The sequence below is a fragment of the Drosophila hydei genome, unplaced genomic scaffold (genome assembly GCF_003285905.1).
Source record: "Drosophila hydei strain 15085-1641.00,03,60 unplaced genomic scaffold, DhydRS2 tig00008114-arrow-pilon, whole genome shotgun sequence".
NCBI lineage: Eukaryota > Metazoa > Arthropoda > Insecta > Diptera > Drosophilidae > Drosophila > Drosophila hydei.
Genome location: NW_022045827.1, coordinates 10,266,523 through 10,400,071, shown reverse-complemented (window position 1 = coordinate 10,400,071; position 133,549 = coordinate 10,266,523). Strand labels below are relative to the sequence as shown.

At 39.3% G+C, this 133,549-nt stretch overlaps 31 protein-coding genes, 1 long non-coding RNA gene and 1 other non-coding gene across 42 annotated transcripts in view; 12 read left to right on the top strand and 21 right to left on the bottom strand.

Annotated features, from left to right (window-relative positions):
- LOC111603967 (DNA topoisomerase 1-like) overlaps positions 1–303 on the bottom strand; it is a 1,665-nt gene extending 1,362 nt beyond the window's left edge. Inside the window, exon 1 of the mRNA XM_023321809.2 lies at positions 1–303. This exon is cut by the window's left edge and continues 1,362 nt beyond it. Coding sequence (XP_023177577.2) covers positions 1–303 — 303 coding nt within the window.
- A 5,471-nt stretch (positions 304–5,774) lies between these two features.
- LOC111603703 (mitochondrial import inner membrane translocase subunit TIM50-A) lies at positions 5,775–7,073 on the top strand. Its single transcript, XM_023321406.2, has 2 exons — positions 5,775–6,839; positions 6,904–7,073. The coding sequence occupies exons 1-2, from the start codon at positions 5,889–5,891 to the stop codon at positions 7,030–7,032; spliced, it is 1,080 nt and encodes a 359-aa protein (XP_023177174.2). The 5' UTR covers positions 5,775–5,888; the 3' UTR covers positions 7,033–7,073.
- A 14,429-nt stretch (positions 7,074–21,502) lies between these two features.
- Positions 21,503–22,673, bottom strand: LOC111603735. Of its 2 annotated transcripts, XR_002751703.2 has the most exons (6): positions 22,539–22,673; positions 22,234–22,472; positions 22,122–22,174; positions 21,832–22,072; positions 21,661–21,770; positions 21,503–21,606 (listed from the first exon to the last, which is right to left on the bottom strand). XR_002751703.2 is itself a non-coding variant. In XM_030224449.1 (4 exons), exons 1-4 carry the CDS (start codon positions 22,584–22,586, stop codon positions 22,014–22,016), a joined length of 399 nt encoding a protein of 132 aa, XP_030080309.1. In that variant the 5' UTR covers positions 22,587–22,673; the 3' UTR covers positions 21,752–22,013. The 2 variants fall into 2 exon arrangements, 1 of the variants encoding a protein (XP_030080309.1); XM_030224449.1 differs by lacking the exon at positions 21,503–21,606 and having other exon boundaries at positions 21,752–22,072.
- A 2,750-nt stretch (positions 22,674–25,423) lies between these two features.
- Positions 25,424–26,333, bottom strand: LOC111603783. Of its 2 annotated transcripts, none has more exons than XM_023321538.2 (4): positions 26,132–26,333; positions 25,829–26,061; positions 25,714–25,763; positions 25,424–25,633 (listed from the first exon to the last, which is right to left on the bottom strand). In XM_023321538.2, the coding sequence occupies exons 1-4, from the start codon at positions 26,204–26,206 to the stop codon at positions 25,590–25,592; spliced, it is 402 nt and encodes a 133-aa protein (XP_023177306.1). In that variant the 5' UTR covers positions 26,207–26,333; the 3' UTR covers positions 25,424–25,589. The 2 variants fall into 2 exon arrangements, with proteins under 2 accessions (XP_023177306.1, XP_023177296.1); XM_023321528.2 differs by having other exon boundaries at positions 25,714–25,766; positions 26,132–26,331.
- Positions 26,334–28,240: 1,907 nt separating this feature from the next.
- On the bottom strand, positions 28,241–28,939 carry LOC111603795. Its single transcript, XM_023321547.2, has 2 exons — positions 28,505–28,939; positions 28,241–28,443 (listed from the first exon to the last, which is right to left on the bottom strand). Exons 1-2 carry the CDS (start codon positions 28,759–28,761, stop codon positions 28,317–28,319), a joined length of 384 nt encoding a protein of 127 aa, XP_023177315.1. The 5' UTR covers positions 28,762–28,939; the 3' UTR covers positions 28,241–28,316.
- A 1,584-nt stretch (positions 28,940–30,523) lies between these two features.
- On the bottom strand, positions 30,524–31,849 carry LOC111603729 (phospholipase A1 2). Its single transcript, XM_023321443.2, has 2 exons — positions 31,753–31,849; positions 30,524–31,693 (listed from the first exon to the last, which is right to left on the bottom strand). Exons 1-2 carry the CDS (start codon positions 31,802–31,804, stop codon positions 30,579–30,581), a joined length of 1,167 nt encoding a protein of 388 aa, XP_023177211.2. The 5' UTR covers positions 31,805–31,849; the 3' UTR covers positions 30,524–30,578.
- Positions 31,850–32,830: 981 nt separating this feature from the next.
- On the top strand, positions 32,831–35,666 carry LOC111603636 (lysophospholipid acyltransferase 7). The gene is made up of 6 exons (XM_023321309.2): positions 32,831–33,131; positions 33,196–33,322; positions 33,380–33,572; positions 34,316–34,467; positions 34,534–34,910; positions 34,970–35,666. Exons 1-6 carry the CDS (start codon positions 32,920–32,922, stop codon positions 35,376–35,378), a joined length of 1,470 nt encoding a protein of 489 aa, XP_023177077.2. The 5' UTR covers positions 32,831–32,919; the 3' UTR covers positions 35,379–35,666.
- Positions 35,667–36,975: 1,309 nt separating this feature from the next.
- LOC111603825 (RING finger and CHY zinc finger domain-containing protein 1) lies at positions 36,976–43,083 on the bottom strand. Its single transcript, XM_030224478.1, has 5 exons — positions 42,642–43,083; positions 38,815–38,976; positions 38,594–38,752; positions 37,362–37,640; positions 36,976–37,287 (listed from the first exon to the last, which is right to left on the bottom strand). Exons 1-5 carry the CDS (start codon positions 43,059–43,061, stop codon positions 37,168–37,170), a joined length of 1,140 nt encoding a protein of 379 aa, XP_030080338.1. The 5' UTR covers positions 43,062–43,083; the 3' UTR covers positions 36,976–37,167.
- A 2,885-nt stretch (positions 43,084–45,968) lies between these two features.
- LOC111603641 (FK506-binding protein 59) lies at positions 45,969–48,163 on the top strand. The gene is made up of 8 exons (XM_023321323.2): positions 45,969–46,312; positions 46,374–46,510; positions 46,572–46,692; positions 46,756–46,894; positions 47,168–47,528; positions 47,591–47,701; positions 47,761–47,898; positions 47,962–48,163. Exons 1-8 carry the CDS (start codon positions 46,114–46,116, stop codon positions 48,073–48,075), a joined length of 1,320 nt encoding a protein of 439 aa, XP_023177091.1. The 5' UTR covers positions 45,969–46,113; the 3' UTR covers positions 48,076–48,163.
- Positions 48,164–48,209: 46 nt separating this feature from the next.
- Positions 48,210–48,944, bottom strand: LOC111603606 (putative RNA polymerase II subunit B1 CTD phosphatase RPAP2 homolog). The gene is made up of 4 exons (XM_023321274.2): positions 48,863–48,944; positions 48,696–48,807; positions 48,541–48,638; positions 48,210–48,485 (listed from the first exon to the last, which is right to left on the bottom strand). The coding sequence occupies exons 1-4, from the start codon at positions 48,889–48,891 to the stop codon at positions 48,281–48,283; spliced, it is 444 nt and encodes a 147-aa protein (XP_023177042.1). The 5' UTR covers positions 48,892–48,944; the 3' UTR covers positions 48,210–48,280.
- A 133-nt stretch (positions 48,945–49,077) lies between these two features.
- On the top strand, positions 49,078–49,493 carry LOC111603615 (cysteine-rich PDZ-binding protein). Its single transcript, XM_023321286.2, has 2 exons — positions 49,078–49,256; positions 49,317–49,493. Exons 1-2 carry the CDS (start codon positions 49,093–49,095, stop codon positions 49,444–49,446), a joined length of 294 nt encoding a protein of 97 aa, XP_023177054.1. The 5' UTR covers positions 49,078–49,092; the 3' UTR covers positions 49,447–49,493.
- A 2-nt stretch (positions 49,494–49,495) lies between these two features.
- LOC111603598 (twinkle protein, mitochondrial) lies at positions 49,496–51,648 on the bottom strand. The gene is made up of 3 exons (XM_023321261.2): positions 51,253–51,648; positions 50,753–51,190; positions 49,496–50,694 (listed from the first exon to the last, which is right to left on the bottom strand). Exons 1-3 carry the CDS (start codon positions 51,539–51,541, stop codon positions 49,574–49,576), a joined length of 1,848 nt encoding a protein of 615 aa, XP_023177029.1. The 5' UTR covers positions 51,542–51,648; the 3' UTR covers positions 49,496–49,573.
- A 189-nt stretch (positions 51,649–51,837) lies between these two features.
- On the bottom strand, positions 51,838–53,004 carry LOC111603867. The gene is made up of 5 exons (XR_002751708.1): positions 52,961–53,004; positions 52,656–52,706; positions 52,388–52,487; positions 52,161–52,215; positions 51,838–51,928 (listed from the first exon to the last, which is right to left on the bottom strand). It is a non-coding gene; the product is annotated as an uncharacterized LOC111603867 (long non-coding RNA).
- On the bottom strand, positions 52,796–52,912 carry LOC111603973. The gene has a single exon (XR_002751714.1). It is a non-coding gene; the product is annotated as a small nucleolar RNA Z5 (small nucleolar RNA).
- Positions 53,005–53,103: 99 nt separating the features above from the next.
- Positions 53,104–53,947, top strand: LOC111603590 (rRNA-processing protein FCF1 homolog). The gene is made up of 2 exons (XM_023321249.2): positions 53,104–53,200; positions 53,266–53,947. Exons 1-2 carry the CDS (start codon positions 53,198–53,200, stop codon positions 53,863–53,865), a joined length of 603 nt encoding a protein of 200 aa, XP_023177017.1. The 5' UTR covers positions 53,104–53,197; the 3' UTR covers positions 53,866–53,947.
- Positions 53,948–54,087: 140 nt separating this feature from the next.
- On the bottom strand, positions 54,088–55,437 carry LOC111603580 (40S ribosomal protein S2). The gene is made up of 2 exons (XM_023321237.2): positions 55,339–55,437; positions 54,088–54,945 (listed from the first exon to the last, which is right to left on the bottom strand). The coding sequence occupies exon 2, from the start codon at positions 54,942–54,944 to the stop codon at positions 54,138–54,140; it is 807 nt and encodes a 268-aa protein (XP_023177005.1). The 5' UTR covers position 54,945; positions 55,339–55,437; the 3' UTR covers positions 54,088–54,137.
- A 1,831-nt stretch (positions 55,438–57,268) lies between these two features.
- Positions 57,269–64,495, bottom strand: LOC111603746. Of its 5 annotated transcripts, none has more exons than XM_023321471.2 (10): positions 64,346–64,495; positions 63,413–63,675; positions 62,702–63,002; positions 60,467–60,949; positions 60,300–60,396; positions 59,424–59,604; positions 59,087–59,336; positions 58,497–58,958; positions 58,220–58,432; positions 57,269–57,908 (listed from the first exon to the last, which is right to left on the bottom strand). In XM_023321471.2, exons 4-10 carry the CDS (start codon positions 60,629–60,631, stop codon positions 57,684–57,686), a joined length of 1,593 nt encoding a protein of 530 aa, XP_023177239.2. In that variant the 5' UTR covers positions 60,632–60,949; positions 62,702–63,002; positions 63,413–63,675; positions 64,346–64,495; the 3' UTR covers positions 57,269–57,683. The 5 variants fall into 5 exon arrangements, with proteins under 5 accessions (XP_023177239.2, XP_023177246.2, XP_023177264.2 ...); XM_023321478.2 differs by having other exon boundaries at positions 64,377–64,495; XM_023321496.2 differs by having other exon boundaries at positions 64,422–64,437.
- Positions 64,496–65,220: 725 nt separating this feature from the next.
- LOC111603685 (SWI/SNF-related matrix-associated actin-dependent regulator of chromatin subfamily A containing DEAD/H box 1 homolog) lies at positions 65,221–68,841 on the bottom strand. Its single transcript, XM_023321372.2, has 8 exons — positions 68,720–68,841; positions 68,485–68,645; positions 67,569–68,152; positions 66,900–67,232; positions 66,574–66,841; positions 66,369–66,515; positions 65,998–66,300; positions 65,221–65,934 (listed from the first exon to the last, which is right to left on the bottom strand). The coding sequence occupies exons 1-8, from the start codon at positions 68,826–68,828 to the stop codon at positions 65,308–65,310; spliced, it is 2,532 nt and encodes an 843-aa protein (XP_023177140.2). The 5' UTR covers positions 68,829–68,841; the 3' UTR covers positions 65,221–65,307.
- A 137-nt stretch (positions 68,842–68,978) lies between these two features.
- On the top strand, positions 68,979–70,950 carry LOC111603692 (probable splicing factor, arginine/serine-rich 7). The gene is made up of 2 exons (XM_023321395.2): positions 68,979–69,115; positions 69,175–70,950. The coding sequence occupies exons 1-2, from the start codon at positions 68,990–68,992 to the stop codon at positions 70,747–70,749; spliced, it is 1,701 nt and encodes a 566-aa protein (XP_023177163.2). The 5' UTR covers positions 68,979–68,989; the 3' UTR covers positions 70,750–70,950.
- A 480-nt stretch (positions 70,951–71,430) lies between these two features.
- On the top strand, positions 71,431–73,710 carry LOC111603572 (3-ketoacyl-CoA thiolase, mitochondrial). Its single transcript, XM_023321226.2, has 5 exons — positions 71,431–71,586; positions 71,844–72,010; positions 72,502–73,275; positions 73,335–73,489; positions 73,554–73,710. Exons 1-5 carry the CDS (start codon positions 71,568–71,570, stop codon positions 73,633–73,635), a joined length of 1,197 nt encoding a protein of 398 aa, XP_023176994.1. The 5' UTR covers positions 71,431–71,567; the 3' UTR covers positions 73,636–73,710.
- LOC111599973 (translocon-associated protein subunit gamma) lies at positions 73,711–74,910 on the bottom strand. Its single transcript, XM_023315867.2, has 2 exons — positions 74,441–74,910; positions 73,711–74,368 (listed from the first exon to the last, which is right to left on the bottom strand). The coding sequence occupies exons 1-2, from the start codon at positions 74,586–74,588 to the stop codon at positions 73,944–73,946; spliced, it is 573 nt and encodes a 190-aa protein (XP_023171635.2). The 5' UTR covers positions 74,589–74,910; the 3' UTR covers positions 73,711–73,943.
- A 62-nt stretch (positions 74,911–74,972) lies between these two features.
- On the top strand, positions 74,973–76,236 carry LOC111599972 (enoyl-CoA delta isomerase 1, mitochondrial-like). The gene is made up of 4 exons (XM_023315866.2): positions 74,973–75,073; positions 75,261–75,493; positions 75,554–75,700; positions 75,753–76,236. The coding sequence occupies exons 2-4, from the start codon at positions 75,263–75,265 to the stop codon at positions 76,218–76,220; spliced, it is 846 nt and encodes a 281-aa protein (XP_023171634.1). The 5' UTR covers positions 74,973–75,073; positions 75,261–75,262; the 3' UTR covers positions 76,221–76,236.
- Positions 76,237–76,383: 147 nt separating this feature from the next.
- On the top strand, positions 76,384–77,736 carry LOC111599971 (enoyl-CoA delta isomerase 1, mitochondrial-like). Of its 2 annotated transcripts, none has more exons than XM_023315864.2 (4): positions 76,384–76,454; positions 76,603–76,856; positions 76,917–77,063; positions 77,118–77,736. In XM_023315864.2, the coding sequence occupies exons 2-4, from the start codon at positions 76,611–76,613 to the stop codon at positions 77,577–77,579; spliced, it is 855 nt and encodes a 284-aa protein (XP_023171632.2). In that variant the 5' UTR covers positions 76,384–76,454; positions 76,603–76,610; the 3' UTR covers positions 77,580–77,736. The 2 variants fall into 2 exon arrangements, with proteins under 2 accessions (XP_023171632.2, XP_023171631.2); XM_023315863.2 differs by having other exon boundaries at positions 76,439–76,518; positions 77,118–77,666.
- Positions 77,737–77,865: 129 nt separating this feature from the next.
- Positions 77,866–79,077, top strand: LOC111599970 (enoyl-CoA delta isomerase 1, mitochondrial-like). Its single transcript, XM_030224462.1, has 4 exons — positions 77,866–77,985; positions 78,052–78,292; positions 78,355–78,502; positions 78,550–79,077. The coding sequence occupies exons 2-4, from the start codon at positions 78,062–78,064 to the stop codon at positions 79,023–79,025; spliced, it is 855 nt and encodes a 284-aa protein (XP_030080322.1). The 5' UTR covers positions 77,866–77,985; positions 78,052–78,061; the 3' UTR covers positions 79,026–79,077.
- Positions 79,078–79,116: 39 nt separating this feature from the next.
- LOC111599968 (dynein regulatory complex subunit 3) lies at positions 79,117–81,305 on the bottom strand. Its single transcript, XM_030224561.1, has 6 exons — positions 81,101–81,305; positions 80,551–80,834; positions 80,312–80,490; positions 79,691–80,252; positions 79,295–79,629; positions 79,117–79,240 (listed from the first exon to the last, which is right to left on the bottom strand). The coding sequence occupies exons 1-6, from the start codon at positions 81,303–81,305 to the stop codon at positions 79,117–79,119; spliced, it is 1,689 nt and encodes a 562-aa protein (XP_030080421.1).
- Positions 81,306–81,806: 501 nt separating this feature from the next.
- Positions 81,807–87,874, top strand: LOC111598476 (serine/threonine-protein kinase dyf-5). Its single transcript, XM_023313735.2, has 8 exons — positions 81,807–81,878; positions 83,575–83,775; positions 83,848–84,015; positions 84,071–84,409; positions 84,468–85,555; positions 85,897–86,181; positions 87,477–87,577; positions 87,688–87,874. Exons 2-8 carry the CDS (start codon positions 83,620–83,622, stop codon positions 87,711–87,713), a joined length of 2,163 nt encoding a protein of 720 aa, XP_023169503.2. The 5' UTR covers positions 81,807–81,878; positions 83,575–83,619; the 3' UTR covers positions 87,714–87,874.
- An 890-nt stretch (positions 87,875–88,764) lies between these two features.
- LOC111598478 (cuticle protein 8) lies at positions 88,765–89,250 on the top strand. The gene is made up of 2 exons (XM_023313737.2): positions 88,765–88,832; positions 88,894–89,250. Exons 1-2 carry the CDS (start codon positions 88,821–88,823, stop codon positions 89,188–89,190), a joined length of 309 nt encoding a protein of 102 aa, XP_023169505.1. The 5' UTR covers positions 88,765–88,820; the 3' UTR covers positions 89,191–89,250.
- A 668-nt stretch (positions 89,251–89,918) lies between these two features.
- Positions 89,919–90,703, bottom strand: LOC111598477 (cuticle protein). The gene is made up of 2 exons (XM_023313736.2): positions 90,628–90,703; positions 89,919–90,558 (listed from the first exon to the last, which is right to left on the bottom strand). The coding sequence occupies exons 1-2, from the start codon at positions 90,634–90,636 to the stop codon at positions 90,127–90,129; spliced, it is 441 nt and encodes a 146-aa protein (XP_023169504.1). The 5' UTR covers positions 90,637–90,703; the 3' UTR covers positions 89,919–90,126.
- A 3,757-nt stretch (positions 90,704–94,460) lies between these two features.
- On the bottom strand, positions 94,461–96,215 carry LOC111598475 (zinc finger protein jing homolog). Its single transcript, XM_023313734.2, has 2 exons — positions 96,138–96,215; positions 94,461–96,020 (listed from the first exon to the last, which is right to left on the bottom strand). Exon 2 carries the CDS (start codon positions 96,018–96,020, stop codon positions 94,860–94,862), a length of 1,161 nt encoding a protein of 386 aa, XP_023169502.2. The 5' UTR covers positions 96,138–96,215; the 3' UTR covers positions 94,461–94,859.
- Positions 96,216–97,989: 1,774 nt separating this feature from the next.
- LOC111598481 lies at positions 97,990–98,626 on the bottom strand. Its single transcript, XM_023313739.2, has one exon. The coding sequence runs from the start codon at positions 98,624–98,626 to the stop codon at positions 98,054–98,056; it is 573 nt and encodes a 190-aa protein (XP_023169507.2). The 3' UTR covers positions 97,990–98,053.
- Positions 98,627–99,903: 1,277 nt separating this feature from the next.
- LOC111598480 (cuticle protein 7) lies at positions 99,904–100,426 on the bottom strand. Its single transcript, XM_023313738.2, has 2 exons — positions 100,415–100,426; positions 99,904–100,356 (listed from the first exon to the last, which is right to left on the bottom strand). Exons 1-2 carry the CDS (start codon positions 100,424–100,426, stop codon positions 99,904–99,906), a joined length of 465 nt encoding a protein of 154 aa, XP_023169506.2.
- A 1,733-nt stretch (positions 100,427–102,159) lies between these two features.
- Positions 102,160–103,685, bottom strand: LOC111598474 (mitogen-activated protein kinase kinase kinase kinase 4). Its single transcript, XM_023313733.2, has 5 exons — positions 103,595–103,685; positions 103,240–103,545; positions 103,014–103,165; positions 102,696–102,950; positions 102,160–102,637 (listed from the first exon to the last, which is right to left on the bottom strand). The coding sequence occupies exons 1-5, from the start codon at positions 103,647–103,649 to the stop codon at positions 102,524–102,526; spliced, it is 882 nt and encodes a 293-aa protein (XP_023169501.2). The 5' UTR covers positions 103,650–103,685; the 3' UTR covers positions 102,160–102,523.
- A 1,440-nt stretch (positions 103,686–105,125) lies between these two features.
- Positions 105,126–129,346, bottom strand: LOC111596979 (solute carrier organic anion transporter family member 5A1). 3 transcript variants are annotated; one of them, XM_023311461.2, is made up of 8 exons: positions 129,197–129,346; positions 111,078–111,475; positions 108,821–109,848; positions 107,921–108,757; positions 107,440–107,854; positions 107,230–107,381; positions 107,027–107,156; positions 105,126–106,971 (listed from the first exon to the last, which is right to left on the bottom strand). In XM_023311461.2, the coding sequence occupies exons 2-8, from the start codon at positions 111,380–111,382 to the stop codon at positions 106,065–106,067; spliced, it is 3,774 nt and encodes a 1,257-aa protein (XP_023167229.2). In that variant the 5' UTR covers positions 111,383–111,475; positions 129,197–129,346; the 3' UTR covers positions 105,126–106,064. The 3 variants fall into 3 exon arrangements, with proteins under 3 accessions (XP_023167229.2, XP_030080232.1, XP_023167230.2); XM_030224372.1 differs by lacking the exons at positions 111,078–111,475; positions 129,197–129,346 and adding an exon at positions 110,077–110,680 and having other exon boundaries at positions 108,821–109,967; XM_023311462.2 differs by lacking the exons at positions 111,078–111,475; positions 129,197–129,346 and adding an exon at positions 110,077–110,680.
- Positions 129,347–133,549: the final 4,203 nt, after the last annotated feature.

Sequence of the window (133,549 nt, the reverse complement as noted above, 5' to 3'; positions counted from 1 at the left end):
GGCCTGTTCGGTCAGCTCGATGGGGCAGTTGTCGTAGTAGAACTGCACGTCGGCCGGCAACCGCTCATAGTCGGCGGGAAACAATGGTCCATTGTGCTGCAGTGTTTGCCATTTCGGTTTCACACAATTGGGTTTCTCGCAGATCGCAGGCTTTGGGCGCAGACGGTACTGCCAGTGCCCTCTCAGGTTGCGGTACTTCAGCGGCACAAACTGGCAGCGAACCTTCGGAATACCATAATAGGGCTTCTTATCTTGGTCCAATATTGTTCGATGTGGATAAACATCAACAAAATAGTCTGTCATGTCTGACAAAAAGGACACTAAGTTCTCCCTCAACTACCCTGAACTAATCAGAACTTTGTGATTGAAGCTTTTTGTGAAACGAATCGATTGAAGTTTCGTTTCCTAAGTAAAGTGATTTCTTGATGCCATAAATGTTATAAAAAAGTTTGAGTTACTGAAATTTACTAAGTAAATGAAGGCATTTCCAAAAGGTCGGTTTAGCCAGCTTCATATAGTTAAGACAATCTGAAAAAAATTTATTTCTGTGAATCATTAGTTTAGGGAATTGACTAGTTACAGCAGCCCTAGCCAAAAGTCCGCGATTCTTTTAAGCGACTCTTAAAATTGATTATAATTATAACTAGAATTTCAATTAATAGTGATAAAAAACATTTTCTTAATCACTTTTTTATTATTGAAACTGAAATAAATAAAAATTGGCATTATGTAAATTATTTTGATGGGCTTAAAAAAATTTGCCAGCTGATGTGCATCATTTAATTTGCTTTTAATAATTTAATTTATTAATTTAATAAATTATTCATTTTTAATATTATCTTGTGCAGTTTTTTGCTTCAGCATAAATTAAGTTAAGTGTAATCGATATGCGTAACAAGTTTGTTGTGTAAATACTTTTAACTAAGACTGAAGTTAATTAATAAGCATCAGATGCATAAACAACTTATGCTAAGGTTACTGTATTGATCTAATTCCAAATCATAGAAACTATAAACTATATATAGGATGATTCTATCAAAGAAATAAAAGCGTGAAAGTTTGACTTTGGCATTCGATTAGCACTGCATAAATATATCATTCAACTAGCATAAGAAATAAAGGCCTCAAGCTAGCTAGGAACTCAGGCTTTAGTATAACAACGACTTACCCCATCAGCAATAGAAAATCCCTCCACGGCGCCTTAACAATGTAAACGTCTCAGTTTCTATAGTTCACTCGATGACTCTCCCAGAGAGTTTTTTTTTTTTTTTTTTTTTTTTTCGTTTTTATTTCTTTATTTTGTTGCAGCTTATTGTCTTAGACTCTATAGCGCATTTAGCTCTAAACCTTAACTAATGGGAGGGCAGATATGCCAATTATTCTGCACTTGTAGCTACTATCTTAATTAGTTCTAATATTGTCTAGAGGATGCAATCTCTTCAGTCTTCGCCTATTGTTGTTTATAGCCAGGTTGCTTGCGAGATGGTTAGGATGCGCTGCAAGTCTGTCCGCGTATCTTGAACTGTGTCGCCCAATGAGTTCAGCAACTGTGGGAATTGCTAAATCCCTATGTAAGACTGAGTTTCTTACAAACCAGCTGGCTCCAGTCCATCTGCGTAGTGCTTTATTCTGCAGGGTCTGAATTTTGTTCCTTGTAGTCTTCGCCGAGGAGCCCCATAGAGAGATACCATATACGAAGGTTGGGACAACTATTGCCTTGTAGATGGCGGCCTTGCTGCTGTAAGACAACTTGCTTGAAGCTCTCAGCATCCAGTCGAGGGTTTTTAGCTTGCTTTTGCATTTTGAGGTTACTTGACTTATGTGCGCTTTAAAAGTCAGCCTTCTGTCAAGAGTGATACCAAGGTACTTTACTTTTGAGGCTTTGGGAATAGTGGGCCCCAATGCAACGCTTGGGCAATCTCCTCTTCTAGTGGCGAAGGTAGTATGTACAGACTTTTGTGCATTAATGGTGATACACCACCGTTTTGCCCAGCGTCCGAAAGAGTCCAGATATTTTTGTAGTGAGTCTGAAGCTTCTTGCGCAGATACGTGACGTGATAAGATGGCGGTGTCATCTGCATAGGTCGCTATGAGTACTGCATCTGTACTTCCTATATTTGGCTCGGGAGTTGGCATATCTCCTGTGAATAAAGTATAAAGTGTTGGGCCTAGAACACTACCCTGTGGTACTCCAGCCATAATTGGTCTAGTCAAGGATACTGTTTGCCCCCTTGACACTTGGAAGGTTCTTCCAATAAGGTATGAGGATAGCAACGCGAAAAATGGGGCTGGAAGGGTGGTCCTCACTTTCTGCAGCAGTCCCAGGTGCCAAACTCGATCAAACGCCTGTTTGATGTCTAAAAAGACGGCAGAGCAGTACATCTTTTCTTCAAAGGCTCCAAGGATATGGTGCACAACTCTGTGAACCTGTTCCGGTGTTCCATGCTGTCTCCTGAAGCCAAACTGATGGTTTGGAATGGCCTCCTGGCGTCCCAGATGTGTCAGTACTCGTTCCAGAAATATTCTTTCGAATATTTTGGAGAGTACTGGCAACAGGCTAATTGGTCTGTACGACTCAATTTCTCCCACGGGTTTGCCAGGCTTAGGAATCATCACAATCACGGCGCGCTTCCAGCAGGCTGGAAAGTGCCGGATGCGGAGCATGGCGTTGTACACCATAGTTATGTAGTCTATGGTGGAGTCAGGCAGTGCTCTAAGGACTCTGCCGTTTATTAGATCATATCCAGGGGATTTTTTTGCCTTCACTCTTCTGATGTGTTCAAGAACCTCTTCTTTTGTACATCCAGTTATCTGGTCTTCAGCTGGGAGGGGCGAGAGAACGATGTCTTCTGTTGCTTCGATTTCTGAGGCCTCTGCGGTAATCACCGGCGTGAATTGGTCTTGAAGGTGGTTTGCAAAAGCCTCAGCTTGAGCTTCGTCTCCAATGTGCCAGGAACCAGAAATGCTCCGAATGGGATGACGTCGTATTGGCTGCCGTTTGAGCTTTCTTGTAAATTTCCATAATTGAAACTCTGCGTCAGTGGGCGATTCAGCTCGTACCAGCGCATCGCTGATACACCTCTTTTGAAGCAGGGCGAGAGCAGCTTTAAGATGCCTCGTGGCTTCGTTGTACATGGATTTGGCATCAGGCGTGCGTAATCTTAACCAGCGTCTCCTGGCCCATCTTTTGTGTATTAGTAGGTGTTGGGCCTCCAAGGTGAGGGGGATGTTGTACGGAGACTGTTGTCTTGTTTGGCAAGATGGTGGGGCGGCTTGGTGCGCAGCTTTGACTATTTCTTCCTGCAGTTTGTTTGCTGCGTAGTCCACGTCTTCAGGAGTGTTAAGTTCCATTTCTATGTGCAAAGAGTAATGGAGCTCGCGCCTAAAGACTCCTAAATCTGATCCTGCTGGCAGTAGTTGTTTCCTAATGGGCAAGGGCTGTGGCTGCGCGTGGATTGTGACTATTAGTGGCAGGTGGTCAGAGGATAGGTCCAAGGATTCTTCAATGGTCAATTGCCGGTCACAGATGCCTTTGTAGACAGCGAAGTCGATTGCCGAGGGCCTGTGTCCATTAATTGGGTAACGGGTGGGGGCTCCAGTCGCCAATATGCTGAATTGTAAGTTTTGAATCGCCTCAAATATGACTTCTCCGCGACGATTCGCACTATTGCTTCCCCAAAATGGGTGCCATCCATTCCAGTCGCCGCCGATGAGGGTCTTATTCAACCTTTGGCCTAGAACCTGTTCCATGTGATGATCACACAGACCAGTGTTTGGCGGAAGATAAATTGACGCAACTTCGATCGCTCCAATAGACGTAGGCAGGGTGATGGCTGAGACCTGCATTGTTGCGTTGCAAATTGGCAGTAAAGGTGTATGCGGTATTGTTGCTCGTATGAGGATTGAGGATCCACCAAAGCAGTTTGCTCCTTCACCATGAGCCTGATAGTGTTCGTATCCGAAAATTTGTGTAGTGGGGCACTCATGAGTTTCTGTTATTAACATTATATCTATGTTTTCTTGTGAGAGAAACGCAGCCAGTTCCTGAGTCTTGTTTCTCAGGCCATTGGCGTTCCAGATACCCACACGTAAAGCCATTATTTGTAGGCAAGCTTGGTTATGATGGCCATTAAACTGTTTAGCATGGTTGCTTGTTGGGATTGTACTTCTCGCATCGCTTTGAGCTCGGCATTAATTGCGTCAAACTGACGTTGTTGTTGCTGAAGCATTTCAGTGAACAAAGTGTCACTTGTGGTATTCTTATTTGACGGTCCACCTCTAGCGGCCTGTGCGTAAGAAACACCACTAATAGGCGTTGCAAAGCTCGTGGCTTGGGTAATGCTCCGGGGCCTTGTAATTTCGGAAGCAGTACTCGGACCCGTAGACGGTGTTTGTGTGGGACTCCTTTTTTGTGCTGGGGATTGCAATTTGCGCAACCGCTTGTATACTTGGCAGCCCTTATAGTTGGCTGGGTGCTGTAACTCACAGTGCACACAAGTTGGTGCCTGGTCCTTTTCGCGGGTGCAGTCTTTGGATGCGTGTTTCCCGGCGCAACGCACACATCTGGGAGCTTTGTGGCAGTAGCGTTGTGTGTGTCCAAATTCTTGACAGCGATGGCATTGTGTCAGGTCGTTGTATCTTCTTGGCAGTTCCACTGTGCAGCGTTGCCTGCAGACAACTCGAATGTCCAAAATTTCTTTGTTGTTGGGGGCCTGAGCCACGTCAACAAAAAATATATTTAGCGGTGTTTTGTCCATACGGCTCAGTGGGTTGTGCACATTTGTAATTGTGTGGCCTTTGGTTTCCAATTCCTTTTTAATTAGTGTTGTATCAGTGCTGGAGTGAAGCCCTTTGAACACGACTCTATATGGTTTGTCCTCCTTAAGCTGGTAGCAGTGGAACTCCAATTCCAGCTTAGTAAAGTGGTCTATAACTCTGCGATAGTCCTCACTGCATTGGGTTAATACACCTATGTTATTCTTCTTTGGCTTAATTACGTATGATTTAGCATCAATTACTTTATCTATTATCTGTTGAAGTAGGGCCACAGACTTGATGTTTGGACACCATATGGGGGGCGGACGAGGTTTCGGAGTAGTTTGCTGGTCGGTCAATACTGGGGCTTCTGGAGCTACAGGTGATTCGCTGTAGTCTTCATCTTCTTCTACGAGCAGTGAAAATCGATTTTCTGATATTAATGCTGCATTGCTGGTGCTTGGTTCGTCGAAGATGAGCCTTTTCTTGATGGTTTTTGGTGAATTTGGCTGTTTACGTTTCGTGTTTTTGTTGTTAGTGATGCCTTGCACGGAGGCGATATCTATTTTTGAGTTTATTGGCATGATGGAGGCTTGCCTATTTGCCATCACAACGTTAAGCTGGGCTTGCATTTCTGCATTTACCTTTACAGCTGTAGCGAGGTTATTGACATTAGATGTCATCGCGGATTGTGCTTTTGAGTGCAGGCGCACTCGCGCCAAGCGACGAAATTTCGTAAATTGCAATTAAAGCAATTGAGTTACGCGGAAGCAAGCGATAAGAAAACGCTGCGTGTGCGGTTTTTGTTGCTGTTGCGTTGAAGAATGCACCGCAAAGTTCTATTTTTAGAACTCTGCAGCAGTAGAGCTTAAGCGAAGGCTGTTCGAATTCACGTCTTTACAGGTCGAACGACTGATCGCGATTGTGTCCCAGAGAGTTAGCAAAATCTCTAAGAAACACAGTAAGACTTGCCTTGTCACATGTTAGAGCAAACAGCATATATATCGATACACACATAAATGTTTTAATATATATATAAAATCAGAGTCAGAATGTGCTCACATAACAGACTGATAAATATGTTTATACGCAGACAGAAATTCTCTCAAATTTCAGTATTTTTGTGAACAGGTATGCTTAGTTGGGAGACATGGCTGCGAGTGGTCCAGCAGCTTGTGAGCACCAGAGCCGGCTACCCACGGCCATGCAGGAGGCTGCTCAGGTGCAATCCGTCGTACAATGAGTGCAGCAGATTCTCAACATTCGAGTCGAGCTACAGACGTGAGATTTGTTCTGGTGCCAAGCCAAATAACACACAACGATCGATGTGTGACAAAAGTCGTAAGTCTCTGGTAAAGTCAACCGACTCGCCCAAGCTTAGCTTCGGTGGGAAACGCACGCGTCGGTTCCTCGGCTACACCGTCTTTCTGGGCAGCCTCTGCAGCATCGTGCTGTGGGCGATCTATGAGCTGGGCAAGCCCGAGCAGGATCAGTTTGGACGCAGCATCGAGGATGAGCTGAGCTCACTGCCAGTGCTGCAACAATATGTGCAGCGGATGTGGCACTCGTTGCACTACTACCAAAAGATGTTGGAGGAGCCAACGACCACCAAGCTGCTGCCGGACGTACTCTGTGCGCCGTACATACAGCCGCCCTACACTCTGGTTCTGGAGATGCGCGACATCCTGGTACATCCCGATTGGACGTACCAGACGGGCTGGCGCTTCAAGAAACGTCCCGGCGTTGATCACTTTCTGCGGCAGTGCAGCAAGCACTTTGAAATAGTCGTATATACGGCCGAGCAGGGCATGACGGCATTTCCCATACTGGATGCACTCGATCCGAACGGTTACATATGCTATCGACTGGTGCGAGGCGCCACCCAGCTGCTGGATGGGCAGCACATCAAGAACCTAAACCATCTCAATCGCAATCTTCGTCGCGTTATTGTCATCGACTGGAATCGTTGCGCTGTTCCGCTGCATCCGGACAACATCTTTGCCATTACCCGCTGGGTGGGCAACGACGATGATGTGCAGCTCTTCGACCTGGCTGCGTTTTTGGGACTCATTGCCGATCACAAGGTTGTCAGAATTATACTGTATATATTTGTCTCACCAATCAGTAATCGTCTTTTGTCTCCCTTAGATGGACGATGTGCGCGAAGTCTTGCATTATTATCGTCAGTTCGAGGATCCCATCGAGCAGTTCAAGGAGAATCAGCGCAAACTACTCGAAATGAAACAGGAGAAGCCAGACTCGAGGTCTCTGAAATAAAATGTTGCTAGTAGAAAGAAGAATCCAATCCAGTGAATTTTTGTTCTTGACTTTTTTCTTTCCCCGTTCTTTTGCTTGGGATCACATTTTTTAGTTTTTAACCATTTAATGTGACTAGAAAATTAACGTAATAATTAGTTTGAGTAAAAATATAATAATAAATAATATAATTTTTGTAGTCTTATATGCGAAGGAGTATTTGCCGCAGAATAAAATTATTATAATTCGATTTAAGAATGTGCTTTGAGTTTAAAAACTGATTTGCAAATTATCGTTATACGAGCTCAAATGACAGCCCAGTCTATAGCTCTTATGTTGTTTAAGACGATTGCTTAGTAGCTAGCCTTATAATAGATAATTATGTTAGCTGGCAACTCGTTTGTCTTAAATAGTCTAAAAATTGATATCTATTCAATTTATTCGTTTACTATTTCAGCACTTAAAAAACCTTTTGAGTTTTAAAATTATTATATAATTATAATTATTATATATATATATAATATATATACTACAATTATATTTTTTTGTATTTTTATATTTATATTTAAGAGAGAAAAAAAATAAAATATAAATCTCTTCTTAAATCTTAAAGTAGAAAAATAGATCATTTCTAACATGGGACCTTTGGGCAAATTTATTTTAAATTATTTGGCAAATACAAATTATAATAATATATATATCAATTATAATTTAAAATTATTCATTAAAAAAACAAAAACTAATTTCAAGTTGCGAAACATTCTTGTTCGATTGTGATTTCATTCCCATATGCTAAGCCCTAAAATGTCTCCAAAATTTCAAATGTCAAAACACTCAAAAAATACCAAATAAATACTGATATAAAATACCAAAAACTGTGATGCTGTTCATTATGCAAATGTGGCAGGCTTAAAATGCACAAATTGCAGCAATTGAGGCAACATCCAATGGCAGAACGACGCACATTCAGTTGAAGATGGGCAGCTGAACAGGTGGACCGATGGACCGATGGACCGATGGACACTTGGATAGATGGGCCAGAGCTTTCGGTGTTATTATTTAAATGGCGCATTATCAGTGGCCAGCAGAGGGCTGGCCAGTCAGCTCGTCGAATTGTCATAAACAATCAAAATCCATTTAAAATCGTACATGCAATTTGGCTAGAGCTCAACCCACCTGACATGGCCGCAAGGATGCTGAAGGTGGAGCACGTTGCGCAGGCAACGACAGCATCAACGCCTCGTCAAGTGGCGTGGGCGGCGCTGTGGGCGGCCATTGGCAATTGGCAGTGCAGCAGCTGCCTCGCTGTCTGTCGCTCCGTATATGGCTGTGTGTGTCCTGGCCATTTACCGTACATGAGCTGGCCGGACTGCTGTGTATCGTTGATATGATAATTGGCATGAGGCAATAATCCACTTGGATACGTTTACGTTGACAATCGTTTATATCGCAATCAGTGTCATGCCGTTCTGCGTCCTGGATTGTTGTTCCAACTGCCTCTGCTGCTGTTGCTGTTGAGTCTCCATAAAGTATAATTTCCAGCCATGCTCGTTGTCGACCTCAACGACAAGGACAACGACGACATATTAAATAACAATGAACTGCAATTGCCCAGCGAGTCTCGTAATTCGTTTGTAATGCGTGCAGACGCACAGATTTGAGTAGCACTTGCTCTGCCCGTTGTCCTGCGCATTCTGTTATCCTCCGCCCCACCGCCAACCAGCAACCCAATCAAGCCACTTGCTGTGGTCGTGCCACTGCCAGTGCTTTGTTTTATGTGCCCAGCCGGCAATTGTCTCTCGAATTGCGCATAATTTCTGATTTCAAAGTTTAATTCGTCGCCTCTTAAATTTAATCGCAACTTCCAAAAGGTTCTCCAATAGATGCTCAATCGTTGGAAAAAGAAATATTAATGATTGTATTAGTCAAATGTTAATGCTAATTTATATATAAATAATATTAAGTTTTAGACTATAATATTGTAGACCCAAATGAACAACTTTGAGATTGTCCAATTGGAATTGGAATTGGATAAATAGGCTTCTATATAACACACACGAAGAACTTGATAAGTTCTGCACCTGTTTCCCTATACCTATCAGTTGTATGATTTGCCGAGCCTGGGACATGGTCCATTAATTTCTAATCAGTTCAGCTATAAGCAAACTTGAAACTGTCCAAATTTGAAAGTTCTTCCATGCCTTGACAGGTATCGCGGAATATGAAAATAAAGATAATTTTAGAGCCACTTATCTAGAAACATTCTTATTTGTAGAACCTTTTTAGAACGGTCTTAATTAAACATATTTATTTTTAAGCAATTATTTAAACTGACTAATTGATAGCAACAAGATCAAAAAGCGCTAAATAACGCAAAAATAAATATATACAAATTATTTTTATTCAGTCATTATATTTTTTAATAATCTTTAAGAATATTAAAAAAATTATACAAAAACAAACTTATTTACTGTTATTGAAAGGGAAGAGAAAAGACTTATTATAGGTGCCCAACAGGTGCTGCCAATGCTTATATTTTGACTTGTATCTTTATCTTAAGTTCTTAAGACTCTGTTCTGTGTGGCATCTCAGAATTACTATCTAACTATCTTAATTATTTCGAAGCTCATGCTTGAATACTTGCTATATTAGACTATGACTGCATTACTTAACTGAAGAGTGACTCATTAGAGTGTTTTCATTCGCCCGACTCAACTCCCTAACAATTTATGCAGCTTTCCAGAAGCTCTCAGAGAAGTGCTGCATGCAATTAGTTGAGACGTCAACGCAAGTAGCAAAGATTATAGAATATTTTATAAAAATGCTAGACAAATCAGTTAAGCTAAGCAGAGTATTTTCCATATAAAATCATATTAGAATTAAGCAGAAATATAAAGGGACGCCACACATGGGCAAAGCGTGCATAGATGACCCTTTGGAGGACACTTTGCGAATGCAAAAATGCTAAATTTATGCGCAGCGGGAGCTGCGAAGGCAAAGCCAGGCCAGAACAGTGCAGGACAGGTCAGGAGTATATCCGGCTGCAAGTAGCTCCACTTTCACGCTTGACCTCACTCACAGACGCGCAGCGGCCGCCTGCTTAGCCCCTTGACCACAGTCATATATCCAACTGTGTGTGTGTGTGACTCCTATAGCGAGGGCTTGGCCAATGGCTGTGCGCTTTTTATGAGCGACGACACCACTTGCGATGAAAGCATTTCCGCATCCGCCAGTGCTTCCGAGAGAACCCAGACCAAGCCGCACCGCGCCAAGTGAGGCTCGGCTCGCCACTGTTCGGCTCAAGCCACGGCATGGAGTCCACTTTAATTTTTGTTTTGTTTATAATTTACGCGACACAACATCAATTAAGTGCTTGGCCGGAAAAGCGCATACCTGCACCTGAAAAAAGCACCCATAAATTGTCGCCCTAAAGTGGCGAATGGCCCCTCGCACACGCCCACGCCCGATCCGTTCACCTGGCCAACAGTTGGTTCGGTCCACCAGCTGCATTGGCTGGGCTTAAATAGCTGTTGCCATTTTATATGCGTGCTCTCTTATGCTACACACAAATCATTTCACGAAATTCATACAGAGCATTGTCCAGAGGGTCACGTTTTTAAGGCCAAAAAGGAAATATATATAAATATATATAGTCTATATATAGCTAGCTTAACAGTTGATCAATTTAAGTTTTTATTTTGAGCATAAAATTTACTTATAGTAATTACAAGCTTTAAGGCTGACAAGCGGCTGCTTCATAGAAAATCAATTAACAACTCTTGCGTCTCGCTTTAGCCAAAAAACAACAATGGCCAAGGACAGCTGAGCGGCAAACTGCCTAATTGGAATTAACAATAGAATTTATGGGGCAAGTTGGTGTGATTTGTTGAAGTGACATTACGATGCGGTAAACGAGCGACAGCAGCAAGTGCTCCACAGAGTGGGGCAGGGAGAAGTCAAGATGGGGCCTCGGCAAAGTGAGTCACATTTGCAGACGCAATTTGTTACAGGCGAAAAAGGACCAAAGCGACCAAAAGGACATTAAACAGCAGCATAAACAAAACCCCAGACGGACCCTCAGCCAAACGCTCCACTCTATTCACAGCTGCCAGGACATCGGTCCGTAAATTAACCTGACTGAAAGCATTTGCCATCAACCTACTACGATTTCCCTCATAAAACTGACAACGACTGCGCGCTACTCAGACCCGTAATGGGCACGACGATTATACTAGTTGATAAGTTGATAATATCTATATATACGAATTTTTCGATTGACTTATTTAATTTTCGGAATGCGATTGAAAGCGTTTTTATATTAATAAGCTCTTTCTTGTTTTTGTTAATTTTTTAATTTCCTTTTGGCTTAAAATTCTATTATGTTTCTTCTGAAATTAATCATTTGAAAAAAATCATTAAACTCACAAATGGATAAACAGACTAAATTCTGGAATCTCATTTAGCAAATATATATTTTATGATTAAGCTAGTCTGTCCACTATATATTTGTATATATATATGTAAATGAATTTGTAGACAAGTTCCAAAGCTGCGGCTGTAAGCGTGAGAGTCATCAAAATAGTAGCCCCAACTATTTTTATGAACAACTAAATGTTGTTAATTTATCTTTCTCAATAAATAAATAAATAAATAAATTTTCTATTTGTAAAATAAATGTGCTCTGATTACTTTGCAGTAAACCAATCGATGTGATATTTAAAAGTGGCTCCCACTCTTCAACCTTAACTTCTCTAACTGTAAATTGATTGTATTTTCTTTATAATTGATTGTAATTAATAAAACTCCATTTCCCTTGCCCTGTTCAGGACTCCAAAGCGAATTGGCCAATTGATGGCCCAAATCGCTTCTGGCTATAAATTTGAGGTATAAAGTGAAGTACTTGATGCTGAATGAATATGCCGCTCATCGAATGCAAATAAATTTAGAAACGTAATTAACTCATTTGCTGGCCGCCATTTTGTCTCGTCGCGGTAACAGAAATTGGCGACAATTATTCAGTTGGCAAATGGAATGCGAGAGAATTAAATAAATGTTGAGTGTACTCTATTTATCTATCTAGTTTGCGCCATGTTCGAGCATATTATATGGAACTGCAGCGCTGCGACAATCAAATGTTTTAAATGAATGTTCTGCTGCACTCATCCATTTATTCACGCGCCATAAACTGACGACGAATTTATAACCAAAGGACATTCGAAGCTACAATAAAAATAAAATGAAATTAATGGGCCAGAGGGCTGCAGGTATGTGCATACCTTTCCACTGTCCACTATTCATTGGCCGACTCCAACTGTGTTTAGAACGTTGCACCGCTGTGGTTACAGTGGAGCCAGAATTAAATATATATATATATATATATATATTTAATTCTGTATATATATATATATATATATATATATATATATATATATATATCTCCATGTGAATGTTTTTGCGCATTCCAATTGTAAAATTTTGGATGCCGCGGTCAAAATAATTTTAGCCATTTGCATTTGCCAGATTTGAGCTGGGGCTGAGAGTTGCAGTGGGAGGGGGAGATTGCTGCACAGCTGCGGCTGCATTGCCATTGTTATTTACGCGACAATTGCAATAAACATTAGTTCAGGCAATCCCTATAACCACCTTCTGCCCGTCCCTATCTCTTCCTTCCTCCCTCTCTCTCTCTGCATGTCTAGTGCAACGTCCTGTCGCTGGCACATTAAATTAATTACTCATGTTATTATTCTGGCTAAAATGAAGTACGCAACAATTTATAATCGCGGCCAAAACAAGATTAGAAGTACCTGCGGTATGCCTCCCTCCCCCTCTCTGCTACCGCGCCCTCTTCTCAAATGTGGTTACAATTGGCATTGCTGCAGTCATTTTGCTTTATTAGTCAAAATGCGCCAAATCAGAATTCCACATTATTTGGATTCGCATTTGGAGCACTCCTCTGTTCGCAATTAACGTAAATTTATGATCAACCAATTTCAAAATAACTCAACATTTTCATTGTCCATAACACAAAATGGCAATTACTGCCAGCCACGGCCCTCCACAGAGCTGACTACCATTTTTTGCCTAACTGTTTCGGCACTGAAATGATAATGTTTATCCATTGAACATATGAGTAAAGTAAATGGAATGTGATTGGATAATGTGGAAATAGCTAAAGGAGAACTTTAAGTCTTGCTTTTTTAAATTAAATCTGGAAAAGTCAAGAAATTTCTTAGTCAAAATTAATTATTATTTATATTTTTATATCAAATAATATATAGATTTTTTTAAATTTATCTTGATTATATTTTTAGTTTTCAACGTTTCCAGATATTGCTAAATCACCTGGCAATTGCCTTCCATCTCTGGGCTACTTAAGCAGACTCATTTACAGCTGTTTAAAATGCTCTTTGTGAGCCGACAATTAGATGCCTTATAAACAACATTAGAATTTACAAACTAATCTTGGTATAAATTACGCACTCAAATAGTAGCTTTAATTAGGCAGCAACATTTGTGCATTTGTGCAGTTGTGCAGTTGTGGAAGCAACAGGCGGCTGTTGCAACACAATCGCCTCATAATGCATCCGTCCAGCTGCAGTCTCCGCTTACGCTCGCCCCACAGGCGTGCTCATACTGCTCCTGCTCCTGCTCCTTAGTATATGAAAGGATACGAATGCCGGATGCTGCCCTTAACTCTATCTCTCTCTCCCTCTCTCTCTCTCTATCTGCGTGTGTTTGTCCTAATGCATGATTATGTGCATAGGCACAGGCCAAGGCGCCCTAGAGCCAACGAGCTGTGGCAAGTCCTGGGATTGGGCAACGAGGCAACGAGGCGCATCTCCATATATTTGCATTGAAAATTTGCACATGTTCAAATCGAGATTTACGATGGCGAGTGACATCATTAATCAAGCGTCTGATTGGTGATCCTGTTCCTGTTAATTAATACAATAATGGATTGCGTGCAGTCTCAGCAACTCCAAGTGCAGGCCACACCAAAGACGACGACAACCGAAACCTGGCCCAGGCCAGGCAACTGAATTTACGAGCGCCAAGAAGTGCGTTTAGGCGCTGAGCCCTAAAAAACGACAAGAAAAAGTGCGTGTGTGTGTGTGCGTGTCCTGGCGCATCCTGGCGGCTAACATTGATTTAAAATTTACAACATTGAAGGCAAAGGTTGGGCAAACAGCGCCATATGTTGCATTGATTTATCATTGGAGCAGGCTGAGTAGGCAAGGCTTAAATGGAAATGTTGCAGCTGCTGTTGCTGCTGTTGCAACAACAAAGCTGGACACGAACTAAATTTACCGCTTGCTGTGGCTTCGCCAATGGCATCTCTGACTAATACACACGCACACCCTTCCACACACACACAAATTTCAATTAACAATTTTACCCTTAATTTGGCAAAGAAAAAAAAAACAGAAAAGAAAAACAAAGACTACGCCAAGAATGAGGCCAAAGCTGCGCTGAGCTGTGTGCGTCGAGCTAGCAAACTAAATTACAATTTGAAGTCCCCAGTCACAGCCAGCCCACCTGTCGCCGCCCCACCTGACCACGCCAATTTCGGGCAGGGGCTCGAGCATCAATTATGATTATCGTCACGTTTTATGAGACGTTTGCCCAACTTTATGACTGGGCGCGTGCTGCTCCAGCATCAGACGCCCCCAAAGTATGCACTCGTATAATGAATATTGACAAAGGATATGCACAATATATATACAGGTGTATGTGTGTGTGTAGCTAACAGGTAAGCAGTTTTACCCTTCACATTCTAGCATATGATTTTGTTCTTTCTCTGTTACGGCTTTGCTGAGTTTCTTACTCATTTATTCATTAGAGAAATTAGCCACAGCCTAGCCCAGCCTGGTAGCTAGTTCATTAAGCCTGTGCCTATTACTAGGCACAGTTCTCATATTGTGCTAATTGATGTATCTTTTATCGCAACGATTGCATTCATAATATTACAAATATTTCTACTGAATACAACTAGTGACAATTATTATGTTGTCTTTCTTCTCTTAAAGAAATCAGAGATCAAAGACTTAAAATGAAAAATATTAATCAAAGATCAGTGATGAAAGATCAGAGATCAGTTACCTACTTTATTTCCTCTAATACTCTAAAGAATATAAAAGCTCAAGCATTGCACACATTCAATTGAGTCTTATCCCTACAAGTCTAATTCATATTACGTATACGTACAATTTTAATTATTAGAAAATGTAAATTTAATAAATATAAAAATATATTTTTATTATTTGCTGACTTTTTAATAATTAATTCATTTCTGGAACCAACTAATGAATTTATATAAAAAATTTATATAAAATATTGGAAAAGAATTTTAAATTTATTTTGATTAAATTAAAAAATTTTTCTAAATCTAATCTTCAACATAGCATTTTGGAATGCGAGCACAGTTGCTTTTTATTGTACACAGCAAAGGGGAAAAAAAGAATAATAATAAGCAGAAATTAAACCCGGCAATGGGTAAAAGCCAGAGAAGCCAGCGAAGACACCAGAGCCAGAGCAGACAGTGGAAGTCATGCCGCAATTAAAAGTGGCAACAAACGAAATTTCAATTAGCGGTACTTAGCGGCAGCTGCCATTACCTAAAAAAGTAACCCAAGTCGCAGTAAGAAAAAATATCTAATAACAACTAAACGATATTAGAAAGCAAATTAGCCAGGGCGAAGAGCCCAGGGAGAAGAAGGAAGCCCGAATGGCTAGAGGAAACCGCAGCCAAAGAGGAAGCTGTCAAAGGCGACACTTGAATTTCAGATTCAGATTTTTGGCTTTTTCGGCTGTTACATTAGGCAAAAACAATTTCATTTTGCAAATTGTGTTGTGTGTTGCTGCTGCAGCAACAACAGCAGGGGCAGGGGCAGCAGCAGCAGCAGGCAAATCTTTTTGTGCAACTCGAGCTCTGTAATTGGCCTCCAGGACGAGCACTCGGCGCTAAGCACTCATATATGGCTTGGCTTACCATTTGCCAAATTGAAACTGCGAGTACTGCAAATGGTTCGGTTAACCACTCCGAAACAACGCACTGATTGCAATTTACGCGCTTGCAATCAAAACTAGCAAAAAACTAAAAACTAAAAACTGAAAACTATTCCCAGCTTAATTAGCAACAAAATAACAGCAGCTCAATCAGCATTGAATCGCTTGGCCGCTAATTGTGCACATTTTATTATTTAATCTGTAACAATTGCAAATTGAAAACAAACTGGTTTAAGGATAGGTAGAGATTAGCTCTTTCAAATGTGCAGTCTTTTAATAGGAATGCAAAGGGGGTATGAGCGAGAGGTGAGGGTATAGAGGGACAGAAAGAGAAAGAGAAAATAAAGATTCGAGAAGTTGATGTTGAGTTGAGCTGAAGAGCGGTAAAAGATTTAAGTTCAAAGTTGATGCAGAGCGATTCCCCTTGAACCTGGTTCGATCTATCAGCGCATCAGCTTGAGCTGTCGTTGGGTATTCGTTGTTTCTCTAAGAAACAAATGGAAATATAATTTTTATGTATAATATTGTCACGCCTATTAAAAAATTATAACTAATCTAAATATTCTATATTCTTTATATGTATTTTAAACTAATAAACTTTTGGCAAACATCAAAACATTCCATGCCATTACACAAATCCAACGCATCCTTTATGACTGCAGCAGAGCAGGACGATAGAGCCAAAGTGTGTGTAAGGTAGAAAAGGGGAAAGGGGTGGCGACTATTCGGATGATTGTCGAGCATGTGAAACTTCTTGAAGATAATAATAATTTAGTGCTGTTGAAATGACTTTTGACCATCACACACAATTGATACGAGCGACCAGCAGAGTAGCAGGCAGCCAGCTGGGGCTGGGGCTGGGGCTGAGGCTGAGAGCAGCCCACCGAGGCACACGTGTCCTTCTTGGCCATGTCTCCCACTCCATAGGAATGCAACTCTCTGCGAGTGCATGCAAACAAAGTCGACTGGAGTCGACTAGTTTGCACAATCAAATACTATGTGGAAAGTCGGGGGCGGGCGTGGGCGGCAGGCCGTTTGTTCGCTGTTCCGCCGCATCTCAAAGAAATAAACAAAAGGGGCGCAGCGCCAAAATGCCGGAAAATCCACACATCCTTCGATGCAGCCACTTTGCATGCAACGCAAGAAACTTGCTCAACGATTTCGTTGTTGTTTGTGAAAACTGTGAAAATGAATTCGTAAAAATGCGCTCGTAATAATTTCTCGATTTTTGGTGGAAATTATTTGATTACACACACGTGTGGAACGCCTGCCTACCTGCCTGCCTGCCTGCCGGCGAGCCGAGCCAAGCCGGGCCGCTGATGCAGCTGCCAGCCAAAGGACTCGATCTTCTACAGCTCTCCAGCCCCAGCTGCCAGTTGGCCATAAAATAAACTTCATCTTCAGTTCGTGCTGCTTGGCATTCGGCATTCGGCAGTTGGCTGTGTACAGGAACTTGAAATGCGCATTCATTCGCAAAATTCCCAAAACAAATAAAGTAGTTTCCGAGGGGGCAACACTGCGCTACGCAGGGAAAGAATCTCGATTATAGCTATGTGATTTGCGGTGCCACAATAGCTAAGCGACATAATAAAGATCCTACGAGAACTTTCAGCTGGCATTAAATGGAGAAAGCGAAGGCTTAAAGCATCAGGCACGCGAAAAAGAAGCTGCTAATTGAATAATCATATGAAACAACGAATGAAATTAATTTAAATACGCAATTAACTAATTTTCTTGAAGTCACTAATAACAAAAAGTTATTTGTAAAGCATTAAGACTTTGTAATCAGCTAAATCGGATATCAATGTGTGCTTAATTACTTAAGTAATTAACAGATAAGTATTTAATTACTTGAGCGAAAGTTTCAATTACTTAAATAAATACGTGAGGCAATAGCAGAAGAGCTTCATTTTAAGTAATTAAGTCAGAATAATAAATTGTAATTATTACTTAATAAAATCAGTAATTGTAATTCAACGGAAGTAATTACTTCGGTAATACTAAATTAAACTTTTGTAAAAGACATAATTACTTTAAAAATTGTAATTTCACAATTTAATTACTTGAGTAATTGTAACGCCTATTTGCAAGTATTTAAATCAACCAAATGTAAATACTTAAGTAATTGCAGCCAAAGGAATATTATTTATTAACTTAATCAGTTGCGTGTGATATAGACAACTATATATTTGGCTTCACACTATCTGCTTCCTAGTTATATGCGCCAGCTTGGGGCTAATGCCAAAGCAGACGCAGAGAGTTGCGAATAGCCGCCATGGCTAGTGGCTGGCGTGTAATTTGCATGTTGCAAGAAGTCCGAAATGAACTAATAAACACACCGGAAGCCGAGTCCACAAATTGTCGATGTTTTGCAGCGCAAATCGTATTACCCAGGCGCGGCGACCCCAAGCGAAAAAGAATGGGCCCACTGTCAGTGGCCGTGGGCACACGGCTAATAGGAAGCCAGTCGCGAATACTTGGCTCAAATTGAAAGTTATTTAATGCAGGCGGAGAAGGTCGAGCTACGGTTCAGGCCAGGCGCCTGGCGCCGGGTGGCGGCCTATGAGGTTACGGAAATGGTTACGCGCTGCTCGACCAGGCCAAGAACAAGCCAACAACAACAACAACAACAGCAACTGGGACTTGTTTGGTCTTTTTTTTAACAAATAAGATTCAAAAAGTTTATGCTGTTGGCTGTCAAGAGTTGGCAAATGGGCAGCCGCACGAAGCACGGGGTATGTGATACGCATTTGGATTCGACTGGAGTATGCCGTGCGGGGACACTGAATATTTAACGAACGGCTGCGGAAGAGGAAGCCAAATGGCGCAAGTGTTGCTCAGTTTAATCTATTTCCTGCCTCGCAAGCAGAGAGAGAGGCAGAGAGGCAGTCTGACTGCCTAGCCAGCTGGCCGATCCACACAATCTTTAAATACACAAATTTATCGTTTCATAAAAAGGCAAACTTCACTTAATTCCGTGAGACAACAAAAATGTCTCGGCTCGCCGCAAGTAAATTCATTTTCCCGTAAATATTGTCTACGGCGGAACTTCATTTGCCCACAAAGTGTTCATAAAAATCAGAGTCTAAAAAAATACTTTTTAAAAAGTAAAACTTTGGCGAACATAAAGTTTTGTTTAATTTAACAATTTTTGTTCATTTAATAAGTAAATAATATTTTTAAATTTTTTTAGTGTAAAAAATTCTTAATTTATTTTAAAATTTTATTTATTAATTTAATTATTTATTTATTAATTATATTAAATTATTTTGTTTAGCAACATTATATTTTATATTATTTAGAATAAAGCAATCTTTATATATATTATTTGAAAAATATTTTGCAATAAATATTACAAAATTAATTTAATCAAAACTTGTTTGAAATAGAGCAGAGTACAGTACCTTCAGATTGAAGCTCAGCACTTCAGTCATAAAAAAGATCACAGATTTCATTAACTTCTATAGATCTATAATCTTCTGGAATTTATATAAAATCTTAAACAGATAATTTTACATACATATAATTTGTTCAGCTTGTTCTTCTGCGAATGCTTTCAGCTCGCGGTTGTCTATAGGAAAAAGAAATATTCTGTTACAAACTTTTAAGATTTTTCGTTCTTTACAAAACTTTCCCTGGAGAAATGAATGTCTAAATGGGGGCGCAAAAAAGCTGAGCGCACAGGCCACAAAATTGTTTTCAAATTAATATGGCAATTTTTAGCGTCCAGCGACCAAAGCAACGGAAACCACACACACCCCTTAAAATACAAGCTGAAAGACCTGGTCAGGTGTCAGCTACCAGCTGGGAGGGCGCAGGCTATAACAGTGGGTGGGGCATCAAAAACTTATGCTAGAGCTCGACACCAACGAAATTTGATTATGTTTCGCGGTTACACTTCATTCGTCTGCAGCTCCCTCCCTCTCTCTCTCTCTCTCTCTCTCAGCCTAAATTTGCGCCATGGCAAATTGACATAAATTGTTTTTGCTGTTATTGTTGTTGTCGCTGGGAGAGAGTGGGAGTTGCCAAGAGGTTCTCACTCAAGGAATTTATGCGATCAATTAAATTTTTCGAATGACCAAAAAGTTGTTTAGCATTTTAATTTTCATAAATTTTACTTAAATGTTTTCACTTTGGCAATAGTAAATTTCATTTCGGGACGCCGCTTAATGTGTCAGGGAATTTTCTGTTTTTTTTTTGGTTTTTTTCCTTTTAGGGCGAGTTATGAAAATGATAACAAGATTTTATGATGATTAGAAAATTTAGTTAAACTTTGGACGCAGGTGGGTGGAGGGGGGCGTGGCATATGCACATTAGAATTTATTGCAAATGAGCAAAAGTTTTTTTGCCCAGAAATTAGAAATGCACAAAAAAAGTCGAGGAGGCAGTGAAAGTAAATCAAATGTAAATCATCGACAGCAGCCAGCGATCCCTGGACCAACTTCATCTTTCAAAAGTCCAGCCGGCCAGCCAGCAGCATAAATGATATACAACACATTTTGTGGAACCTTTACAACTAAATGCGGATAATCTGTAAGTTTGCTTTTCCAAAATTTATGTGAAACGGGTGGAGTTTTCCTCTGCTGCTGCTGCTGCTGCTGCTGCTGCTGTTGGCTGGCCTTGTTGTTGTGCTTTTTCTTGGTTCCCTGTATAGTTTTTCAGCTGCCCTCCCTCGGTATCTGGTGGCAGCCGCCCAAAAACTAAAACATGCGCATTCAATGGGCGTCCGTCCCATCCGGAGCAACAGACCAGCCCCAGCCCAACCCTGATCCTGTTGCTGCAATTCATTTCCAACAGACGGGCGTCCGTATGTATGTGTGTGTGTTCGTTTGGAGGAGTGCTTCTCGGTGTATATATGTGCGGAGATTTACCGTTTTATACTTGACATTTCCAAAAGTTTAAGTTTTAATTTATGACACCGCCACTTTCTATACGGGGCGACAAGCTAAATATGAGCGAGCGAGCGAGCGAAGGATGCGCATGGGCTTGGGCCAGATCCTTAAACAGGATATCTAACTATTGTCGTTAGTCTTGAGGCGCTCGTCCAGCTCATCTTTACAATACGCGCACAGCCTTTCCATGCTGTCCGTTGCTCATTTAAGCCAAGCAATTCTCTTGTGCGCGCCCCACGCTTTGCTGAAACATATTTTAAATCGAAAATACATTTATCTGAGGTGCCATAAAACTCAGATAAACATTGACAACTAATAATAATAATTATTAAATTAATATATTGATATTGGAAGTACTACAGAGTGATCTAAAAAGAATTCCCAATAAAGCAAAAACCTTTGCAGACATTTCATTGATACTAAATATTTCCTTAAGCTTTATCTACACCATTATCTTTGCCTACGAGACCACTCAAATGGCAATTCAGCCTTCCTGTCAGTGGAAGATTCTATCTAACACAAATCAGCTAAATATGTCCAGAGTTAGCTTGGCAATTCTCTAGAGAATTGCTAAATGAAAACAGCGATTGAAGTCAGAGTCAACTTATCAAATTATTTTAATACAAGTCATTGATTTGCACAGATGGCAATTTTGAAATAATTCAACAGCTGAATTCGTTTGCAGCCTGGACAGCCCCTGAAAAATAAGATGTTTAAGTGCGAATCTTAGTTGAGCACCATTCATATATACATGAGAAACAATTCCAATTGTCACCTCCATCGGATCAGTTGCCCAAGCTTCCCGCCTATGATCCACTGCACATTTAACCGAAACAAGTCAATTTATACTTCATACGGTTTCTGTTTAATATCAGTTTGAAAATATGCAGAGCTTTTTAAATAGTCATATATATATATAGACCTCAGTGCAGTATACATGTCATACACGCTTCAACCATAGATTCATTCGCCAAAAAAAAGATAAGAACATTTAACATCAAGATCCAAAGATTTAGAATAGTAGTGCGAAATCAGATGCAGCCAGCAGTCGCCTCAAAGAGTGATGGTGACCTCCAAATTCCACAAATAAATACGTTGTTTAAACTAGAAAAAACGATCTCGCGACCGCCGATGCCACATTGAGCGATCATTATTACCCAGACCTGCAGAGGAAGGCAATTATACGAGGTCCGCATGCAGATCTGGACTCACCTGGCAACGAGTTGAACGTATCTCCTCCACCTCTGCGTAATTCAGCAGGAGAACTGCAATGGGGAGGGAGGAAATTATTTGCAACTCGACTCACGGGCGCAGCGCGACTCACTATAGTCCATTTCGGGAACTGTATCGACCATTATTCGCATCATTCCTAATGGAGGAGCGATAACCAGAGTCTCTATAGGGTGCACAATCATCTTGATAGTTCCTCGACCTTTGGGGATACCAATCGTGTAGCCTATTATAATGGGGTGGCTCGTGACAGTCAGTGTACGCCTTCAGATGGTCATCGTCCTCAGGTAGCTCGCAACGATAACCAGTCTGCGCGACATACTGATGGTAGCACTGCACAGCAGATGCCAAAAAGCGTTTAAGACAAAAGTGAACTCAGCAAATAATTGTCGAACTCACATCAATCGCAGTATCATTAATAGGTGCCGCCATTCCGTAGGTCTCCATAATTTTGAAAATTTAAAATAAAAATAATTTGAATTTTTTAGAAAAACGTGTTAAGCCCAAACGTAAGAATAAAAGTGAACTCCCAGAGCACCGAACAAGGCTTGCTCGACTTTTTCAAAATCTTAACTGACTAGATTGCCGAAATTGTTCGATTTGATCTTACTTCGTATACAACTGAGTGTTTGCACTGTAGCTAGAGGCCGTGCATTTGCTTTTATTTATTATTATTATTTATTACGTATTTATTATTATTATTTATCAAGACAAGACGAAGCTAATCTACCACATCTGGGGACAACCAGTCGCCCTTCTAGTCCCATGTTTCTGTCACCCTGATTGCTCCCACTGAATAGCGTTTATACAGCCGTTCAAGTATGATCTTTTTTAGACCTGGTAAATTAGAAATCTGTACTATGATATCTTGGAGCAACTACGAAAAGAAAATAGTTACTTTGCAATTTATTGCGTCTGAGCTGACAGATGTAGCATTCTTGGAGCTCAGGTGTGACATCGTGTGGAAATGACTTCTAGGACAAAACTGCAACTGACACCCGTCAAAGCTCAAGAAGTTGAGACAAATCTGTGCAAGATCCTGGCTCGAACGTTGACTCCCATAAGCACCAGCTTAAGCACTCGCAAGGCTACCCAACTATGATATGAGCTATGTTAGCTGCTCGCAGTCTGGGCACTTATAATATACAATTTTTAAAAACAAGTGAAAAAGCAATGAAACAGCTGAAGAAGAAAAGGATCCGCCATACATTGACCCTCGACTGGGCTTAGGCAAATGCTTCGAGCCTCAAAGAGCTTAGGCAGCCAGTTCAGTTCGACACATCTGACTGAGGTACTGACTAGGCTGACGGTACATAAAGCCCACCCCAAGGTTATTATTGATGATCTAATGTTCTTCCTAGTAATTAAGTAATTCTCTGCAAAGCAAAGCTTCTCATGTGCTTATTCTGTGCAACCAAATTTCTAGCTGAAATTAGAAACATTTTAGTCTAAAATTTTCAATTTGCTAATGATGTGAGCATGTGTGTGTGCATGTGTGTGTGTGTGCGTGTGTGTGAAGTTAACTTTCGCTCTAAGTCCTTGGGCTCAACATGAAAGCAGAAATCCCTCTGTCCAGGTCTTGCCATCCAAGGCGAAAGCTCCGGCACTCTGCACACGTTCCGTGAGGCTGATGAATTTGGACATTTTGTGTGCGCAAAGTCACTTGCTTAAAAGTTATTAGGGATTAAAAGAGTTGCGGCTAAGGACGCAAATGCGCTACGGAATTTGCTTCATTAGAGTGTCGAGTGCCATTGCAAGGGACTTGGACATGTCTATAATGTGTGTGCGTGTGTGCGTGTGTGTGAGTAAGCACCTTTGGGTGAAAGTTTTTGAAAATACTAAAAGGAAATCACTTTGGACGCTCTGCAAAACGAGCCAAAGAAAACGCAGCAGCAGCAAAAACTTTCTGTGCCCAACCGACTGCCTGCCTGACCTCTGACCCCGCTGCATGGTGCTGAAGGATGCGTGAACGATTATGACTGCCTCTGATGATGCCAGCAATGGCATTTTAATGTTGCCCGCTGCAACTTTTGAGACATCTTAATTCCCTTCGAGATAAATCAAAGTGGAGCAGCGGATCAGTGGGCGGGGCCGGCTTAGGGTTTTTCCTATAGAAAACTTGTATTTTTATTTACAGCATTTTTAACTTATGCATTTTTATGAGCTTGAGCTACGTGTGTCCGTTGTGTGTGTGTGTGTGTGTTGTTATCCTTTCATAAATGCGTCCAACGACCAACTGATTTATGCCACCACAAGCTGGCGCTGCTGGCAGCCAATTGCACCACTTGCACCACTTGCAACCCTCTGCAGCCGCTTCCTGACGTCGACAACAAAGTAACAAAACAGCAAACAAAAATTCCAGAAACAACATAAAACCGATTGATTTATTTTGACAATGCTCCATGCAGTGCACACGAAGAGAGACAGAGAGAGAAACGAGAGAGAGAGGGAGAGTCGCAAGAGCGAGTCGGAGGCCAAGTCCGGTTGCCTTTGTTTGCGTCCAGGTCCCATTGCTCGTGTCCCATCGACATGTTCCATTCGCATTTCGGACCGTCCCCCATCCCTCAGCCGTGTTCCGAATGGTCACAAAGCCATCCCACATCACGTGGCGTTGCCTACCGGCTGCAAAAGTTGTCCTCGTTGTCCGTTTGTAAAATATTTTATTTGCACATCTTTCTTATTTTAATCCTTCATTGCATTCTGCTGGCTTCGGGGGCGGCAGGGGTTGGTTGGGTTGCGCCTTGAGCTCCATCCACAGCGCCTGCCAACTGCGTGAGTTTCTATGCTGTGGCAAATGGCCATAAAACACACGTTAATTACCCCCCACAGCAGCTCCAACCTCACTTCTCGAACCCGGAACTCCTATCTCCATAGCGACTCGTCTGATTTCGAATAGCAAAAAAGGCAAAACCAGAAAACGGAAATACCCAAATGGCGAAGATCATATACCCTTGCAGACATGTGGCTTAGCTCTACTTGCCAAAAGTATTTCAAAAATTCTATTCAATATAAAATCTTTAAATTATAGAACCCTTTCTTGGGTACTATATGAAAGATCATCCTTGTCAATATATACAGACAACCTTCGCTTAACCGTTTTTAAGGATCATAGACTAAACTAATCTGGTAAGGCTATAGACTCCATCCACATGAAAGATATAGCTCAGATATATGAATATAATGTATATATCTATACATAAATATATACGCTATCATTACATTAATTTAAATAAATTTTTAATTAATTTTAAATTTTTAAAATTTGAAAATTTTTGACAATTTGGGCGGTAATATGAAAAATGCGCTTAGAATTTTCAACTATTTACATGATCCATTCACTTTTCTAATGAGCAAGTAATATGAAGTCCACTTGTTACTACAAAAATATCTTCTAAGCAATACGCAGCTTATATTTATGAATATTTACAATTGTGACATCGAGTACGTCCTTTACTGCCAAAGGGAGTTGACTGTAACCGACTGACCCATGGGATCTGGAGGAAGAAACAAGGAGAGAAGGGAGGGAGGGAGGTGGAAGTTTAGTTGGGCTTTCATCGTATTTTCAAGCACATACCTCCAGTGTACTCTGGATACTCGCTCTGCTTGTCATATCCCTCGATTGGGCTACTGTGAAGAGACCGGACTTAGGTTTACATAGAGTTCTGTAGATGCAAATTGTGAATACTTACTACAAGCCGTTGCGGGCTCGCCTCTCACGAGCTCTTCGGCTCTCACGCTGCACACACCGATAGGAAAAGGGGTTATTTGACACATGACGATGGCCATAGTTGACGTTAGACATGTTCCCTATTTGATGCTCCATATTCGGCTTAACGCCGCTATCATAAAAATCACTTTGGATTCCACAGCTGCCAATATTCGGAATAGCCGTTTGGTCAAAGCTTTTATTAACGGAATTCATCTAACGGAAAATTCGAAAAGAAAACGAAAAAGAAATTAAAATACTGAAAAAAAACGTCTGCCGAGCTTACTTCGGGATAAAAAAGCTGGGGGAACGGCATTTCAATGCGATAGCCACCGATTTGTGCATTCTCAAAGTAATCCATATTATACAATTACTAGACTGATCCTGGATTATACCGTTAATAAATATCGCCTCTGCCAAAAAAAAAATTTTTAGGTCTAATTTTAGATTGTAGTAAAAGAAAATGTTCTGAACGAATGAAAACTGAAAAACTGAAAAGTCGTAAGACAACTTCGAATGCTTAAATGCCAACTAGATTTGAAAGAAAACACTCTAAGGAGTAATAGTAGTAAATAGTATAGTGTATATGAAGCAGTTATCTTTAGATGAGTTAATGCCTTAAGATGAGGTAATGCCTTAAAGGTAATCGGTTGAAGAGTTATATTCATATATTTAGTCTTAAGTCTTACCTTTTTCAAATCTCTGATGAACGCGTCTTTAGCAACTTCCAGCTAAGACTCCTTTCCCTCTGAATTTTGCAAAGTGCAGAAGGTATCTCATTATAGATCATTACAGATAGTTTGAATTCCGGCCTCAAGCTACGTTAAAAAATCATAAAAATGTGATCGATTATTATCGATGCGTTAGCTAAACAATAAACAATTTGAACTCTGGCTTAAAAACCATACTTAAATGTTCGAATGGGTTATCGCAAAAAGTATGATCAACATATACTGCGTATGGTATATAGGAATATAAATTAACAAATTCAGCTTGTAGCATCTGTGAATATAATGACGGACATGGCGAGATCAACTAAGCTAGTTGTTCCTCGGTCAAGAATTTGTATGCTCTAGGTAGTCTGCTAGGTCTCTTTACTACAACAAACTTGCTGAGAGCCAAGAGTAGTCCAGATTTGACTCAAGATATATAGTAGTAGTAAGAGTTAGCTCATATTCAAATATAACTAATCTATTGTTGCTGTTGCGTTGTTAACTGTTCATAAAGCTTAAGGCATTGAGACAACACATACAATTCCATGTTTATTTTAGAGGCCTACAACTTTGAGTGGTTAGCACAGCTTTATTTGACAACGTATTTAAAATTTGATAGCTCCTTTTTGCAGAGTTATGCTTGCCATTTTATCATTGATAAATGTACATTAAAACAACGCTTGCAAGTAGCTAAAATTTAATAACAAAATAAGAGTTCTGTTTGTCAAACTTACCAAGCTCTTTAGACATTTATTGATACACTTAAACCACATGGCTTAAGTCATCTTTAAGCATAAATGTCAATTAGTTTTTGACCAATAAACATATTGATAGCAAATACATATTTCTTTGTATTATTTATATTATATATTATTATTATTTAAAATTATGATACTTTAAAAACATCTCCTGTATAAGAAGTGAGAGCATATTTATGACGAACGTATATAGATACTTTATTGCAGCAATTTTAAAAGTTTTAAATGAATTGAATTGCAGCTGAATGAGCTTAGCTGTTTATCAGAGACTTCATCATTCATATCTTTAAAGCAAAGTTCCATATAAGACACAGGTTTCAGTCTCAGTTCAACAACATCCATAGCACGCGCCACAACCGCAGGCTGGCTTACAGCAAGGTGGACTATAGATATGGATCAGAGAATTGTTATAGAATCTAGTGAATATTTAGATATATATAAATAAACATACTCATTTAAGCCATTGCGCAGGTGCCGCTCCCTCTCTCGCTTCCTTTCCCGCATGACGTAGCGAAAATTCGCGCTGCTTATGAAAAATTGCGGCGGCGCCGGCACCCTTCCGCATCCATTACACATACTTCAAATATTTTAATTTAGAACTGAAAAGGCCGAAAAAATTTAAAATTTAAGCTCCACTTCCGTAGAGCAGAACTCAAACACTGAGGAAACACAAAACATTTCGTTCACTTCAGGCAGAACAAAGAAAGGGAGAAGCAAGGCAAGGGTGATGATATTTGGAAATATATATTAAATTTATGTAAAATGCAGCTATATGGAGTCTAGAATCAAGACATTCCATAGAAAAGCTACCCAATGAATGGAAATTAAAGTATGAACATTCTCTTTTAAATACTCTAAGGAAGCCACCTCCACGGCTAGGCCACCTCCTAAGGAGCACAATTGCAAAGAACGAAACAATAAATATAACTTTAATCCTGACATCCGAGCACTTTATTTTTACTATAAGTCAAAGATAACAAGAGTCAAATCCAAACGAGGACTAGGAGTAATAGGGATTTCCACCTTGACGGGCCTGACCATACATTTGACCCTCGGCACCGCCAACGCCTGGCAGCGAGTTGTAGTAGTCGCCATTGCCACGACCCGAGCGCTGCTCCGTGGGTGAGCTGCATTGCAGGTTAAGAGATGGGGAAACGTTCATAGTTATATCATTATCGGGCTACTCACTAGAGGCCATTGCGTGAATTCATTTCTCTCAAGACTTTCGTATAACGAAGTGGGCTGCGGTAGCCGGGACCGCCAAAGGAAGCCGAGCCACTCTGGCAGTTTCTGGAATCGTCATAGGACTGCATTCCGCTGCCATAACCGCCACGAGACTGCATGTAATCTTGGCCCATCTCTGGTGAATGGCCGTCAGGGGAAGACATGCCATAACCTTCCATTGACTGGTACTGACCACCGCCATTGCCCTGTCCAAAATCCATATCTCAATTTGTTATTCCGTTATTTTTCCTAATTCGAATTATTTTACAAATTTTTACTGTTCTTTTTCAGTTTTATTGTACAGAAAATTTAAATAAAAAAATTTTGATAAAAACCCCTACAGATCTCTAAACATAAATATTTTTTTGGCTCTATTCTGTCCGAAACGTAATGTACAACTGACTCCAACTTGCTGAACGGAAAGGCGACCTAGCTCCGAATTGATGTCATGGCCAGTTTAATTTAGAACCTTTTCTCGAAATGGGAAACAAGGTTTTTCCTTATAAATGCTCATAACTATCTGCCATGTATGAAGCAGTAAGCCCTCTCAAGGATCTTTCATATAGAAATGTGTAACTCTTTGTGAACTGTTCTTAACTCTCCTCCAATTCAGAAACCAAACTCTTCCGAAAGATCTTTCATATAGAAACAGAAAACTCTTTGGAAACAGCTCTTAACTTTATGAACTCTAGCTAAACATTTTCCAATTATGAGTCCATTTCGTTGGCCATCGCTTAACACATTCGAACGTCTTATCGCCTCAGCCGCAGTGCAAGCGAAAAGTTTTTGTCAAAAAAATTGCCCATAATGGAAATCAAAATGTTGCCATCTAGCGCCAGAGCCTGCAGCCGCCCCCACAGTGGAGCCAATGAATATGCAGAAGGTGCAGTTAGTCGAATAATTAAAATCGAGCTAGTTGCTTGCTTGAGGATTACGTTGGCGCTGGCGCTGGCGCTGCCTCGCAGATACGGCAAACACTTTACGGTCGACAATTAAGTGCGCCTCGTAATCTGTCTGTCGTAATTATGGGCTCCACGGCGTATTTATCTGCTGCAATTAGCGCCGAGCACGAGTCGCGTATATATTTCACAGATCCAAAGATTGAATTGCCCAGACCAATTTGCATGCGCTCCAAATCGCAGCCTGCTCCTAGCCCTAAGGACACCCACTCCAGCACCAGCAGCTGCTCAACTATATGTCTTTAATTAAATTTCGCTCAAGACATTAAAAAAATTGCAATATTTCGCATTGCAAGAGGCAATCGTAAGGGCAGGACACTTTATTGATCAGTCAGGTTTCAGATCAACGCAGACTGCGTTCAGCTAGACAGATAAAAGCTGCGCCAAGTTAGATTGAATGATTGAAGCACTAGCGATTGTCTGACTGACGATTGACTGACTGACTTGCTAGCGATTGACTGAATGAATGACAGATATTGAGTGATAGGCTCACGTACTGATGATTAAATGTGTCCTTAACTAATGATTGCTTGACTGATGTACAGATTGATTGACTCACTTGGCTTACTCATTAAGGCATTGCTTGACTATCTGATTGACACATTTATTCATCAATTGATTCACTTAATTGACGATTAGCTGATTGATCGACTGACGACTATCCAACGATTGTCTGCTTGATTGACGATCTGATTAACTAAGTGATTGACTGACCTCCAACTGACTGATTGACTATATAATTAGCTAATTGACTGACTGAAATTGTCGTACTGATTGACTAACTGATACTGTCTGACTTATTGACTTGCTGACTGATGGACTTATTGACTAATTGATTGACTGACTGATAGACTCTTCAGTGTGTTCATTATTTCTATCTATATATATCATATTGGATAAATAGATGATTTGATAGATAAGAATTGAAATTGTATTCAAGCATATTTCGATTATGCTCAACTTCCTTGATCTTGATTGAACAGTTAAACATAATTTTATTATAAAAGTTATCTATTTGGTCTTTATTTAAACTTAATTACCTAGCAATTGGCAGCTTAATTGGAATTCATTCCACAGCTTCATCTGCCCAGAGCGAAGGGATCGCTAGAGGAGGTCTTCACGTAGAAGATGCCCGCCTTGGGCACAGAGGGCTCCCCGCCCATGCGATGCGATTGTCGCTGGCGCTGGTCACACTGCCACTTGCGACCGTCGCGCTTGCAGGGCGTGCCCCAGAAGCCGCTGGCTGAATTGATGGACTCGGCAAACATTTGATAGGCGCGTATGTGGGAGCAGCCCAGATAGAAGCAGTTGCGCTGATAGAGTCCATAGTTCGGATAGAAGGTGGCGCTGCCCGTGGGCTTGAGGAAGCCAAAGTTGCCGCTGGTGTGCATGGACTCCACATACTTGGCATCGCTGGCATCGATGCGGAACTGAGCACTGCGATGGCGGAACTTGGGTCCAGCCGGGTCCAGGGCGAAGATTGTATTGTACTGCTCCGGCTTGAGATATTTGCCCGCTGCGCCGGCAATCTGAGCGCCCAGTGAGTGACCGATCAAGTAGATGTCATCGTAGCGTGCATTGAACTGGCGATGCAGCTCGCGTGTGAACTGCACGAGCTGGGCACCCATCTCCTCGATTAGCTTCACCACCGAGAAGTAGTTGATGTTGGCCGAACTGGCGCTCCAATCGACCACAATCACATTGTAGTCGCCGTGCTTCAAGTAGGCATTCTTCACGTCCCTGTTGAAGGAGCCACGCGACTGGCTCATCCAGCCGTGCACGATGAGCCGCGTGGGCAGGGAGCTATTGAAGCCGGCATGCCGCCATTTCTGCTCATTGTGGTAGTCCAGCTCACGTCCGCACTCGGGAAACTCGCGCTTGAACAAATAGAATTGCATGCGATGCCGAGGCGTGCCAAAGGGATTCAGGTTGACGGCGATTTTCTTGAGGAACGACAAATCCAGAAAGCTGCCAATGCCGCGCGGCTCGCTCAGATCATTGTCGCACTTATTCCACTCACAATGCTCGGCACCCTCGTACTCGTCCGCCTCCAGTGAGGACAGCAAATCATCGGGCTCTGCTTCGTCAAAGTTGCCGCGACTCTCAAAGTCCAACTCCTCGGGATCGGGCACCAGGTCCATAAACTCGTCCATCTCAGCTTCATAGTTTTCAGCGAGATCGTTATTGCTCTGTGCTGTCATGAGAGAGATCAGGATTAGGGATACTGGCAATTTCCTAAGGTAAACTACTTACCATAGACTGCAGTTAGCAGCAGCAGCGAGACGACTAATGATTGCAAGTTCATATTGGCTCAATCAGCTCTAAATCTGACCTGCTGCACTAGTGTAGCGACTATTAGACTCTGTTGCTTACGATCAGTTCACACGCTTCTTATATATGTTCTATATGGGTGACTGACACTAGCAACTTGTTAATCAAACAGAATCTCAACAGCTTTGCCATTTTCCCCACTGCACAACCTGTAGCCAGACGCAATGATTAGCTATCGACGTTCAAGCGGACTGGCATTGCCCACGGCACGCGTTTCCCACTAGCAACTCTCAGCGTGCATTGACTACCGGTTCTAAATATGTTTATATGTATGCATATAGACACCCATAACTGCTTTGAACTTTTAAGAGTCTCGCTTTGATGACGTATGGGAATTTCTGTAATTGATTTCGGGCGTTTTATATTATATTGTTCAGAGATAAGGCTATGCATTATGCATTACTTTTATTAACTAAATGGCACAGTTGTAATTGAGGTTAAGATTTAGTTCAATAACACATTTAGTCTAGCTTAAAATGGTTTGAACGATGCGTGCCTTTGTTAACGTCTTTAAATTAAATTGTTTTTTTTCCAGAATTCACGTAACTTCCATATTTGTCATCATTATATCGTCATAGTTAATATCTTTAATTGTTATTTAATGAGTAACTGTTTTTTAATGACTACTGTTAACAATTAAATGTTCATTTGATTCTTTCATTATATTCCCAAGTTATTTCTATGGCCAATATATATGGTATAGATCTCACTCAGTTTTAGAAACTTATATAAAAACGTATTAAATAATAAATGCCATAGAAAATAAGCTTTTCGTGGAAAACTGCGCTTAATTTGCTAACTAAGTAAAAAAATAAATCCATGCACATAACATAATAAGAAAATATAGTAATAATAATAATAATTTTTAAATGTGCAAAATCATCAAAAAAGTAACGTATTTTGACATTTTATTTCATATCAGTCAGCTTTGCATCAACACCATTTATGTTTTTGTAATAGGTGGCAGCACCAAAACATATCGATACACTATCGATAGATACTGCATTGTATTGCATGCGTTATTAATAACAAAGATCAAATTGCCTGCTGGGAAGAAAGCCGCAGTCGCGGCTAAAACAAATCAATAAAATGAATGTAGACGACGTAATATACGTATTATGCCTTCTGGCCTGCATTGCTGCTGGTAGCTATGTGCGAAAGGTGCGCGATGAGACGCAACGCAAATACGTATGTTCCATGCTGGGCCTCATTGTCGTTGTTGTTGTCTCGGGCTTCCATAGCCTGCACTGCGCCATTTCCGTCGGCTTGGGCACAGCCAGTGTGCTCTTAGTGCATCCTAGGTAAGTTCACTTTACATCAATTGATTTCTAATATTCATACATTAATATATAATCATAATTCCAGCAACTGCCATGTAATTACTTTTGTTGTAATGTTTGGCTATTTGGTGTTCTTCCGGCTCGTTTATCTCTTCGGTCTGCCTGCTGTGCCTGGGCCAACAAATATGATACAAATGTTACTTACACTCAAGGTTAGTTACATAACAATTATTGACTCAGACATGAGAAGCTACTAACTGTTTGCTCAGGTATCCGGCATTGCATTTGAGAAAACTGCAGCCTGGAAGCGTATTCGAGCTCAAGATGAACGGGTCAACAATGACCAGGATAATGCCAATAGCGATCCCAATCTGAATGTTACAAGCTACGATTTAAGCTTGCAGCAGCTTAGTGCTACGGAGATTGTGCTTTATAGCTTTAATTACGTTGGCGTGCTCACAGGTCAGTGAACAGTTCAAATGAATAATATATGCATGTCTTTCTTAGCACAGTACAAGCTCACAGCTGTACATTATTAGTACCTTCACTGTAGTTGCACATAAATTGGCTAATTTCTATGTATGCAAATGTGTCTTCAACTTGCTTGCCCGCACAATTGAACAAGTTGTCGTTGTGTCAAAGTCCAAGTGTTTGCATTTTTACAGATAGTAAAAATGTTACGGATGGTTATCATTATACGCCAATAATCGTTGTACATATGCTTTGAACGTCTTATCTAAATGCAAACTCAGCATGTGTTTTTATTTATAAATAATAAATGAAAACTGCAACTGAGTTAGGAAAATATGAACATCTTTAAAAGTATTTATAGCAAGTTTAATCTATAATAAATTGCCTATATAGATATTGGTTACATTATAAAATTTATGTGAAACTTTTGGTTTCAAAAATTTTAAGCTTATAAAACTCATATTAATCTATTATAAAATTAAAAAAAAAATAGTCATTTATATATTCATATATTATATTAATGTAACTCTTAAATTACTGCATTGAGTTGACTTCATATACATTTTTATGCCTTGCCGGGTGCCAAACCTTATGAGCTTATAAGCTTCATAAGTTAGACTTTAGGGACTTTAAATTGGTATCAATATTTCTCGTAATGCTATAGTTAAATAACAGACATAAATGTTTTTTCTCTAGTTAAAATTAGTATACATATTTGATATTCTGTCTTACAGGTCCCTATTATCGCTATCGAACATATCGAGATTACTTTCAAATGCCTTTCAAGGATCATGCGCCTTGCGTGCAGGCAACCATCGAGCAACTGAAGGCAGCCGTCTTCTACTGCAGTCTTTATTTGTTGGCCAACTACATGTGGCCACTAGACGTGAGTAATAACAGTAAAAGAAACTATAAGTCATTAATAAATTAAATTAAAATCTATCAAATTCAGTATGCATTGAGCGATGAGTTCTACAATGATCGATCCGTTCTCTATCGGGTGTTGTACGTGTGGCCCACGTTCTTTATTTTCCGCGCACGCATCTACACGGGGCTGACGCTAAGCGAATGTGTCTGTACAATGGCCGGATTTGGAGCGTATCCAGATGATGCGGATACCAACAATGGGGAGGGACCACGAAAGCTGTACCAGGATATGGCAAAGGATCCGGAGAAGCATAGCTATAATTTCACAACAATTGTTAACACACGAGTGCTAGATGTAGAGCGCTGCTGGACTTTCCGTGAAGGCATGAAGCATTGGAATGTCTGCGTGCAATATTGGCTAGCGGTGAATGTGTATAAACTGTTTCCCATCAAGAAATACAGGTGAGTGTCACAAACTCCACAAAGATAATTATAATATTGAATATTGTTGCCAATTTCAGAACGGGTGCCATTTTCCTCTGTTCCGCGTATTGGCATGGCTTCCGGCCTGGACACTATTTCTGCATTATGGGCGCACCTTTCTATGTAATAATGGAGGATACATGGCACAAGCTAGTTCGCAAGGATGCTGTTGGCATGCGTCGCACCGTTATTGATGTTATCTTTTGGATATGCAAGTGGTTTGGCTTCAGCTATCTGGGCACAGCATTCTTGCTATCCTCCTTCGATAGCATTTGGCGCTTCTATAGTTCCGTCTATCACATTGGCTACATCACCTGGGCCCTTCTGGTTATCGTGGGTCTGTACCTCACAAAGCTAAAGAAGTCGGCTGAGCGCAAAGCAAAACGTGCTGCGGATTCCACTGCATCCGCTGGGGATCCCAGCGCAGCCAAACAAAAGGCGCAGTAAGAGATTTCCACAGCTCAGCAGCCAAACACATTTATTCTGCAGTGAAAGACTGCAACTATCCGTGTTCCATTTCTATATAAATTTATAGATTCTTAGTCAAATGTTTATGTACACCATAATGATTTTCTTCTACATCGGTGCAACGAAATTTAAGGAACTAAGCGAGCACCAATGTGGATGCCCAACTAAAATATCGAAAGCAAGAAAAAAGTTTACTTAGCAATATTAGAAAGCCCTATCCTATAAAGTAAATATATTCATAATCTGGACAACAAGCTAAGTCTTGGCCACTATTTAAGATAAAGTTCGTATTTTTTAAACATATGCAGTAAGAATTTCTTTTATGATATATCTCTCGAAGTTTATATTCTCGAGGAATATAGATTTTAAAACTATGATTTTGATTTATTTCTAAACAATTGTGAAAAACAAAAACATCTACTTGTGTGGCTAGATAAGAGAAAATACTTAATGAAAAAGTTAAAATATTCGTAGTCTGCAAACACTATACGAAAACTGTATTTAATGCTGTATACAATTTATATATAAAAAATACAAATAATTAAATATTGTGCATAATGTATAGTTTATGGAAGCAGAGAAGTCTTCTGACAGTTGCAAATATCCAATGTTATTTTTAACCTATTTACAGGTTGAGGGTACCAGAAAGCATAAAAGTAAACTGTATTTTATTCATGTTTTAACTGAAACAATTATAATTTAACCTAAAGAGTTCAAAGTTTCGTTTAAAGTCAGTTTTATTACCTACATATTTTGCTATATCTAAAATAAAATAAAAGAAAATGATTGATGATTGTAGATGATATCAAATTATAGAAAAAAGCTTAATTGACGAACAAGTTCCTGAAGGAGCCATATAGCATTGTAGAAAGATTGGCTGATTGTAAATATAATTCTAAATATTCGAACCATAATACATTATAATGAGCTTTACTATGATGCAATAGTAGAGCTTAAAAAAATAGCAGAAATTAAACTAAAATTTCTTTTCAGTATATAAAACCTTTTACATACAATCGAGGGATTCTATAATTTAAAAAGCTATATGAAAAAGTTACCCAATGTTATTAAGATTTTGTTCATGTACAACTGAAGTCCAAATAGAAGAATAATATGATATATATAGCACTATCTTAAATTTTTCACAGATAACTATAAACATATTCACTGAAGTCCATAAAAAACAATTATATTATTTATATAAAAATTTATTTAAAGATTTCGGAACTATTTTTTGGAAAAGATTATATATTTTAAAATTAAAATACAGGCTTAACTGACTAAAGTCCTTCCTTTCTTCTATATATTTATTGTCAAAACTTAAAAATGTTTTTAATCTTTAACAACAGATTGAGATTGAGATTGATATTGATCTATGCAAATTGGAAAAGGAAAATTCGAGATGTACATAGGATTTGGTAAATACAAGCAAAATATATAATAAAATTCGAGTGTAAATAATTTTTGTATTATCATTTCTTCTACTGAATGCAAATTTACTAAATATCAAAAAATACTAAAACCGCATACAAAATATGTTTCTTGGTTGACTTTGTAAATGTTCTTTTTGTTTTGTTTTTTTTTTTTTTTGTGTTTTTTGTTGTTTAATTTATATTCGATACCAGCTCGAATTTGGTCTAAATTCAATGCGTTTCGATTTCAGTTTCATAAATTTAGTTTCTTCAAATGTGGAGCATGGCAAGAGATTTCCTGTTGCGATTACGACTGAATCCACCCAATAGCGCTGGGGCCGTGGCAAAAGCAAGTGTCAGGCCGTGCTTGGCTCATCGGTGACCAGCGAGAGGCGACGCTTCACATCCTGTGTGGTGTTATAGGCACCGCAATGCACGCACTTGAGCCCAATGAAATGGAATTTGGTTTTAGAAGTCTGCAAGCGAACAGTATACACAATATAGATGTGGTTCAACGTGGAGTAAGATCTTTGGATGCGAGCAGTCCTACCTTGTGGCAATCGTTGCAAAAGATGTGCACACGCTGATTCTCGTACTTGAGCGGAACGGGCATGCGCAGCGCCTGCGCATCCAGATACTCCCACAGCGCCGTCATGTCAATCAGCGACGTTTGGCAGGTGGGGCAGGTGTAGTGACCCGACGCCAGCAGCTGATCGAAGCACATCTTGTGCAGCAAGTGCCCGCAGTCCGGAATGTGGCATGGAATGCGCGAGGTGTGTATATCGCCCAGACAGACGGGGCAATGCGATCGCGAAATGTTTTCGACGCACTGCAAAGTAAAAGCAAACCAAAAGGTATTTCCCCATTTCAAATCGTCAACTCATAAAAACTGAATCGTAAAGGTATATTAATGCTATGCAAATACATGTAACAAACAGATGGAAACGTGTTCAAACATTAAGCACGAACGTCTACCTAAACACATCGATCTCGAAGACTCTAAAAGTTAGAGACATAAAGTTGGAAATATATATTCTTTTGTTTATAAGTATTCCAATTCGTATTCCTTTATTCTTTTTATATATAGATCTAAACTTATCTCGAGTTTGTATCTGGAGTGTTCGTTAGTCGAACAAAATATTGGCAGCTGTCCTGCCCGAGCACATGGGCATCTCTCAGTCGGGGACTCCCATCATAAGCGTTTTTTGATGTCTTTCTCCTAACATAAATTATTATCTTTAATTATTACCGGTTTGATTTTTTATAGCGGTACCTGTTTACCGATTATTCAACTTATAAAATTTGACAATTTATGCCATTAACTGGATGTGGAATCAAGCTCAAAAACCTTTAGCGATTAGGAAACCAGTTTTGGACCATGATTCTGCACAAAGCTCAATAGCCAAGGCTAATGTCTCATCTAATGATCTACAAACTATTTATGCACATATATTCAACTTTGCCATCAGCATCAAGGGTAGCAAAAGGCAAAGTCCGACTCGAATAATTTTATTATTCTAACTCAACTATTTTGTTAAGCTAAACTAACATATATTGGTGGCACCGACTGCGTAATACTTGGGGCCTTTCAATCTATTTCAGATATGCTCACAATATTGAAGTTTTTACGAAAATGAAAAAAATTAAGTACGATTTGAAGTTATGTTTTGCCCACTTACGCTGATCCAAAATACATATTCATTAGGGGATCATCGTCTTTCATATTGATTGTATATGAGTTGACTAAGACGTTCTCCAGTTTATAGTCTGTCTACTACTTACCCTATGTCCATCGATCTTCAGCTGCATGGGCAGACACATGTTGCACACTTCGCAGTGAAAGAAATTGTGAGCGCCGCCAATGCGGCAAATGCCACAGCCATGACAATGATATTGCTGCTTATCCGAATCATCAAACAGATTGCAAATGAGGCAAGTGTACTGGAAGGAACAGCATCTATAAGCAAGTATTCACGGAGGCAGAAAGAGAGCTCAGCACTTACCTTGCCAAAGCGCACGCCGCACTTCTCGCACTGCTCCTGCACCTTCTGCCGCGTATTGCACTCAGAGCAAATGAGTTCCGTTAGAGTCTTACGGTCGAAGTGATGCGACTCGTTCTCATCATGGCAAAAGCGACACTTGTAAAACTTATCGCAACAGGGTGTCTGCAAAATATATATACAGGGTATATTTATTTGCATAAATAATATATTATAAATAAATTTATGTATATATTAGTTAAGTAGCATCTATAGGAAGATATCACAACTTCAATTTATGAATATAGAAAAAATATTAAAAGGTATTGATTTATATTTGAATTTATAATCGATAAATGTGATTTTAATATTAAACTAAAAACTAGAAGAATACTCCGCTGAGAGCTCTATCCATACTCGTTCACAAACTGAAATCTATCTCTATCTCTATCTCTATCTCTATCTCTATCTCTATCTCTATCTCTATCTCTATCTATATCCCTATCTCTATCTCTATCTCTATCTCTATCTCTATCTCTATCTCTATCTCTATCTCTATCTCTATCTCTATCTCTATCTCTATCTCTATCTCTATCTCTATCTCTATCTCTATCTCTATCTCTATCTCTATCTCTATCTCTATCTCTATCTCTATCTCTATCTCTATCTCTATCTCTATCTCTATCTCTATCTCTATCTCTATCTCTATCTCTATCTCTATCTCTATCTCTATCTCTATCTCTATCTCTATCTCTATCTCTATCTCTATCTCTATCTCTATCTCTATCTCTATCCCTACCTCTAGCTCTATCTTTATCCCTATCTCTATTTCTATTGATTTCTTCTATTCAAGCTAAGCGCTCTGAACTTAGTATAAGGATGGTTGGCATATTAAGTGATATTCAATTCGAGTTCGCATTCGAAGCAGGCAACCATGGAAAGCGGAAAGAGAGTTTCGTACGTGAGTACGTGACGAAATGTTCCGAAACGATTTGATTTATTTTGATATCGGATTCGTATTCGACTCGGCTTGGACTATGGCAGTTAGCATTGTCATAAACATTGCAGACGCAACTCAATTTGGCGGGTCATAAACCCTAATTAAATCAAACTGAAACTGAAACTGAATCTGGATTTGAAATCAAAGACAGGCGGCGACGGCGGCGGTGTCTCTGGCCAATTTGTGGCAAAGGCGTCGCTTCATTAGATGCCCGCTAATTTTTTAGCTAAACACGCTCATTTCCTACATAAATGTTTGAAAATCGCCAAAAAAAAAATATATATATATATAAAAAATTTGGACAATAAAAATATTCAGTACATTGCCAAGCTCCCATTGGCAATCTGGTTTCTCGACCTCCAAAACAATTTGACACGCCCCTGTAACTAATCCAATCGGGATGATCATAAGGTTTCTTAATAATTCTGAAAAACTTGACAAGATTTTCAACTCAAAGTTTGGAAAATTTTGCAGTCGAAAAGTATTCGATTACTTTTATCTTAAACACGAACTCATTTAATAATATATTGTATTTAAGAAACACTTCTTCAACTCTAGTTAAGTGAAACAGAATTCCAAAAACTCCAAAATAAATTGAAGAAGAGAATTCTGGGTATATAAGAATGTGACAGCAGAAGGCGTAGCAGATCCCCCACATTACACATATTCTTGATCAGTACGAAAAGCTAAGTCGACCTAGCGAAGTGCATGATATAGATATATATATTTAGTTAACTCATGCCAATAACATATTATTAATCAACAATCCATAGAGTACACAGATCTTAAATATTTCGGATTTTAAGTGCCTCTGCCGACTTTCCACATCTGAGTGACTGAAATCGTGACTGATCAAGGCATATTTTAGTCGGACACTCTCCGCTGAGAACTCTTACTTGTTTTTGTGTTTTAATTTCAATTTCAATTTCCATTTATTCCCAGCTGCTGCTTTGTAGAGCATACAACATTCAACGCATCATTAAAATTCAACTATTTCGTATTCTTGCGTAATTTGTGTAAATAAAAATGAATAAATGGGGGAAAAAAAAAACAAGCTTGCTTTAAAAAGTAAAGTACCTCAAAAGCCGGTTTCTTTGATTTTCCCACAATCATAATTTTTAATTGCGAATCAAATTCTATTGCAATTTATTGTAGAAAGCTTTCAGATCTTTTCGCATCCATTGCAATTGGCAAAATCTTTGCAAACAGTTGAGTTAAGTATGAAAAGGTAATATTTTCATATTTGCTAATTTCAATTTAATACAGTGTAGCTAAAATTTTTAAATCAATCTAAGGAGAAGGTCAACGTTTCTGTTCTTCCAACTGAAAGACTGTAAGTCGATACAAGTCTCTCTGTGTGCCATCCCTTTATTGGGGCGTTGCAATAAAATAAACTAAAGTAAGAGTGCTCTAGTTAGGAGTGGCCGACTAGCAGTTACCCGGATCCCTACCCAATAACTTCTGTTCTAGTTCCACTTTCTTATCTATTTGCAAAACCTCAAGTCTCAGCTAGCTGGATGTGAGAAGCGAAAGTACACAACATAAGGATGGGATGAGAAATCGAGAAACAAATTTATACAAATCTTAAAAATAGAAATTTTATTGACAATTGCTTTAGCCCTTTATTTACGCGCTCGCAGTAACAATATGTGTTAATATTTAATTTAGGCAAACAGCTAAAGGCTCGTAATTTAGACAGCATCAATAGAGGTGCTAAGTGGGCGCTCACTTTCTTAGATACAACTGCAATCGAATTTATTTGGTTGAGCAAGCTAGACGGCAGCAATTACCACCCAAATAAAATATACAGCATGCACTGTTGAAGAGTAGTCGACTAGACAATACCCTGCAATAAACACAAACACCTTTTCGATGGGAGATTCAGCCACTATAAGAGCTACAGAATCGATTGTGCCTTCTACAGAAGTCACAAATCAAGCTAACAGTAATCGATAACTGTCTATGTACACATGTGCTTTGGGGGTATCTATGCTTAGATACATTTAGGCAAGAGTGTGTTTATCAGTTTATTGTTTACATTTAAGTGTGTTTAGATACATCCAAGCAGAAGCATCAGGCACGTTAGGATATTTTTAGTCGTGCATGCTCGACTCTAACTTGCTTGATTCTCATTTTTTTTGTTGCTTTGCTTTTGTTATTCTATTTTATATACTATATATTTTCTTTTGTGTTTGTTGATGTTGTTGTTCACAGACAAACACTAATTCTTCCAATTGAACCCAAATTATGTATCCGCATGAAAAGAAATGTTGACTAAGTGTGTGAGCGAGTGTATTTGCTTGTATCTGTGTGTGTAATGCATAGTGTTTTTCATTTGTAGTCGACTTCAGGAAGATCGAAACGACGATGAAAACCAGAAGCCAACAATGCGATGTGTGGCGCCTCCGTAAATTTGGCCACATGTTGAACGTAAGCAATGATATCTTATTTTAGGTGAAAGGCGAAAATACCGAAAGTATGGCTAATTTTTAGATTTTTAATATTTCACTAATTTAATTGCTAAAATATGAAAATGCACTTGCTTTATTTAAGGCAAAAAGTTATAAATATATATATATATGTGTGTGTGTGTATGTATATATAAAGATATATAGGTATTCGTTTCACGCCTTACGAAATGTTGCTTAATTCAATTAAAGAAGTAATAAATATTTTTTATTATATAATAATAATAAAAAGATAATCAAATCGAAAATGAATTTGAATGTTTTTTTAATTAAGAGACAGACAGAGAAATTATCTGATCAATATCAGAGCTCTATTATATAATATATATTAAATATATATTTATAAAACGTATTAAGTTCTTCTATATCGCTTAGCAACTTACCACAAACATGGCGCGTCGCTTGTAGTGCGTGCAGCCGAAACGTAATGATTCCGGTGTCGTTGGTTGTGTTGCATCAATATTGTTGCACTTGTTGCTATCGTGTGCATATTGTTCATGCTGCTGTCGCTTGATGTGTGCGATCGCAGCAACATCTTCAATGACAATGTTGCTAGCCTCTATGGCCGATTCTACAGGATTTTTGCCGCAACATTTGTTGCTGTCAACAATGTTGCTATCGGCAATGTTGCTGCCATCACATGTGAGAGCCGGCGTTGAATGTGATTTACGTAAATGAACAGTTGCTGACGCTGCTGTTGTTGTTGCTGTGGCAGCCGTAGCTGTGACTGTGACTGAGGCGGCGTTATTGGCAGACGTGGAGCACGACGCAGCAGCACACGATGCCAGTGCCGTTGGCGACATAATCAGCTGTTAAAGCTTTTGTTGTGCCTGCTCTTGCTAATTGTTGCTTTTGTCGCACTATCTCACTTACAGTTGTTGTAGCTAAAATAGCTTTGGTGATTATTATGACGATGATGACGAATGAAGCTGATGATTGTGTTATTGCTGCTGATGGCGTTGTTGTTGTTGCTGCCGACACAGCCTCCAGTGAGGTCGCCAGCGACTGCGACTGCGACGACGACAACGACGACGACGACGACGTTGACGATGAATTTAAATTGAGTTGATTGAGTTCTTCTGTATTGGTAACTGTTTGTACATCAATGTTGCTTTTATTGCTATTGCTATTGCTATTGCTATTGTTGTTTTTGTTGTTGTTGTTGTTATTGTGGTTTTCACTTAGCGATATTCTTCACTTCAATTTGTTGCAGCCACTATTCTGCTCGATGTTATGTTGATGCTGGTTGCAGTAGTCGTCGCTGCCGTTAATTGCTACCATCGACACTGGACTGGGCTTTTCAATTGCTTCAATATTTAAAATGATTTGCCGTTGCCGTTGCGACATCAACTGTGTCTTTGTTCGATTTGGAGCCGTGTCTGGTATATGCCTAGTGTCTCTGTCTTTGGCTCATCAAGCAACAGCCACAACAACAACTACCATCATAGCGTGAGCAACTTTAGCCTTTACTTCTTTGTTTTCAGTCGCGTCTCTTGATATTGTAGCTACTGTTGTTGTTGCTATTTTCAATTCCGTTTTATCGCCATCCCCCTTTGAAAACTTTCGTTTGTGTAACTGTTTATATTCATTGCGCGCGATGTCCACGCCAGCAAATATCAAGCTGCTTCCAAAGCTTTAATAGTTAACAGTGGTTCAATGTACATACATACATATATGAATGTAGGACTATAACAGAACTAAATTGATTATGTGATTGAACATTTGTAATACTTCAAATAAATGGTATCAAGTAAAAATGTATTGATATGTAAATCAATAATACGTCATTGCTTTTTAAGATTAAAAAATATTTAATGTACATTATTTGTATATATATATAATAGATATATGTAGTATATATATATATATATTTATATGACGTATTATTGATATATATATATATATATATATATATATATATATATATATATATATATAATATATTCAAAAAATTTAGATAATTAATTGCTTCTTATTTAGATACTTTTAACTTTGGGCACATTTTGAATTGAACGATATTTATGCACACTTTTCATAGGGTTCGTCACACTGTCTGACAACGGCACACTTGTTAATATAATGACGAGCTGCGAATGCCTCGTTGAGACTTTCGCTTGCTTTTCGGCTGTTGAGCCACGGAACGGAGCTAAGCTTTTCGACGGTGAATGAAGAAAAAACACTGTGCAACATTACTCTGGCACACTATGCTATCAACGTTAACGATTATTTGCTAACATCTTGTGTGTGCTTAATTTAAATACATATGTATAAAATGCACGTTTATGTCTCATTATTATCTTTCGATTCAGCAAGAGAAGCGCTGAGTCTTGTTTATTTAGGTTTTTATTTTTGCAATTATAAAGGGAACACGCCGACAATAAATATTGAAACTGTGCACAAATTAAATACGCGAGCGCGAACCGATAAAAGGCCAAGCGGAGAACAAGACTGTCGACGAGCGAACAGTAAAACCCGCTAAGCAAGAGCAGCAGCAGTAACAACAACAACAAAAGCAACCAAAACAAGCCCAATTTGCAAATATCGAATATAAATTTTTAATGTTTATGCACGCACGACCAAACGCACGCACGCAGGTGCACACAGAGTCCCAAATAATAGTTTCTATTCGTTCAATTTCAAATTTTTGTTGGGAATGTTTATAATTTAATTTCAATGATCCAAAGACGTTATCAACATGGTTTACCTATTATATATGTGCTAGTGTATGTGTGCGACATTTATATATTATTTTTGTTATTTTACGCATTTTGTTGTCGAACGTGTTTTTGTTTTGTCATTCACTTTGCTTATACAAGGTTTTTTGTTTTCTGTAATCTTGGCACTATTTTAGCATTTGGCATATTTATTTTGTTAATTATAATTTATTTACAATAAACGCGGTACAGAAGTGAAACACTCCACCAAATAGCACAACAAACACAACAAAAGCAACAGGCGTCAATTAAATTAAATAAAATGAGTGCACCGCTCAGCGGTTGAAAGTCGCGCTCTCCCTACGTGCTTCGCTTCGCGCGGGCTACAATTTTCAACTGACGATGATACCGATCGAGCATTGAACTACACGTGTGGGAGCTGCTAGAGAACTACATACGTCATTCGGTTTGTATCGGAGCTTACGAGGAGCGTTCAGCGGGATAATTACATAGACTATTAATAAACATTTGAGATCCCAAATAAATAGAATACAATTATAATCTTGTATTGCTGATAAGAATCGATATAGAAAAGTTGTTCATGTCTCCAACTAAATTGAATTTTAAGCATATAAAAGATTTCGAGTTAACAGTGCCAAGCTGAGTATATCGAATAGCCGATAACACTTGAGACGAGGGTCTGTAAAGCTTATGTAAATTCAAATATCTGCAGTCCAAAAATTAGGGAAAAAAATAAATATGTTTATTTATACGTTGTAGCAATAATTCTTATCTATTCTAGAATTTAGATGGAAAGCAAATACTTTCTATTGATATATGTATAAATTATCAAACGATTGCAGTTGATCACAATTTTAGAATCCTAACAAATTTCAAAATTTTTACATAGTCGTTTTATTTTAGTCAAACGAATAAATGTAAAACTTTACAAAATCAAATTTGAAACTACTGTTTTTGTATAACCGTTATTGAACCAAATTTCGATTAGCCGATACAAGTGAACTTTTATCAGTGATGTGAGATGTAATCATTGGAACTATCGGCCAATTAATATCGAAATATCCCGATAAGAAAATAATAGCTGTGTCATCGATAGATCAAAAATTCGATATTTTGCGAGAAATTTATAAGCACAGATCAGGTTAGTATTGTTCAGAGAGTCAAAACTATAACTTAAAAGATGTCGGAAGAAACCAAAAAACTCGACCTATCTGGCGATGGAGGTGTACTCAAGGAAATTATTAAGGAGGGCAGCGGAAACGAGACACCAAGCAACGGCTGCACGGTTTCACTTCACTATACCGGCAGACTTGTTGACGGCACCGAGTTCGATTCGAGCGTTGGTCGCAATGAGCCATTCGAATTGGAATTGGGCAAAGGTAAGAACAAGGCTCAATTAAAAACCTCTTTTCTTGCGTTGACATATATGTTGTATCAAAGGCATCAAAGGCTTTGACATGTGTGCAGCCACTATGAAGCTCGGTGAACGCTGTATATTAACATGTGCTCCAAACTACGCTTACGGCGCTGCTGGCAGCCCGCCAAGTATTCCACCAGATGCGACACTTATATTTGAGGTACTTGAGGAGTAACGAAATCAATTTTATCACAACATATATATGATTTGTTTGCTTAAAGTTGGAAATGTTGGGCTGGAAAGGTAAAGATCTCAGTCCAAATCAAGACGGCAGTATCGAGCTAACAATTCTGGAACAAAGCGATAAGAAGCGAACACCAAGCGACGGTGCATTTGTCAAGGGTTGGTCACTGCTATCACAGTATTGTGGTTAGAACATTTGCACATTTGATTTGAACATTTCAGCTCACATTTCTGGAAGCTTCGATGGTCGTGTTTTCGAGGAACGTAATGTAGAATTTGATTATGGCGAGGGCAGCGCCATTGGCATAGTCGAAGGGCTTGAACTTGCTATGGAGAAAATGAATATTGGCGAAACATCAAAGTGTGTATAAATAAACTATGAACCATATTAGTATAGGCTCTCTCACATAGCTTACGAAGCTGTTAGTTGAAACAAATGAAACAACTATCTATCTACTGTCTATAAAATACCTCAGCCCTATCTATACCTATACCCATCAAATGATATAGAATTTAATAGACACAACTAAAAATTTAATTTTTTGCCATGGTAATAATATGCTTAAATGTTTCTAGTATAAACTTAGATGAAACGAATTGCTAATACTCATCTATGTTATCAAATTCTTAACAGAATCAAAATCCAATCAAAATATGCATTTGGCGCCAAGGGCAATGAAGCTTTTAAGATACCACCAAACGCAACTATTGAGTATATCGTGAAATTAATTGATTGCGGCAAAGGTCTGAAGGAATGGAAGTTGAGTGACAGCGAACGCGTGGCTGAGGCTAAGGTCTACAAGGAAAAGGGCACCAACTATTTCAAAAAAGATAACTTTGAGTTGGCCATTAAAATGTACAATAAATGCAAGAATCTTTTGCCTAGCATCAAGGACAATACCAGCGATGAGGTCAAGGCACTCAAAGTGGCCGTACACAGCAACATCGCACTTTGCCATCAGAAGTCCAACGATCACTTCGAGGCCAAGACAGAGGTGCGCACCGAATGACTAAATGTATAGAAGACTAGTCTCTATTAACATTTCAATTTCTGTAGTGTAATGCTGTGCTGGAGTTGGATGTGAACAATGTGAAGGCTCTATATCGGCGTGGACAATGCAATCTGGTTATAAATGAACTGAAAGATGCATTGGAAGATTTTCAGAGAGTAAGCGTAAAATATATATTTGAATAGGAGAAACGACATTAACTACCTACAATTTGCAGGTGATACAATTGGAGCCTGGCAACAAGGCGGCTGCCAATCACATTGTTATCTGCAAGCAAAAGATAAAGCAAAACAAGGACAAAGAGAAGAAGTTGTATGCAAATATGTTTACCAAATTGGCGGCTGGCAACAACGAGGTAAAGTAAACTATGACGATTAAAGAGTATGAACAGACTTAATTATTACTATTAATTCAACAGACGGAACCACCACGCGACACGGATGTGCTGGAGAAGTGTGGGGAATGGTCGGAGGAGGACGCGAAACGTGAAGCTGATTTAACTTTGGAGCGCGAGAATGTTATTATGATTTAAATTTTAAAAAACGAACTTTTCATCCCAATGCACTCATTTGTAATACAATACAATTATTATATTATAATTACAAAAAAATTGTCTGAACGCTTCAAATCCCAAATTATGAAATTGAAATTGTAATGAATATAAATGCGTCTAGTGATCCTTAGATGTTTAATAAATACTATTACACATAGCATTGGAAATATTATCACAGTCTCTATTATTTGCTTATCAAGTTTTCTCGCGGCAAAAGTTTGAAATTTGGTTTTGTTTCCGTGTCGCGCAGCCAAAGCGGCGAAGTTGGCACCTGCGATTTGATGTATTCAGACGCCTTAAAACAGTAGCCGGAGCAAAACTTTTTACGTTCAGTTATATCGTACACCTTATTACGGACAGCGCAGATTTGATATTGTTTAGTAGGAACTCTGAAACATAGATAACAAGTTAGTATATAAATTAATAAATTTTATTTAGGCTTACTTTTCGACAGCACGGTCGCATAGTGGATATCCACAAAGTTTATTGATATGTCGTTCTTCGACAACATCCGCATAGTTATCCGGTCCAATCTGTGATAGCTGAGACAAAGTGAATTGTATATAGATATAGCCAATTTCATTTTCATAAATATTTACCATAGTAAGAAAAGCCTGTTCATCAATTTGTTTCTCAAGAAGGGTTACAACTACTTGATGAGCTCTGGCGAGTGCTGCTCGTTTTTTAACCACTGCTGCTATTAGTTGTTCTCTGTAAGAAAAAAGTATTTTAATGCATTTAAATGCAACAAAAGTATAGAAATTACCGCAATTGTTGGTTATTTGCTGTAGTCATGTTTTGTTTACTTCATTTCACATGTGATATCGATATCGATAACATAAAGTGAGTGGTTCACGTTTTCGTTAGAATAGTTCCAAATAAACGTCATCGATTATATATGGCTGTAAATGTTCATCCCTAAGCCCACAAACAAAACATTGACTCAAAAAAGACACAATTATATAGCGACTTCTCGAAATATTAAACGTCGTTTAAATGGTTTGCGATAAGTGTGAGTCAAAATTGTCAAAGGTCTCGGCGCCAAATCCCTGGCGAACTAGCAATGCAGCTGCCGGTGGACGCAAAATCAATGAAAACAAAGCACTATCCTCTTCCAAGGAGCGCTTTAATCCTCTTGGCAATACTTTAGCTCCTTGTCGGTAAGTTTGAAAAACAGCATTCTTCCTTATAAACTTGTACAAATAATATTCTGCTTGCAGCATATGTAGACAGAAGGTGCATCAAATAGGCGCACACTATTGTCAGGCCTGTTCCTATAAAAAGGCAATTTGTGCAATGTGCGGCAAGAAAATTCTAAATACGAAGAACTACAAGCAGAGTGCGACGTGAAGACAATTTCTTTTTTACAGATACATTTTGTGTAAATAATATGCATTAACAAATATTTCAACATTTTAGCATAGCCTATAGTATTAAATAAAATAGATAAGTAATTTAAGTGCATTTGTAACTGAGGTCAACTTTCAGTTGGTGATGTCTTTTCTCGTTCTCTTCGCCGCTTAGCGCTCTGCGCCGAACTGGAGTAGCTGAGCGCATCCTTGTCGAATTCCATTGGCATTATGCCCAGATCGCCGCTATAGCGGTTTTTGGCAACTTGTAGATACTTTTTGCCGCGCACTGCGGTCAGTCGCTTGTCCTGTATGATTAGAACATTATCAGCCTCCTGTGTGGCCTTTGCTGTGCCGAAGACCGAGCTCGTTGTCAGCTCATCCTCCTGCCGTTCTTTGCGAGGATGCATCACCAGCGTGACATGCACGTTATGCTTGGTGGCAAAGCCACGAAACGCTGCTATAATTGAATCCTGTTCCCAAAACTTGTCGCCGCGATACGATGATACGCCCATCATAAACTGTAAATTATCTATGATTACGTGGGAAATGTCGTGCACGTACTGAGCGTGCTCAATCGCCTCCAGCACAGGCTTGAGTGGCTGCTGGCCGTGAAAGGTCATGAAGAAGAGCGGCAAACGCTCAAACTCTGTAGCCCAGTGCTCAAACTCTTGTAGCTTATCATCCAACGGATAACCCACAAATTGGCGTAACAATGTGGCAGCCAGACGCGTGTTGCGTATCTCGAATGAACCCCAGAGCGTGCTCACGCCCTGCATGGCCAGATCCAGAGAATATTCGCTGGTGAAGGTTGTCTTGCCGCTGCCCGTTGGCCCAGTAAGTATGGTCAGCTCGCCCTTGCGATGTCCCTTGAGTAACTTGTTGAGCACCGGAAAGCGTTTCCATTTGACACCATTTACCTTCTCAATATTCTGCAGCTCACTTAGAATGTCGTTGCGCAAGGCGTGGAATGTGGTAATCGCCTTGTGACGCACTGGTGTCGCCTTGGCCAATATGTGGCGAACATTGAGGCGGCGCTTCAGAGCCACATGTGGCGCTGGTTCCGTTTCAGTGGGACGTATCAACAGACAGCGTTTCTCATCCATTTTGTGGGCAAATGCGCGTGCCGCATCCCAACTATGTGTGGCATCATAGTGCATCCAGAAGACCACCTCCTTGAAACGCTCCAGCCCAGGCAAGCACTCCTGCGGTAGCTGCTGCAGCGCATACGGCAAGCAGATTATACAGTCTGAAAAGTATTAAGCTCTATTAACTATTATGTTGATTATCAAATCAACAGTACGCACGTGTCTCAATGTTTTGCGTGGCCAGCACAATAAAGTCCAAGAGATTGCTCACAAGCACAGCTTTACTCTTGTTTCCAATGCCGTGTATTAGCAGGCCAGAACTTGAGCTGCACTGAAATGTTTGCTCGCTGCGATCCCCAAGATGAAGAACCTTTTCACCAACTACTTTATGCGATGCATTGCGTAGCTTGAAATGCAGTAGGTTTTGCTCGGGCTCATACAGCGCTCCAATGGCATTCAGCTGTGCCTCCTTTAAGCCCTTCAGGCCTAGCGCTTCACAAGCCTCAGCTGTTACACTTATCAGATTCGGATAACGTGTTACATATTCCAGCGACCTTACGGGCAGGCGCTGAAAGCCGGCCGGAGCTACTGTCTGATAAGCCGCCAATGCATGCGCCAACGAAACTTTCACATCACAGTTTGGGCAAATAAAGGCGCCTTAAAAATAGGCATATTAAAACAACATTGCAAATCGCATAATTATTTAACTTCCAGCATACCCGTTCTCTTATTTATGTAAGCCAATGGAGCCTGTGTACGAGACGCTGTTGTTGTTGCTGCAGCCGGCAAACGTTCGCATAGCCGGCATTCCACTTGTAGGCACGTGTGTCCATCTTTGGTGTAAACGTTCTGCTGTCTCAATTGTTTCTTAAAATCTAAATACTCTTTGCTATTAAAAGCATATTCCTCTTGTCCAGCTTCAGTTGCATAATACTGTGCAGAAATCAGGCGTTTGTTTATATTTACGCGCAACAGCCGCAGCGGTTTAACTAAACCAGCGAGTCTCATGGCACAGGGTGACTCGTGTGCGCTATTCCTCTACAGGGTGAACTCTAATATGACGCTCACAATAATCTTTTCAAATGGCTCCCAATTTAAATTATATAAAGGGTTTTCTTCATTTACATAATTTCTACACGTCGAGAGAAATATATATATCGCTAAGCGCCGACTGACCACCCGTATACATGATACTCAATACATACACACTTAAGACTACATATAATACATAAGTATCCCATAGAAATGCCATACATTTCGAAATCTCTACTGCAGAAATTTATTATATATTCAGAAAAATGCAGTTTTATAATTGTTAAATCATTTTATTGAGATTAGTATTTATTTGTATTATCAATACATGATGCAATCCTTTTTCAAGTCTGTGGCGTCTTTCTGCAAATAAAGTATAAAAATTTTAATTAGAAATTTAATTTGTACATTAGTATAATACATTATTAATAAAAAGTGCTTGAATCAGACACCTAAGGCCATCTTTAAGCGAGTGCTTTCTGGTGGAAACCGCAAAAGGTAATTGAAATAATCATCATTTCAGCAATTTTCATGTAGATCCATGTTTTAAATATAAAACACGTGGGTCTAGAGGAACAAAAAATATTTACTTTACCTTAAGCCAAATAATGCCCGTTGTATTCATCATAACCTCACTTTGGCCATCCAATCTGCAAGTAAAAAAGTTCAATTTATATATTAAGTACATTACTATTAAAATATCTTCAAAGTATTTTACATTTATCAGTTTACTAAATACAAATCTACATGACTAACTCAGAACAGGTCTGTGGTCATTATCATCATTTTCATATAAGAATCCACATTTTATCGCATGCTTACCATATGCGCTACGGCATTTTCACTTCCTTTTTTTTTTTAGAAGTTAGCAGCATGTCGCCATCTTCTTTCCGCAGACTTATTTTCTTTCAAGACATCGTGCCTGAAAATTACATTAAAATTAATTATTTAAAAGCCTAAATTTAAGTAAGCATAGGTCAATATGTTTAATATCAGTTTATATCGTGTTCCACATGAGTTTTACTCAGTACAGGTCTATGAATAAGTTCATCATGGTTACATTTTGTAAAAAATATCAAGTAATGCATACCTTTTCAATATGTATATTCAATCCACATTTAGGCAAATTCTGTTTTCAACCCTGCAACAAAGAAATTCAGCTTGCTTTAGTTTATAAATAAAATCCACATTAAATAAAATAAAATCCAACATTTATTAATTGAATTGTGCCATCAGATTGCCGATTCATCTTTAAATGAACAAATATTATACGATATTATATTGAATAATACAATATAAAGTCGAGAAAATGTCCCTTCAGTCTCGTCATCAGTTTCATCATTTGAGGCAGTACATTCGCTATATTTTGCTTTTATTAAATTCCTTAAGACTCACCATCTCTCACAAAGTGTTCAATGCAAATGGCCGCCGGCTGCACGTGGCCTAGCGAAGAAAAATTATTAACAGTATTGCATATAATTGCCTATCGATATTTATTAATGCAATACTGCTTCAGAGTTGCAATTCTTCGATTACAGCTGAGTGTTGGGAAAACAATACATAAGCACGTGCAATCGCACTGCAGTGGAGTTAAGAATTGTTTACGTTTTATTTAGATACGTCAAACTTATAATGGTAAATATAACGGCGGGTTTCATAAATTATAATTTAAAGGACATGTTTTTACTTCAAACACTTAGGGTAAGCAAAAGAAGACAAAAAAGATACAAAAACAGCGAAATGCACAGCTAAAGCGTTTGATGAAACCTACCGATTCCCGCATCAAAGAACAAGTGCGTCAAAAACGCAAGAAAGAAGCCGATCCTTATGAGATTAAAGTACATGAAGCCACCCAACAGAGTTCGGCCCTCTTTTTCCAGTACAACACACAGTTGGGACCACCCTATCATATCGTGCTCGACACAAATTTCATAAATTTTAGCATTAAGAACAAACTGGATATAGTTCAGTGCATGATGGATTGTCTGTACGCCAAGTGTATACCCTACATATCCGACTGCGTACGCGCTGAGTTGGAAAAGCTGGGTAACAAATACAAACTAGCCCTGCGTATTATATCAGATCCCCGCTTTGAGCGTTTACCCTGCCTACACAAAGGCACCTACGCCGACGACTGTCTAGTGGAGCGGGTCCGTCAGCACAAATGCTATATTGTGGCCACAAATGATAAGGACTTAAAAAATCGCATTCGCAAGATACCAGGGGTACCTATCATGTATGTCGCAGCGCACAAGTATGCCATTGAACGTATGCCAGAGGCGTACGGCGTAAAGGCGTAGTGTAAACTAAGATTATATTGTACGATACTACTGTACTGACTTAAAAAATATATGTTAAGCCCTAAACAAAATTTCATATACATTTTTTGCTAGTTAATATTCAATATTTTTGGGATATAAACTTATATATGGAGTACTTTAATGTTCACTAGCCATATTCAAACGCCATGCCTGTTTCCATAGACGAATTCATAACCAACCCATGAAAAATATAAAAAATAGTTCAATTGTGAGTGTTTTCGTTTATTCAAAAACTCTGGTTCGCAATGATCTTAGGCATCGGCGTGCAAGCGTGCCGTTGGCTTTGACAAGAAGTCGGAATATGCCTGATAGGGAGTGGAGCCCAGAGGCATTTCCTTCCACAAATCTGGAGTCAGGTAGGCGTATGTCTTGGCAATGGCAGCATAGGTAGCCTTGGCGAAGTTACCCAAGGTGCCAGTGGAGCCACGAGCGGAGGTGTAGCAATCCTCAATACCAGCCATGGTTAACAGCTTCTTGGGCACAGGAGCCGACACAATGCCGGTACCACGGGGTGCTGGGATCAGACGCACTGAAACAGAGCCGCACTTGCCGGTAACCTTGCAGGGTACTGTATGGGGCTTGCCGATTTTGTTGCCCCAGTAGCCACGGCGTACGGGAACAACAGAAAGCTTAGCCAGAATGATGGCACCGCGGATAGCGGTGGCAACTTCCTTGCTGCACTTAACACCCAGACCAATGTGGCCGTTGTTGTCACCAATGGCAACAAAGGCCTTGAAACGGGTGCGCTGACCAGCACGCGTCTGCTTCTGGACGGGCATGATCTTGAGGACCTCGTCGCGCAGAGAGGAGCCCAGGAAGAAATCAATGATCTCGAACTCTTTAATGGGGAGCGAGTACAGGTAGATCTCCTCCAAAGACTTGATCTTGCCCTCGCGCACCAGACGACCAAGCTTGGTCACTGGAACCCATTCCTTGTTGTCTTCCTTGCCACCACGGCCGCGTGCGCCACGTCCACGGCCACGACCACGTCCACCACGACCACCACGAGAGCCAAATCCACCTCGGAATCCACTACGGGCTGGAGCTGCGTCCGCCATTCTGCAATTGTATCAAAATAAAAATCTTTAATATGTTTCAGGTTAAGGACGAAGAGCACAATATCGATTTTAATTTTTAGTGCTTAAATCAGACACCTAAGGCCATCTTTAAGCGAATTAACGCTTTCTGGTGGAAACCGCAAAAGGTAATTGTAATGATCATCATTTAAGCACTTTAAAATATTTTTAATTCTAGAAATGTGTTTTCACCGCCGCCATTTTGAAACACGTGGTAATGCGTACTTCAAATTAAACAATTTATTAGCTTTCTACATTATTTTATGTTTTATACATATTCAATAGCTTGAGTTAAGCTACAAAGTTATAGTTATTTATAATTATTAACAAATATGTTGGCACACAATTAAACTTTATCGAACAAAAAACAACTTACTTGTAGTTGTATCAACTTTATGGGGTGAAGACAAAAACCAAATGAACGAGATATTGAAATCATAGCCAGTACGAGCACATCGGTACGGTTGCAATTAATCGATGCAGGTTATACACAATTTCTATCGATGCTTACTCGTTGGCAACTTCTCGATATCGATAAGCTTTCGAAGTTAAATAAACGACTCGTTACTTTTCAATGGATATTTCTTATCGTTTTTCAAAATTTAATTCTGCAAATAAAGCTGTGTTATATTTATGTATATTATGCAAGCTTTGCTTTAATAATAAATAAAGAAGAAAATGGTAATTTATATTTTGTATATATTTGTTCATTTATGTACGCATGTGTAGAACACTTGTTTACTTTGGCTTTGCGTCGGCGTCACATAATATGAAATATGAACTGTGCAGTCAGCAAGTTTATAAAATAAAAATGCGTCTGTACAACTTTATGCTCAGCTCTATTTCTGGTTTTTATTGCGCTTTTCAGTTTGCGAGGACATTTCAAACGGGAAACTGCTTAAGAAATTCGGATCAGCTAAGAAACACGATTCAAATTAAACTTAATATCTGTGCTCTACGCTTTAGAGTGAGCTTAAAAACAATAAAATACTTAATATGCAGTGCGATACTTTAAAAACACCCATCGGAAAATTGCCTTCTAATAAGATAGGAGGAGATTCAGGGCCTATGGGTCAAGAGCTAAGAAATTCCGAACGGACTGTAAAGTATTGCTACGCAGAGAAAAGAAAAGCTAGCAGTATACTCAAGCGTCATAAAACTAGCAATATAACCAATCCTTCAGCTGCCTGGCTTGAGAAACTCGAGTGGGCCAAGAGCGTTTTTCCGAACTTCGGCCAACAAATGCAGAAGACAAAGCGACAACATCTACAAGATCTGCCAGGACCTACTGCTAAGCTTGCCAAGCTGGTGCCAGCTAGATCCCTTGCTGAGATGGCTAAGAATAGCATATTAATCGGTGTATTGGACCAGGGCAACGTTGAAGGCAGAATTCCGCGACGACATTGGAAGTGGATAGAAGCTGCCTTGGCGGATAAGTGCTTTGAGCTGCTCGTCGGGTCTGAGTCGGGTCCACCACCTAGCTGCAAGGATATCGGTTGGTATCAGGGCAATGTGAAAATCATAGCATGCGACAGTCAACGATCTGTGGACCTCTATAAGAAGGCGGTGGCAAACGTTGGCGAGGTCTACACTGGAGCAAAGCTGATTGCCGTTGATTGGAGTGAAGTGCCCAGTAGACCACGTGCTCGCGTCTGGATACCCGCGTCGATAAAGGAGCCAGAACGCATTCTTAAAATGTTTCAGCTATGCAATCCGGATCTACCAACTCACGATTGGAAAGTGGTCAAGGTGGAGTCGAATCAAGGAGCCACAAATCAGGTGGTGCTAGTGCTGAACAAGGAATCACTAGCACCCTTAGAAGCTGTCAAGGGCGAAGTCAACTTTGGCTTCAGCTCCGTAACAGTTAAGGTCTATAAGTCGGATATGGATCCTGGCAAGATGACAAACCAACAGCAGATTAACTCAAAGATCGTAACTTCTGAAGCCGAATTCGATGGCTATATATCGGATACATCTACGTTAACACGAGGATTACAAGCATTGTCCTACCATGATCACGACGAGGACAAAGACGATGATGATTCTTTGTTGGATGGCTTTTGGGATGATGTAGACGATGAAAAAGCACCAGAACCAGGACCATGCTGATGAGCCCTTGTCATTGCTCATCCCTCAGAAAATGGGTTGGGATCTAAACCCCCTTAATCAGTCTTATTTAAGTGATAATATGAGAGTTTTCATTACACACAAATGTATATCTTACTACTTACTACTTACAACTATTTTGATAAGGCATATTTCTTTAAGTTTATTAGCTATTTTTCATCCATTCTTAAAAGTTTTTGTTTTTGACTAGCGTATTGTTTATTACACATAAATAATATGGATTTCACATAGTATAAATTGAGCCTTACATAAGCAGAATGAAGTATTCTACCAGAGGTTGACATGGGAAGGGGTGGTGGTGGATGGTTTTAAGGTTGGATGAGCTGGTTCCGCAGTTACCGTTTCCATTTCCGGTTGCCGGTATAAGTGTTGAGCTGTATAAATATGCGTATACTATAAAATTATAATGCCTGGGTTAGTCATCTAGCTATGGTTTCAAAAATAAATATTGCTTATGGACTATGCTGTACTGCTGTAGTACGATAAATAGTTGCGTGTTGCACGAGGACTGGGCCTAAATGCAATTCGACCACAATAATAATGTCTGTTTACATATTGCAATTGCAAATTGCGCCCGATTCTCAATCTATCCAACTAAGTGTTGGTGTGGGTGTAGTAGAGCACCGAATTTCCGGGCAGCTGCCAGTGCGAAGCCTTTAATTCGATCAGCTGCAACAGTGTGCGTCTTATGGCAGCCGCAGCATCACCGGCATTAAGGAACGCATCGCGCACGACGGACATCAGCTGCTCCAACTGCTGTGGCAGCTGTTGCTCCATGTCCTGGCCAATGCAGGTCAACACATAGAACAGGGACTCAATCTACAAGTTCAAGAGATATGCAATCGATTAGTTATAGTTTTTTTTAAGAGTAAGCCATTTATATCGTATGCATTATCGAATTGTTATCTAATTCAGCAACTCATAAATCAAATTTATTTAGTCGCTGAATAACTGCATAACAGCTCCATAGAGCACTGAACAAATTGTTCATGAGCGATTTGGTAGCTCAGCTCAGCTGAGAATACAGTTCATGGCCAACTGAACTACATTATTCACTGATCATGGAATTAGTTCATTAGTTCATTAGTTAATTAATTTTTATCGAACTTATTAGGAATTGTTGTATTTACCTCTGAAAGCGAACGCACTGGGGGACGCACACAATCCTCGCAGCACTTGGAGAGCAAACTGAGCAACACTAAAGGTGGCGGCGTTCCCTCGCTGTGGGTACGCAACTGGAGCTGGCGGCGTTTCAACTGGCAAAACATTTCCGTAAGAAATGCCATGAAAGCCGTAAAACGAACCCGCGATGGCGACTTCATTCCTTGAATGGCAAACAGTAGCTGTTGGACAGAGTAATGCAAATGAAGTTGCAGTAGTAATATAAGATAAGATAGGTTTCCTTACCTTTTCGCGCTCCTGATACCACTGACGGCACGTATTAAGCAGCGCCTCCAGAAAAGTCTCCTTCTGCTCCTTAGCGATAATGTTCAAGCAGAGCCGCGAAATGGGCAAAGCGAAACGTCGACTCTCAACGGCGCGTTTAATAAACTGCGACGTGAGCTCCATAAGGCATCGTGAATTTAATTTGTTCGGATCCTCCAGAGCTGTTTCGATCAGTTGCTGTATTTCCGGCGTAAACTGCCCGATGTCGGCTACCTCATTGCCCAGGCCCAAACCCAAGCCGGCCATGCCACGTGTCAGTGCATCAGCCGACGATAGCGATTTGGAGCGCTGCAGCGCAGTTCCATTCATATAGGGATCCATGCCATTCAATTGATACGGCTGATGTCCATTATTGTAGTACTGATTGTGCTGTCCTGACTTCTGAGCCCTAGGCTCTGGTGCAAACTTCACTCGATTTGTCGACTGTACGAAAGATAAAATGTGTTAGAATTTGAAAAACAGTAATGAAAATCCGCGCTCCTATTTCACAGGCTACTACATTCATATTCAAATTAAATCCGATTTGATAATTTATTTGAATTTATATTTACATGCAGTATGTTGCCGCTGGATGGTGAATTCATGAGCGGAATCTGTCCGCCCATTGTATTGATGGGATGCGTTACCAGGATGGAACGATGATGACCACCCTTGAGACTGTTCATGGCAGGCATATTGCCCAGTGAGAGACCCGCTTGGCGTCTATTCAGAATCGCATTGGATGCAGCTGCCACATATTGTTGTTGCTGCTGCTGCTGCAGGAGACTCGGCCCGCCAGTCATGGGAAAGATAAGGGACGAACTGGAAGAATGTTGTATATTGTGGTTTAGCTCTGCAAGAAGATGGCAAGAGGGATAAAGCTTGGCATTAAAATAGTGTTGGCGTTACCGATTATTGTTAAGTGCCTCAGCCGGTGGCGTCGCACGTGAGTTGGTCGTCATTGTGAACTCCTGGGCATTTATGTTCAGTTTGTTCGAGACACTCGCACCACCACCACTGCCACTAACACCACCGCTACCACCACCACCACCATTGGCACCACCTTCGCTGGCTAAATCGCCGCGTACATCTTGATAACGTTAAACATTGTTCATTGAATTAACATAATTACAGGTATGTGATGATATTTGTTTGTTTTATTTTGTTTTTGGGAGGAAGGTAGATTTTTTATGAGATAGACATATATGAAAAGAAGAAGAGAGAAAACATTGACAAAATAAATATTGTTATATTGGCATTTGGATTGTGTGAAATGCACAGCTGGCGTTAAAGCAGCATGTGAAGCATCTTGAAAGTAAAATTTCGCAGAGTTTAACTAGTTTTAATATCAATTTCAAAGGTATATTTCAATTTGAAGCCTATTTCCTTTCAAAATAATTGATTAAAGTAAATTTTAGTTTCTCTACTTAAAGTACTTTAATACTCAATTTGAATAAAAACGGTTTTTGGTCTGAGCGACACTAAAAAGTTTAGCGTTTATCAACACTGAGCAGAATGATTTTGGCGGCTCTTTTTAAATTTAAAAGTCAACGATCACACAAAATGGTTTGAAATTATTTTGATTAACAAATTACTAAATTATATTGAAATAATAAATAATAGAAAATAAAATAATAAATAATAATAATAAATATAACTAATAATATAACTAATAAATAATAATTTATAAATAATGATTGAAATGTAATGCATTTGAGTCTAGTGTAATGCAAGCTGAGCTTACAGGCGTTATATATGATCTAATACTATATCGATATCACTTACTTGGAGGTCTGTATATGTCCATTGCTGGCTTGCCACGCATCTGTCCAGGTTGATTTCCAGGCACGTTGAACGCCAAACTGCGCCTTTTGTTTATGTTCTGTAAACAGATAAGTTGATTATGCAATCGGATAAATAATATAGCTTGAAATGTATTATGTGTTGCCAACCTGTTGATTTGATGTGCGCACAAAGCTGCGCTCTCTGGATATGACACCTGGCATTATGGGTTGAAAATCGGGCGACTTGCGCACCTTTCGAGCGTCGTTCTGTTGTTGTTGTTGCTGTTGATTATTATTAAATGTGGCTGGTGAGATTTCCACTTTTTCTGCCATTGTTGCTACTGCTTCTTATACGATAAACTAATTGAAAACCCTAATCTTTGGTTTCTTTATTCTTCTTCTTGTTTATGTTTTGCAATTATCTTGGGTTATTCGCGCGTCCGTCTCTTGAGCGATCGGAATACTTGAAATAAACTTTTTATATATGTTTTTTCAATATTTGAGTAAAGTTGTACATATCACAATTCTTGTTTTTTTTTATCTCTTATATTTTTGTTTTCTTTTTAATACAATTATCTAGACTTAGTTTCTTTTCGTAGTCTTATGTTGAAGACAAATAGTATTCATTCCTTTTATAAGTATTAGCGTGGTCTGAAATGAAAGAGGAGGAATGTTAAGAAATGTGTATTTGTAGAGGTGGACGAGGTCTGATCAAAAGGTCTATCTTGCTAGGAACGGTCTTTAAAATAGTGTTTTGTGAGTTATTTTACCCGAATATACTTTCAATATGGAAATAATAAGATCTATGCAAATGCAAGTTAAGATTTGATATAGATCGTCGCAAAAATCTAATCAGCAATCAGTCAAGTCAATTAGTCAAGAGAAACACTTCTATTTTTATAGATTTCCAAACACTCAGCTAGAGTCTGCGTCACTCTTCAAGCATATTATAATAAATAAAGAACTGAGTGGGTATAAAAACAAAAATCAAGTTTGTATCTTGGGCAAAACAGTTTAGTTGAGTGCAGAAAGAGAAAAGCATAAACACTATTTGCGCTGTTAACTGATCGATCGATCAGCTATATATACACACACACACACAATTTATTTATTTATATATATATATATATATATATATATATATATATATATATATATATATTTATGTACTTCATAGGTACATCCACAGCCAGTTAACCGGCTTTGCGACTGCGCGTAGGAGTGCATCTGGTTTCAAGACCGCGCGAACAGGGAGCGCACTTCAGATCGAATGACATCAGCTGTGAGCAATTTTTTGTCTAATTTTTCAGCTTTTTGAAGTACCCATAAAGAAAGACTCTGTGTGTGTGTGCGTGTGTGTTCAAGCTATTTTCGTATTGCCGAAATGCACATACTCTAATAAACAAATTCCCACTATGACAGCTAGTTAAACAAACAGTCTAAATTATTAGAGCAAAATGATTCTTAAATCAAACAAAATCTATTTAAAAACAAACTTTTTACTACCATTACGATTTTTAGGCAAGTTTAAGCTAAAAAGTTTAGTATGAATTCTCAGCTAAATCGACAATTTCTGATCACGTTCCACTAGCAGCGCGGGTCAACTGTGATTCACCTGCAAAACTTGTCATGCCCCAGTGGGCATAAAAATCTGAACACTTATTAAGACTAACTTTTATTTATTCCAAATTAAGGTATGCGGACACAAAACTAATATGCTCTTTTCACTTCATGAACGAGAGTAGAACGAAGGAAATTGTCCTAAATATAATATGTATACAAATCAATATAAATATTATTATTAATGTAGATTCGACTATGCTTTGATTACACAAATTCACAACCACAAAAATTTAATCACAATAAACAATAAAAATATCTTTACAATCAATCCGATGAGTGTGTCGAGTGCAAATGTTCTTAGACTGTTTATTTTTAAGAAGTTTTTCTATAACCATTAAAACTTCGAGTTAAATAAGAAAATTTGTACGACTTTAAGCTAAGTCCAAAATCTCCTCAATCTCTAATACGAGCAGGCATTAACAGATTTACTCCGGTAAATTTGCTGAATTTTTAAGTATTTTTAAAATGAAATTTTCATAAAAGCTTGACTTTGGCCTTACTATAGAAATCATATAAACAAACAAGAGTGATACTATTTTCGATAGCAATTATCGACAGCTGTTTTGGTTATCGATAACATGCAGCTGTTCAAATCTCCTGTAAGATTTGCCATTTGATCATATATGTGCCAATATATGGTATGCCCTGACTATCTTCATAAACAAATAATGTTACAAAGCGTCTTAGAACTTATTCTCATACATTTTTTACATTTCTTCGTGACTTTAGGCCCCACCCAAAATTAATAAGTACCTGCTATTTAGCGTTAATTATGCTTACCTTTTAATGCAATATAAAATTGATCCAATATTCTGTTTGGGTTTCGTTGCTGTTCGTTCAGCTTCTTCTTATTTTATTTATCTCTTTATCTGTTTTTTCCTTCTGCTATTATTTCGGTATATCTCTTTCGCTCTCACTTGCAAGTTGTTTAGATTACAAAATGTCGTTGTGGATTTCGCGTAGTCTTCGTCGTCGTCGTCGTTGGGATTCGTATAGATATATGTTTTATATTCATTAAATTTTCCTTTCTTTTGATACGGTCTTCGTGTGTCGTTTAATTATGCTCGGCACATAACATACGCTAACAATATTAACCAAAAAAATAACAACAAATTCTTTTTTTCATTATTTTATTTAATTATAATTTGCAGTCAGGCAATATGAATGCCTTATAGACAACTATGAGTAAGTGAGTTCTGCGCTTAGCTTTTTGGATCGTCGCGCGCCGCACACAACTGCACACAGCACACGCACACACACGCATACACTGATACAGCGGCGCAGAAACAATTGATGATTGTGTCTTGTTATTCTTTACAGTTGCTGCTGTTTTTTTCGTTTGTGTTGTTGTTGTTAGTGGTTCGCGAGCAGCTGTTTACGAGTTGAATGAGTCAATGAGTGAGGGGGGTTGGTATGTTGTATGCGTGTGAGAGAGACAAAGAGAGAGAGAGAGAGAGAGAAAAGAGGCGGCTGCTGGTTAAGTATACGCACCGTTGACGCTGACGTCGTCGTCGTCGTCGTTAGCTGCGCCTGCTTCTGCTTTGTGCTGTCTATTTTTGGTTTGTTGCTTTGCGCTTGTTCTTTAGCTCGTTGTCAACTGTTGTTGTTGTTCTCTTTATTTTGGGTTTGTTCGCGTAATTTTCGTTTATATTTTGTTTTTCGTTATTTTTTCTTAGATCGCTCGCTAGTTTTCTTGGCTATTAGTCACACACACACGCACACGCACACAAACAAAGATACGTTGTGTATAAGGCCTGGCCATATGAAATAAGCATAGAAATTAATTTATTTTTATGTTTGCTCTTTTGCACGCGCATTTGTTTTTAACAAATTTATATTTGCGAATTAGACACATGTGCCGCATACTTAAATAATATATATATATACATTCGTATGTATCTATATTTATATGTATACGTGCTTGTATGTATGCATTTATACTCTCTATATAGGCAGCGTAGGTGCGTCTACTGTATTCTTCCGTTTCCGCTAGACAGCCACAATATGACGTCGTCTGTTGACGTTTAGCTGCTTTTGGAATATATTTTGAAATACATATAATATTTATTTTGTAATTTTTGTGACTAACTATTTGTATTTGGACCAATATGATTTCCGTTTGGCGAGCGGCTCGGCTATTTATAAATATAAATCGGCCAAATACAAAAAACTTATGTATGTACACAACAATATGAATCACATAATAGCAAAGCGACTCATTAGAATAGAATAGAATACAACATTTACAATACTTCGCTGCACACAACTAAATACATAGAGATGAATGCACAAATATAAATATATATATATATAGTATATATTGGTATGTATATATATATATATAGATTTTTTATTCACATAGAACTTTCGATTTTTATTGCTAATTTTGTTCGTTTATTTTATATTTTTATTTAATATTCGCACTTTTGTCGAGATGTATGTATTATATATATACATATATATATATGGTAGGCAATGTGAGTATCGTTCGGTTTGCTACGCTTGACGCAGGGTTTTGTGTTCTCTGTGCTACAAAATCAGCGTTTAAACTTAAAAATTAAATCATCGGCGCGAGCGATCAGTTAAAGACTAAAAACCTGATGAATCGCCGCAGCTATGAAAAGCTTCTACAAAACTTAACAGAGAGGCAGACGGAGAGAGAGAGAGAGAGAGAGAGCGCGAAATTATCGCCCTGCATGTGATCTTGCTTAAACACAGAGAGAGAGAGAGCGTCGCGATCTCTTTTGAGGGTTGTCGAGTTTGATTTGCCCAACTCAATGAATCAAATGTATTTATCTGCATAAATATTAATGTTAAAAATTTTAATTGTTAGACAATTATTTAATTCTTGAAAGCAAGACGGAAGCCGTCTATTTTTACTAAATGCTAGTTTATAAATCAATGAAAGTTAATATCTATATATATTTGATACAGAAAAGACTGCAAGCATTTGTCTCACTTCAAATTAAGTTTAAAAATAATGCATTTTATATAATAATAAAGTAACTTACATAGTAATATATAGAGAGTTTGTTTGTGTCCATCATCAGTCGAGCCAATCTAGTCCCAAATTTGTGTATATATAATTATCTATCAGAATTACAATTGAAATTTTACAAGTGAATTCCTTTGTAATACGCTCGCTTCCCCACTTCGATTCTTGCATATAATCTTTAAAAAATCAACAAATGCGCTTAATGTCAATATATTATAATATATAATTTAATACGATATTGATTCTTATAAATAGACGAAAATGATATTAGCGAAACGCTCGTAAATAATTTAAGTATACATTTTTAAAAAATTATTAAATGATACCCTATTACAAAAACAGTGTTGTTGGAAAATGGAAAGTAAGTCGCTGCAGCGGCCATATTAATAAACTAATTTGTAGGCGTTCCCAAGGAATTGTTCAATGAGTTGTTCAACTGCTCCTCTTCGTCCTTGTCCAGGCCCAAGGCCATGGTTAACAATTTCACTACGCAACGCTGTTCATGCACTTCGCCTTTCTCTGTTGACGTAATATCCTTTTCTAGTTTTAGCTTCTCTTCGGCAGCCATCAAAATGCCCTCCTCAATGGTGCTCTCTGATATCAAACGGTAAATGGTGACTGGGCGACTCTGCCCCATACGATGACAGCGATCCTCAGCCTGTTTATCATTGTAGGGATTGAAGTCTATGTCGTGAATGATGCAGGTGTCTGCTGCGGTTAAATTTATGCCCACGCCGCCGGCTTTTGTTGATAACAGAAACACAAAGATATTATCATCGACATTGAAATCTGTGATCAGATCCTGTCGTTCTTTGACAGCTGTTGCGCCATCCAAACGACAAAAGCCATGCTTTCGTATCCTCAGATATTGCTCCACAACGTCCAGCATCATGGTAAACTGACTAAAGAGCAGGACACGATGTCCCTCCGCCTTCAGTTTGGGCAAGAGTGTATCCAAATATAGGAATTTGCCCGATTCACAGATTAATTTGTCTGGAATTTTTACGTCATACAGATCCTTAAAATATTAAGACGTTTTAATCACTCTAGAAGGTATTTACAAGCATTCCAGAAAACTTACGTATTTGTTGCACAGCTGATAGACCTGAAAATCGGACATAATTGCCAACTCTTCGAATATGTACTGCTCATTAGTTTTCTTATAGGAATTGACGCGTGCCAGACGCTTAGAAAAGCCACGCAATTGCTCGTCAGTAAAATAGTGACGCATTAGCAACGGATGATTGGCCATACGTCGCATTTCCATCATAATACCCACACCGGCACGATCGCTACTACCACAGATCTCACCTTTGTTATTTGAATAATATTCAACCAGCTCCTTATAGTATTGCTTCTGTGAAGCACACATTGGAACTTTTTCCTACATAAAGATAAGATGTCTTTAATTAACTGCAATATATATTAAATTAAGTCAGCTCGATAACTTACCACACAACTGTGCTTAGAGGGCAAGTTGTTTAACACATCCTTTTTGAGGCGCCGTAGCACAAAAGGTTTCATAATACGCTTGGCGCGTTGTACTTGTGTCTCTTGGAATTGTGAAACTTCCTCCTGATCGCCATCGGTTTTATTTTTCTGCAAATTTAGAAATTAGTTAATAATTTAGTCAGCGAAATGATTGCCAGACACTTACCTTGACGAACAGACTCTTGATGTCTTCAATGCTCTTGGAAAAGAACTTGGGCATTACGAAGCACAACAATGAAATTAATTCCAGTAAATTGTTCTGTAGTGGTGTGCCGGTGAGTAAAATACGCATCTCGGCATTAATTGTGATCAGATTTACGTAGCGTTGTGTCGTCATGTTCTTCAGCATGTGTGCCTCATCGAAGATGACATAGTGCAGCTTGCAAACGCGGAACATCTTTCGCTCTTCCGGCGTAGAGCCAACTATATGGTATCTGGCAAAGTTTCAGATTAAGCAACCGAATGAAAAAAGTTGACCCAACAATCACTTACGTGGTAAGCAGGACATCAAATCCAGTAAATCCATCCTTGGCGAAACGTACACGCATTCTGCGTCGCTCATCCTGCGAGCCGTGATATTTTTCCACTATTAGACTGGGACACCATTTAGAAATTTCAGCTTCCCAATTATCCAACGTGGACGAAGGTACAACAATTAGGTGGGCTCCCTTGCTAAGGCCATTTTCCTTGAGGTACGCCAGGAAGGCTATAACCTGTATGGTCTTACCCAGACCCATTTCATCCGCCAAAATGCCGTTCATCTCCTGCTTATGCATAACTGTCAGCCAATTAAGGCCAATTATTTGATAATCGGCCAATTGTAAACTGTAACAGATTCGAAAGAAAATCTTAGTGAAACGTAACCTTTTACGTGACTGTAGTTTTAATACATTAGAATAGGCTGTGCTTATACCATTTAACATGAGCAAAATTGTGAGATGTTTCAATGATCAATTGATTTAAAGTATGTCTTCAGAGAGAGACGTGAGACAGAAATTTGTAATCATTATTTACGGATATATAAATATATTGGATTGTCTTAGTCTTTAGACTAAGCAGTATGGAAACAGACAGACAAATATTTCGACTCATCCGAATATATATCGTAAACGAATCGCTCAAACTCAAAAAAATCTTGAATCCTTTTATATATACACATACTTGCTGCTAAGCATTTTTGGCTGCTCCACAATGCCCGCTCCATTAGCTATAGCCGTTTCCAGACGCTGCACCATCCCATTGCATTTACTTAATATAGTGGCAACGGTATTCTGTTTGTTGATCAGATCCTGTGCGTAGTTAAGTAAATCCGCCGATAAACGATTAGCCTCCAGTTTTTGCCGCAGATCCGCCCAATCATTGAACGGTCGTAAATCTATAAGTAACGTTGCCTTCTTCTCCGATAGCGTCTTCACCGACTGCAGTTCGAGCAGGCTGGCAGTGTTCATGAATTGAAATACTTTCTTACGCTGCCCGGTCATTTTTGTGGACATTTCTGTATCACTGTCATCGCTGTCGTACACCTGATCCTTGGACTGCTTGACATCATCATCATCGGAATTGTCATAGTCTGAGTAGTTGCCACTCGACTTCCCATGCAACTTGGTTCCGCTGCCATTTGAGCTGTGCTTTAATTTAAGCTTATCCAGAGGACCATTTTGTGCTTTCGGCTTACAGTGTTCTTTCAGATAACGTATTGCCGTGGCTACATCCCAATCGGATCGGGCCAGCGAATCTTGAATTGCCTAAAATATGCATAAGAAGTGAATTTATACCTTAAAGCATTTGTTCTTTTATATACGCCAAATATTAGTGATCAACACATATTTTTAAAAATTAAAAAGAAAGGTTTGGATTCTGTTTTCCAATCGCAAAGAAATTTTGCCATTCTTAAGCCCACTATCAATTACTGAGCAACCCCTTTTTCATGCGACGCCACTGTGTCCAACAGCTGTTCGCAATGCCGGGCCCGAGTCGCCATATTCCGAACACATGTAAACGACGCGCGCGCTTTGCCCCCCCGCACCAAGCACAAATGAAAAAGAAAAAATCCCATGTCAATTGCTCGATGACTTACCATTGTATCATAGTTTGGCATTATTTTTGCGGCCGCCATATAACGTTCTTCTTTTTCCTTGACGGTCAGCACAAGTTTGGCCTTTTTTGGTGTCTGACAGTCGGCGCTGTCGCTGTCACTGTCCGCCATCACTTGGATGCGTTTTTTGCCAGGCACACGCTCTGAAATGCAATATAGTTACATTTTGTTCTATGCAGCTTCCATTCGGCTTGCGAACAATAAACACAATGCCTACCAGTTCGACTTGGGCTGGCAGCTGCGGCAGCTGCATTTTTATTTATGCGAAACTGTCGCAAATCGTTCAAACTAGATTTGGAGACAGATGGCGCTTGGCTTTCCGACATGTCTGAGGCTAGCCGAATGTTAACAATTGTTGACGTTTTATTTAGAAATAATAATTGCAATTGGCGTTCGATTTAACATCTACTGTAAAAAATTTTCCTACAACTTTTGCATTCACAATTTACAATTCACACAAATAATCAGCACTCGTAGTTGCACACCAATGCCAATCGCAATCGATAACGATGACCGTTCGCGACGCGAAGCTGTTATCGGTGCGATAGCCCTGTGGGCCAATCGAGATTTTCGCGACGCTGTTTGCAGCCCTTGTAGAATTTTTTCCACTTGTGTGAGAGAGGTTAATTGAATATTTATTTTCTGCTTAAAACTAAAACAAATTTTCCCAAGTTTGTTAACAAGAGTGAAACATCGAACATGGCGGGCGGCAACACACCGCGTGTAATACAGGTGACCAATATTGCGCCGCAGGCCACCAAGGATCAGATGCAAACGTTGTTCGGCAACATTGGCAAAATTGAGGAGATTCGACTGTACCCCACCATCCGGGATGTTTCATGCCCAGTACAGTCACGTATCTGCTATGTTAAGTACACGGAGACTAGTAGTGTGCCCGTGGCTCAGCATTTGACCAATACCGTTTTCATTGACCGGGCACTCATTGTCATCCCGGTGCTGGCCATACCCGATGAGTACCGTGCTCTGGAGATGCTAAAGAACGGGACCATTGTGCCGGGCTTGCAGAAACCAGACTCTAAGCTGCCACCAGAGGTAATCAATCGCATTGAAGGACAACTGCCGCAGCAAGTCATCAAGACGTACGATCCAAAGCTGGTCGAGTTCAATCTGCCCGAATACCCAGCGTTGCCCTCGTTCTACGATGCTCGCAAGATTGAGGAAATTCGTCGCACCATCATTGTGTGCGATGTGAGAAACGAGTGGCGCTTGGACGATCTAATGGAGTGCTTTCAACGCGCCGGCGAGGTCAAATATGCGCGTTGGGCTGAAAAGGATAATAAGACGTACTGCATGATTGAGTTTTGTGAGCAGACGAGCGTCATACATGCGCTGCGCCTGCAGGGTCAGGAGTTTAAGGGTGGGCACTTAAGTGTCTATCACTCAACGTACTCCATTACGAAGCCGGAGGCCAAGTCCAATGAGGCAGCCCAGGCAGAGATTGAGGAGGCCATGACGATTGTCAAGGAAGCACAGAGCATGATATCGGCCGCTATAGATCCAGTCATTGGCATGTTAGCCAAGGACAAGCGGCGGCGTTCTCGCTCACACTCACGTTCACGTGAAAGGCGCACCACCAGTCGATCCCGTTCTCATCGCTCCAGCTCACGTCGCCGACGCCGTTCGGGCACACGCGAGCGACGTAGCGTATCCAGGTCTAGGCGCTCGCGCTCTCGCGGCAAACACTCATCACGATCGCGCAGCAAACGCTCTCGCTCGCGCCATCGCCGCAGCAGCTCACGCTCGCGCCGCTCACGTTCACGTGGTGGCAAGCATTCACGTTCGTCGAGGTCACGTGGTAAACGTTCCAGATCTCGCCACCGCCGCAGCACATCACGCACACGACGCTCCCGATCGCATGGCGCAGGCGGAGGAGGAGGACTCGGTGGCAGCGGCAGTGCTGTCGTCTCTATCAGTAGCGGCAATGGCAAACGTTCCAGATCTCGCGAGCGCAGCAAGAAATCCCATCGCGCACGTTCACCACGCTCGCGCAGCAAACGCAGTTCGCCATCACCGCCACCTGTGCCCAGCAAGTCGCGATCCAGTCGAAGCAAAGATGTTACCACTATTTCTACCAAGTCGTCGGCATCGTCCTCCTCGCGACGACGCTCACGCACACCCGACGCACGCAAACTGAAGGCCATTACGGAGGATGTGGAGGCAAAGATTTCCCGTAAATCGGTCAGCGTTGAGAAATCCGACAACATGGATATATCCAATTCACCATAAAGATGAAACGACCCTATCATTTGAACACATTTTGATAACAAGAAATACAAACAGATAAAAAAAACTTACTTTACTTTTGCTAATTAAATCTATATAAATGCCAATTTCTATTATGTGACCGCTTTGAGATTTTGTATTGCTCTGCTCTGTCCTAGTTCCAAGTATAAAGTTTGATTCAAAAGTCCAGCATTTACACATGTATGTTTATTTAAGTAAAATATTGAATATACAACACTAGCCTAAGTTTAACAATTTTTCAACTGTTTTAATTTAGGGCTTAACTTGAGAACCAAGAACTCAAATCGTTTTCAGATTGTAAGATATAAGAGTGAGCCCTTGGCTGTTAATTTATACTATTTCAATATTCATATTGAATATGTTGTCTTTGTATATACGCTGCTCAGTATATCTCCTAGTCGTGCACAACCGACTATCATTTACTCACATTTCATTTTATATATTCACTTCTGATAAGCTTTTCATTCTAATCAATCAGACTACAGCCATGAGTTCTAATTAGAATGTTGTATTTGGCATTAATTTCGCAAAAAAAAGTCAATTCTTTTCCCGCTGTGCATTTAACAGCTGAATGTGTTTGTTTGGCTTTCGGCTTTTGTGCCGCTAAAAAGCTTTGCAGAGAGTTGCAGGCGAGAGCTTTTACGCTCTACAAAATGTCTGCCGGTTCCCAATTGGAATTCAAGTTGACGTCGAGCGCTTGTCCCCTGCGGTTCTAATTGTGCTAACTCTGCTGTGATTATAAATATTAATTACATTTTCTTATCCATTCGATTGTTCTGAGCAAGTGAAATTTGTATAAAATGTCTGGAGTTACAAAAGGTACGTGAAGTGCATATATTTCTTTGTTTGCCAACGAAAGTTTTGATATGTTGAAATCGAACTTTGGACTTGTTGCTGCGTCGTTATCTTCTGCCGACTGCCCCCCTTTAACACAAACTGATGCGAACATCTGCACTTTGGACCTGTTGAGTGGAAAATAAAAAAACAAGATTTGCTTTCGTTAACCATTCCTAATTTGAATAATCTTTATATCAGACATGCCATATAAACACATATATATTTATTTGCCTTTGCAGGCATCTATATTGTCGCTGCCAAGCGCACGGCCTTTGGCACCTTTGGTGGAGCTCTGAAGAACATAAACCAGACACAGCTACAGACCACAGCAGCCAAAGCGGCCCTGGATGCGGCTGGCCTCAAGGGCGAGCAGGTGGACACGGTTATCGTGGGCAACGTGATTGCGGTAAGTAAATTAAGATTGCCGGAGCGAACTCTGAGCCACTCGCTTAGGATCTAGCTGATAAAAGTGACCTAGATCTTGGCTAGCAGACATGGAGATATGGTGATGTGTATCATGATTTAATCAATTTTAATTAGAGTATATATACATAATATATGTGTATATATGTGTGTATGTATGTTTGTATGTATGTATGTGTGCATGTATAGATATATTTGACATATACATATATATAATACATATATATATTTTTTTTATTATTATATTTTTATAATTTCATATATTTTTATTTATTTTTGTTATTTTTTAGATGTTTTATAAATACTTATATTTATTTTTTAGTTTGCAAAATATGTATACCATTTTTTGCTATTTCTAATATAAATGATTTATATTTAGTTTTTATTTATTATCAATTTTTTCTATTTTTTTTTAATAGTATATATTTCATCTGAACTTTATTTTAATTTATTTGAAATTTGTTTCCATTGCAGTCGTCCTCCACGGATGGCATCTATGTGCCACGTCATGTGGGTCTGAACTGTGGCGTTCCCATTGAGAAGCCCGCATTGGGCATTAATCGCTTGTGCGGCTCCGGGTTCCAGTCCATTGTGAATGGCGCCCAGGACATTTTGGTGGGCGGTGCTAAGGTGGCGCTCACTGGTGGCGTGGAGAGCATGTCCCAGACTCCGTTCATAGCGCGCAATATGCGCTTTGGCACCACATTGGGTGGCAATTACAATCTGGAGGATGCGCTGTGGGCGGGTCTCACGGACACCTACTGCAAACTGCCCATGGCATTGACTGCCGAGAACCTGGCCGATCAGTATAAGATCTCCAGGGAGCGTGTGGATGAGTTTTCGCTGCTTTCGCAAAAGAACTGGGAGAAGGGACAGCAGGAGGGCGCCTTTAATGCTGAAATTGCGCCCATCAAGCTGAAGGTCAAGGGCAAGGAGGTGGACTTTGTCGTAGATGAGCATCCGCGTCCCAAGACCACCATCGAGGGTCTGGCCAAGCTGCCGTCGCTGTTCAAGAAGAATGGCGTCGTCACCGCAGGCACAGCTTCCGGCATCTGTGATGGTGCTGCCGCTGTCATCGTTGCCTCCGAGGAGGCGCTTAAGGAGTACAATCTGAAGCCACTCGCGCGTCTCGTTGCCTTCTCGTTTGTGGGTGTGAAGCCAGAGATTATGGGCATTGGCCCAGTGCCAGCTATACAAAATGTGCTCAGAGTTTCTGGCAAGAAATTGGAGGACATTGACCTGATCGAGGTAGATCCTTAAGTGCATATTCCAAAATGAGTTGCAACGTAACATCTTTTGCTCCGCAGATCAACGAAGCCTTTGCAGCACAGACCTTGGCCTGCGCCGAAGCACTGAAGCTGGATCCATCGAAGTTGAATGTGAATGGTGGTGCCATTGCCCTGGGTCATCCACTGGGCGCCAGTGGCTCTCGCATTACTGGCCATCTGGTGCATGAGTTGCAGTAAGTAGACAACGTGTCTTATATCGAGTTCCATTCATGATATTCTCAAATTCCTTCCTCGCAGGCGCAAGAAACTCAAGTATGGCATCGGCTCTGCTTGCATTGGCGGCGGCCAGGGCATTGCTCTGCTCCTCGAGGCTGTCTAGAATCAAACATATTCTGCATTTACAATAAGATTAAGCGTTTTGATTGAAATACATAATAAAATTAAGGACTGATAATTTGATGTTTGGAGTTTTACAAATTTATTTTAAACATTTTGCAAATGGAAGTGTTCATAAAGCTTTCTACAAGAAAGACAACATTTCATTATAAAATTTATATTCTCGAAATAGCTAAAATGTTTACAATCAAGTCAACAATGCGAGGGATGAATGGAATTTGTTGCTCGCATATTTAAGGTAAGAATCTCTTAATGGGCCTAACATTACGAGTACGTGAAAGTGTATGTTGTTCAGTTCGTTTGGGCGCTGGTGGAGAACAACGCCAGGACACCACTCGCGACGCCAATGGAGAAAATGTAGTTCACAAATGGTGTGGCATTCTTCAGCAGGAAGAAGCTGATGAAGATGATGATGGCCAAGTAGATGGCATTGTTATAGAAAATGGAATAAGTAGTAGCCTCGTAGTCTGCAACCTCATTCTTCTTCCACAGGATGCGTTCGTCCTTCTCCTTGCGCGTGACCTTCTTGTCGTCGCCCAGCTGACGGTTCACTTCGCGTGTAACAGCCTCTTCGCGGCGCACTGCAATCTTGTGCTTCAGCTGGAACTTGATATTCTTGTAGGCTGTAGCCATCAAGTAGGTGCTTGCAGCTGTCACCAGCACGAACAGAATAGAGCTGGGCCACAGATCCATGTTGTGAATGCGCCAGAAGAGCCCTGGTAAATATCAACAACAAGGGTCGCCCTTAGCAAAATCAACAACGTGTCACTATTTACCTTGTTACTTACATATTGGCAGTGCAGAGACGATGAAAGCGTTGCCATAGAAGATTGTCGCCGACTTGGTGCTGACGTTGCGACTGAAGTCCTGTAATAGCAGCTCCTCCTCCTTGGTGAAACCAGATGATTGCACTTTTTGTTGCTTGCCAGAGCCCATTTTTCTGCGTGTATGTTTTATGTGATTTGCGTTAGTGAAAGTTACAGCAACTCAGACAGGCGAACGACGAATAAGAGTAAAGCGGACACGAAGGCAGTCGAATCGGCAAAGTGACAGAAGCGGCGTAGTGACGTGTAAAATGTCAAAATACAAAGTTGCTCCGCGATATGAACTTGACCAGTCTTCACTCGACAAAGTGGTTCATTTGCTGAACACAGCCCACCTTTGATATGTTTCAAGTTACGGCCTAATAAGCTAACTTGATTACTCAACACTGATTTGAATTTGAGCTGCAGCAAAATATTAGTATTACATTTATTATTTTGTGAGCTGTCTGCAGAAATTATGTGAATCGATATGAAGCAGTTCAGTTGGTGCAGCCCTGGTAAAATCGATATAATTAATCGAGTAATCAATATCACTGCTACAGAGCAGAGCAACAGGTTCTGTAACAGCTGTTTATACTTAAAAGTTTAAATTTAAAGGTGATTTATTTAAATATATCCAATTTTTATTTGACAAATTGTTGCCTTAAAAACATTCATTTGTTTATTTAAAATATTGTTTTACATAAAAGATGTTTTCATCTTATACAATTGCTCTAATATTAGACCGCGTCCAAAGGTCATTTAATGTTGTTGACATGTATTGAAATATGCATTTTTTTTGTAGAAATGATGCGTTCAAAAGTTTTGAGTCTTGTGCCACGCGCCACAGGTGCCTGCAGGACTATGTCTACTGCCACAAAGCTGACCACAGTGGAGGTAAATGATAAAACGGGCATTGCTACACTTACCATGAACCGTCCGCCTGTAAATGGACTCAATTTGGAATTATTGCGCGACCTACATAAATCAATTGAAGAAATAGAGGGCAATAAAAGTCGTGGCCTCATATTGACATCTGTAAGATGATCCTGGATCTATCACGATTTGCCTGAATTAAAATTTATAATTAATTTCTAGTCAAATGCAACTATATTCTCTGCCGGTCTGGACATACTCGAAATGTACAAACCAGACAAGGAGAGAATTCGAGCATTTTGGACATCGCTGCAGGATGTCTGGTTGGCGCTCTATGGCAGCAGTGTGCCAACCGCAGCTGCCATTAATGTAAGAAACTGTATTTCACTTTAGAATATATTTTTTTACATGCCTACTACAGGGCCATTCACCAGCTGGAGGTTGCCTTTTAGCTACAGCTTGCGAATATCGTGTTATGCTGCCTAAGTTTACGATTGGCCTAAACGAAACTAAACTTGGAATTGTGGCCCCCAAGTGGTTTATGGCATCCTTCCTAAGCGTTCTGCCTAGACGTGAGGCTGAGCGTGCACTCAACCAAGGACGTATGTTTACAACAGACGAAGCCCTGCAGATCGGTCTCGTTGATGAGGCCGCTAGCACCAAAGAAGAGGCATTGGACAAATGTGCACAATTTATTGGCACATTTGCCAAAGTGAATCCACTGGCTCGCTCATTAACCAAGCAACAACTCAGAGCTGTGGAATTGGAGCAGTTGGAAAATGAACGTGCTCAGGATTTGGAAAAGTTTTTGTTCTTTATTAATCAACCGGCAGTGCAAAAAGGGTTGGGCATTTATTTGGAAAGTCTGAAAAAGAAGGCAAAGAATTGAATTCTTTATCAATTTTCGATTTGTAACTATTCTCATATACTGATTTTAAATATACACTAAAAAGTTTTTAAAATACAAAAAAATCACAAATATTTGTCGTTTGATAAGAGAAAATTGTGTGTGTACATTTTGCGGGGTTTGTGTCTATAGATGGTTCTGAACTTCGCTGGCGGCAAGGGAAACAAGGGAATGGAACGAGCTTATTTCTTCTTCTTATAGCGCGATCCACACATGGTACGAAGTAAATATGAAATTACTTGCTAGCCTTGATGGCAGTGACGTCACAAGTGTTAATAAGGTATCAATGTTGTGACGAACAGCTTAAGCAAACAAAGCTCGCAAAATTATTGACCTTATCTTTTAAATAACATGTGATCAACAGTCGCTAAAATGCTGCGTAGCCAAACAAAACTATTGGGCTTGGGCAGGCGCCAACTGCTTGGCGTAAGGAGATGCCAGACAAAAGCAAATGTATCCAATCTGACCTTGGTTGAGGTAGATGACAAGACTGGTATTGCTACGCTAACTCTAAATAGACCACCTGTAAACAGTTGCAATTTGGACCTATTGCTGGAGCTAAACGAGAACATTAAGCAGATCGAGTGCAATAAAAGTCGCGGACTGATACTGACATCGGTGAGTTCATTTAAAGAGTTATGCGAGCTTATATATTTATATATTCCTATCGTTTTACAGTCCAACGATAAGGTGTTCTCATCTGGACTGGATCTAAACGAATTGTACAAACCTAACCAGGAACGTTTGGTAGCATTCTGGACAGCATTGCATGACATGTGGCTGTCTCTGTACCAATGCAGTGTACCCACAGCAGCTGCTATCAATGTAAGTTAATTTCCAAAGCTTAGATAATTTCTAAATGTACTTTTTACCCAACAGGGTCATGCCATTGCCCTCGGTTGTGTTTTGTCTGCAGCTTGTGAGTATCGAGTCATGCTGCCCGGCTTCAGCATTGGTATCCATGCCACAAAGTTTGGCTACGTAGTGCCGCATTTTATATTGATTTCGTATTTGAGTGTATTGCCGCGACGCATAGCTGAACGAGCGCTACTCCAGGGCAAGCTGTTCAGTACCGAAGAAGCGCTGAATGTGAATTTAGTGGATGAGGTGGTCGACAGCAAAGTTGAAGCATTATGCAAATGTGCCGAATTCATTAACAGCTTTAAGCACACACAACCGGCTGCTCGAGCGCTGACCAAGAAACAGTTTCGTGCGCAAGACGTGCAGGTGCTGATTAACGATCCTGAAGGTCAATTACGCGAAGCTTTGGACTATATAAATAAGCCGTTGTTTCAAGAAGGTTTAGGAGAGCATCTCCGTAACCTGAAGGGCAAGGACTGAAAGTGATGTTCCATGTGAAACTTACTGTGTTAATCTATGCATTTATAAGGGTAGGGGTTTATGACGATAACAGTGTCACCTGTTTCTGTAAGCAAATGTTTTTGTTATATTTTAAATATACATGTTATTAAAACTATTGTAGCTCTTTCAGCAAAGTACGTTAAAGTGGAGGCAAATGTAGTTTTAATTTAATGTATTCGACAGTGCAATAATCGAATATAGGTAGTCGTAGTGTTAAGAAAAATTTATTTTTACTGCAATCGATGTTACAATGATCGAATGGGCACGAATAGCACGCAACAGGTTGTGCTGTGTCGTTAATGCTTAAAAACAAACGTAATTAGTTTAAAGAGAGATATGTATGTTGTAGAGCACACTATCTTTGCTAAAATATTATTTCTTTAAGGTATATCATTGTTATAGAATAGCATCCAATGTTCATCTTAGGTTGTTTACATATTCAAAAATTAAGTGTTATCAAGATGATGCGTTCAAAGTTCTTGAGTCTGCTGATTCGTGCTCCAAGTGTTTGCAGAAGCATGTCTACTGCCACAAAGCTGACCACTATAGATGTTAATGATAAAACTGGCATTGCTACACTTACCTTGAACCGGTCGCCTATAAATGCTCTTAATGTGGAATTGTTGCAAGATCTAAACGAATCTATTAAGGAAATAGAGGACAATAAAAGCCGAGGCCTTATTCTAACATCGGTAAAGACTTGTTTGAATAGTGTGATCTACCAGTTTTATGTTAATTTATGCTTAATTTGCAGTCAAACGATAAGGTATTTTCAGCCGGCCTGGACTTGAACGAAATGTATAGGCCCGACAAGGACAGAGCTCGTTTGCTATGGATCAAGCTACAGGATGTTTGGTTGGCGCTCTACAGCTGTGATTTGCCGACAGCTGCTGCTATAAATGCAAATATTATAAGTTCATTTATTTGGCTATATATACAAATTTCAATTGTTACGCACCAGCCGGCGGCTGCTTACTTGCCACCGTATGCGAGTATCGAGTTATGCTGCCGAAATGTCGAATTGGTTTCAATGAAACTCAACTGGGGATTGTGCCACCGATATTCTGCATGTTCAACTTCTTAAATGTATTGCCACGTCGTGTGGCTGAACGTTCGCTGAGTCAGGGACAAATGTTTACTACAGAGCAAGCGTTGCAAATCGGCCTAGTGGACGATGTGGTCAGCAGCAAGGGGGAAGCACTCGACAAATGTACCAAGTTTATAGACACATTTGCGAAAGTTAATCCCTTGGCACGTTCACTAGCTAAGCAGCAGTTTAGAGCAGCAGACTTACAAAGGTTTCAAACCGAACGAGCTAAAGACTTGGAAAGTTTCTTAGCGTTCATAAATCATCCACAAATGCAGGAGGGTCTGGGCATCTATCTCAACAGCTTGAAGAAAAAGCAGCAATTGAATGCTGTCTGAGTGTGTATGTATACAAAGTGATTCATTAAACATTAACAAGAATAAAATTAACTAAGACGTATTTTTAAAGTCATTTATTAAGCCTCGCCTTTTACTGTTCCTCCAAGAACAACTCGGCGTGTATCTCCTCTGGCAGGTTTGCCATGGCCTTTGTCATCATCTCCATAAACGAATTGATTTCCAATATCTTAGCACGATGACGCTCGATTTCCTCCCTGCGGGTTTAAATTGTTTGCATACAATTGGCTATGAAATAGGAGGCGACTCACTTGTTTAGCTTCTTAATATAGTTGCTTATGAACTCCTTGCTACGGGTGGCCATGCGATCCTCGCGTTCTTCAATGCGTGCTGTATGCGTGGCTTTCATGGCGTCCACAAGCTTTAGCACAGACTCTCGATCATCGATGCACATACGCAATTCTTGGGGCACAGCATCCAGATCTTGCTGGGCCAGCTTATTCGATATGAAACACGACACTGCATCCGTCATGCTATCAGAGAAGTATTCGCAAACATGGCGCAGCTGCAGAAAATAGAGTTGTGCCTCCTCCACAAAGTTGGACATCAGGCGAGAAAATCTGCGCTCAAAGTTCAACGTAGACTCCTAAATGAAAACCCTTCAAAATGTATTATACTTGGAAGCATATCTAAGAATTCGCAGTCACCTCAACTGCCTCATGCAAATGCAACTCTTGGGCCATTAGGTTGTGCCACATCTCGCTGAGTGCATCGTCGAACTGGGCATTCAGCGTGTCCATCGCTTCACATAGCTGCAAGTGCTCTGGACTATTCTCATCGCAAGTCTCCAGCTCACGGAGAGTGACGCTTGCTTCTTCAAAAGTCTTATCTCTGTACTGCATAAATTCCTCAATATGTTTTTGGCCTAGGGATTGAAACTCTTCTCGTCCTTCCTGTAGACAGCCCAAAAAATCCTTAATATCCGCATCGCGTTCGCTGAAACGTTCTAGTCCCAGTTTATATATCTTCTGGGTTAGCTCATAGACATCCTTTTCGTACTCCTCGGCTAGTTCCAGAGCCGGTGCTCCAATCAGCATGAGTACTCGTCCATCATCATCGGCCCGCCACATAGTCTCGTACAGCTGGTGGCCATCCAGATGCTCCACAAAGCTGGAGGCCAAACGTGCCGCCTCGGCAAGCTCACGTGCCTCCGTCTCTCGATCATGTATTTCCTTCTCCTGTTTGGCCTCAATTTCGCGCAGTTCTCTACTATTTAAGGCAATAAATATATATATTATAACCAATTATCTCAGATATTTCAGTCTTACTAAAATCTCTTTTGAGCTGCTTCCCGCATTTCATCCTTGATAAAAACATATTCATAGTAGTTCAATTGTGGCAATATAGCTGTAACATATTGGGACAATGGAAAGTCTGGTAGCTTGGCAATGGGATTACCCTCCAGATTAAGCACCTTTAAGCTATTGACAAAGCGCAACCGATCTAGCTGCGGAATATAGTTACAATATTAACTAGCTATGCATTGCTATTGGTATGTTCAACTTACGCCATCCAAGACGTTGATTAAATTATTACCAATGCTGAGTATAACCAACTTGTCAAGTGTTTCCAGGTTTTCAATCTTTGTTATGCGATTACTGAATAATGATAGCACTTCCAGATTGACTAACGTCTCCAGATTTTCAATTTTTGTTATATAGTTAAAGCTCAGGTTAAGTTCCTTGAGTGCCGTTAGCATTCCAATATGTTCAATTACTTCAATTTTATTGCAGTTCAGGCAGAGTTTAGTTAGGTTTGGTAGAACCCATAGATGATCGATGCGTAGTATATCTGCATTTATCTCATATTCATATTGTAATCAGTTTATAAATTAGGAAATTAAAATTTTAATATGTTTATGCTAAATTTTATTAATATTGGTATTAGTATTAGTATTAGTATTAGTATTAGTATTAGTATTAGTATTAGTATTAGTATTAATATTAGTGTTGTTCTTATTAATATTTATTGCGATATTAGTATTATTATTTATATTAGTATATAATTCAAGGAACTTTAATTTTAACTGTTTAATTTTCGCTTCACATTTAACTAACTTTTGAACTCCAATTGCAGTGTCTTTATTCGCTCCAATATAATCGGTTCCAGTTGATGTAGGCGACGCGCTTCACCATGCTGTCCCTCCTCCAGGTAAGATGACTTAATCATGTCCAGATTAATAATGCCCGGCTCAGGAAAGTTGACCTCTTCCAGAAACGATTTATTTGGCTGCACACTCGGTGACTTCGTCTCTTCGTCCATTTTGCTTGATGGCCATAGAACATATGATGGGAACTTGACTCGCTCGAGCGTTGGCAAAGCGTTGTCCTGGCAACGCGCTAGTGTCGCAAACAATAATTTGGTAAATACGAAGCCATCGAGTGCAGCGGATGCCTGGTTACCAGCCGAAAGGCTACTCCACCGACTCTCAAGTCGCATGTGGAGAATGCGTGTTGTGGTCCCGCTCCTTGGCTGCCAAAAAAAAAAAAAAAAACAGGTTCAACCCTGGCGACTTGAACAGGTGCAAGTGCCTGGCTCCTCTAATGATTCCACGTAGTCGTTGGGCTTCGTGCGTGGCTCTCTTTCTCTCTGTCGCTCCCGAGGCGTGTTTGTTGACAACGGACTTGGGAGGGGCGCTTGGTCTACTTAGGGTTGCGGTTGTTGTGGATATCGGCATAGTTGGTAGTTGTTCACGTTTGCTTCTAAAATAAACTTCTGCTCGCAGTAGATATTGAGATAAGCTCAATTTCGCAACATAAATATCTGCAATTTGCTAACAAAATAAACTCAAAAATATTGCCAAAAGTTCCAGCGTCGGTTCCAAGTGCGTCCTAGGTAAAGCTTAAGACTGCCAATACGAAATTGATGGCAAACTCCTGCTATTTAAAGTTAACTAGAGTTAATCGATAAAGTGAACCCCGAAATTACTTAAAGTTCGTCTTTGAGCTGCTCTCGAATACATACATGTATATATATATATATATATATATATATATATATATATATATATATATAGTATATACATACATAATATATAAACATGTTTTATTGGTGTGCGTGCTTATATGAAGAATTCAATTAAATAATATGTTAAATGTGTTTCAAGGCTACGGCGACGGCTACAGCTACGGCTAAGCCAAAACAAAAGTCTTGCTGACTCAAGTTTTGGTTCCGGTGCCCCATACCTCCTGCTGCTCCTGCTGCTCCTCCTACTGCTCCACACATGCACATTTCTAGTGTATTAAGACTTGGGACTTTCAACGAATCGTCTTATAATTTGACATGGTGCAATGAATAAATAATAGAACAGCCCAACATTTGTAGCTTCTAATTGTCTCTGAAATGCGATACCAAATGGGGACGCACACTTGGCTATGTGACTGCATTTTTTATTTTTATATACAGGGTGCCTCCATGTAAGGGCGAAATTTCCAAAGTTCATGTAAATATAGCACTTGGCAGCCATTCAAAATGTTAAAGGGCAGCACATAGCTAAACGGTAGACTTCTTATGAAAATTGTGCGAATCTTTGGAGTCGTTAAGTCAACCTATTTATCCAAATAGATATTTGGTTTTAAGCTCCTAGCGATAGATTTAAGGCTAGTGCTAGGCTGAAACCAGAGGATAAACATTAATATTCATATTTGAGGGAATTGAAAACTAATCTATCTCATTATGTATTTATGAATATTATGATATAGTCTATATATCATTCTTTAACGCAAAATCAAAAGTCACCTTACCCACACATCACCCTCTAAAATCCAGATTGTCCTTTGAATGAGTGAATCCCATTTTATTGAATAAAAAACTGTCAAATGAAAAATTCATTAGGCGCATTTGAAGGCAGTGAAACGAATAATTTATTAAAAACTAAACACAATTACAGAGCACATGGAGAGCACCTTTTGATATAGGCGTTTACTATATCAAAAGGGAATGAGTCCCTAATTACAAATGGCTGATGATACGTTTATTATGATAATGGATCTCACTAAGTATCCACGAATACTTATTTATATATCCATTGTGTCGCAATCAATGCTGCCAATTGATTCTTTTGTTTACTCCAAAACTATGACAGCTGACCTTGATGGTTGGGGGAGCACATGGACGACTGATATCATCATGGTTCGAATGAATTGGTCAAGTCCTAAATAGTTCAAGTTTACAGCTCAATCAATATATTGATTATTTCCCAATTGGAGGCATCCAGGCAAATAAAAACAGACCTCAACATGTGGTCCCTGCCCTTAAGGTGTTCAGGTGTTCGCTCGATTCAATTAATTAACAGTTACTTTAGCTGATAGAACTCAACACGACGATCTGATTCGATTTTAAGTGTTTGCATTTGCTTTAATGGCGCTCCGTTTTCCAACAAGTCCCTTTGGGCATGTCGACACCAACACTAATCAACAAGCAAATAGTTCTGATAATGAAGTATTTAATGCAGCATTCATATACTTTTATAGCAAAAAGAATATCTGAAATTCATGAATATTTAATTTAAAATAATTTTAATCTTTTTTAGTTGCTTGTGGAAAATATGTAAAAACGCTCCCATGCTGATAGTAAGATGAATCGGTATATAACACTGACCCAACTGGGTGACGGAACATATGGAACCGTGGTGCTGGGCCAGCGGAAGGACACCGGCGAGAAGGTGGCCATAAAGCGCATGAAGCGAAAATATTATTCCTGGGAGGAGGCTATGAATCTGCGAGAAGTGAAGGTTAGCTATATAACATGATATTCAGTTATTCTTTATCCATTATCTAATTAATATATAATTTGTTTTTCGCAGTCTCTTAAGAAATTATCGCATCCGAATATCGTAAAGCTGAAAGAAGTCATACGAGAGAACGACACGTTGTACTTTGTGTTTGAGTACATGAAGGAGAATCTGTATCAAATGATCAAGGATCGAGATACGCATTTACCTGAGCCGGAGCTCAAGAGTATTCTGTTTCAGGTATGGCTCGGGATTGCAATTCTTAATGGAATATGTGAATCATTTGTTGTTTTAGGTTTTAACGGGCTTGGCTTTCATGCATCGACATGGTTTCTTTCATCGCGACCTGAAGCCGGAGAATTTGTTATGCTCCGGTCCGGAGTTGATTAAAATTGCGGACTTTGGGCTAGCGCGAGAGATTCGCTCGCGCCCGCCCTTTACGGACTATGTGTCCACGCGCTGGTACCGGGCGCCGGAGGTGCTGCTGCACTCGACCAACTATGGCAGCACCATCGATCTCTGGGCCATGGGTTGCATCATGGCCGAGCTGTACACGTTCCGGCCGCTCTTCCCCGGCAGCAGTGAGGTGGATCAGCTGTTCAAGATTTGCTCCGTGCTGGGCACGCCCGGAAAGGTGGGTCTGCCAGCTTATGCTAGCTGATTCATAAAGCAGCTTCTCTTTTATTCAACAGAGCGATTGGCCCGATGGCTATCGACTGGCTGCCATGATACACTTTCGGTATCCGGACTGCATCAAGGTGCCGCTGAGCAGCGTGGTCAGTCGGTGCAGCCAAAACGGCTTGGATTTGCTAGAGGATCTGTTGGCCTATGATCCCGAGAAACGGCCAACGGCTCAGCAGAGTCTCAAGTATCCATATTTTCATGCGTTAAAGCGCATCTCGCCCACAGCGGCTGCCAAGGCCAATGTGAGGCTTAGCTCCAAGTATGGTGCTGGCTCTGGACCCGTGCACCTTGTCCTTCCTCCCACTCTGTCAAATAATGTGCTTCCGGTGCAGGAGAAACTGCAGGCCGTGACTGAGCTCATACATCAGAGCAATATCAACAACAACAACAACAACATTAACACCAACAATAACAACAACAGCGACAACAACAACAAGAACAATGGCAAATCCTTGTACAATGGCCAGATCAGCAAAAATGTGAGCATGCCCATCAAATATCAGCCCAAGCTAAGCTTCCTCTCCAACAACGATCTGTCTGGGTTGGGGACCACTGACCCATCCGGCCTCGGCCTGGGCGTGGCCACGCAGCAATCGGGCAAAGAGTCCATCAATGATATTTATCTGAATCGCAACATTTCGCAGCTGTTTGGTCTGCCAGCTCCGTCCGTGCCTCAACAGCAGCAGCAGCAGCAGCAGCAGCAGCAGGCACAACCACAGCTGCCTCCCAACGTCTCCTTCAGCAATACGTCGACACGCAATGGTGGCGCCATCTATGTGAATGGCAGCCAACTAAGCTACGAGACGGCCAATAAGAATGCCAAAAACAGCAGCCGTATGGCACCTGGTATCGGCGGCTACTACGTGCAGACGCGACCCACGCTGCTGCAGCCCGAGGCCAAGGTGTACAACATGTTCTCCAAGGTGAGCGCCGTCCAAGCGCCACCAAATCTCATCGTACGCCATCACCAACCACAGCTGCCCTTCGAGCCGACGTCCCTGCTCAATGGCTCTGCCATGCGACTGTCGGCGCGTTCGCAGGCAGCGCCGTCAGCGGAGGCAAGGATAAAGGCTGATGATCTGGATCTGATATTGGGGTAAGTGGATACCGTTTTGAAACAAGATTTGGTGGTTGGTCTTGACTAAGAATATAGATAGATCATGAGATAGCTTGTGCTATCTTCTGTCCGTCCCATATGCAGCATGATACCCTTTTGTAACCTTTCAGTAAATGCAGGGTATACAGGGAATACTAATTAAATATAATATAAATATTATTTGTCCATTGCTGTCCTGCGTAGCATTTGTGTGTTTGGTCTGTGCCGTCCACTCAATTGTGTCCTCCAAAGAGTATTCGCACTGTAGATACCCTGTTATTTTCCATTTCCTTTGATGTGCTTTGTACCTTGTTCAAATAGTCGTTCTCACTTCCATACAGCTCAAAACTGAAAACGTCAGCGAAACGTCAACGCAATGCCAAGTCGAACATCCTGCTGGAGGATCTGTTCGGACATCTGTCCATGGACTCGGACAGCGATAGCAAGTATCCGCACACTGTGCCGCCCACGCAGCAGGCGAAGAGTGGCCAAACGACGACCAGTTCCCAGAACGGACGCGACTTCTTCAGCGAGAACTTCAAGCGCGAACGAGTCGTGAAAAGGCGCAGCCCCAACAGCCTCGAGGCGAACAATGGCAGCCGCACAGATTCGCTCTCCACGAATCCGTAAGTAGTTGCAGCATTTGCTGTGGCATGACAGAATACTCATTCGATTTGAATACATTCATACTCATATTTGTATTGTATGATCGAACCTCATATCTTGTGCTTCTTTGAATGTCTCCATTGTGCTATCTCTCTCTGTCTCTGTCTCTATCTCTCTCTGTCTCTTGTTTTCCCTTATATTGTTTTCTTTGTGTCTTTTCATTTGCTTGTCATTGATCACTGAACATTTTGTGCGTGCCCCAGTGATACCCAAAACGACTCCTCAAATGATGAAGGCTGTCGCTTTTGGCCCATAAGGTAAAACCCAGCATTCGTCAACTGTAAACTGTAAATACATAAACCTATAGAGTAGACTTATTCATTTATAAGCTCATCATCTACAAGCTAAAGTAGTTGTGTTTTTTTTTTCATTTTACACCTTTTATCACCAACACACAGTTACTTAAAGCAAAGTTGAATACCCCTACTATGATTTTCTTTATAATTCTTGACACGATGTTATATAAATTGATATATGGCAAGCCACAAATTAAATTTAATTCCAATGAATCGTTAATATGTAGTTTTCGCAAATTTATTATTTAGTGCGTCTTAACAAAGTAATATTAAATAAAATATTAGTAAAATTTTAATATATGGGGTATTAAGAAAATTGACATTTTAAAGACTTCAAATATATAGACAGGCTGAATGTGTTTTACTGTAGATTATGTAGGATGTGTGTATAAATTGTAGAAGGTAAACGAAATTTAATTATCGAAAAAATACCAAAACTAAAATTATAAAATAAAAGTTTAGTAGAATGTCAAATCTTATTATTAGCTCCTTTCTACTGCGTATATATAGTATATATAGTACAGATATATAGTGCATATACAGATACACATATCTAAGCATAACTTACTGATCATCTCTCTAAATCTGGAAGATTAGCTTGTAAAGCATTACATAAATGGACTTTGGCTAGGCAGACTAGTCAATATATATTTTTTCTATGCTATACATTCTGTGAAAACCTGATAGAAGTTGCTCTTTGGATTTACTGATGACTAAACAAAAAACTTTATTACTTCAAAAAAAGATATCAGAAGCTTAATAAGAAGTTCTAAATAGGAAATTTGAAAAAAATAAAACAAAGATTACTAAATAAAAATATTATTATATTAAATATGTATTAAAGTATATGTATATATAGTTAGTTTCACGTATATGCATGCTAGATGTTTGTCAAACTATGATAGACGTAGAAACGTTTTCTATAAAAAATTCTAAAAACATTCGAAAAATAATTACAGAGCTCAAAAAACACTAAAGGAAAAGGCGGCCACGTTTCCCTGGGATGAGACGAACAAAACAGAGGACGAAAAACTAACAGCTTGGATGGTCGCCGAGAACGGTAAATTGAGATTGAAATTAAAAATTAAAATGGGTGATCTGACTTCCAGATAGATGCACCTTAGCAGAAAGCATATATTGGATATATTTCATATTTCATTCCTTTGACAGGATCGTTGTTGGAAAACAAGTTTTGATAAGGAAGTACTAAGCGTGGCATGAGAACTCGAGCACTCGTTTATGTTGTCGTACCTGAAACCCTGAAACCTTCGGGTCTTAAATAAACCACACAAAGAAATAAAAACCCATTCAGCGCGTTTCCTTCTACGTTTTCATCGAACTGAATTCATACACCAAGTAGAAGGATAATAATCATCGTGTAAATCGAACTAAATTAGATGTGTTTATAAAATCCATTAATTTTAATGCTGTGATAATTATAGAAAGACATAAATATGTAACAAATAACTATATTATGTTAACGGTTAATTTAAGTCCACAATAAATTATGTCTAAATAATTTATATTTATTTTTTTCTTTTTAAAGTTATTGATGATGATTCGATTAGGAATTGTTTGCTTTTGATGGTATCATTCTATTGAAAATATTATATTATTGAAAGAAAATTATAATTGAAGGAGTATAAGAAACTAGGAACACTTTATCTTTATATATTCAAAGTGGAAACTAGAAATCTCATAATCTTATAACTTTCCATTGTTTGAGTCAACATCCATTCTGCAAATGGTGTTAAGCCCATATGACCTTCAAGTCAATGTCAACTTTTATTACAATCAGCAATCTCTTAACATATGCATTGAAAAGTTATAAAAATGTCTTTATTTCTTTATGCAAATCTAAGCGCAGCGAGTCTGGATTAAGACCCATTTCGGTAGCAATGGGCTATAAATTTGAAAGATTTGTGATGCTGCATTTTTTGTTAAATCTTGAATTAAATGTTTATTAATTATTGCAAATCTAGTCTGCTTAGTTATATTTAACTTAAGACCAAGTTTATTTTCTGAAGCGCATCAGGTATCATTTCCCCTATGTCTGCAACTGCAGTCGAGACGGCAGCAGCGACGCGTGCATTGCGTAAGAGATTGCACTGTCGGGGGATTCGGTTTCAAAGCTTCACAGCTTCATAACATGGCCACGGTGACAATGGGGCACTTGGCAGTAGGTTGCCCAGGTTGGTGCATATAAAAAGACGGTATCGCGATCGGTTTGTCATCAGTTCACTAGATCTCGGCTTTTGAGTCAGCTGTGCTCGCTCTGCAATAGAAACTCAACTGGAAGCACCATGAAAGTCTTGGTAAGTGGATGGGATTTGATAATGCAATAATAAAATATATCGAATTCTGTATTGATTGCAGATCATCAGTTTTATTCTGTGCGCTGCAGCTGCAACTGCTCAGGCGGGCATCATAGGCCATGCCGATGAGTTGATCTCCAGCCCGCCTCAATATGAATTCCATTATTCCGTGCACGACAGCCATACGGGCGATGTGAAGGATCAGTTCGAGCATCGACGAGGCGAATACGTTACGGGTCGCTATTCGCTCATCGAACCCGATGGACATCGTCGCATCGTTGACTACAGCTCCGACCCGCTGCTGGGCTTCAGTGCTCATGTGCGTCGCGAACCCATCTCAATTCTCTCACGTCATTAAAACATTTACAAACTGGTTATAAAGCATCATGTCTGATTTGCATACTACTATTACTATTAAAAGGCTGTTAAAAACTATATATGCAATTGATTTAATTTTTGGGAAGGAATTATATATTCAGTTTGGAACTTACCAGTCAACAATCAGTCTAACATATGTTCGTTTTTAATCTATATAATCTTTAGTTAAAGAAGGTCTTGCAAAATTAATTTTTTGTTTATCTATATCTCACATTCAATATTTTAATATTTCAATGTTGTTTCAAAATATGCTGATAATAATATTGCAGCCATTCAATAAGCTGGAACGTATTTGCTGTAAGCAATTTTTATTATGTTAAGTATTCATGTTGTACATAGCAGTGGTTTCGCTGTTAGTTTAACAGCTTTAGCTCTGCTAGACAACATTAGCATTTTGAGTTATAAGACTTATTTCTGTTAATATTTTTGCTAGCTGTTATATTAACAGTTTTATAAGGGTAGCCTTAACAGTTTAGTGTGTGGAAGCCAAAAATTGACGCACTGTTAAGTTAACAACTTCAAAGGATAAAGTATAAGAACTAAGATTTATACATATCTAGCAGACTGTTGAATTGAGAGCTGAAGCTTAACAGAGTTTGGATTTATAGAAATGCATTTATTGCGTTTATTTTTAAAAATATTCGTATTTTATAATACATAAGCAGCACGAATTTATAATGAAACATGTTTGCATATATAAATCGTGTTTAAAGAGTCTTAATAGAGGGACTGATGCGCGTAGGTGTGTGAAAGTGAGTAGAGGAAAGTATGGAAAATAGTGTCTAGAAATGTTACAGTTACAATTACAGTTGCTTTCAGCTGAGTTGAGTGTTCAGTTTGAGATGGGTCGTCAATGCAATGAAATCAGTGTTTGGAATTCTCTCTCACGCTCTGGCTCTCGCTCTTTGTCACGATCCTAGTGGTACAGGCCCAAGGGCAGCTTGGGGGCAGCCAGAAGCTTGGGTTGCGCATAGGCCAATGGCAATGGAGACACAATCTTGGCAACGGGTGCAGCCTTAATGATCTTTTGGCCCAGAGGCTCACGGCGAACGACGGCATTGAAACCGTTGTGGGCATCCGATGTATAATCCACGATGCGCTGGTAGCCATCGGCATCGATCAGCGTGTACTGTCCCTGGACCTGATCGCCCTTGCGGGACTCTGTCTGGCTCTTGATGTCACCAGTGTGTTCGTCATGCACGGAGTAGGCGAAGTCGTAATGGGCAGGTGCCTCCACCTCGACGGTCTTCAGCAATGGCTTCACCAGATGTGCTGTTGGCGCAGAGTAGATGGGGCTCAGCTCAATGGCAGCGGCAGCAGCCACGCCCAGGACGAACACAGACATAAGCTGGAATGAAGATTGGTTCACTTTAGTCTGACGATATTTTCAGCATTTCGCTTATTTCAGAAAACTCACTGAGAACATTTTGAGTTTTGAATTGAGTTGAGCTGAATTGAGCTGAATTGAGTTGCTTGGATCACTACACTTGAGGCTCCTGCGTTGAACTATGTTGTCAAATGTCGCGCACGCAACTTTTATACCAAAATCGTTTGCACAGCTCGAGCCCCACCTCCACGGTTCGTGCGGATTAGTCCCAGCCCGAACCGGAATCCAGCCGAATCTAAAACAGTTACTTTTTGTTTTGCCACTGCGGCTTTGATTGCCAATATTTTGTATTACCACCCAAATAAAAATCAAACTCAAAATCAAATAAAAATAAAATCAAAATCAAAATAAAAAAAAAATAAAAATAATACACAATTTTACTTGTTGTATATGCTGATCCAGTTTGCAATTTTTGGCTGCTTGTCAAAGCGACTTTTGTTTCTGTGGGTCACTCGTGCAAGGGATCAGCCAGACACCGCAACATAAATACATATATGTCAAGCTGATCTACTGCTTGCATAGCCAGCACCAGCAGCAGCCGATTTACGAGCCAATAATTATCATATTTCAAAGTCGAGTGAAAGTAAAATTTGAGATAAAGCAAAAGTAATTCATTTTGTTTACCAATCAAATGTGAACAGAGATTCAATTGTGTATGAATTATTTATATGATCAATTTAACTGTCTTATAATATTTTTAATGCTATAAATAAAATTTAGCTTTGAGTGTTTCCCAAAAGTTTCATGAGAACTTGTGTTCCTATTGGAAAATATATTCTTATTGGATTATTGTTCATCAGCTTTCAGGCAGCAGACGAATTTCACTTTTGATGCAAATTGGCCAAATCTTTGACTGCTGAGAGTTTTCAACTTGAACAAAATGTAGTTGGAAAAATCGGTATCTGCTCATATATTATTATAGCTGCTATTAGAGCGCATCTCATTGCAGCAAATCGTGACTCAGTTTGATATATTTTTTTCGGCCTTTTATTACTCTAATTTGCAGAGCATAAAATTGCATTAGACCTCAAAATATATATATTAAATCGATAAAAAATATGTAATTTATTACTTTTATTATTGAATGCAATTAAAATATATGCAGTAGATCACAAAAATTGACTTAAAATGTATTTGATATGTTGTGGAGGCGAACTGGTTCGGTAAAGAAAATAATATATAAATATATATATATATATATATAAAAATGATTGGCTCGGCCCAACTCTATTAAAACCTGCATCAAAATATTGATCAGCTTAAAAATAGTTTTATTATGCAAATTCTTAGAGGTACTCAAAAACAACTTTTGTTGCTATATTTTTGAAATTTCTTAATTATTTTTGATTGATTGCTGTGAGGTAGCAATCAAAAGTTTCAAAAGAAACCAATTGAAAGAATGCACAATAAATGTTCAGAAGATCTTTGGGCATATAAATTTTATGGGTTACGCTAACTACTATACTACTACAGTATGGAAACTAGAACTAGATATCTGTAATATGTGCTCTTGTATATCCATTAGAGTTAGAGCTGCTTTTTTTGTTTACATACTGTTTTTTTCTATAGCTTAACAACTTGAAGTAGGCAAAGACAGGAAGTTCTGTTGAGTTAATAATTGCTTTAAATTAATTTTATATTTTTCTTAATTTTTCTTTTTCCATAGCGATTGAAAAACTAATCAGCACAGGAAATCCAAAACCATTTAAAAATCATTTAGCTATCTTAGGTGAACACTAAGTGGTACACATTAGCCGACATTATGCAGCTTTAGGCGATTTATAATTGAAAGATAAGAATTGGAAAGACAACAAGTTTCTATAACTCTTCAGTTTAAAAAGTTAAACAATTTTAGTGCATATTTCCAATTAATGTTTTTCTGCTTTGAAGTCAAAACAGATACTTAAATTATGATCAGTCTGAACGTAAGAGTTTAATAGAAAGAAGAACCAAGATCAGAACTTATATAACGTTATAAGTGAATATTAAACCTAGACTCTATTATAACTGAACTATATTATATTATGTTCCAAGCATTGCACTGAGTTTTAGATACATAATTAGACTGCAAGTAAGTGAAATTATAAACTGGAATATAACAATATGAAATATTCATCAGAAAATGGTTAATATATTATTATACATTATATATATTAAAAAAATTATATTATATATTTAATATATATTTTTAATACATTAAAAAAAATATATATACAAAATATATGAAATATTTAAACCTACCGAAAAAGAAAAAGTTTTGATTGAATCAATTACCCAAAGCAGATATTTCTTTTAATTAATTTTAGCATATACCAAATCTTCAGCACAAGCAATTGATAAATTCCGGCCAAGTTGTGGGCACTAGCTCAATCAATCAATCTATCACAGCAGCATCAGCTTTAAGTGAAGTACAAAATGAGCTGGGATTAATTATGCCGTCGATAACTCCATCAAATGCACTACAAATTGCACATTGACATTCAGACAGCCTTCGGCGAGCTTGCAGTTTTTCTACTTAATTAATTAATCAAATTGCAACATCCGTCCGTATGCCACACAAGATACCGCAGCCACAGCCACAGTTACAGATAGAGGCAAAGCAGTTGCAGCCAAAGCCACCTTTAGCCAGGTGGGAGGGGCGTTGGCTGTGCTCTGTGCGCTGTGCCCACATGCCAGAGGCCTTTCACGCACTTGGCGCTCGACGCACACAAATCAATGCGACACCGCCGATCGCCGCTAAGAGTGAAAAGCCAAAGCAAATATCCAATCGAGACACGTAGGTAAATTCGATATGAAGTAATAAGCGGCTCGGCGCGTATCTTGCGCCACATTCATTTAGAACAAGATTACGACTGCGTGGCGAGTGGTTTTCAAGAGCTGCAACACTCCAGACACTGCACCACTGCACCACTGCACTAGTGCACGAGTGGAACACGGCTCACGCACAGGTCCAGTTGCAGTCGTTGCGGCACGCCCGCTGTCGTTGGCTGTCGTTGTCGCCCAACCCAATCAACTCCATGCGTATCCACTGCACGAGCTCACATTTAAGTAGACTCCATAAATAATAAGTTGTGTCTACTTAGCGACATGTACACACTTTGTAGATTGTCCGATACCAACACACACACACGCACACACACACTGAGATTGAGGTGCTCCACGAGTACTTAGCTCAGTGACTGTTTTGGCATATGCCAAATAAATCGCCTTCTGCCCACTTTGCTGCAAAGTACAAGTGCCCAAAACTCTTTGATACCAGCTGAGTGCCTGAAGGTCACTGAAGGTGACGCCGGTGCCGGAGGTGTGCAGAGTGTTATGTTGGCCAAAAGTGACTCAAAACATTAAACAGCAAGCGTTGCCCGTTGCAGACTTAGTGGCAATTAAATTCCTTGGAAATTACAAATGTTTTTGCCTCACTCAAGAAAAGAGCCGAAAAAACTAGATTTCAATGAAATTTGTAAGCAATTCATTAAAATGTTTGTGGAAAGGGTTTTTCCCTCTTGAATTGATATTTTTCTTATTTGTATCTCTTTTATTATGTTGATTTCATATAAAATTTTGATTAATATATATGCTTTAATATATGTCCACCACCAGTTGAACAATAAGGGTATTCCCTATACACAAGTCTAAAAGACATAAAATTATTAAAAGAGGAAATTTCTTTTAATAGTTTCGCAGCTTCTATTGAAACATAATTCCAGTTTATAATAAGGATATTTCCTATACTCAAATCACATTATTATGGCTTACAGATTATCTCAAATCTAAGACTTAAGACCAGCTGCAACACCACTTGTTATACAGAAAAATATATGTAAAAATTCTCATAAATGGTTTGTACTTGATAAATGTATCTTAATCATTAAGCAAGAGATATACTTTTATAGATACTTTTTGATGTTACAAATGAGTTTGTCTTGACTTGATGCTATTCTTGCTTGACGTGGTGCTCAAAGGAAGTCTTCGAACTGAGAATGAGCATATATATGCTATATATTCCTGAATAGCCAAGAGGCTGATGAGGCTGATTCGTTGCGCTCTAAAGTCTCAGAAAAAATTCCACTGCAAAGGTTTTATAATCATTGATTGATATATTATGATGAGTTCAACAAGTCAACGCACAAGGAGAGAAATAAATAAATACATGAACAATGCGTTGTCAGACTAAATACGTACATATGTAGACGTGCATACATACATAATACTTAGGCTTAGCCCTAAACCTAGCAACAACTAATAACAATTGGCGGCGCAGCGAGCTAGTAATCCAGATCTCGCACTTGGTTGCCGTAGCCGAAGTCCTTCAGGTAATTGTCTATGGCCAGATCGAAGGACGATGATTCTGATTTGATCTTCGGCTCGGGCGCATCGTAGGACTTGTCCGGATAGGCCTCTGTCTGGGAGGGGTATGCCTCGGTCTGGGGCATGGGCAGTGGCACGGGCACTGGCTCGGGCACTGGCACTGGCACTGGCTCAGGCTCTGGCTCGGGCTCAGCATACGATTTGGGTGGCTCTGGCGCTGGAATGGGATACGAGGTGGTGCTCTCATAGATGGGCGCCGATGTGGCCACCACCTCACCGTACGGCGTCTTGGCCTTGGCCACGGCACCACCCGAGGCAGCAACCGCAGCCGATGCTGTCTTAATTATAACATGCTCCTTGCGTGGCGAAACTTTGTTGATGACCTGCCTGTACTGCGGCTGGAGTCGAGAGATCAGAGGCTGTGGTGCGTAGTAGACCGTTTGCTGTTGCGGCGGCTGCGGACTGGCCGGATAGCCCTTGCGAACGCCATAGGATGAGCTCAGCAGATGCGCCAGCTCCTCCAGCGTGTAGTTGGGCGCATTTATGTTATTCGCAGCTGGCGCGGATGCGGCGACCGCCGCCTCATTGTATACCGCGGGGTAGGGCTTGTAGCTCTTGCCGGCCACCGCATACTTGGGATAGTATTTGCGCTGCAGCGACTGCGTGTACTCGACCTGACCGCCTGGCGCATAGTCGCCAGTGGAGGAGATCTGCGTGATCTGTTGCTTGGGACTGGCCACGGACACCTTGCGGCAGAACTCCTTGCAGCCCAGCTTGCACTCGCAGTAACACTTCTTGTAGGTCGATGACGTTGGGTAGGGCGTTGGCGGCGTCGTGTAGATGTGGGGCAGGGTTGACGTAATGGGCGGCAGTGTTGGGGGCAATGTGGTGGAGGGCGTGGTCACAGTCGGCGGTGTTTGCGTTGTGGTGCTGATCGTGGGCGTCGAGCCAGTCGTTGTGATGGGTGGCCGGGACGTGGTAGAGCTTATCTCGCTGCACGGCACCTGCTCCCAAATCTCCTGCTCGCACTCGGCGCAATACTCCGGAAAGTGGGCATGGCTGAGGGCAAGAGCGCTGAACGCCAGCAGCGCAAATATCGAATTGTGTCGCACGATCATCTAAAAGTAGTGCGAAAATGGGTCACTTTGGCAACTCGCTCCAAGGGTCAACGACACAGTTCACAGTTGTGAGCTATTGGCAATCGGCAATTGATTCGTGTTGACGATGATTTTTACCTTTCAGCAGTATTTGGATTTAGGCGTCGGCTCGGATAGCGCTTGGTCGGTCTCTGCTTGGTCGCGTGCAACTTCTTTAAAGCAATTTGCTGAATAGCTCTTAAATACGTTTTTCGCTGGCTGCGAGCTATTTGCAAATATTACAGCGCTGTGCAAATGGGTCGCGGAAGCGTTGCCCCCAGCACGTTCCAAATGCTGCACTCAACACGGCCGGGGGGCATGGGGATGATGTCGTCGACGCCGACGCCGACGCCGACGCCGATGCTGACGCCAACGCTTGCCACGGCGTCTGATAGCCCAGAGCCATAATTATATATTGGCTATGCTGAAGAATCACAAACACAATCGCAATCTCAAGCGCTTCCGTAAAAGAATTTCATGCATTGCGCAGAGCATTCGCTGATAGCCGTAGTCAGAGCCACAGTTCAGCCACTCTGCTGGCTCCGACTCATGCTCTAGTTCCGATTCCAGTTCCATTTTCATTAAACATTTTCATTTCACATTTTCAATTCTAGCTCTGCACGCATTGACCATTTTTTTGTGTCTGAAGTTTCAGTGGCGACTGCTCGATGGATTTATAAATTCTGTCTGCCGTCTGGCTCTGAGTCTGGAGCGGCTCACTCATAGCTGTTGTTGTTTGTTTTTATTTTTAGCATTAATTTCAAGTTTAGTTTGCTTATCAATCTCTCGATTAACTTATCAATTGGGAAATATTTTCGTGGGTCGAAACACGTACTGCGTCGATACTGGAGACCTGCTTAAGCTCTCCTCTAACAAAATGATTTATTTGTCAGTCGATATGAGCTGTGATTCCATATGTTCTATGCATGTGTTTCTTTAGGAAATATTAACTAGTAACTAAAAGCTTAAATATTGAATTGAACAGAGTGTATTTGGGATCAGCTCATTCAATTAAATATAATTCTAACATTTGGAATCTTCATGTTTTCAATGCATTTTCGAATATCAAATACCTTCTTCATACAATTTCTTATACAAATATAATTTTATTGAGAAAGTTGTATTCTATCTGGCTTATAGTTGTAAGCTTGGAGACTTATTCAGCTGTACCCAGTCTAAGACATGAATGGATTTATGTAATAGGTTGGGATTTTAACCTGACTGACTCAGTCACTTTGCCAACCAATCAAGCGAGCACGGAATATAATTCTATCAGACTTAACTTGCCCTCAATTAAAATTTAAGTTAATTAAATTAAAAATTTATTAAATATTTTTATTAAAAATGTACACAAATTAGTAACTAATAATTAAAAAAAATGAATAATAATAATAATAATCAAATAATTTTATTATTAATTTTTGTACATAAATTCAAAATTACTTAACAAAGAGTTACAATTTGAAAAAAAAACAAAACAAAAATAAAAAATATTAATTAAAGTATTAAAATAAATTCAGTATATATAAATTATATTAAAAAAAAACTAATAATAATAATGATATAAAATTATAAACTATTATTAATTAAAAAAATCAATTTAGTTCAGTTCCATAAAAAATACCATTATATTTGTTTTCTTTCGATATGCTTAACCTTACCTGAAGCTACTGAAGGTACTGAAGCTCTCTGCCTCTCGGGTAATGAGGCACTGAAGCTCTCTGCCCCAACTTTTCCCACAATGAGGTAGTTGAATCGAGCTTTTTGCCTTTCTTAATCCAACTTAGCCTAAGCCAAAAGACTTTTCTTAGTTTCACTACTACGACAAAGAGATATTCATAATAGTTCTTTATTGCTTATATTATTAAAGTTTTCTCACATTAAAAATTGAAATAAAACCTCACTTAATTAATATTTATTTAGCTTTTAGCACAACTTTTATCACGCTCACAAATAATTAATTGATTGATTGATTGACGACTTGTAATTGATAAAACTAACAATCAAATCAGAATCTAACTCAAATTGGCAATCAGTGTCTGGAATGGCTTGGCCCCGGCATAGACTTGTATCCTTGGATGATGGCTTCTTTCATTGAGGTGCATGGCCTCCACATGATTCTGGCTGGCGCTGCCGATTGATGGTTGCTCAAAGCTGCGCTTCTGCAGCTTCTCCCACTTAACCTCTTTTGGCTCATCTGAGGCTGTGGCTGAGCCACTGGCACTGGCACTGGCACTGGAGATGGTACTGGGCATGGTCATGTCTATCGTATGGCTGCCATTGCTGGAGTTGGTTAAGCGCTGCAGCATCTCCTGGTAGTGCGGCTGATCGGCCGTTATGTACTCTGGCTCATCCTCTGGATTCAAGATCTGGTAGTTGGGTGTGCCCAGCTCGTAGGTGGTCACGTCGCCCTGCTGCACCTTGTTCTTCAGTTCGCTGGCATCCCAGCCATATTGCTGCTGCAATGGCGCCATCCACGCTGTGTCCTCGACCGATGACGGCTTCTCGCTCGCAATAGAGCCTAGCAGAGCCAGCAGCAGTAAGGTGATTGTGAGTCGTGTGGGTCGTGTAGGCGCCGCGTCGCTCATTTTGCTACTGAACGCTCCAAGTCGACGGCATCCATCGTTGCATTTTGATTTTCGGCTGAGGCGGCCAATAGAATGGAAGAGTCTCCCAGCTTGCACGTGCGCCACTCGATAGAGCTGGAGGCGATGACGCGTCTGCTACGTGAGATTATCAACTTCGGTGGCTGCTCGTCTCGAGTCTCGTCTGCAGATAGCATTAGTTAATCAGACCATCTCTGCGGTTCCATTTCACCTTATCCAACGATGACACATCACAAATCATATCTGTGAGTAACTCAGCGACGCTGAAACCTCTTTCCATCAGAGAGAAGCTGAATGAAACGCTAGATAGCCAGATAGATAGATATGTCTATGATATGAGAGTTGATATTATAATGAAATCATTGTTTCCCAATTGTGATTGTATTCTAGTCAAGATATAAGACTTATCTCAGCTGCTTGCTCTCTAGTTCTAATATTTCTAATAGCTTTTACTTTTATTAAATTGCAAGTGTTCTATATATCTATTTCTTATATCTTATACGATATCTATGTGTAGTGTTCGCACATCTAACCAACTTTTTCTATCAACAACAGGAAGCTTGTGGCTATAACTGAGACACGTTTTAGCTGCTACCTAATTTTTCACTGGAACTTATTCAATTGTGAGCTATAGTTGACATGTTAAGAATATTTGAATTCAAATATTAATACTCGTTCATCAAGTGATAAGAGTATATTGGATTTAGCCATGTCCGTCTTGCTGCACACATATATATGTGCGCCCATAGGAGGCGTGGCAAATCGGAAAAAGTTTCTCATTTTTGAGTTATTTGATAAGCCAAAGCCGAGTAAGTCCCCATAAGCTGAGGCGAGGATATTGTATAGTACATAGTATATAGAAAGCAACTGTTTGTCAGTGACTATTTTCAAGTTCACTCTTAAGAAATTTCTTTTCAGATTTTAAATTTAATGGAAACTCGTAAAACTTCAAATTTCCTAATGCAACTTCAGTTTTCATCAAGCAAAAAGGCGAAATATTTTGTGTTCTTCTAGAGAACAAATTCAATATATATATGTATTTTTATGTAAGCATTATGTATGTATGTATGTATGTAGGATGCATCTATAAAATGAGTGTGTTATGTACGTATATAACTTAAGTAAGGCTCGTAAATGAATTGGCAATTGATTAGGTTGGCGCAAGTGAGTTAATTTAACAGATTCCTTGACGGCTCGTGCAGCTCATGAGATGTTGAGATGTAGTCGAAGTTATGATCGATTGACTAAAATATGACATTCTAGTATTTGTATTGGGCCGTGGGTCCCAAGACGGAGACATAATTGCCCTCAGACGGCTCGGCGGCCTTCAGTATGGCCTTGGGCGCATAGTGAACGAGGGGAGTCAGAGGCGACAGCAGCTTGGTGGCAATCAGTTTCTTGGGCTCCGGTGAGGGTTGCGGTATCTTGATGTCGGTCGGCTCACGGCGAACGAGAGCATTGAAGCCGTTGTGATCATCCACCGTGTAGTCGACGGTGCGCAAGTAGCCATCGGCATCGATCAGCGTGTACTGGCCCACGACCTTGTCGTCCTTGCGGGTCTCCTTCTGGCTCTTGATGTCGCCCGTGTGCGGATCGCTGACCGACCAGTGGAACTCATATGCCACCGGCCCATAGTCCGGCTCGGGCTGGAGCTCAATGGCCCAGACGGCGGCGCTGGCCAGCGTCAGGCAAATGCAGAACAGATAGTTGAGCTGAAGGATAGCCGTAGCAATTAGGACTTGTACCTTAGTCACCACGAATCGAACTTACTTTTCCCATCATTTACAAATCGGATATATTTATCTGGCTTCAACTCGAGAACTGTGTACGCACACGACGCTGATCGAGATCGTTGTAATTAAACTGTGAAGTCCTCAGCGTTTTTATACTCCACTCGCATGACAGCCCCAACGTCTCAATCGTACTTCAAGCTCCGTCTCACTGGATGTGGGGCAATCTGTGTTCGAATCTTTCAAATGGCTCCCAAAATCAAGCAGCGCGCTCATTAGCAGAGCAATGAAAAAAAATAAATTAAAAAACACGAAATACGCAAAGTGCTCACTTGGCCAAGACAACAACAACACGAATTGATTCCAATTGGAGAAGAAAATGAGAAAATGCAAAGACAAGCGTAGGCCACACCAATACCCAACCAGAATTTGTCAAAGTCTTGCCTACTAACTATAACTAATTACATCAGTCTTCCAATGTATATAAATCATTTTAAGCTAGATGACAGAATGACAACTTCATTTACATAAAACTATTTAAGTGTGCACGAGATGAGCTTTACATTTAAAATGATTTCAGCTTTTATATTAATTATATAATTATATATATACATATATATATATATTTTTTTTTTATTTTATTTTCATATTTCATTTATTTATTTATATTTTGGTTAATTATATTTAATTAATATTTTTCTGCCTTCATTCCTTGGTGAATGTTTTCTCAAGAATCTATGTGATATAAGATTTAGATGAAGATTACAATTAGCTTAAGCAATTCATATGTGTATCAGAGCAAGAATCCTTGTACTTCATATAAATACAGGCATCTTCTATAGTAGTGTGACTTCTTTTATAAAAAATTTATAATACCTTTTATAAGAGTATTATATTGAAAAAAAACTAAAACAAATGCAATCATATCGAAGCCGGCAAATGTTATCTAAGTGCATTCTTATTTCAGCTTTATTTTGTGTCTTAAATCAAATGTTAATTTTGCCATTAGTTGATCTTTACAATTCATAAAATATTATTAATCTTATTTTGCTTTTTGAATAATTTACGCAATGTGTGGAGAATAATTGCATTTGATCTAGATGAACATGAAAATTTGTCATTTGGCATGTGCCGTCGTCGCCTTTGGCTATTTAGTGCTCGGTAGATCCTCCCGAGAGGTGGCTAATTGAAGTGGCTATAACTCGTTTGGTGTCATTAACAAATATTTTAATTAATTGTCATTAGACGGCGGCGGCGTTTGCCTTATTTGATGGCTTCGAATTCAGGTTATCACGATTTCAATACTCTCAATATTTTTTTATAGTTTTATTAATTTTTCTCGCTCGCTTTGCAAATTGTGGCATGCGCACTTGTGTGTTGCAGGCGTAAGTTGCCCCAAACTGGGTTAAACATACCCAATATCGAAAAACTAAGTGCAAAATAAGATCGCATTTTGCATAGCCGCATTTTTGGCCAGTTGCACTTGTCGACTGGGCTAACAGACTGGATTGCGACGTTATTGATTATGAAAGAGATTTGATTAATGTGGAGGGTTCTCTTTAAAGTGGAGGTGAAAAGATAAGGCTTAATGAGTGGACAAATTTGTGAAATGCCTCAAATGTAATATATCTATTAAAATTGAACTTACATTTGTAAATTTTACTTGAATATTTGTCTGCTTTAAATAGTATTTATATTATATGTCCTTCTTATCGAATAAAAATTCGTTAAATTTATTTAATAAAATATCATAACAGATTTTAAATAATATCTTAATAATTAATTAAGCAATAATTAATCCAATTTAATTCCAACTTTCCTTTGATCTTCCCTCTATGTTTCATTTCATTCCGTTTACATCAGTTGTACATGCAGTCCGTTTCAGCAGCACAAATCCAATTCCGCTTCAATGCTTTATTTCATTCCATTTATATCACTTGTAGCATACAGCCTGTGTCCGCTGCACAAATACAACTAAAACCCAGTCCCACTTCAAAACTTCATTTAATGTCATGTACACTACTTGTAGCATGCAGCCTGTGTCAGGAGCACAAAACAAACTCTAGTCCAATTCCACTTCAATGCACCAATGCATTACATTCAGCCTTTGTCAGCAGCTGAAAAGCAAATCCTATTGGACTGCCAGAGCCTAATCCTCCTCCTCTTCTTCTTTATCCAATTTGGCGCGTATTTTGTGCTGCAAGCGTGACCGCAAAAGCTCGCGTCGCAGGCAATTGCTTTCGGCCTCAATAGTTTGTACCAGCTGCAACCGTCGTGGAATATCGTTATCAAGCACTAATCATTTATTTGTTGTGACTTACGCTGTGTGTCATTGCTGCGCGTTCTAGTGATTCCGCATCGGCGTCGTCATTCTTCAAACAGCAATCACAGGTCGACGAGGCTACATGTTGGCGATAGCTGCGACGCGCCTGGTCGGTCGGTTCGTATTTGGGCGGTGGATCATCGTCGTCTGCGGGAACAGCTGAAGGGACTTGTGCTGCACCCTCGTCCAGTTGCGTCCTGAGCGCTGCCAACTCTTCGCGCAAACTCTTGTTCTGCATCTCCAGCAAATCGACCTTGGTGCAAAGAGACTTATTAGAACGAAACGATGCAACGATTTCCCAACTAGATTTTATTACGCTTTCCAGCTCAAAGTCCATTTCGTCAATAATGTCATAGGACTCATCTAGCGCCGTTTGCATTTTTGCTAACTTCGCCTGCAGCTGCTCAACCTCCGCTGAGCTGCTTTTGCTTTGTTGTGACTGACGCTTCTCGAGCATTATTTGCTGCTCTACTCGAGTTGGGTTAAATAGTGGATATATACATATATATTTATATTTACATATGATGCCTTTTGATTCTCACCCGATTGGCGTTGAGCGAGTGCGGATTTCATAACCAGCCCAGTGAGCGTCTTTTGCCGCTTGAACATCTCCTCCAGCGCTTTGCAACGTTTCATCTTGTCTAGGTATGCATCCTGTAGCTTATTGTACTTCTTCTTGTGCATCTGCAGCGTCTCTACCATGCGATCGCGCTCCTCTTCCAATTGGAATGCCCTGATCTTGGCCTCCACATTCACTGTGGCGTTCGTGTGTTGATCTGTGGATGCGCGATTCAGTCTGTGACGTAGCAGAATATTCTCCTCCTCCAAACGCGCATTCTGTGCTTTAACTGGAATCTACCTTAGAGGCATTTTCTGATTGGCATTAAGTATACGCACCTGCGGCCAGTTCTGCATAAATCATTTGCATGGCAGAAGACGTTGGTCGCTCCATGTTGCAAACTGCTTTTGGACTGTTTCGATTAGTCAGAAGTTCCCTAAGTCTTATCAGTCAATTTGAAATAAGATAAGCTATCAAGTTATTGCCATATATTGTTGCCATATCAGGAAAAAGAAAAGTTCAATTTCCGGCAATGTCATTAAAATTAAGTTTATATAAAAGAATAGTACTAATAATAAAAGTAAAATATGAAAAATAGTCTTGCAACACAAAACATGTAGTCTTAAAATATCTCATATATCTTAAACCTCCAATTGGACTAGGCGGCACTGCACCCTAGCCGAGTCAACAACCTATTGTACTTAAAAACATGCCAAACAAAAGCTCTCGTCTAGGTTTTGATATTGGCTGTATTAGGGTGAGCCAAAGTAATCATTGCCTTTCGTTAAATTTTATATTTGATTTCAATTGTAAAACCGCTTTTATTGGTTTTACTTTAAAGTCAATTAGTTGAGTTTTCTAAATACCAGAAATAATTACTTAAGCAAAAGATACAAAATATATGCGAGGGTAGTCTGAAAAGAAGTCTGACAACAATATATTTTGTAATTTCGGACAAAGTTAAAAATAAAAACACAACATTGCATTTGCCTAGTACATTTATTATTTATTTTGTTTGTATAGTCTCATGTTTTCATTTCATGTATTATTTCATATTGTTAATTCAATATTTTCACTAAAATAAAAATATGCATTTCTTAAAGTGCTAAATAATTCTTGATTTATGTTTAATTTACTCGCACCTAATATTGAAATACGCTAAACGGTGTGTTTCATAAAATCCATTTATAATTGTACATATATTATATCATATCATATCATATCATATCTTTGTATAATTGCATATCTATTGTAGAGCACGTGAGGTTGGCTGCGGGAAGGGATGTGGAGGGCGAAAGGGTGCTGGGTTTATATTAATGTGAGTTGGGACTCGATGTTTGTGTAAACTTTAGTTGTATTCTAAATATTTTCGAAAATAATTGAATATAGCAGCGAGTGGATTGGGGAATCACACGAATGCAATGGGAAAGCTTTGACAATCCGTCAATAAACAGATGCAACTGTCCAATAGGTGTCCAACAGATACTAACTATACTTAGCCAAACAGATACTAACTATGTGTATGCTAACTTACTGGCTAACTCTATGCATTTCTTTAGTGTATAATTAATTGATATATTTAAGGCATTATCGCTAAAGTACGACACTCTCTGTATTCAAACGTGGCTCCAATCGATTGTTGAAAACATGAAATGAAGGAATTCGTCGAACTTTCTAAAATATACGCTTTCTATGTTCGACTCGAGCGGAATCTGTGTTTGCTCTGATATGAATTCCTTATATAATTTTGTACAACATATACACATAAAATATATATATATATATATATATATATATATATATATATATATAAATTGCATTTTTGTAGTTAATTTACTTTTAATATATTCTATTAATTGCGTTCGTTATGTTTTCAACAACATTCTTTGTGTTTTATTATTATTACGTTTTATTTTCATTACTCACACATCATTTCACAGCACAATTTCCATTGACAATTGTTAAAATATTGATATATTAGTTCAGCTGCATTTTCAAAATTTTCTATTGTTTTATTTTCTTTCTATGCTTTAAAGTGCCGCAGTCAAAATGTTTGCACATCAAAAATTTCGCATTTCGCATTTCGAAACCGAGATTTGCACAGTGTAAAAGCTTTTGGATTAAAATATATAAAATCGTGAACTGTTTACATCGATCTAATAGTCTGGAATTTTATATTGTAGTAGGTATGTTCTTTAGAGGGAGGGAGCTCTCATCGGATAACATGAATTCAAATTAAATTTTAACTTTGGCAGCTGGCGACATGTGTCCGATTGGTCAGAGCTGAGCGGACTGTTTCTATAGGGGATAATTCAATCATTCACATTGTGATTAACTATTGATTAACTGTTAGGTCGACTCATGAGGAACAACAGTCAAATAGCTCTTATAATGTAAATGGTACGTATACAATATAAAATATGCCTATCACAAGGAGCTAAGACTACAATACGAATCTACAATATGCTTACACAATAAATAAACTATTTATAAATATTGTTGCAACGCTCCAAATGTGAACTTCTGTGAACCGTTTTGAAACATTGTATAAAAGATTATTTCTTGTTATCTACAAGGAAAGTACAATTGAACACTTGGTTGTAAGTACAAGTACAGTAGCTGGTTTCAGCTTTTAAGGAAATTATAAAGTCTGCCATAGGGTTTGTGATTCCTTGCTTGAGATTGGAGGCACACTTGGAATGCTAGCACAGGCATCTCTGTGCTCCAAGCCGAATCAGCTTAAAGCTATGTGAGACATTTGTTGAGATTGCTGAACTACACGCACAGGAACTTGTTGAACTATCGCAACTACAAGCGAATTGAACTTGACTCATCCTCATCATCGTTATCGTTAATTAGCTCGTTACGATCATCATCGATCTGGATTTTGTGATGCGACGTATTTCTCGCGTGCTGCTGCTGTTGCTGCTGCTGCTGCTGCTGTTGCTGCTGTGTTGCTCGGTTCTGTGTGGCACCTGTGGCATGGACATTAGTCGGTGCTACCGTTGGAACTTCTACGTTGCTGCCAGAGGGCAGGATGCTGTAGTTAAGGTCTTTTGAGTTGGTGCGACGATGACGCAGAATACTTAGACCACTCGACGATGACTCAGCTAAGGCCACTTGACTGTTCAGATCCTTGGAATTGGTCCGCGAGTGGCAACGCGAGCCACTGCTACCCTCCATCTCATTGGAGTTCTTCACCTTGCTGGCATCAGCCACCACGTTCTTCAGCACATTGACATTCTTCTTGGGGTTGCTGTGATGTGAGTGTGGATGGCGCAGGAAGTCTGCATCAAAGCGTATATTGTTGGGCATGTAGATCTGATCATAGCTATGATTGCGCGAATGCTTCTTAACGAAATGACCACAGCCTGTGGTTAGTTCGTCATCATCATCCTCTTCGGCGCAGTCCTGTGGTCGCAGCTGGTTTTGTATAAAGCGTATAGGCAACGATGGATCGTCGCGCAAAGTCTTGTGACGCACATCATGAGGATTCAGATCAGTGGAGTGATTACGTGTGTGTGACTGCAGCTTCTTAAGATTCCTGAACTTATCGCCAGCGGCGTCTGCAACGCTGCTAGCCACATTGTGGTCTTTGGCAAAGCTCTTGATCATCTTCACATCACACGAAGCGCTGCGGAAATGCTTCTTCGATTTGGTCTGCGGCACATGGCAGCTGTTAACTGCTGGTAGCACTTGTCCACACTTGTCATAGCTGCAAAGAATTCCAATTAGTTGCGGCATTAGCGTTGCTTAGGTCCAAAGCTTACCAGTATTCCAACTGCATGGTGCGCGAGTCGTTGCGAGAGTGCCGCAATATCTCTGTTGGGATAATTAGCTCGCCATTGCCTGCCACAAAAGCAGTGCTCGTGTCCCCGCCTGTCAGCTTCTCCTCAAATACTGCAACATAAATACATAAACATTTGTTAACATTTCGGGAAGACTCCACGTATAAGCTGAGTATTTGACTTACGTTTATCCAAGCTGATGATGGATCCGATGATGGGATCGCTTGCATTCAGTGGCTTCATTTTTTCGAGCTGCTTGCGCCTGCGTACGAGCCACCAGTCCACAATGAAGATAAACAGCGCTACTATCTTAACAGAGGCACACAGACCCACGTATCTGAAGAGAAACAAGAGTAAATAAGCTGCAGTCGGGTATATTGAATTGCTGAGCTTACTTGTAACGAAACTTCTCTATGTCGTAGATGAGACAACGACCGCCCTTCTCCCCACACGACGACTTCCACAAGATACAAGTAGAATCAATGAGATTACCAAAGAGTATAGGCGCTGGTATATAGCCAAAAAGCCGGAATATAACGAACTGCATGCCCAGAGCAAAGGAGCGCTCCTCCTCGGATACAGAGCGCAGCACAATCATTAGCAAAGGCATCTGGGTGGATGCCACAATGAAAGTCATGAAGAACAGCAGTATTAGGAAGGGGTAAATGGTGCGGCAGGGCGTGGCACATGGTCCAGCAGTGGCCACCGGCACGACTGTGACCTCAGCGAAGTCCTCGTTGGCACTCAATGCCTGAGCCTGGCTACCGCCGGCGCCCCGATAAATGTTGCTCGAAATGTTCGCGTGAACACCTGGGAGAACACGGGAAAGAGCAGTTTAAATAACGATTTAGTTATTAGCAAGCGAGGCATACTCACAGGCACAGTTAGTGTAGTTGGAGCTGGACGAGAAGGCAGTGCAACCGGCGTGACAGGGGCTAAAGTAGGTCAGGCCATTGTTTCCGCAAACAGGTTCCACTTCACTGGTCAGACACTCGCAGCCCAAATTGCATGCGGCCGTCAGATTGACCTGGAACGGTTGGTCTAGCGTCGAGCCGTGTTTAGTGTAATAGGGTATCGTGGTGCCGGCCATTTTCAGGTTGTCGCAGCCCAAGAAGAACAGCATCGCATAGCAGGCCAGGCAGATAACGTTTGTAATGAGCACGAATTGTACGGCGCCCTTCGGCTTGAGCTGAAAGCGCTTCAGCACGCAGCCACCGATGAAGATGCCAATGCAGGCGCCAGGCACTGCGATCGAGCCGGTGAATATGTTTGCTTGGCTTTTGCCCAGACTGAACTGTGTCTCCAGATATTTCGGCAGAAATACGACAAAGCCAGAGACAATCATGAGTTCCATGCAAGCTCCGAGGCAGGTAACTATATAGACGGGATTCTTGACCAGGCGTAACATGGACTGCGGTATATCCTTGATGTCCTTGCCATAGCCGGTATCCACCTTGGGTGGCGTAACTGCCTCCTCCTCCTTGCTCGTTACAGCAACAATCTCCTTCTTTACCTTGCCCAACTCATCCGTGGCAGCAGCGCCCGAATTGTTCGGCAATGTCAGCTGCACAACGCTGCTCTTACGTATCTTTTTCTTCTCGCGCGTCAGCACCTTGGGAAAGGAGAAGAACGGCACAGCCACCACAAGCAGAATGACGCCGCAGAGCAGAAAGCCACCCCACCACATGCCAACCCAGCGACGGTCACCAGGCGCTGCAACGCATTGGATTGGATTGAAGATTAGGTTAAGGCGTAAGATGTAAAAAATATACTCACTTATGGATATGATGATGGATGAGAGTGAGTCCATGTGAAAGGAGAGCAAATAGGCGCCAAGCAGAAAGCCAACGACTGGTCCAAAGGCTGCCATGCTGTACATACAGCCGATATACATCGAGGAGCTTTCGGTTCGCACATGATCATCCACATAAGTGGTGCCCAGCGTGAAGAGCGGACTGCCTCCGCAGCCGAGCAACAGTTGGGCGAGTACAAAGAGCAGCACGGGTCCTGTCGTGGAAGCTTTACCTTCCAGGCAGTTGTCCTCGCGAAGTGTGTGTGGAGCAAGCGGCTGATTGGAGAGACCACTGGAAAGTCTACCCAGGTCCATGTCTTGATCCCGTACTAGAGCGCTGCGGCAAATGTTGTCACTGCTCTTGTTCTTGATCGCAATGCCCGGATTAGGCTCGCCTGTAAAATGCGGCACCATGAACACCAGCGAACCGATGCCCATGATCACGGCACCGATGCCAATCCAGACTGGTATATGTCGACGGCTGCCCAAGTAGCTGACGAAGATGACGGTTATCACATTGCCGATCTCATAGCTAGAGGCAATGAGACCCGAATAGCTGGAGGGTATCTCGAAGCGTTTCTCAATGGTTGTAATCACGGAGTTGATGTATCCAGAGCTCAGCGCCTGCTGCATCATCACCAGCAACGACAGCAGCAGCACGAATATCTTGATTCTAGCGAATCTTTGAATGCCATACGGCCGACAATTCAATATGCCACAATCGCGCGTCCGGAATTGCTCCTCATCCTCATCGTCGTCTCGCTGATGATCGCCATTGGCGCACTTGCCAGTTGCTGCTGCAGCTGCAGCCGCTGCTGCCGCGGCAGATGGCTGTCGACTGTGGCATTTGAGGACGGCATTATCCATAGCGACCGCCGATGTCGTGGCCAGCGTCGCCGGCTTGGACAGCTCACCCACATGTGAGTTGTCCTGGGTGGCATCTATGCTGCTGTCGTCGCCGCTGTTCGTCTCCGAATAGAGGCCTGTCATCTGGTACATTGATTCCTGTCGCCTGCAAGTAGACAAATCGATCAGCGCCTGGACCAAACAGTAGCTTGCCACACAATTGTCATGACTTTTCTTGTCCGAAATTTAGTGTAAGGCTCGATGGGAGGAAAAAAGGTTGAAAAACTGCAATTTAAATTTATTTTTTGAAAAATTTGACGTTTTAACGTTAAGGTAACTATGAACTAATTACAAAACAGTTCAGAACAATCAGGACAATATACGGATCAAATACCTTCGCAATATGAATTGACTTCCTGAAGCTATGGCATCGAGCGGCAAATATAACAAAAAAAAACCCTGATTATTGACTACAATCACAAACTATAGTCTGTGTTCATTCCTGAAGATCGCTCGAGAGGTTTTTTTAAGTTAAAATTATTTTAGAAATCTGGGTACAAAATTTTGAAAAACTACATCTGAATTTCATGAAGAAAAAACAACACAGTCTGTGCGAAGGGCTAAATATTCAAACTCGAACGGCACCGACAATTAGTATCCGAAGCGCACAACAAAAATGATGTCAAATTAAAACTTATATAAAATATTTGGTGAGCACTTTTGGTATTGTTGTGTAACATTTGCCGCAAAGTACGACCTGCTGAGAGATCACAACAAATTGAACCAACTCAATTGGCTGACCTAGAACTACGAGCAAGTTCTAGGTTGCGGCAATTCAATTCAATCGAAGGACTGCAGCGAGGACAGGGCATTTGCAATGTTTGATTCCAATGTCAAACAAAGGCTTTTCTTTTCAGGCCGAAAGCCAATTCTCGCCATTGGCAACTGCAGCTACATCTCCCAGCAATCTCCCAACACCAACCAGCCAGCCGTTTCGCGGAGTAACTGAATGTGGCCAAGAGGCTCACATGCCTGGCTGCCTATTTGCCTAGCTGCTTGTGGGGCTTGTTGGCCTGGCCCTGACTCGACGTGTGCATTGACAAGGGTGGCCTCTGAATGCTCTATCAATATTTCAATATTTGACCGAGTCGCCGTAATCGACTGCCATCGATTGTGTCTATCCGCAATGAATTATTGATGTCGCACGAGCTGCAGACAATTTGCTCAACCCCAGGCCTAATTACACACAGAACAGCCGCCGCCCCATTGGATCGAATACGATAATTTGGAGTTCTGTTTGCACGAGCAAAGGTGTCAATTTATGTAAATGGTCGCGTTTTTGGGTCTAGGAAACGCTTTGACTAATGTCTGCTGTCGTGTTGCACATTTGCTCACCTGTGACCTTTGCGATGTGCTGTGCCCGCCTCTGCATCGCTCGTGCAGACGCCTGAAACTGAACCTGAACCTGAACCTAAGATGGAACCGGTGCCGACAGCGATGCCTGTGCCTGCGCCTGTGCCCGAACTAGTTCCAGTTCCAGTTGTTGTCACCGGGCCTGCGGTGCCTTTGTTTGTTGTAGTTGCTGTTGCCGCTGCTGCTGCTGCTGTTGCTGCTGTGGCTGGACTGAACTCCTGCTCGAAGGAGGGATTCGTATACTGCTCTGTATGTGTATGTTGTGTAGATGTTCTCTTGGCTGACATAATGTTGCATTTACGTTATAAAACGAACCGTATTCCACGACCATTCAATCAGTACTTTTGCCTTTCTCCCGTCCTCAGGCTATAGGCATTTCACTGCAAGCAACAGAAAAGCAGACGAAAGCAAAATAATTTATTATACAAGTTCGATAATAAAAATATATATATATATCAATATCAATATCACTAATTACAGCTGCTTTAGTATTATGTAACAAAATGCGTAGATAAGAAATTATCTATATAGCAGGTTATATTTCCTTAGTTTTAAATTCAAAAAATTTAAAAAATAAATTCAAATTAAAATATGTCAATGCACAGCAAGCACTGAGTAACTGGAATATACCAAATTAATTATTAATTAATAAATATTCAGTTTGGCTAAACCATAAAGAAGTTATGATATAATGCGATTCCATCTATTTAATCTCCAATTGTATTAGCAATATTATATCATCAAAGAGTTTCTATTTAATGATGTATTAGGCGCTTCATTAACTTTATCGCACGATCTTAAAACATTGCACGTAATGTGAAGGAAAAGTAATTAAAGAAATAGGAATGCGATGCGTTTGGAAATACAAATGAAGTGACAATTGACAGAGACTTACAAGTCCCACTCCAGCCACCCACTTGGCCTGACTGGAAGCCATCTGAAACACAGACAGAACTATGAGCAGCAGCCTTAGCACATGGCTCAAATTATTTATTGTGCTCTTGTCGCACACGCAGAAGTCAAGAGCATAATCGGAATGAAGACTACGCGTTTCTATAGAAGTGATGGGAGAGCGAGACAGAGGGACAGGATAGGGGGGACTATAGCATACGCACATTTCTTGTACAATTGACTTCCGGGTGTCCTGAAGTGTTGGATTCTATTGCACGACTAATTGTGCCTTAAATCTTTGTGCCAGCCAACACGACAAGTGGCCATGAGCTGCTGCACATGCTGGCGGGCTGGCTGGCTGCGATATAATTACGGAAGACGCCAGGCAGTCAGCACTTTAGTGGTGCCAAACACACCACACCACACCTCCCCCCAGCCCAGCCCACCTACTGAACCACTGAACTGTATATGTGAGGCAGCTCGAGTCGAGGCTGACAATGGCAGAGACTGAGGCTGAGGCTGAGGCTGGTGCCGTTTCAGATTAAAAATACACACGTTATATGACCATGTGTGGCTGTGGACTCGTTTCTAAAAAGGGCTGAGGACGAGTCGAGCGCTGCTGGCTGGGAATGAATTGGCAACAAAAGACGCAGTAGCAAGCGTCGACGCGACGCAACGCGACACGACACGACAGACGTCAGCTGCTGATTTCCCTTTCATTAATATGCGGCTCAGCAAAGAGCGGCAAAACAGCTACAACTACTATAGCAACAACAGCACTTGAACACGCCCACAACACCCACATTCACATATATCATATATATATATATAAATTTATATATATATATGTATGTGTGTGCGTGTGTGTCCGTATTTGGTCATTGCAGAGGGCTATCGATTAGCAACGCGGCCGAAGCAAATATGAAAATCAGCAAATGGCCAACATTCCACCTGCTGTTCGCTGTTGTTCCGATCCCCGCCAGCTGGGGTTAGCTCATGTAAATTGCATGGCTAATTGAAGATTTGCCGGAGCTAACTTCTGGCACTACTCTCTGTACGGCTGCGGCGCTTAACTGTAATTTACGGCTTCCAATCTGACCCATTTGTTTTGGGGCAAATGCCCGGCTAATGTTCTGGCCGGATTGCACTTTGTCAGGCGCTGCCGCTGCCTCCGCCCACTGCCCACTGAACCAGTTAACCAATTATGTGCCGCTCTTAATGCATATGCACCCTGAGCACAGCTTGCCGTAGCCCTAAACGTGCCCACTACCTACATACTCTATAGTATTATATATATTCTATTTGGTTATTCGTGTTGACCCACAAATGCTTCAGCTTATTGCTTTCATGCTTTCCATTTTTCGTGTCACAGCAAAAATGTTTTCGCTCGCATCTGCGAGCAGCCTCCAATGACAAAATGTTATAAATTCCTCTTGTTCGCTTTTCAGTTGCTTCTTTTGCATTTTTGGCAAGAGGCCAATGCAATTTTTCGATTTTTTTTGCTCGGCTAGTCCGTGTGTCCCAAATGGAGGAGTCACAAAATGAATTAAATGCATCAATATTGATGGATTATAATTGAAAATCTCTTTTCCACAAAGACAGAGACAGGGAGAGAGAAGGCTATCAAAGAGAACACGTTTTTTGAAGCACTTAACTCTGGAGATACAAATGTAAAAGTAGAATTCAATTTACAGTTATCGTATTTTTGGGGGCATTAAACTTAAGTGTAATCATATTGTCAGTGGGACAGTAGTTCAGTCTGCGTCGAGTCAACTCAAGCTTGAAATCTTCATTTTATATTCCAGTTTAGCTCAATAATCTGAATGCTGTTCTTATGCTGTGAACTCATTGAAATCGGGTTTTATCTTTTCGATACCTGACGCAACAGTAAGAAAATTCTTTAATCAGCATATTCTATTTAGTTTTTTTTTTTCAAGTCAAATATTATAGCTAAAACGAGCACATTTCTACTATGAAGTTATATGAAATAAAGTCAATAGGGGAAACAACCTGAGCATAGTCCGAACCAAAAGCAATTATACTTTGGATATGTTTATGAACTGGAACCCCAGAATGTCAGGTGAAAGTACTAAAGTAGCAGCGACATGAAATCAACTTATGAATCCACTTGACTCTTTGGCAATTAAAGATAATGTGAAGCATTAAGTTTGTCCCAGCGGCGATAAGTTGGCTGGGAGCTGCCCCTTTTGACCAGCTGCCGATCAGCTGATGGGTTTTTCATGACATCGATTATGGTCGAAATTATGTTACTTGACGTAATATTTTTTCTGCCTGTCTGCCGGACGAGCCTACAAGAGGAAATGTGGCCATCAACAGAGATTTGCGGTTTCTCTTTTATAAAGTATATTGCAACCATTTGTTCAATTACATTTTTTGTTTACATTTGTTGTTTTCCCTGAGGAAGCTTTAATAACAATATGATTTTATTAAGCTTAAGGTGTCTTGTAAGGTTGCAAGATACTACACCATGATGACAACTTCATCTCTAATTCCATTTAGTATCTCTCTTTTCTCCCTCTTTCTGTCGTTTTTTCCATCTCTCGCTCGCCTTGTTTCTATCTCTCCTGCTCTCTCTCTCGCTCGATCGCTCTCTCTCTCTCTCTCTCTCTTTCTCTCTCGGTCTCTCTCCCTCATTCATTCTCTCACTTTCTCTGTCTCCTTTTGTCTCTCTTTCTATATCTCTCCCTTCTGCCTCTCTCTCTCCTTCTCTTTCTCCGTTTCTCTCTCTCACCCTCTTCCTCTCTCCTTTGTCTTTCCCTTCTTTTCTCTCTCTCTATTTCCTTCTGTCTCGCCCTCTTGTTTGTCTCTCTGTCTTTCTCCCTTTCTATCTCTTTCTATCTGTATATTTCCATTAGTCTCTTTTTCTCTCGCTCTCACTCTTTCTCTCTCACTCTCTTCTGCCCTGTAAGCTTTAATTCAAATGTTTTTACTGTAAACTTGCCAGCCATTTTCCAAGTTGATAAAGTCATGGCAGCTGCCATCTCTTTTTACTTGTCAGATTAGTCTACATGAAACACCGGCAACAATGTTGCCATCCCATGACAACTCATTGCTGGTTAAAGGATGCTGAATTCCCGCTATGAACACAGTTTAGGCATTTCCTTGACAAGAGCAGCGTCAAATCAAATGTGTTTATTATAATAATTAGTAATATAATATATGCATATTGCTTTAAAGAATATTACAAATTCATTTAAATTTATAGATTCTATTAATGATTATTTAAAAATGTTATATAAAATTGTAAACAAATTGTTTTACACTTCTACTGCTGCCACTATAAATTTAATTGCTCTGAGAGTGAATTAACAATCGCTAATATTAGATATTCAAATTGCGATAGGTCAGCATTAATTAAGTGCAAGTCATGTTGTTGAGTCAATTTGCTGTGTGTTGCCCATTTTCACGTTCAATTTGCAACATAATTTGCTTGAAACTTAATTGTCATTTATTTTTGCATAACTTTCATATGACATACATGTAATCCAGTTAGGCATGACACTGTCAACCAATGTGGAACCGCACGGCCTTCAAAGCTGGCCAAAACCTGTACCACAATTACCAATGGCCACAAATATAGACGTCGTTAGAGCTTAAGATACTTTTTGAGATACAGATATGATATGCAAACACAACGGTTTCTGGAGATGCCGTAATAGAAACAGATACTCAAACAACATAGAGATACAGATACCTTAAGATATAGATACAGCTTGATAGTCATATATAAAGCACAGATCCAACATAAGCATATCAAAAGATACAGATACAGATACAGCTAGAGATATAGCAAAAGATATTCAAATAGAGACTTACAGATGCAGATACAAATACAGCAAGAGAGCTCTATGTATACAGCCTGCAGCTATAGATACATTAAGAAACACGCCCAGCTGCTGGTCATATGCCCGTCAGACCCGTAGTCGGAACCACATTTGAACAAATTTTAATGCCAATATGCAAAAAATAAAAAAATAACGAGTGAATGCTTTAGCGTTTGAGGCTCATGATTAACGGAGCTCTGGCTAACTGTACCGTTGCCAATAATCGAGGCCAATGCTGGGCAGAAGCATAAGCAAAACCAAGAACAAAGGCAAAAGCATTTCGCCAAACAAGATCAACTGCGAGGCCCAGCTGCAAAGCCGCAGCTGGCCGTTCGTTCAACTCGCAGCGAATGAGTCAGGTGCCACCTTTGCGTGCACCCTCAATGAGCAGATGACTCCAGAAGAAGGTGGAGGAGGAGGAGAAGAGAAGTAGGAGAGAGCAAACACACAGATCTTGAGCAATAACAAAACAAAGGCGAGGCAAAGCCAACGAACGATCTTCGTGTTTGTGTAGCACATTCAAAGTGACATGTGACTTTTTGCACAATTAAAAATAATCATAAATTTTACAATTGTAATTGTAAATTGCGTATTGCGCATTGCGTTAGACAGACACACACTCACACTCACACACACGCACACTCGTATGTTGGGAACTGGTTAAGAGGATTAGTTACTCCCTGCCTACTCCCCAAGCAAACACTGTCTCAAGCGAACTGTAATCCGATACACTCCATCTAACTGACAATGCTCCGTTGGCGTTGTGCTCCGGGAGTCATTTGGGTGGTGGGTGGTGGGTGGCCAAGCACGTCAACAATGTGCGCGAAGCCCCTCGCATTCAGACAACAACAGCACTACAAATGCACAGTGCCATGGAGCTGTATTTGAAAGCCTTCCAAAACTTCAACTAAATGCACAAATGTCTCGATTGCAGCAAATGGGAGCATTGAGGGGCGCTTTTAACATTTCGCAACTCGAGAGATTGCAGTTGTCTAAATAAACAACAAGAAAAGATTTATATATATATGTATATATATAAAGCCTTTAAAGTAGCGAAAGCGAAATCAGCGAAAAGCCCGCATTTAGCCAAATTTAATTGGTGCCCAACAACGAATTTGGCAACAAATCCTTTGCTTGGGAAACCAAATTATTATATTCATTGTGTTCAACTCCGAAAATATTCAAACTGGTTTATAATTAGCAGTTGGAATATGCATGTGATTAGCCTATATACTTTATTTCGAATATGTCTGAATAAGAATATGCAATATTTAAGGTAGATTTCAGCTCGAAGCTGTGCTTAAAAGAGTTCACTTATAATACGGTTCTCATCAGCAAAAAGAGTTTATTGGCTTACTTACAATATCTAACGAAAATAGCTTGAACAGAGTATTTCAGAGTGCGAGTAGACAGTCAGTAATGCCTCTTTCAAACAAGCTTAAAGTGTGAATTAAAATTATGAGCTGATTGATGTTTTGTATAGATGAAACAATAAATAATACATCTTAAGCTCCGCTTGGGGATTTGGGAAAAAACAATGACACAGAATCGAAAATTGCCTCTCGGCATTTACGCATTTAGCGTACTGTTATTAATCTTATTAAAATGCACTCAATGTATTTTTGACATTCTGATAATTCAAATAAATGTGGGTCAGAAAGTCAAGCAACTTTATAATCTAACAAAACTCTTATCTCAATAAATATATGCTGCCCGAATGCTTATTTAATACTCGAATTGACAATGTTAATTCTTATCGCCGAACAATACGTAAAAATACGTAATACGCTTCTATTATATTTAATATAAAACAATATAAATGTAAAGCAAATATTAATCAAAAGTAAATTATATAAAAATAATCAAAAATTATTCAGAATAAATCGTACCAAAAATATCTCTCAGAAATAAATATTATAATTATAACTATGCAATTTATGTTCTACTAAATGTTCTTATTAAAAGAAAGAAATAATTTAAACTAGGCGCAAGAGTTGAAAGTAAACAAATTGATTGGAAAACCCATAAAAAGTGATAACTGTTTACGTCTAGCGGCAACCCCCATCGTTAGACCTTGGTTCATGAACTCATGCTTCGATTAAAATTTCACACAATTATATACATACGGCATACATACATATATAACAATTATAATAAATTATTTCCAATCAAATGCAGAACCAGAATTTAATTCCACTTTTTCCACATTTTCACATCATTATGAATAAGTATGTTCTCTTCGGATATTAGTTCCCCTCTTTATACAGAGCCAACGCCGTTTAGCTTTCAGTTGGGATACATAGTATAGGATTTTAGCCAGTTCACAGTTTATTTATGTAAATGATTAACACATCGTTTCAAATAAGTTAACTATCAACGACTGCTGAGTTTCTTAGATCATGTCATTTGACAAATTAGATGAGACCTGCTGTTAGAGTATAAGCTGGTGTTACTCGAGCTGTTCATTGTAAATTGCCCAACATAATTTTGAGTACAGAGTTGGCGATAGTTGTAGATAGCTAAAACATGAAGCTTACCCACACAATAGATTTTCCGGTTTAAGGTTTACTCAGAGCTTTAGCCATGGAAAAGTTAAAACAAAGCAAGAAACAAAAGTGCGTGCATGCCCTCCCTGGAAGGAGATTATCAAGTCGTCAATGTCAAGTAAAAAACGGTCGAGGTTATGCGGCATTACACAAGTAGAGTAAGCAGAGTACAGCTCCATGCATACTCGTATATCACTACGAATAGGTACTTAGTTAGCTATACATGGCTGCAAGTGTATCTGTATCTGTATCTGTATCTGTATCTGTTGGACACGATGCGACGCCATAATTCTAATTGTTTAGTTTTCAAAATGTCCGCACTCTTATCAGCTTGTTTATAGAATATATTTTCGTAATTGCTTCCACTGCTGCTTGTACGCGACAGGCAACAGTTTTTCTATTTTATATTTGCGCAAATGTGTTACAGATATTTATGTAAATCAACGGACGTGCAAGAAGAGCAAGAAAAGAGGAAGACTTTGGCCAGACTGAAACAAAGAAACTGTTTTCAAATACTTTGTTTGCAGAGTATGGGAACAGCTGCTGTCCCAATATGCATAATTATCAGCACAGTTCCGTTCCGTTCAGTTCCGTCTGTCCCGCTCTTATCAATTAGCAACAAATGGAATATTCGAGTGCCAGCAAATATCATTTATCACTTGCTCTCATTATCAGCATGAAGATATCTCATAAATGAACAAATTTATCTTCAAGAAGACAAACAATCTTTGAAATTCGCAGAACAAAAACATTTTTTTTGATTGAAATTTACAAAAGGGTTTTATTGGTTCCGTGTTAAAGAACCAGTGAATCATAAGTGGTTCACTTTTTGTTAAGGTAAATTCGAGATTTTTGTATTTAAACTATTTTTCATTATAATAAACGAAAGCCTTTTCATAGTTTCGTGTTAAAGAACCAGGGAACCATAAGTAGTTCACTATTTTCAGGTGAATTCACTGATATCCAATCATATTACGTTCCGTTTTAGGGTAGATTTTTGTATTTGAATCAGATTACTTCGATACACAAACGACATTTGTTCTATGTTTAGGAACCAGCGAGTATTAATTGCTCAGTTTAATTCAGTTTAATTTCAGTTCATCTGCACGAACCAATTATTCAAAAGTTTGGTTCATTAACTGAGTTGACCAACTTTTACTCACTTAATATAAATTGAACATTTTTCTGCCTGAGACAACTTGCAGTTCAGGCATTTGCTTTTCGAATCAGTGACTCAAAAATGAAGTTTTTTACGATGCTTTGTCTAGACATATCGATTGCAGTTGTTTATGCAGTCAGAATGTATATAATAGAGTTGAGTAAGTCCCATGACTCAAAGAAATGCCTTCTTACTCCACTTTGAGAAGCGTGGAATGAGGTATATAAAACTTGTATATATGATTTGATTTGGGATTCAGTAAACTAAAAACCCTTGAAGAAGTCTGATTCTTGTTAAGTAATCTCCTGTGATCTCCATAAGATTTAGTTGCCGAAAGAATCAAAGAAAATAAGTTCACTTTGAATTCATTTTGAACCTGTTCGCTTACAGCCTTGACTTAGATATTAAAGAACATGCAATAAATTCTTGTTCAAGCTTAAGAATCACGTTTAAAACCACTTCATATAGACTTGCTGCCATTTTAATATATGTATACAGCCAAGGTAAGGTAGAATTTGCCAGCGAAGATGCTTTGTGAAAGTCCGTAGTTTGTTTCTCTTAATGCTTCACGGCTAATGCAAATACAGCAAAAAGCAAGCGAATCAAAATAAAAAGAAAACAAGTTTTGCAAATTAACTTCCTGTATGAACAAACTTATATATGGTATGAGTACATATATATACAAATATATATATAGTCGTAGTGTACTACAGAAGCGACTGCTTCAACTTTATAGGAAGGAACCAACAATGCATTTCGAATCGACATTCGAAATTCGTTTTGTCGCTGCAATTATTGTATTCACTTTCCGTACGAAGTATCCATTAGGATTCTAAAAATGCCACCAGAATGAGTTAAGCGAACGGGCAATTAAACATCTCAGAAAAAAGTGAATTACAAAAGGCAGAAAAATAAAAGCAAAATACGAAATGAATTGAAACAAAACAGTCGAGACTCAAAGCGAGCATGACACATGCCCCATTGAATTGAATTGAAAGCGCCAACCTGCTGGACAATTTACGAGTTGGTTGCTCAAACAAGTTTCTTTATTTGGAGCCTCAAAGTGGCTTTGAAAACTTTTATTTTTTTTTTTTTTTGCACATTAATGACCTTTACCATTTTAGCCAAAAGTTAAACAGACACACACATACAACTAATCTTGAGAACAATCTCACACTGAGTGTGGACAGAATAAGAAATGAGTAAAAACAGACTGCTTGATGCTTGCTAAGATAGAAGCTTCAATTCTGAGTGGGGTCAGATATATTGAACTGAAAATATTTCTAAGCTAATGATCATATGAGATTTAAGATTCGAAATTTACTATCTTAAGCTTCAAGTTCAAGAGTATAAAGTTTATATTTTCAATTTGTCTTTAGCTGACATCATTCGTAGCTTCAGAGAGACAGATAGATAGACAGACATGTAGAAAAATAGATGGGGACTAACAGAGAAACTTTGCTATAGAGACTTACCTCTTCGGGCTGATCACGACTATAAAAACTTTATGTTCTCTATCGAGGCATTAAAGCAGCTTAAAACGTTTCAGAATTATATAACCGATTGCTTGATACCCGTTTATAGTCTAATTAAAACTTCTAATGCACCTTACGAGATCTACCCGTTAAATTTGATCTATTTCTCGAGCTATACAGACTACAAATACATATAACTTCAAGTTATATTTACACTAATACACTCGACTTCCCATTCAAAATTTATGTACATACCTTATAGTCTGCACTTGCCAGCATAGAGATTCTAGTATGTAAGCAGACTCCGATTATCACATTTTCTTATTTAATTACATCAGCCAATCAGCAGACTTCAATTCAGTTGGTGCGCAGGTTCAATGTACGCGCACAGAGCAAAAGACTGACGACGAACCTGTCCGACAGACAGACGGACAGACAGTCAGACAGAAGAGCGGGATTTGTGTGCGTGATTCGCATCAGCAGTGAACTGATAGTCAGACTATGGAATAAACCGCAAAGGACGTGATCTGTGATCTACTGATAAATCTATATATGCACATATATATATACGCTTATATGTATGTTTAGTATGAAAAATATAAAATGAAAAGAGTGCGGCACATTTTGCATGGCAATTAGTTCTATATTAGCTTTGGGTTTTTTCAGCTGCCAAGTCTAAGATTTGTTTCTAGTCTTTTCTGAGACTTAATTTCATTCAAAGAGGGTTATAAAAGTTGGAAGATGGAAAATGAAGGCGGGAAAATAGAAGAGAGAATAGAGATAGAGCATAAAAAATAAACAGCAGATGTAAGATAAAGGGCACAAAAGTAAAGATGAAAGATTGAAGATTGTTAGCTTCCCACTTAGTTTAAGATACATTAACATCCTTAGATGCAGCACACATGTGATCAGTAAACATTTTCGCATTGCATACTTTTAGGATACTTTGCCCGGATTTCATTTTGCGCACCTACGCAAATAGTACATATTATTTTCGACGACATTCGTCAAGTAAATAGATGAGATTTGCGATTCTCACGGGTAAACAGCGCTCATAAAGTGTGACGTCAAAGCTTAAGTAAATCAGCATGCGTTTGTCTATGTGTGTGTGCCGAAAGTATTTCTTTATAAGAATGCAGCGTCATAAAGCGAATGCGCACATTCGCTTCCCCCTATCAGGAATGGAAATAATCGTAATGTAGCCTATTGATACCAAGGTCTTTCTCTTTGTGCGCCGCTTGCAGTTTGACGTCACAAATGATTCGAGTCTTCCTTTTATGGCAACAAAACAAGTTGCGAATTATTATGCCTTGTTTGCGGTTCTTCAGATTTTCAAGAGCGAAATTTATTTTATTTTCCTTCTTTATTTTGTTGGTTATCTAAAGCTGGGCCAATTTCGCTTTTACCACAGTCAGCTGGCCAAACATTGTCAAAATGTGCGTCAATTGTTTTATAAGGTAAACAAACGTGAGCATTTCCGTTTGTTTATAAAATATGCATTGCTGAAAACAATATATATAATTAAATTAGCAACAAAATTTGAAAGAGAAATAGCAGCAAAAAGAACGACAACTTTGACACTGTACAAATCTGTGTGTGTGTGTGCCTTAAGGCACGTGTTGTGAGTGTGTGGGATTACCAATACACAAAAATAACTTTTAGCTTAAATACATACACTCGCGTACACACACATACTCTGATTAACCGTATAGAAAACGTGGCACAGCAACAGACAAATTTTTGTCGTAGGAGGCTGACAACACGTCGACACGGTCCGCATTGAGATTATAAATAAATTTACCATTAAGATGAAAAAAAACAACAAACAATAGTGAAACAACAACGGAACCTGCGACGAATGAGCGTATGAGAGACGTTGAGTGCCCTCAACTGTTATATTCAATATTAATTCATAGGCTAAAACTATATAAGAAACTTTGCTTTCATAGGAAACTTGAGAAAGCAAACAAAACAGGTAAACTGCACAAGAAGGGAAGTACTCGACTAGAAGATACTCTGTAAATGATGTAGATGCTTGTATATAGTCTAAGCGTGAGATGGCGCAGATAGACTAAAGTTTTTAATACTTAAAAATATGAAACATGTATATAATCAAAGCTTAAAGAAAACTTGAATCATTTGAAGTATATCTAAACATTTCTTTCAGTGTATTTTGTAATAGATTCAAATATTCTTAAAGATAAAATCAATGCTAGAAACTATAAGTCACTGCCATTTGGGCTGCTCCAACTACTCTAAGTAACTATGCCACCCGATTATCCAACAAATTGCAGGGTATTCGACTGGCAGCTGCTGTGTGCTACTGCAGTTGGTCTTATTGCTTTACGAGGGCTCGCCGTTATGTGAATTGTATTTACTAAAACAAACAAAAAACAGCTCAGATAGTGAGCTGATTACAAAGATAGATCAAGTCGACATTATAACAGGCAACAGCAGCCACAGAAAGCATTTCGTGGCAAGTGCTTTGCCTTGTTCGACTCGTTCTATTTACGTACTGTTTGTTTGCATATGAGAGCTGAGAGCTTCATTGGATTAGCTACAGATACAGCCTAGACATACAAGATACAAATGCCTCCGCGCAGTCTGCAGTCAATGATCCAACACAAAAATAGCATTTTTACAGTGCTCATGATGCGATTTAACTAGCTCTAGAGTGTTGAGGATATTCCCTATATTTGTTCAATAAATGTGAACTGAACTCTATAGTCAAGCAAAATTATTGTTAAGATAAACTTCAACACTAATGCAAAGTTTTAAGTTATCTTTAGCAATTGGTTTTATATCGCTTACATTAGTTCAATTGATTCCAGTTTTCATTTTGAATTCCAAACAAATTCAATTTCAAATTGTTTTCCATTTTTCCAACTTGTGTTCTACATGTGTTGCAAATATGCATGTATTTTATTATTTTTAGATGCAAAAATAGTTTGCAATCTATTTTCAATGTTTTCTTTTGAGAAATATTCAAAATCATAAACTTTATGCCATACATCAAATGGAAAATGATGATAATTATTGAATATTTATGTCCATATATTTATTCAATCTTAGTCAAACCTATTACTAATATACACTCGAGTCAAGTTTCGGCAACAAAAAAATTAAATAAAGTTCAATTCTTAAGTGAATACGTTAAGTGTTAGCAAACATTATTCGAATGTCAGTTCTTAATTGATGTGCAATTACAATTCTTATTTGAAACTGTGCTGAAGTACACGAAAATATGCCAAGCAATTAATACTGCTTAAACTGAGTCAAGGAGAACAAGAGTGTTCTAATCGAGAGTGTCGGACAGGGAGATACCTTGAATACTGCGCAGATGTTTATAATATAATAAGTTTTAGAAGCGTGGTAATTTGTATATATCAGCTCAAGTCTTTACTATTAACAATAAGGAAATGCAATACATTATCGAAAAATTCTTTCTGCGTATGGCATATGAGGATATGCATTTAAAATTTCAAATCTCTAGCTTTTGCGGTTAAGAGATAAGTTCATACAGACGACAGAGAAGCATGACTATGTTGACTCAGCTCGTTACACGGTCTGCTACGCCTCATTCTGCCTAGGCATTTCCACAAAATCAACGCGTTCAGGATATAGTGAATGCTGGGCATTCACAACATCTAAGCGCATAAGGCTAATTCGAAACTTTGATTTGAATAGATTTTAATTATAGTTCGCTTTGAAGTACAGAGTTTATCATATTAAACAAGTGCTTCTCGTTATCGAAAATGCTGTTCAATCAGTATAAAACATATTTTCAACTTTATTTGCAATGCAAATCAAATGCAATTCAAAAAGCGGAGCGTAAAATCGTTTCGTTGATTGAGTTACATATATTTATATTACTTTATTTTTCCATCCATTTGAGTACGTTTTCAGAATTCTGGATATGTGCAAATGCCAATAAATATGCAAATTTTTTATGGGAATTATAATTATTTTTAGGAATTTTTGTTGGCAGCGAATTCAGCAATTTGCGCTATTGTCAATAAAACAATTTTTTTCTACATTTTTTTCGAGAGACTCCCCATATGACTTATCTGGAATTCATTATCAGCCCACTTCCGGCATGCGAAAACTGCAAACAGAAGTTTTTTTCCAACTCGTTTTAATTGTGCGACCCATTTTGAAAAATCGTGTTCATATTTTCCCAAATTAGTTTTAGATAAACACGACACGAGTTGCAGTTGCAACAATAACAAATAGCAAGAAACACATATATTAATATGACCTAAAAAAATTGTGAAATTCAAGCATGCGACAAAGTAACAGCAATCACACACACACTAACACACACAAAAAATTTGCGATGTGTTGTGCCATAACAAAAATTAAATAAATAGGTGAATAGCTGTGTCCTAAATCTGTTTCAACTGTCAGCTGACACACAAGAGAGATACAAATGCACAGATACAGATACAGATACATAGCTAAAGATACAGAAACACACATAGAGATACGCACAGTAGTTGAATTGTTTTTGTAGTTTCGTTGAACTTACACAAGTAAAATTATTATTATTATTATTTGTGTTGTTGTTGCCCATGTGAATGAGGTGTGTAATTATTTTACCTGCAGTCAGCTATGTAAGAGGGCATATCAAGCTTAAGGTTGGCTTTGTCTGACAATGTATATTCATATATATACATATATATAAAGACATAACATACATTTTGGTGTGCACATAGAAGAAGCAGCTTAGCTCTACTCCTCCAAGAAGTTCTTTTATCAGAAATGCAAATATTTCACATAATGAGTAAGCACTAAGTAAAGAAAGAAACTTTCTTAGGTACCGAAAAGTATAATACATGAAACAACAATACAAATGTTAATATGAAGAGGGCTCCCATTCTTATTTGACTTTTCGAGCTTGGGAATAAATATGCTCAGTCACATAATCTAAATGTAAGTTAACATTTTGTGCGCTTATATTATTTTCGCCCATACGACATTAGGTATTTTTCTAAATTTATATAAAAATCAATATTCATAAATAAAAACATTTATCATACTGACATTCATTTTCAATGTATATGGCAGCTTTCATAAAGTACAGGGTGTTTAACAGTCGAAAACTAAGGTCTAGTACTATTTTTTTCTTTTTATTTTAGTTTTAGTCAACGCCAGCTGCTTTCTCCCAACACTGAGAATGAGACACGAAAACCAGACTCGCACATGAAAATGAAACTTTTTATTTCCATTTCTATTTAATTTTTTTGTGCTTTGTTAAAGCCAAAAATCCAATTTTAATATAAAATCAAGTTCTAGTTGTGTACTTAAATTTTAATTTAATTTTGCTTACATTTTCAAATCGCATTAAAGCTGCCTGAAAATCCATGTTAAATCGAGGCAGTTTGTAAACTTAAATTTTAAGTACATCGTCTAGTTATTTTTATGAGCTTTTAATGGCCACTGAAATGGAAAATTTTTAGGCAGGCCGTGGCCAAATACAGAACACATCAAATGGGCAACGCCAATGAAAGGCAAACTTTAAGTGTTTTGTGTGTGTGTGTTGTTTTTTGTTTACTTCCTCTGAAGTTCTGCGCTTTGGTTTATACTTTGCATCTATATTGTTTTCAGCTCTTTGCGGTTAAGCAGAGCGTTAAATTAATGAATGATGATAAGGCTTAGTTGAAAACTTATCAAGATTTTATAGTTTGAGCATGGCAGGAATAAAAATAGGCTAAGTTATAAAAGGAATATTATTTAGTTGGAGTTTAGTTAGGTTATTTCTCATATGCATTGAAAATGGAAAATGTGACCGAAGGCTTAAAGTGCTTATATTCTCCCCATTCCCCACTGAAACATTATTTGTTTTACAGGTAAATTATATTTGTTTAAAAGTTTCTTGTAAACTCCACTTTTAGATAAAATTCATTCTCTGCCTGTTTTTCTCTCTTTCCGCTCTCTCACTATCTTGTTTTAATTAATAAATAAATTGAATATTTTATTTACTTTCCTTTATCAATATAAACTCCTTTAATATATAAGTATATTTTACATTATATAACTTAAATAAACTGTTCTGGTCTATTGCCCAAGTCGGTTCCACCCAAATTCCGCTAATATGGGTGAATATTTTCAGAAAAAAATTGAAAATTTGAAAAAATAATAAATTAACCTGCTTTCATGTACTATTAAACACCCAAAGCTGCCTTTATTTAATCATGTTCACCTCCATTTCTAATTGAGATTGAGGCAACACTTTGATTGCATCGTATGTTAATAATAGTATTTATATGAAATTTTCCAAATTATCCAGCCAAAATCAGAGCAATTACATTGCACATTCATGATGTAACTGTTTTCATAATTTAAGTGTTGAGGAAAACAGATTCATTTTCAATTTTATTTTCTGATTATAAATACATTTCCTGCTAAGCCAATGCGCATGTTTCACAATTTACACAAAAAAAAACATTAATTTACTGTGAGCTTTTATTAGTAATTAGACAATTGCAAAAACTCATTCGATGATTACAACAATATTTAACACACACACACGTATTTTATATAACTTAATTGTAATGCAGGGCCAAAGTTTTAGGCCTAAACGAAAAAGAAAGAAAGAAATACAAAGGTGCGTCTAGGCCACAAAAAATGAGTTGAAAGCAAAGCACAAAAAAAAGACATTAACTAAAGCCCAATCATATCTGGATAATGTTGAGAATTACTGTTCAAATAGGTATTACGTATGTTTCAGCGAATGCCGAAAGAATTGGTTAAAGCGTGTAAGCAGCTAATAGACGTCGAGCCCTTTTTGATTGAAGGTTCTGACAGCGCACATTTTTGTGGGCTGACAAAAAGAAATTCGCTCTGTTGTTGTTGTCGTTGTGTTTAGGTAGCTTCAAGTTTTTCCATTACGTTGTTTTAATCGATTTTCCACACATTTTCACATGCCTTGATTGTTGGCAGCAGGCAAACATTTTGCTACTTTGAAAAGTTTACCATGTGTGTGTGAGTGTGTAGGTGTATGTGTGTGATATTTGTGAGTGTTTCGTGTTCAGCCAAATCATTTTGGGCCTAAGCTTTGGCTTTCAACAATAGTTGCTCTTGTGACTTTGTTTATGATTGATATTTTCGCTGACACCGTCTTTTATTGAAGTTTTTTTGGCTTTTTGGTTTCTTCTGCGATTTAGTGTGATTTTCGAATCGAAAACAAATCACGTAATATACCAAAATGAGCTATTCAAATGCTAATGACATAAAACATTTTCCCAATGCCTCCACTTGAAAGTTTACGCAGCTTGCGAAATTTGTTGTTGACATTAAAAGAGAAATAAATAAATAACAAACTAACTAAACGAAAACTTTCATGGGCATGGGACAGATATGACATAGTTTAAAATAGCACAAGTTTTTAATTCACTATTTTTTTGCAAATAATAAAGTTCAAGCTGCAGATATAGCCATAATATCGAAGCTTGTTAGCCGATCGAGCCGGCAATTTATAAAACTATAATAATGAAGCTGAAGCTTAACCATATTCATGCTTAACTCAACTGAGATTTGGCTATATGCTAATATAATAAACAAAAGCTATCGAAGTCTCTAACTGGTTCACGAACTGTATCAAAATTATAGAAATTCGTTCGAGTTATGAAACGTAGCATCGAATAATTTCTTTGGATTTGCAGTATCGGGAAAAAGAGACCGCTTTGTTCTGCACTCAGCTCTTAAAGCAGGTAAAATGGATTAGGTACGATCATAAAATCATAATAACAAGCAATGACATATCATGTCTCGTCATATCCGTCTTTATCTTCCACCTTGGAACTGAGAATAAAATTAAAATAATTGGCATATCTGCCCTCCCATTAGTTAAGGTTTAGAGCTAAATGCGCTATAGAGTCTAAGACAATAAGCTGCAACAAAATAAAGAAATAAAAACGAAAAAAAAAAAAAAAAAAAAAAAAAAAAAAAAAAAAAAAAAAAAATTAAAATTTTTTGATTAACAAATGTAGGCCCCACGTACAGAGAAAACTACTTTTGGCTTTATTCTTAAATAAAATATTTGATGTAATGCACGTGAAAGTTACAATATTAGCCTTAAAATTTGTATCTTTGGAATTTTAACTCTATTCATATTAACTTATACAGTTGCCCAAATATCTAAGCAGTTTAAAACTAAAAGAATGATTTGTGCTTTGTCACTCACCTTTTATGCCATATTTTACCTATGCATTTAGGCAAAATATATTTATATATGCATATAGCTGAATATCCTTGATCGTTTTGATCGCTGGCAGCTGCAGCAAGAATTTCACTTAAACTTTTCCGATGATTTTCTTTGTTTTTTCTTTTCGTTTTTATAATTTGTAAACAAAAAATTGTTGCTACTTTGGCAAAAATTAAATTTGTTTATTTTTATTTTTCTGAAAAGAAATGTTGATTTTAATTTATTGCATTTCTTTAAAAGAGATTTGGGCCCATAAGTATATATATATATATTCTCATGTATATATTAAATAATTGCTTAGATCATGCCAAATGAGATTTGCACACATACACGCAAACACACGCTCTTTGAGTGAGAGAGACTCGGTTCAATGAGCAAGTCGAGCGAACGAGCGAACGAACGAACGTTGGAACGAGTGAGCAAATGAGCGAATGAACCGACCAAACGAAACGGAACCGGTTTAAGTTTTCTCAATGGTACCAATGAGATACACAAACACCGTTAGATCTACGAATTGTGTTGATTATGTTGATTTTTGCATTTGTGTTGCGTGCAAATTTGTTGTTGCTGTTGTTGAGTTTTTTCATTTCTTCTTCTCTTATTTATTTGGCAAGCGAGCCCAACAGGTCCGCCGTCGCCATCGCTGCCGCCACAATGGCTAATTGCAAGCTTAGCCAAACACACGTGGAGAACTGGAACAGGAAAAGCAAAGCAGCAAAAGATCAGCACAAATATTTAAGATTGAGAGAGGGAGAAAGACAGAATGAGAGAGGGAGAAAGACAGAAAGAGAGACAGAGAGGGAGGGAGGCATCTTGAAGGCAGCCAACCGCAAGAAAATGGGAACAGCTGCACGAATATTGGGCCACAATTCAATATAAACACACACATACATGTAAATGCAGACAAACATATGTGTGTATATATGAAGCTAGACTGTACGATAGAGCTTACCATATGAAGTCATAAGTAATGTTTATTTGGATTATGTGACTCTAACTGTATATGCATACAGATATTCTAATTGGTAAGCCAACTTGTTAGCCAAAACAAACAAACAATTCAAATATAGCTCACACTTTTAATGGTAGTTCTGAAGAGTAAAATCTAGACGTATATCGTGTTATAGAAATATATAGAAATAGTCTTAGACACATCAGATAATGCCGTTACAGTGCGCCAATAATGTCTTCGTACAGCTGAAACTTTTCTCTTTCAGAGATTTTCTGTCTCTTTCTCTGCTTTACCCCAGGTAATCAATTCAATCGAATAAACACATCTTTAAACATTCTTATTATTTGCAATATATAACAAAAATTTGTATGGCTATAAACAATTGGTATAGGCCAATAAATTTAAATTTTTGTTCTTTTCTTTTTAAGCTTTTTTATTACCAAAAAAGTTTTTTGCCCAAGCTGAATGCTTCTAGGAAAGAAAATCGTTTCGTTCACTTGTAAATATGAACAAATAACAATTTGTGTAAACAAATTCACTGCAAAAAATATTAAAAACTCTACTCACGTTTTCGCATGACGTTAATTTCATTAATTTATCTAATAGTTGAGCATATGTAAATCTGGCTAATGTTAACTGATGATTCAGCCAACTGCTTAAGGAACGAGTCTCTCGGCTCGTAGCACCAAGTTGTCGAGTGTCAAAAAACCAGTTTCTCTTTGTCGCCTGATCTGATTGCAGTTTGTCGAACGACTTGGTCAACAGGCTCAGCTCAGCGAAACAGCAGAAAAGCAAACAAGTAACCCGCTATAGCTTTTGCCATGACCAAACTCAAGAACTCGTTGCGGAACGAAAGTGGAAAAAAATATATATACACCCGTTTGTATATTGAATCATACCACTTAAAAGTCAAATGAATGTGGCTAAAATGGTGGAACAAATCTAAGACAAAACGCTTCGAAATTGATTAGGAATTGGGAATTTGGGCTTTGGGACTCTCTCTTTAAGATATACCCAAGATATATGAATATATATATATATACGAACTAAGCATCTATCTCTCTCTAACTACCCCTCTCTCTGTCTCTCTAAGAGATAGATAAGATACATTATACATAGAAGATATAAGATGAGCGCTCCAGGATCTATCCCTCTTAGAGGTATATAAGATAGAATTTAATTAATCTGAAACAGAAATAGATAAAGCGGCACTTTGTACTAGATAACACACACTTGCCTTAAGTTTTTTACAATTATATTATAATTATAATTTAATTTAAAAAATAAAAGTGAAAATCTATTTTTTGCATTTTGGAAATATAAAAACTCCACTTGAAACGAACTGAATGCCATATAGGAATTTCAATAATCTTAAAATGGAATTCCATAGGTGACAAAAATGAAAAGACATAAAACTTTTGGACTTATTTGTAGTGGCTGTCTCTTTTTTAAGTCAGCAGTGAAAGTGGAGGCCACGTTTCACAAAAAGGGAATTATTTTTGGATTAAGCGAACTTTCAAAATACCAAACTTTATCTATCTTGTTCCTTAAAATGAAATAATATATGTATATAAGATGTTCGACCAATAACTAATGAATATTCAAATTTATAAATCAGAATTTTTAATAACTCATTAAAATATATTGATAAATCGATCCAGATAAATAAAATAATTAGCACAAGTTAAATATCATATTTAAATGTGACTTTTATGGTTAAAATTAAGCTGAGCTAAAAGCTAACATTAACTAACTGTTTATGCCAGCCAAGCTAACTAATTTAATAATAAAAATAACCTTTTCACAAGACTCTCATAAATGTCCATTAAAGTTAGCTAAACGATGTTAGTATGCGAATTTTTCGCTATTATGAGGCATATTTAGCAACTGCTTGAAGGTAGATAAATATATATATATATATATTTTATTGACATATGAACTATCTAATATATATATATATTAGATAGTTCATATGTCAATAAAATATTTGCATTTCAGCTCATAATATGTAAAATGGGTTTGCAGCCAAGGTCAAAGTACTTAGCGTGCTCTAAACTTATAAATTTGGACGTGTTCGTCTTGCGAAGAACGATTATGCAAAAACAAATCAATTGGCAGCAAAGTAGAAAAGCCACGAGGAATGCATAACATATGACAATATATATTTAAATAAGTAAGAAATTGGGAATTCTATATATGAAATCAGAAATGTGTTTATTGAAGACCTAAAGACTCCATATAGCTTTGCAGTGTAGCTTCTTAAGCTCGATTCTATAGACGAAGAGTTAAAAACACAGAAATTATAAATTAAAACCGCCCAAAACAGATAATGATTTGATATAAATATTATTTTATATCCGAACAATAAAGTCGTAAATTCGGAAAACAGTTTTGTCAGAACTCAATTGAAACGTGTTTTCTAAATTCAACTATAAAATATGTTCAATAACTGAAAGAATAAAACTAAAGTATAAAATTAATGAGGCAAAGGCTAAAGAAAACTTGACGCAACAAACTAAAATCAATTACCAAGCACAGGAGATCAAATGGCTGTAGTTTGGCACCCTATGCTAAAAAGCGTACTGGGTGTTTGAAGAAGAAAATATATAATGAGACAAGGCAAATGCCACCGACAACAAAGAAAAACCGTTTGCGTTGTGGGGGAGCTGCGAGAAAACTCGAATCGAATCTGTAACAAGTGCGCCTGCAAGTGTACATACATACAAACCCACACACGCGCAAACACACACACATACACTTACACAACATACACACATATGTATGTAAGGCAAAACAAGTCTTGGAAAAAGTTGAAGCTGCGCAGGGGGGCGAGTAGGTGCGAGGGGGACAACATATGACTGGGCAACGGACTGGGCTTCTGGTCAGACAAGACAAGAAGCCAAGAAGAGAAAGAAAAGACGAGACATGTCTCTAAGTGTTTGTGTGTGTGTATGTGTGTTTATGTAGGGGCACTTACACACTTGCACATAGCAGGCTTGTAGTGGTAAGTGGATTAAAAGTATAAAATCACCTGGCATTGATATATAATTTTCATATTCAATATTCATATATCTTTGTTTTTGTTGGCTTTTCAGCTGATATTGCTGCATTTATTGTGCATTATGCAAAACACTTGCACTTCGGTTTTGTTATTGTTTTTGCACCTCTCTTTTATGGTTGCTTTCTCAATGTATTCACACATGTGCACACACACACACAATACTTTGTTTGGCTTGTAGTTGCATCACTGTGACTGTGTGTGTGCCTGTGTGTGTTTGGGGATTTTTGAACTAAATTGGATTCCGTTATTTGTGCAGTTTACCTCTTTCTCTGCTTTTGCTCGCAGCTTAAAAATGTTTATTAATTATAATTGTTACATT

Coding starts and splice junctions, on each gene's coding strand:
- LOC111603703 (XM_023321406.2), top strand. CDS start 5,889: ATGCTTAGTTGGGAGACATGGCTGCGAGTGGTCCAGCAGCTTGTGAGC. Junction 6,840..6,903: donor GACTCATTGCCGATCACAAG/GTTGTCAGAATT, acceptor TGTCTCCCTTAG/ATGGACGATGTGCGCGAAGT.
- LOC111603735 (XM_030224449.1), bottom strand. CDS start 22,586: ATGGAGACCTACGGAATGGCGGCACCTATTAATGATACTGCGATTGAT. Junction 22,175..22,233: donor AGTTCCCGAAATGGACTATA/GTGAGTCGCGCT, acceptor TCCCCATTGCAG/TTCTCCTGCTGAATTACGCA. Junction 22,073..22,121: donor TACGTTCAACTCGTTGCCAG/GTGAGTCCAGAT, acceptor CTTCCTCTGCAG/GTCTGGGTAATAATGATCGC.
- LOC111603783 (XM_023321528.2), bottom strand. CDS start 26,206: ATGGATTACTTTGAGAATGCACAAATCGGTGGCTATCGCATTGAAATG. Junction 25,767..25,828: donor CGAGCCCGCAACGGCTTGTA/GTAAGTATTCAC, acceptor GTCTCTTCACAG/TAGCCCAATCGAGGGATATG. Junction 25,634..25,713: donor GTATCCAGAGTACACTGGAG/GTATGTGCTTGA, acceptor TTCTTCCTCCAG/ATCCCATGGGTCAGTCGGTT.
- LOC111603795 (XM_023321547.2), bottom strand. CDS start 28,761: ATGGATTTTGGACAGGGCAATGGCGGTGGTCAGTACCAGTCAATGGAA. Junction 28,444..28,504: donor AATTCACGCAATGGCCTCTA/GTGAGTAGCCCG, acceptor CCTGCAATGCAG/CTCACCCACGGAGCAGCGCT.
- LOC111603729 (XM_023321443.2), bottom strand. CDS start 31,804: ATGAACTTGCAATCATTAGTCGTCTCGCTGCTGCTGCTAACTGCAGTC. Junction 31,694..31,752: donor GCTGCTAACTGCAGTCTATG/GTAAGTAGTTTA, acceptor CTCTCATGACAG/CACAGAGCAATAACGATCTC.
- LOC111603636 (XM_023321309.2), top strand. CDS start 32,920: ATGAATGTAGACGACGTAATATACGTATTATGCCTTCTGGCCTGCATT. Junction 33,323..33,379: donor AAATGTTACTTACACTCAAG/GTTAGTTACATA, acceptor CTGTTTGCTCAG/GTATCCGGCATTGCATTTGA. Junction 33,573..34,315: donor TTACGTTGGCGTGCTCACAG/GTCAGTGAACAG, acceptor TCTGTCTTACAG/GTCCCTATTATCGCTATCGA.
- LOC111603825 (XM_030224478.1), bottom strand. CDS start 43,061: ATGTCGCCAACGGCACTGGCATCGTGTGCTGCTGCGTCGTGCTCCACG. Junction 37,641..38,593: donor TGAAGATCGATGGACATAGG/GTAAGTAGTAGA, acceptor TTTACTTTGCAG/TGCGTCGAAAACATTTCGCG. Junction 37,288..37,361: donor TTTGCAACGATTGCCACAAG/GTAGGACTGCTC, acceptor GTTCGCTTGCAG/ACTTCTAAAACCAAATTCCA.
- LOC111603641 (XM_023321323.2), top strand. CDS start 46,114: ATGTCGGAAGAAACCAAAAAACTCGACCTATCTGGCGATGGAGGTGTA. Junction 46,313..46,373: donor CGAATTGGAATTGGGCAAAG/GTAAGAACAAGG, acceptor GTTGTATCAAAG/GCATCAAAGGCTTTGACATG. Junction 47,529..47,590: donor ACTTCGAGGCCAAGACAGAG/GTGCGCACCGAA, acceptor CAATTTCTGTAG/TGTAATGCTGTGCTGGAGTT.
- LOC111603606 (XM_023321274.2), bottom strand. CDS start 48,891: ATGACTACAGCAAATAACCAACAATTGCG. Junction 48,808..48,862: donor GCAAATAACCAACAATTGCG/GTAATTTCTATA, acceptor TTTTTCTTACAG/AGAACAACTAATAGCAGCAG. Junction 48,639..48,695: donor AACAGGCTTTTCTTACTATG/GTAAATATTTAT, acceptor ACTTTGTCTCAG/CTATCACAGATTGGACCGGA.
- LOC111603615 (XM_023321286.2), top strand. CDS start 49,093: ATGGTTTGCGATAAGTGTGAGTCAAAATTGTCAAAGGTCTCGGCGCCA. Junction 49,257..49,316: donor AATACTTTAGCTCCTTGTCG/GTAAGTTTGAAA, acceptor TTCTGCTTGCAG/CATATGTAGACAGAAGGTGC.
- LOC111603598 (XM_023321261.2), bottom strand. CDS start 51,541: ATGAGACTCGCTGGTTTAGTTAAACCGCTGCGGCTGTTGCGCGTAAAT. Junction 51,191..51,252: donor TTACATAAATAAGAGAACGG/GTATGCTGGAAG, acceptor CCTATTTTTAAG/GCGCCTTTATTTGCCCAAAC. Junction 50,695..50,752: donor CACGCAAAACATTGAGACAC/GTGCGTACTGTT, acceptor AATACTTTTCAG/ACTGTATAATCTGCTTGCCG.
- LOC111603580 (XM_023321237.2), bottom strand. CDS start 54,944: ATGGCGGACGCAGCTCCAGCCCGTAGTGGATTCCGAGGTGGATTTGGC.
- LOC111603746 (XM_023321471.2), bottom strand. CDS start 60,631: ATGGCAGAAAAAGTGGAAATCTCACCAGCCACATTTAATAATAATCAA. Junction 59,605..60,299: donor GGACATATACAGACCTCCAA/GTAAGTGATATC, acceptor AACGTTATCAAG/ATGTACGCGGCGATTTAGCC. Junction 58,959..59,086: donor CCAGCGGCAACATACTGCAT/GTAAATATAAAT, acceptor TCTTTCGTACAG/TCGACAAATCGAGTGAAGTT.
- LOC111603685 (XM_023321372.2), bottom strand. CDS start 68,828: ATGTCGGAAAGCCAAGCGCCATCTGTCTCCAAATCTAGTTTGAACGAT. Junction 66,842..66,899: donor TTTGATGTCCTGCTTACCAC/GTAAGTGATTGT, acceptor AAACTTTGCCAG/ATACCATATAGTTGGCTCTA. Junction 66,301..66,368: donor CCTCTAAGCACAGTTGTGTG/GTAAGTTATCGA, acceptor ATCTTTATGTAG/GAAAAAGTTCCAATGTGTGC.
- LOC111603692 (XM_023321395.2), top strand. CDS start 68,990: ATGCCAATCGCAATCGATAACGATGACCGTTCGCGACGCGAAGCTGTT. Junction 69,116..69,174: donor GTAGAATTTTTTCCACTTGT/GTGAGAGAGGTT, acceptor AATTTTCCCAAG/TTTGTTAACAAGAGTGAAAC.
- LOC111603572 (XM_023321226.2), top strand. Junction 72,011..72,501: donor TCGTGGGCAACGTGATTGCG/GTAAGTAAATTA, acceptor TTTCCATTGCAG/TCGTCCTCCACGGATGGCAT. Junction 73,276..73,334: donor AGGACATTGACCTGATCGAG/GTAGATCCTTAA, acceptor TTTGCTCCGCAG/ATCAACGAAGCCTTTGCAGC.
- LOC111599973 (XM_023315867.2), bottom strand. CDS start 74,588: ATGGGCTCTGGCAAGCAACAAAAAGTGCAATCATCTGGTTTCACCAAG. Junction 74,369..74,440: donor CGTCTCTGCACTGCCAATAT/GTAAGTAACAAG, acceptor GATATTTACCAG/GGCTCTTCTGGCGCATTCAC.
- LOC111599972 (XM_023315866.2), top strand. CDS start 75,263: ATGATGCGTTCAAAAGTTTTGAGTCTTGTGCCACGCGCCACAGGTGCC. Junction 75,494..75,553: donor GTGGCCTCATATTGACATCT/GTAAGATGATCC, acceptor ATTAATTTCTAG/TCAAATGCAACTATATTCTC. Junction 75,701..75,752: donor CAACCGCAGCTGCCATTAAT/GTAAGAAACTGT, acceptor TGCCTACTACAG/GGCCATTCACCAGCTGGAGG.
- LOC111599971 (XM_023315864.2), top strand. CDS start 76,611: ATGCTGCGTAGCCAAACAAAACTATTGGGCTTGGGCAGGCGCCAACTG. Junction 76,857..76,916: donor GCGGACTGATACTGACATCG/GTGAGTTCATTT, acceptor ATCGTTTTACAG/TCCAACGATAAGGTGTTCTC. Junction 77,064..77,117: donor CCACAGCAGCTGCTATCAAT/GTAAGTTAATTT, acceptor TTTACCCAACAG/GGTCATGCCATTGCCCTCGG.
- LOC111599970 (XM_030224462.1), top strand. CDS start 78,062: ATGATGCGTTCAAAGTTCTTGAGTCTGCTGATTCGTGCTCCAAGTGTT. Junction 78,293..78,354: donor GAGGCCTTATTCTAACATCG/GTAAAGACTTGT, acceptor CTTAATTTGCAG/TCAAACGATAAGGTATTTTC. Junction 78,503..78,549: donor GACAGCTGCTGCTATAAATG/CAAATATTATAA, acceptor CAAATTTCAATT/GTTACGCACCAGCCGGCGGC.
- LOC111599968 (XM_030224561.1), bottom strand. CDS start 81,305: ATGGACGAAGAGACGAAGTCACCGAGTGTGCAGCCAAATAAATCGTTT. Junction 80,835..81,100: donor ACTGCAATTGGAGTTCAAAA/GTTAGTTAAATG, acceptor AGATAAATGCAG/ATATACTACGCATCGATCAT. Junction 80,491..80,550: donor TAATCAACGTCTTGGATGGC/GTAAGTTGAACA, acceptor TATATTCCGCAG/CTAGATCGGTTGCGCTTTGT.
- LOC111598476 (XM_023313735.2), top strand. CDS start 83,620: ATGAATCGGTATATAACACTGACCCAACTGGGTGACGGAACATATGGA. Junction 85,556..85,896: donor GATCTGGATCTGATATTGGG/GTAAGTGGATAC, acceptor ACTTCCATACAG/CTCAAAACTGAAAACGTCAG. Junction 86,182..87,476: donor GATTCGCTCTCCACGAATCC/GTAAGTAGTTGC, acceptor AAATAATTACAG/AGCTCAAAAAACACTAAAGG.
- LOC111598475 (XM_023313734.2), bottom strand. CDS start 96,020: ATGATCGTGCGACACAATTCGATATTTGCGCTGCTGGCGTTCAGCGCT.
- LOC111598481 (XM_023313739.2), bottom strand. CDS start 98,626: ATGAGCGACGCGGCGCCTACACGACCCACACGACTCACAATCACCTTA.
- LOC111598474 (XM_023313733.2), bottom strand. CDS start 103,649: ATGGAGCGACCAACGTCTTCTGCCATGCAAATGATTTATGCAGAACTG. Junction 103,166..103,239: donor ACTCGCTCAACGCCAATCGG/GTGAGAATCAAA, acceptor CAACTCGAGTAG/AGCAGCAAATAATGCTCGAG. Junction 102,638..102,695: donor GCGCAGCAATGACACACAGC/GTAAGTCACAAC, acceptor CGACGGTTGCAG/CTGGTACAAACTATTGAGGC.
- LOC111596979 (XM_023311461.2), bottom strand. CDS start 111,382: ATGTCAGCCAAGAGAACATCTACACAACATACACATACAGAGCAGTAT. Junction 109,849..111,077: donor GCACATCGCAAAGGTCACAG/GTGAGCAAATGT, acceptor GTCTACTTGCAG/GCGACAGGAATCAATGTACC. Junction 107,382..107,439: donor ATAGAGAAGTTTCGTTACAA/GTAAGCTCAGCA, acceptor GTTTCTCTTCAG/ATACGTGGGTCTGTGTGCCT.